The 118,835-nt window shown below is 43.0% G+C and overlaps 1 protein-coding gene across 1 annotated transcript; it reads left to right on the top strand.

Moving 5' to 3' along the window:
* Positions 1-44,241: 44,241 nt before the first annotated feature.
* LOC122943876 lies at positions 44,242-106,379 on the top strand. The gene is made up of 16 exons (XM_044301963.1): positions 44,242-44,435; positions 61,050-61,254; positions 61,340-61,473; positions 62,705-62,764; positions 63,885-63,941; positions 68,079-68,129; positions 70,932-70,997; positions 72,703-72,750; positions 73,350-73,394; positions 74,156-74,203; positions 83,395-83,439; positions 93,805-93,855; positions 98,132-98,200; positions 101,131-101,178; positions 104,523-104,588; positions 106,201-106,379. The coding sequence occupies exons 2-15, from the start codon at positions 61,206-61,208 to the stop codon at positions 104,562-104,564; spliced, it is 813 nt and encodes a 270-aa protein (XP_044157898.1). The 5' UTR covers positions 44,242-44,435; positions 61,050-61,205; the 3' UTR covers positions 104,565-104,588; positions 106,201-106,379.
* Positions 106,380-118,835: the final 12,456 nt, after the last annotated feature.

Below are 118,835 nucleotides of genomic sequence, written 5' to 3' on the forward strand. Positions count from 1 at the left end.
AGACATTGCTGCCACCTGCTGGTGTACATGGAAATTACAGCAAATATATATAACAGGCTTAGAAAATGCACATTTGTGAGGGATATTACATAAAATCACATTAGATGACAAGGCACATGTTACCAACAAATAATAGCGGGGAAAAAGAGTTTTGTAACATAACTCTGGGATGCTACACATGCAAGCGCTGCTTCCTCTTTATTACACTGCCCATCATTTCCCCTGTAGCTGTGGCAGCGTAATTACAAGTACTCGCTCCATTCAAGTGAATTACACTGCACTTTTGCGATAACAGGGAGAGTAATGAAGAGGAAGCAGCGCTCACATGGAGCGTCCCCTCCTCTTCAAACAGCTGATCAGTGTCTGGTGTTGGACCCCCGCCAATCCAGCGCTGAACCTATCAGTTCATGAGCATAATATTTTATTCAGTTTTGCTTGAATATATATTGGCCTGTTTTGCAGTACATTTAGCAAATGTCAAAATTTTCTTAAAATTGGAGCATCGTTAAACCTACCACTTTTGTCTAGAAAGGTTACTTTCTCTGTGCTACTCATGCCGGGCCAGATTAACGGTTCCTGGATTATGGAGCAGTCCATTCATTAAGGGCTTCCGAACTAACGTGGAGCCCTCCTCCACCAAATAATGGAGGACATTTAGTAAGACTTATACACTGCTTTGGAGGAAACCAGGAGGAATTTTCAGTGCAGTGTGCACCGTCCATTAGTATACTTGCCAATATTAACAAGTTGGTTTGCAGGAGGGGAAAAGTGTGTCGCCAAATGTATCAGGTCTGAACACGACGCCCCTTTTCATGAGACACCAGCCCTTCTGAGTATACCCCCACCATTTCCATGACATGTCCTCAATGCCCTGTGCGGGGGGTTTACCAACTCCTCTGGCAGTTCAGGAGGTCTCCCCTTTTTCTGGAGTCTCCCGGATGTTCCAGGAGAGCTGGCAAGTTTGTAGGATACATATAATAACTTCTACATATATACCTACTCACAAACACTCCCTACATGTATAACTTAATTATAGGTCAATATATGCATCATACGGTGCACACAGCACTATTCTTACATCCCCTAAATACAGGTTTTACTCTTAGGCCGGGTTCACCAGAGCGTTAGATTCCATAATTCTGCTCATTTACAGAAGCAGAACAATGAAAATAACAGAAGCCGGATTCAGCACAAAACAAAACCAAAGGGAGCTGAACAGACTCCATTGACTATAATGTATCCTGCTCAAGAAGCTGCTTCTTTACTGGGCAAAAAAGTCTTACATGCAGAACTTTTTTGTCCAGTCTTTTTGACATAATCTGTGACAGTGACCTCAACAACCTCACATGTCAGTACACTAATGTATATACCATATATCTGTACACTGTGCAGCTATTATACCTCATACCTCACATGTCAGTACACTGCTGTATATACTATATATCTTTACACACTGCATCTATTATACCATATAATTAGAGATCAGTGAAGCACTGGAAAATTCTATTCGGCTGCTTCACCAACTTAAAAAAAATTTTTTGCGTTGTTATGAATTACTTTGTCAAGAAACACAATTCTTTGTAAGCAGTAAGTGCAATGAAAGGAGGCGGCGATTGCGCAGCTCCCCATCATTGTAGCCCTCAGATGCCATGTTCATAGCTGATTGCAGCAGGGATCTTCAATCAAGATGGCAGCGGATGGCTCTTTGCACTCAAATGCATGAGGTACTTATGGTTTTGTTTATTTTTACCACCATTTAGGGAAAATCAATGCATTACCATAAAGCATGAGGAAATTTGGCTAAGCAGCTAAACTAATTTTCCCTGAAAATCGGATTGAATTCCACTTTGTTAGATTCGATTCACTCAACACTACATATAATACATGAAGTGTGTACAGATATATAGTATATAAAGCACTGTACTGATTTGATATTATATATATGTACACACTGCATCTATTATACATCGTATCTCACATATCAGTACGCTGCTGTATATACTACATACCTGTACATAGTGCATCTATTATACATCGTATCTCACATATCAGTACGCTGCTGTATATACTACATACCTGTACATAGTGCATCTATTATACATCGTATCTCACATATCAGTACACTGCTATATATACTGGAGAAAGTGGTGAAAAATACAAAATGTCAAAAAAAATGGCATAACTAACCGCAAAAATTATCAAAAGCCCTATTTTGTGACTCTTTCAAAAGACAGAATTCTGGTATGCAGGGTGTGATAAATTTCCCTTATAGTTTTTTGGAAGTGGAGTTACAGTAAATCTCCTTCCTGTTCAGACTGACTATCAGCAGTAACCTCATGAACGCACAAATCGGAGCGTGCTCGTTGTGTTCAGTTAGCATTACAGGATTTTAGAGGCACGGATAGAGGCTGAGGTATCAGCAGATGATTGTGAAACAACCAGGGAAGGATTTAGGCGAGGGTTACACAGCGACATATGTCATGCAAAAAAAGGGTAAAATTGCATTGAGACATTTATGTCGCAGCAATGTAGTGCAACATGTTTTGTAAGGACAGTCAATGGTGTCGCACTGTGACATGTGACATGCTGCGACTGCGATGTGAGAGTTGCACAAAAATCCAAATTGAATGGATGTTGCATTGCAGTCGTGGCATGTCACATGTCGCAGTGCGACACCATTGACTGTCCTTACAAAACATGTTGCATGATATTGGTGCGACATGAATGTCACGCAACACATGTGTGGCATTAGCCTTATGTTTTTGCAAAATCAGCTGTTAATGCTACAGCTTATTTCCATTTATTTTTTTGTTGGGGGGGCAGTTAACTTTGTACCTGAGCCAGCAGAAAGGCTAGATGCAAACCTGCTCATGGGGACGTTAATTGTTGGACAACTTCAATGCTGAGTGTGAACTGAGCAATGGAGTGCTTATAGATCCTAACAAAGCTGCAGCTTAACCCCAAATGACCGGGATTGGAGTTATCTCCGATTGTGGTCATTGCAGACAGGTGCCAGCTATATTACACAGCCGGCAACCGCCACATATGGAGCTGGTTCAGCTTGTGAGCCAGCTCCATACATAACCTGCTCATCTATGATATATCCATCATGAATCTTTAATGGATTAAATAATGACAGGCATTTCCTTTCAATATACAGGGTGGGCCATTTATATGGATACACCTTAATAAAATGGGAATGGTTGTTGATATTAACTTCCTGTTTGTGGCACATTAGTATATGTGAGGGGGGAAACTTTTCAAGATGGGTGGTGACCATGGTGGCCATTTTGAATCCAACTTTTGTTTTTTCAATAGGAAGAGGGTCATGTGACACATCAAACTTATTGGGAATTTCACAAGAAAAACTTTATTCTTTCATGAGTTATTTACAAGTTTCTCTTTGTTTACAGCCATTGACATGTCGCCGAGGTTAACACGTGCGGAGCGGATAGAAATTGTGTTGATGTCTAGTGAACGCAGTAATCGGTTCATTGCAGCAGATTTCAATGCAAGACAGCCTACGAGACCACCCATCTCCCATGCTACAGTTAGCAAACTGCTTGCTAAGTTTCGTGAAACTGGTTCAGTGTTGGATTTGCCAAAATGTGGACGCATTAAAAATCTGTCACTAATGAGGAAACATCAGTGGCTGTCCTAGCTTCATTCAGCAAGAGCCCACAGCGTAGCACTCGCCGCATGTCACTGGAGAGTGGCATTAGTCGAACATCTCTTCGGCGGATATTAGCTACTAACAAATGGCACCCTTACAAACTCCAGCTACTGCAGCATCTCAACGAGGATGACCCAGATCGGTGCATTGAATTTAGAGAATGGGCAAAACAAAAATTGGAACAGGACCCTCAGTTTACGCAGAAGATTTTGTTCAGTGATGAGGCACTTTTATGTGAATGGTGAAGTTAACAAACAAAACCACCGCTATTGGTCTGACACTAACCCACATTGGATAGATCCCCCCAAGACTGTTGGAACCAAAAAATTTATGGTATTGTGTGGTATATGGGGTACAAAGATAGTGGGGCCATTCTTCATCAATGGAAACCTCAAGGGCACTGGATATGCGAAATTGCTACATGGTTATGTGTTTCCCTCTTTATGCACTGAAGCTGGCACGTTCCCTGAGTTTTTCCAGCAAGATGGTACACCACCACATTATGGGTGTCAGGTCCGAGCATTCCTAGATGAACAGTTTCCTGGAAAGTGGATTGGTCTACGTGGGCTAGTTGAATGGCCCCCAAGGTCTCCCGATCTGACACCCTTAGACTTTTATCTTTGGGGTCATCTGAAGGCAATTGTCTATGCTGTGAAGATACGAGATGTGCAGCACCTGAAACTACGGATACTGAAAGCCTGTGCTAGCATTTCTCCTGCAGTGTTGCTATCAGTGTGTGAAGAGTGCGAGAAGACAATTGGGAGAATGGGAGAATTGACAATCCAACACAATGGGCAGCACATTTTATTAGTGGTCAGAAACTTGTAAATAACTCATGAAGGAATAAAGTTACGTTAAAACCAAACACACCATTGTTTTTCTTGTGAAATTTCCAATAAGTTTGATGTGTCACATGACCCTCTTCCTATTGAAAAAACAAAAGTTGGATTCAAAATGGCCAACTGCAAAATGGCCGCCATGGTCACCACCCATCTTGAAAAGTTTCCCCCCTCACATATACTAATGTGCCACAAACAGGAAGTTAATATCACCAACCATTCCCATTTTATTAAGGTGTATCCATATAAATGGCCCACCCTGTATATTGAAAGGAAATGCCTGTCATTATTTAATCCATTAAAGATTCATGATGGATATATCATAGATGAGCAGGTTATGTATGAAGCTGGCTCACAAGCTGAACCTACTCCATATTTGGTGGTTGCCGGCTGTGTAATATAGCTGGCACCTGTCTGAAATGACCACAATCGGAGATAACTCCAATCCTGGTCATTTGGGGTTAAGCTGCAGCTTTGTCAGGATCTATAAGCACTCCATTGCTCAGTTCACACTCAGCATTGAAGTTGTCCAACAATTAACGTCCCCCCTGAGCAGGTTTGCACCTAGCCTTTCTGCTGGCTCAGGTACAAAGTTAACTGCCCCCCCCCCCCCCCCCCCCCCCAACAAAAAAATAAATGGAAATAAGCTGTAGCATTAACAGCTGATTTTGCAAGAACATAAGGCTAGGGTCACACATGTGTTGCGTGACATTCATGTCGCACCAATATCATGCAACATATTTTGTAATGACAGTCAATGGTGTCGCACTGCGACATGTGACATGCTGCGACTGCAATGCAACAGTTACAAAAAATCCATTCAATTTGGATTTTTGTGCAACTCTCACATAGCAGTCGCAGCATGTCACATGTCGCAGTGCGACACCATTGACTGTCCTTACAAAACATGTTGCACTACATTGCTGCGACATAAATGTCTCAATGTAGTTTCTAGAATGTACATAATCTGCAAATTTGGAACGATATGTTTTAAAAAAAAAAAAAGTCATACATTCCATTTGATGTGATAAATATAAGAATCCTAATATGATTAGCACTAAGATTTTGTTATGATACACTTTTACATGAAATTACTATATTTAGCTCAAATATTTGAGCGAGCTAAAGATGTGAGGAAGTATACATTTTCAGGATCTAAATGATCATGTAGCCAATGTGCAGAACAGCTCATCTATATAAAGTGTATACAGAGGGTAACAATCTGACAATATCCTATTATATAAAATATATATAAAATGGACCTAAGCCAGTGAAAAGGTGAGAGCTTCCATCCTATGTAATAATCCCAAAATATTCACTCAAACACAATAGCATCTACATCTCCTTTCTACTTCTTGCTGAAGAAGACAAACATCTCACTGTTTGATGGAGCCATCTAACCCACTTCGCATGAGGAAGAAGAAGATGAGTAAATATAATTGAGGACATTAAAAAAAGTTCATCTGCCAATGTGTCTGCTGGTGTTATTTAACAAATATTACAAGGGTGGAATTTATTTGTAATACTGGCATCATGAATTAACCCCACCAGAGCGTTTAGCTTGGGGGGAAGCATGGGGGCAATGACACCATAGGTATTATATAATTAGGGTTTATGTAGGATCCATGTTTCTTTCCCCTGTTTGTCTTTTCCCGCCCTTTTTTCTATTACAGGTAAATTTACCTCAGAGTGTGTTACCTGCAGTCTAGAAGATTCGAGCTGTACAAATGAAGAGTGCACCTGATTGGTTGCTGCCCGTTGCTGGGGGAGATTTCCAGTCCTCTGATTTGTTGTTGGTTTAGTGGCGGGAATCTGTTCCCCTTTATATTTACAGGTTCGGCGGAGCTGGCTCAGATGTGCCTGAAGAACTGACCAGCGTCCCACCCACCCTTCCCTTATTTTCGCACTGTGTCACCTGTCGCTGGGCTTTATTAGAGGGGTAGTGTCGCTCAGATCATGCTGAGTGGATCTTGGTCTTTATATGGTTAATTTATTATTGGTCTTTTGGTATCGGTTATGATGGTATTTAAAAATTAATTAAATTATTTAATTTATGGGGGTTAAATATTTTAAGTGACCCTTAATAAAGCTCAGTGGCCATTTCCTCCACTATGTTGTTGGTGTCAATCATTTATTAGCGATAAGTTAGTATTAGAGTGTGTCATTTGCCCCCATGTATAGGATGATGAACCTTACTGGTTGCCAGGCCTCATGTGCAAGTAATTCTTAATAAAGTATTACTTACGGTACTTTGTTGCTAGAGATGAGAGAATCGTTTCTAAGGCTACTTTCACACTTGCGTTCAGAGCGGATCCGCTCATCTAATGCAGACGATGGGATCCGTTCTGAACGGATCCGTCTGCATTATATTGTAGAAAAAATTCTAAGTGTGAAAGTAGCCTCAGACGGATCCGTCCAGACTTTACATTGAAAGTCAATGGGGGACGGATCCGTTTGAAAATTGAGCCATACAGTGTCAAATTCAAACGGATCTGTCCCCATTGACTTACATTGTAAGTCTGGACGGATCCGCATGCCTCCGCACGGCCAGGCGGACACCCGATAGCTGCAAGCAGCGTTCTGGTGTCCGCCTGCTGAACGGAGCGGAGGTCAAACGGTGCCAGACTGATGCATTCTGAGCGGATCAGCATCCACTCAGAATGCATTAGGGCTGGACGGATCCGTTCGGGGCTGCTTGTGAGAGCCTTCAAACGGAACTCACAAACGGAGCCCCGAACGCAAGTGTGAAAATAGCCTAAATGGATCACATTCAACCCGAGTTTTGTAAATGCGGATCCACACTTCCGTATCTGTGCTCCCATTTCCGCAAAAAAATAGAACATGTCCTATTCTTGTCCGCAAATGCAGACAAGATTAGGCATTTTCTATTATAGTGCCGGCGATGTGCGGTCCAACAATTGCGGAATGCACATTGCCGGTGTCCGTGTTTTGCGGATCCTCAAAACACTTATGGACGTCTGAATGGACCCTCATAGTAAAATTATTAAAGGTTACGTTTTATCTATATTCTAATGGATTGCCTTCCTTGTACAATGTTATAGTATACTTTCTATGTTAGACAGTGCATTTGTATCGTGCGGCAGTTGTGTGCGGTTTTGCTGCGATACTGCAGGTATATAGAGGGACAAGCGTTACTGGAACAAATAATTTCTACCGGTGTGATATACCAGTCGTCCCCCCAAAAAACTGATTGAAGTAGGGTGTTATATACCTATATAATTTCTTTATAGTGCATTTGGGTACTGTATAGTGCATTTGCGCATGCGCGTTCGCGAAAATTATATTGCCGATATTTCGCATTAGAAAAAAAAATTCATCGAGATCGCATATTCGAATAATACATCTGGTATGTCACTGTCCATGTTGTGGGACTATTTGTGCACTTCTAGTAATTATTTCTTGGCTGCAAATATGAGCTGAAGGTTTTTCAGGTTCGCCTGCCATTAAAATGAATAGGACCCACTGCAAACTTGCGGTTCGCGAACATTTGATCGCGTTCGCGTGATCGCGTTCGCGATCCGTCTCAGCTGATGTCCGTCCATCACTATATTTTAGCTCAAATATTTGATAAGAGCTAAGCTAAGATGTGAGGAAGTATACATTTTCAGTGTCAAAATGATCATGTAGCCAATGTGCAGAACAGCTCATCTATATAAAGAGTATACAGAGGGTAACAATCTGACAATATCCTATTATATAACATTTATATAAAATGGACCTAAGCCAGTGAAAAGGTGAGAGCTTCCATCCTATGTTATAATCCCAAAATCTTTACTCAAACACAATAGCATCTACAACATCTCCTTTCTACTTCTTCCTGAAGAAGACAAACATCTCACTGTTTGATGGAGCCATCTAACCCACTTCGCATGAGGAAGAAGATGAGCAAATATAATTGAGGACATTAAAAAAAGTTCATCTGCCAATGTGTCTGCTGGTGTTATTTAACAAATATTACAAGGGTGGAATTTATTTGTAATACTGGCATCATGTATGGGATGATGAACCTTGCTGGTTGCTAGGCCTCATGTGCAAGTAATTCTGAATAGAGCATTACTTACAGTATTTTGCTGTTAGAGATGAGAGAATCATTTCTAAATGTATCACATTCAACCCAAGCTTTGTAAAAATTCAAATTGCATCCAAATCTAAAAATTGATAATTTGGGCAAAATGTTGAATTACATCTGACTGCAAACTTTGATGAGTCAGAGGGAGAAAGATAGAAAAATAGGTGGGATACATTAAACACAGGGTTCCAGCTAAGGCTATTTTCACTTCTGTTCTTCGTGTTTCCATTCTTCTGCTCCGTTATAGAACAAAAATAATGGAAGTGCCAGATTCGGCACATAACTGAGGCAAACACAGCCTAAGAGACCTCCCTGACTATAATGGGATCTGTTAGGTTTCCCTTCAAAAGAACGGTTTTATAGCAGAGAACAAAGTCCTGCATCCAGGACTTTTCTCTCCACCATTTTTTTTTTATTCTGTGACAGAGGTCCCCGATGTGATAGAAGCCTTAGCACATTATTCACATTATTCCATGATGGTATGTCTAATATATGTAATATACTGTACACTCCTTTATTCTCTACAAGAACTCAAGCTTCCCACATGGAGGAATCTGAAAAATGAAAACTGACAAAATTGATCATTTTCAGTCTTCTAATTTTCTGAAATGTTTTTGCATCATCTTTTTATAGAGATTTACATATTGATTGTTTCTATTTTTTTCTCTTTTCCTCAAACCATACAATAAATTTCCTGCAGACTAAACCTGTGTTCTCTTTTTTCAATAAAACATTTTTTGTGTATAAAACTAAATTGTGTAACCTGTGAAGCTACCGCTATATGTCATATAATATCTCATCATTATACGCTACCGACAGTGATAAAACTGTATGTGAATAAATGATCACAGTACCGATCATTCATCCTCCTACAATATTATGATTGTTGCTTGTAAAATGGAGGTAAATGAGCTGTATTGTTGACCAGAGCTCATTAACGACAGACCAGTGACCCATGTAAATTGTAAAAGGGACAACCCAAGCAAGGTTGATGAGCAGTGTCGTTCTTTTCACGGTGGTCACTCGTCAATTGGGAGAAAGGACTAGGCAGTCAATAATATCCCCGTAGGTCCTTCTCATAAAGCAGTGATGTCAAACTCGTGGTCCCCTAGCTGTTGCAAAACTACAACTCTCAGCATGCTCTGATAGCTGTAGGCTGCTTGAGGATGATGATAAAGTTGTAGTTTTGAAACAGCTGGAAGGCCAAGAATTTGATATACGTGTCCTCTGGCCTCGTTCACATCTCCATTTGGAGATACGACAGGCCGTTTCGGCACAAAGCAGCCTGCCAGATCCTGTACTTCAGCCAGATTTTGGCATACAGCGGTTTATGTCCTGCCAAAATCCGGCATTTATGTCAGAAATTGTCTGGATCACCAGTGCACCCCATTGCAGTGTAGGAATCCGAGAGTGAAGGAGAAGATCCAACAAATGAAGATGTAAATGAGGACTAAGATGATTTGGTTATGTTTTGATTTTTATAATGAGCTAGTGGGTTCTTCTACAGTGATCTCTGGAAATAAAACACATGCAAACAGTGGTTTAAGGCTGTTATTGGTAAAAAAAAAAAAAAAAAAGAAAAGAAATATGTTTTCCTTACAGTGGGCAGTTTTTTGCTGCATTTAAATGATTACTTAAGTCACCCAAAGGGTAACGTGGGACACCAGCGCTGGAATAACCGAGCCCACCCGCTACCACCTTCTATGTCTGCGGTTAGTTGGTGAGTATTGATATGAGGAGGAAAGGGAAGGGGCAGATGATGGGATCGGAACGAAAAAAAATATATATATGCTAGAGAAGAAAGCTCCCTGATGCGCTGGTCTGTTATACTGAATTCAGGGAAAAAGGCAAGTTCAAGCAAGAAGAAATCTCACAGTGTGCAGTGTACAATGCAATATATAATTTGTACCTGATAGGGTCCTGCCTGATGACGGTCTGTATTATATCCTCTCCGGTTAGTTTCTTTCTTTTGAAATCCAATAGGTGTGCTGTGATGAGTCCGTCCTGTGTGCTCACCTTCTAGCACAAACGCTGCCCCGGCCGGAAGCAAGCGTGGTGCGAGGGAGCTGGTTGTTGCCGTCGTCCTGGAGACCGCTGCGGTGACGTCACCTGTATAGGTACTGTAGCCGTCGTAGGACAAAAACCTCCAACGCGTTTCGGAGCCTATCGGGCTCCTTCGTCAGGGAGCTTTCTTCTCTAGCATATATATTTTTTTTTTCGTTCCGATCCCATCATCTGCCCCTTCCCTTTCCTCCTCATATCAATACTCACCAACTAACCGCAGACATAGAAGGTGGTAGCGGGTGGGCTCGGTTATTCCAGCGCTGGTGTCCCACGTTACCCTTTGGGTGACTTAAGTATTCCTTTCATCTTGAAATTGAAGGAGGACAACAGCTCCTTTCGACACTTAGCAGCGGAGTCAGTTTTGCTGACTGTTCACAGACCCACCAGTAGGGAGCGCAAGGTGGACTCATCTTCTGCATTTAAATGATGTTTTTATTCATGAAGTGTTTTACAAAACCATGAAAAACATTGCAAAAATATTGAATATTATTTTTTTTTTAGTGTATTTCATAATGCACTATAGTCTTTGAAGTAACATCTGGCTACAGATTTTTTATTTTTTTTGAAAAGACACAGTTATAGCTACCACTTAAGAATGCCACAAAGGTAAAAACAAAGACAGCAAAAAAATAAATAAAAGGGGGGGGGGGACTCTGGTCCATATTTGCTGTGTGAGTGCACCTAGATTTGTACCCTAAAGTGTTACAATTTGGCGCATCTAAGTTTAAGGAAAGATTCTGCCCATTGTTGGAAAAGGGGTGTGGGTTAATGGAAAGAGGTGTGATGTTGCAGGAAAGGGGTGTGGCTTAACATGCAATATGTTGTGGTAAAATTGTGCCACATTTCTGGTATAAAATTCTACCTTAACGTAAGCCAGCCAATAGTTGAGCCACTGTCATAAATTAGGTACAGGTCTAGACAGCCTGTGTAAGGTTACACCATCTACAGTATTAGTAAATCTGCCCCATGTGTAAAAATGTTTCACAAATATAAAAGAAATCTGCTTGTCATGCCAGTAACGTTGGAAACCATCAGGACCATCAAGGTAAAAAAAATTCTCATCAGAGAATAAAGCTTTCTTCCACCTTTGAATGTTTGAATGTTTGGTGCTCTCTTGCAAAGTCCAAACAAGCATTTCTGTGGCTTTCAAAAGAAGAGGTCTTTGAAGACGTTTTTTGTTTTTGAAGCCCTTCAGTCTCAGATGCCGTCTGATGGTTATGGGGCTGCAGTCAGCACCAGTAAGGGCCTTAATTTGGGTCGAGGATCGTCCAGTGTCTTGACGGACAGCCAATTGGATCCTCCGGCTCAGTGCTGGTGAAATTCTTTTGGGTCTTCCACTTGACTTTTTTGTTCCATAACCCTCAGGATCATTTGAGAATTTAAGAAATTCCAAATGACTGTCTAAGGCCTCATGCACACGACAGTTTTTTTTCACGGCCCGCAAAAACGGGGTCCGTGGGTCCGTGATCCGTGACCGTTTTTTCGTCCGTGGGTCTTCCTTGATTTTTGGAGGTTCCACGGACATGAAAAAAATGTCGTTTTGGCATCCGCCTGGCAGTGCGGAGCCAAACGGATCCGTCCTGAATTACAATGCAAGTCAATGGGGACGGATCCGTTTGATGTTGACACAATATGGTGCCATTTCAAACGGATCCGTCCCCATTGACTTTCAATGTAAAGTCTGGAGTTCTTTTATACCATCGGATTGGAGTTTTCTCCAATCCGATGGTATATTTTAACTTGAAGCGTCCCCATCACCATGGGAACGCCTCTATGTTAGAATATACTGTCGGATATGAGCTACTTCGTGAACCTCAGATCCGACAGTATATTCTAACACAGAGGCGTTCCCATGGTGATGGGGACGCTTCAGGTTAGAATACACTACAAACTTTGTACAAGACTGCCCCCTGCTGCCTGGCAGCACCCGATCTCTTACTGGGGGATATGATAGCACAATTAACCCCTTTAGGTGCGGCACCTAAAGGGGTTAATTGTACTATCATATTCCCCTGTAAGAGATCAGGGCTGCCAGGCAGCAGGGGGCAGCCCCCCCCCTTCCTCCCCAGTTTGAATATCGTTGGTGGCACAGTGTGCCCCCACCATCGCCCCCCCTCCCTCCCTCTATTGTATTAAATCGTTGGTGGCACAGTGTGCCAACCACCATCGGCCCCCCTCCCTCCCTCTATTGTATTAAATCGTTGGTGGCACAGTGTGCCAACCACTATCGGCCCCCCTACCTCCCTCCCTCTATTGTATTAAATCGTTGGTGGCACAGTGTGCCAACCACCATCGCCCCCCCCCTCCCTCCCCCCCTCTATAGCAGTAACATTGGTGGCAGTGTGCGGTCTCAACAGTAGAAGATTCATACTCACCTGCTTGCTGCTGCGATGTCTGTGTCCGGCCGGGAGCTCCTCCTACTGGTAAGTGAAAGGTCTGTGCGGCGCATTGCTAAAGAACTGTCACTTACCAGTAGGAGGAGCTCCCGGCCGTTCACAGACATCGCAGCAGCAAGCAGGTAATTATGAATCTTCTACTGTTGAGACCGCACACTGCCACCAATGTTACTGCTATAGAGGGAGGGGGGGGGCGATGGTGGTTGGCACACTGTGCCACCAACGATTTAATACAATAGAGGGAGGGAGGGGGGCCGATGGTGGTTGGCACACTGTGCCACCAACGATTTAATACAATAGAGGGAGGGAGGGGGGCCGATGGTGGTTGGCACACTGTGCCACCAACGATTTAATACAATAGAGGGAGGGAGGGGGGGCGATGGTGGGGGCACACTGTGCCACCAACGATATTCAAACTGGGGAGGGGGGGGGGTCTGCCCCCTGCTGCCTGGCAGCCCTGATCTCTTACAGGGGAATATGATAGTACAATTAACCCCTTTAGGTGCCGCACCTGAAGGGGTTAATTGTGCTATCATATCCCCCTGTAAGAGATCGGGTGCTGCCAGGCAGCAGGGGGCAGTCTTGTACAAAGTTTGCAGTGTATTCTAACTAGAAGCGTCCCCATCACCATGGGAACGCTTCTGTGTTAGAATATACTGTCGGAAATGAGTTTTCACGAAGTGAAAACTTAGATCAGAAAAAGCTTTTATGCAGACGGATCTTCGGATCCGTCTGTATGAAAGCAACCTACGGCCACGGATCACGGACATGGATGCCAATCTTGTGTGCATCCGTGTTCTTTCACGGACCCATTGACTTGAATGGGTCCGTGAACCGTTGTCCGTCAAAAAAATAGGACAGGTCATATTTTTTTGACGGACAGGATACACGGATCACGGCCTCGGCTGCAAAACGGTGCATTTTCCGATTTTTCCACGGACCCATTGAAAGTCAATGGGTCCGCGAACAAAAACGGAAAACGGCACAACGGCCACGGATGCACACAACGGTCGTGTGCATGAGGCCTTACTGCGTCCCACCTCAGCAGCGATGGCGCGCTGTGAGAGACCCTGCTTATGCCTTTGCCATCACAACGTGTGACTACCTGACAGAAAATGACAATGAATCCACATCTTTGCACAGATTTGGCCTTTTAAAGGCGTGTGGTCCTAAACTTTTGATCAGCTGAAAAACAGCCTGTTTCAGTTAATTTGTTGTTTTCATTAAATTGAATGCTCAAACAATATTTTGTCTCACTCCCATTTCTTCTTGTTGCATGTTGAAGCTCTACTTGGAACTCTTTTTGCCATTTTTAAAGTGGTCTTAAACTTTTAATCAGGAAAGTAGTATCAAACGCACAGTACTGATTTGATATTATATATATATGTACATAGTGCATCTATTATACATCATATCTCACATATCATTACACTGCTATATACACTGGACTCAGAACTGGAGAAAATGGTGAAAAACAGAAAATGTCAAAAAATGTTTGCATAACTAACCCCAAAAATTGTCAAAAGCACTATTTTGTGACTCTTTCAAGACAGAATTCTGGTATGCAGGGTGTGATAAATTTCCCTCACAGTTTTTTGGAAGTGGAGTTACAGTAAATCTCCTTCCTGTTCAGACTGACTATCAGCGGTAACCTCATGAACGCACAAATCTGAGCGTGCTTGTTGTGTTCAGTTAGCATTACGGGATTTTAGAGGCACGGATAGAGGCTGAGGTATCAGCAGATGATTGTGAAACAACCAGGGAAAGATTTAGGCGACGGTTCCACAGCGACATATGTCATGCAACAAATAGGGTAAAACTACATTGCAAAATTTATGTCGCAGCAATGTAGTGCAACATGTTTTGTAAGGACAGTCAATGGTGTCGCACTGTGACATGTGACATGCTGCGACTGCTATGTGAGAGTTGCACAAAAATCCAACTTGGATGGATTTTTTGTAACTGTTGTATTGCAGTCACACCATGTCACATGTTGAGGTGCGACACATTTGACTATCATTACAAAATATGTTGCATGATATTGGTGTGAACACATGTGTGGCTCTAGCCTTATGTACTTGCAAAATCAGCTGTTAATGCTACAACCTCTTTCCATTTATTTTTTTGTTGGGGGGGAGAGGGCAGTTAATTTTCTACCTGAGCCAGCAGAAAGGCAAATTTTTGGACAACTTCAATGCTGTGTGTGAACTGAGCATTGGAGTGCTTATAGATCCTAACAAAGCTGCAACTTAACACCAATTGACCGGGATTGGAGTTATCTGCAATTGTGGTCATTGCAGACAGGTGCCAGCTATATTACACAGCCGGCAACCGCCACATATGGAGCAGGTTCAGCTTGTGAGCCAGCTCCATACATAACCTGCTCATCTATGATATATCCATCATGAATCTTTAATGGGTTAAATTATGACAGGCATTTCCTTTCAATATATAGTACAGACCAAAAGTTTGGACACACCTTCTCATTCAAAGAGTTTTCTTTATTTTCATGACTATGAAAATTGTAGATTCACACTGAAGGCATCAAAACTATGAATTAACACATGAGGAATTATATACATAACAAAAAAGTGTGAAACAACTGAAAATATGTCATATTCTAGGTTCTTCAAAGTAGCCACCTTTTGCTTTGATTACTGCTTTGCACACTCTTGGCATTCTCTTGATGAGCTTCAAGAGGTAGTCACCTGAAATGGTCTTCCAACAGTCTTGAAAAGAGTTCCCAGAGATGCTTAGCACTTGTTGGCCCTTTTGCCTTCACTCTGCGGTCCAGCTCACCCCAAACCATCTCGATTGGGTTCAGGTCCGGTGACTATGGAGACCAGGTCATCTGGCGCAGCACCCCATCACTCTCCTTCATGGTCAAATAGCCCTGTAGGTGTGTTTGGGGTCATTGTCCTGTTGAAAAATGAATGATGGTCCAACTAAACGCAAACCGGATGGAATAGCATGCCGCTGCAAGATGCTGTGGTAGCCATGCTGGTTCAGTATCCCTTTAATTTTGAATAAATCCCCAACAGTGTCACCAGCAAAGCACCCCCACACCATCACACCTCCTCCTCCATGCTTCACGGTGGTAACCAGGCATGTAGAGTCCATCCGTTTACCTTTTCTGCGTCGCACAAAGACATTGTGGTTGGAACCAAAGATCTCAAATTTGGACTCATCAGACTAAAGCACAGATTTCCACTGGTCTAATGTCCATTCCTTGTGTTCTTTAGCCCAAACAAGTCTCTTCTGAATGTCGCCTGTCCTTAGCAGTGGTTTCCTAGCAGATAGACTGCACTTGGGGACGCTTTCAAAGTTTTCCCAATTTTTCAGACTGACTGACCTTCATTTCTTAAAGTAATGATGGCCACTAGTTTTTCTTTACTTAGCTGCTTTTTTCTAGCCATAATACAAATTCTAACAGTCTATTCAGTAGGACTATTAGCTGTGTATCCACCTGACTTCTCCACAACGCAACTGATGGTCCCAACCCCATTTATAAGGCAAGAAATCCAACTTATTAAACCTGACAGGGCACACCTGTGAAGTGAAAACCATTTCAGGTGACTACCTCTTGAAGCTCAACAAGAGAATGCCAAGAGTGTGCAAAGCAGTAATCAAAGCAAAAGGTGGCTACTTTGAAGAACCTAGAATATGACATTTTCAGTTGTTTCACACTTTTTTGTTATGTATATAATTCCACATGTGTTAATTTATAGTTTTGATGCCTTCAGTGTGAATCTACAATTTTCATAGTCATAAAAATAAAGAAAACTCTTTGAATGAGAAGGTGTGTCCAAACTTTTGGTCTGTACTGTACAATTGGAATAGTTCCTAGAATGTACATAATCAGAAAATTTGGAACAATATTTTGTAAAAAAAAATAAAAAATAAAAAGTAATACATCCATTTGATGTGATAAATATAAAAATCCTCATATGATTAGCACTAAGATTTTGTTATGATACACTTTTACATAAAATGACAATATTTTAGTAGAGGTGAGTTTGCTGTTCGCCCCGGCGGTCGTTTTGCGGTGAACTTTGCGTGTTCGCGATTCGCCGAACATGCGAACATATGGAGAAATTTGCGTCCGCCAATATTCTTTTACATTGTGAAGAACTTTGACCCATGACACATCCATCAGGTGGTACAGGACAGCCAATTGAGACGTTTCAGCACATGGACATACCCCCTACCCTATAAATAAACCTGATCTGGCCGCCATTTTACATTCAGTGTTTTGCCAGTGTAGGGAGAGGTTGCTGTGTGGAGCAGGGACAGGCTGTTAGGGACACCAAACGCTAGCTAATAGGGCCACAAAAGTCCTTTTAAGGACTAGTATAGGTGTGCTATTGATAGGTGTGATACACAGAGGGGTGCGATATACTTATAATATACTTTTATAATGAGTCAAAAACACATAGATCTTTATAGTGATCACTTGGAAGTCAGGGGGCTAGGGGCTTACTAGGGCCATTTTTATATAGGGTAAGGTTCCGGACGGGGTCGCTCTTATCAGGGCGGGTGGTCTGTGGTTAGGCTATCAGGGCCAGAATAGCACCCCCCTGTAGGGCAATATCAGGGACAGTTCTTTGCCCACCTTGTCCTTCAATACCACATCATCATCTAGCCCAGCGATAGATGTTTTTTGCTTTTCCTTCTGGGATTCATGGATGTGCACTGGAACCCCCCGGATTGTGGTGTAGGACATATGGTTTCTGATTTAGTGCCGCCGAGCACCTGATTTAGTGCCGCCGAGCACTTGTTATTGCCTACCACAGCTATGCTTTTTGGTTAACTTTTATAATTTAATTTATTTTCATTTTGAGGGATATCTTTTCCATTAACACGTCCGCAAAATGGGTCCGCATCCGTTCCGCAATTTAATGGAACGGGTGCAGAGCCATTAATTTTCAATGGGGCTGGAATGTGCTGTCTGCATTCGCATTTGCGGATCCACATCCGCATTTGCGGATCCACACTTCCGTATCTGTGCTTCCGTTTCCGTAAAAAAATAGAACATGTCCTATTCTTGTCCGCAAATGCAGACAAGATTAGGCATTTTCTATTATAGTGCCGGCGCTATGCGGTCCACAAATTGCGGAATACACATTGCCGCTGTCCGTGTTTTGCGGATCCGGAAAACACTTACGGACGTCTGAATGGACCCTCATAGGAAAATTATTAAAGGTTACGTTTTATCTTTATGTATATTCTAATGGATTGCCTACCTTGTACAATGTTATAGTATACTTTCTATGTTAGACAGTATATTATAGTGCATTTGTATTGTGCGGCAGTTGTGTGCGGTTCTGCTGCGATACTGCAGGTATATAGAGGGACAAGCGTTACTGGAACATATAATTTCTTTTTTTTTTTTTATTATATTTATTTATAATTTTTCTTCTTCTCAATAAAACATGACATATATAAAAGCTGATCATTACAGAAATACATATATATGCAATAATAAATTACAAAAAAGTATCATAACAATACAAATATACAGCATTATAGAAAGTCATGTCATAACAGTTTATCTCCTTTATTTTTAACAAGGATAAATTCCCCCCCCTCTCATCCCCAACCCCCCTTCCCCTCCCCCCTCCCCCCCAACCTACTTGGTTGTCTTGGGAGTATCCCAATGGCCTTTTCTTTCAGTGACCTCATTTCGAAATCTAGTAGTTCCCCCCCTTTTTTTTTTTTTTTTTTTATAATCCGAATTTATTTATTTCTTAGCTTCACCTGCCTGGCTTTCTCATATCTTATCACCCTTTCACATAGATTTTTCCAGTCCACTACATTTGGTGGGCTGGCCGCTCCCCATCCTCTAGCTAGGACAACCCGTGCCAACATCAGTCCTTTTTCCCATTTTCCTTCGCTCTTTCTATCTATTCCAATTCTTCCAGTATCTCCCAGAACTGCTATACTGATCTCAAAGGGAGCCGATTTCTTTGTCTCTACCTCAAGATGCTGGAAAACATGAGACCAGTACCCTTGTACAATCGGGCATGACCAGATCAGATGGACAAAATCGGCCCTCTCCTCTCCGCATTTCCAACATTTTGCTTCTCTTGTTTTATACATCTTACTCATGACCCTTGGGGTAACATAGGTCCGGTGAAGGATAAAGAACTGCGTCAATCGGAAGCTGCTGGAAATTGTACTCCTTTTAACATTTTTATATATATTTCTCCAATCCAAAATTAAAGGTGCCACCTCCTGAGCCCATTTCTTTTCACTATTAAACCTAATCACCCCTCCCAAACCCTTCTTTATCCTTTTATAGATCTGTGAAATTGTAACTTTACTCCCTATTTCATGAACACAAAAATTAACAAATTCTGAGTGCTTTATAGTAAAGTATTCTTTATTCTTCGTTTTATCAAAAGCGTGTTTCAATCTACTATATCTAAACCATGTGAGGTAATCTTTATCTGTACTTAATCCCATTTCCTCTAATGTCTTCAACCTTCCTTCCTCTACTATCTGGGAGACAAATCTAATACCCTTTTTATCCCAAAACAAATAATCCTCAAGCTTCAAAAATTCTTTTAGATTTATATTTCCCCAAATAGGTGAGACCTTTAGTGTATACTTTATTCCTAATAATTTTTTAATATTAACCCATACTAAATGTACCATCTTACTAATTGGACAGTGCCTCCCTCTAATTTTTATCATTCCTGCTTCCAATGTGCTAATTATATTATATTGGAGAACTACCAACTCCCCTTCCAAAAAACGACGCAGTCTATCATCCTCCATCAATAACCACTGTAGCTGAGATGCAAAATAATACCCCCTAAAACATGGGACGGACAAACCTCCATCTTCCTCACCTAGCCATAGATATTTTTGTTTCAGCCTGACCCTTTTCCTCCCCCAGATAAGATCATTTATTGCTCCTTCTAGCGCGTTAAAGAAGTGGTCCCCTATCCAAATTGGGCAGGAGGAAACAACATACAGAATCTGTGGCAGTAAAACCATCTTTATTATTGCTATTCGGTCCGTTTGTCGAATCAACAGCTTTTGCCAAATCCTAGTTTTTTCCCTAACCCTTTTTAATAGGGGGTCAATATTAAGTTCTAAATATTCCTGTATCCTCGAGCTGACTTTTATTCCCAGATATTCAAACGATTCCGTAGGTTTTAAAACCTTAATGTTAATTTCCTCCGGTCCAATTTCATGGCCAATTGGGAGCAGCACCGACTTCGCCCAGTTCACCTTAAAACCAGAAAAACGGCCAAATTGGTTAACTACCTCCATCAAGTGCTGTACCATTGGTATTCCTCCATCCACAAAAAACAGAACATCATCAGCATATAGACATATCTTATCCAGTGCACCATCTCCCCCAAATCCCCTTATCTTTCCGTCTGCTCGGATCTTACAAGCCAGTGGCTCAGCAAATATAGCAAACAATAGTGGTGAGAGGGGACACCCCTGACGGGTTCCCCTCTGCAGGGGTATTGCCTCTGTTATTACTCCATTAACCCTGACCCTCACTTTCGAGTTATTGTATAGAAGCTGTACCCATTTAATAAATTTCTCCCCCAGATTGAACTCATACATAATCTTCCAGAGGTATGCCCACTCCACCCTGTCAAACGCCTTTTCGGCGTCCAACGACAGGATGGAGTGGGCACCCTCCCCAGCCATCTGCATATTCAACAAAGTCCGTCTAATATTCGTCTGCGCCTGACGTTTCGGCACAAACCCAGTCTGATCCGGATGTATTAATTTCCCAATAATTTTTCTTAAACGATTTGCCAACAACTTAGCGCATATTTTAAAATCGGTGTTGAGGAGAGAGATGGGGCGATACGACTCCACCTTTCTCCCGTCCTTCCCTTTTTTAAGTATCAAACTTATTACCGCCTCAGAGGGCGGGAGTTCACCACCATCCAGTGATTCATTCAAAACCTGTACCAACACTGGAAGGATGGCCTCTCCATACCTTCTATATATCTCGAACGGTAGGCCATCCAACCCAGGGCTAGTATTCCCCCGAATAGTTTTTAGTGTCTCTCGTAATTCCTCAACTTCAATAGGGCCATTCAACCAATCCCTTTCCTCCTCCAAGAGTCTGGGGATAGGGACTCCCTCCATAAATATTCTAATTTCTTCAGGTCCCCCCCCCCCTCCGAGGAGTAGAGGCTCCCATAATATTCCATAAATTCACGCTCTATCTCTCCTTGGCTGGACACCATCCCCCCATCTCTCCCCTCAACACCGTCAATCCTATTACCACCCCTCTGATTCCGCACAAGTGTAGAGAGCAATTTTCCCGATTTCCCGGATTCTCTGAAGTATCGTTCCCCCTCAAAAAAAACCTTTTGTTGTGCCTTATCATTCAGGTAATTCCTCAGTGTACTTTTAGCCTGATCCAATTGACTTATAAATTCAGGGTTTTTCTTAATCATGAGTTCCCCCTCTATTTCTTTTATCCTATCTGTCAGGTTTCTCTCCTGTTCCACAAAACCCCTTTTCAAGCTCTTAATTTTACTTATCAAAATACCTCGTAGATATGCCTTAAAGGCATCCCAGACGTACCCTGAGCCTGTGGACCCTAAATTATATTTCCAAAATTCATCTATATTCACTCCGATATCATCTTCCTCCTTAATTAAGTTCAACCAGTGAGGATTCAGCCGAAACCCACGAGTTATTGGTTTTAAATTTGTTTTAAACCGCAGACAAACAGGGGAGTGATCCGAGATACTATTCACTTCATACTTCATACTGGAAATTTTGTGTACTAATTCTAAACTTACCAGTGCCAGATCTATCCTGGACATTATTTTATTTCCCCGGCTAAAACAGGAGAACCCTGGCTTATCATCATAAAGATGTCTCCACACGTCTATTAAGCCTAGTTCCTGCGATATTTTCCACAACGCTGATTGTCGCCCTGTCATCTGTTTAACCTTTGGGGTCACAGAATATCTATCTAACTCATCATTCATAACATTATTTAGGTCTCCCATAATTACTATGGGGCATTTACCTCTTGAATCTACATATTCCAATAATCTATGAATGACCGTTAGAGAGAATGGGGGGGGGTATATACACAAAAGCCAAAATACATACAATGCCATTCCATTGACAGTGAAGAAATACATATCTGCCCCTGTCATCTATTTCGTCATCAATTGGGCGGTAATCTACTTTATCATGAACATATACACTAACTCCAGACGAGTGCGTAGAGAAGCATGAGTGGTATTGATACCGGGCCCACTTCTTCTGTAGCTGGTTTATTTTATCCTTTATACTATGTGTATATAACATATAATTTCTACTGGTGTGATATACCAGTCGTCCCCCCAAAAAACTGATTTAAGCGGGGTGTTACAAACCAATATACTTTCTTTATAGTGCATTTGGGTACTGTATAGTGCATATGCGCTTGCGCATGCGCGTACACGAAAATTATATTCCCGATATTTCGCATTGGAATTTTTTTTTTATCGAGATCGCAAATTCGAATAATACATCTGGTATGTCACTGTCCATGTTGTGGGACTATTTGTGCACTTCTAGTAATTATTTCTTGGCTGCAAATATGAGCTGAAAGTTTTTCAGGTTCGCCTGCCATTAAAATGAATGGGACCCGCTGCGAACTTGCGGTTCGCGAACATTTGATCGCATTCATGCGATCGCGTTCGCGAACTGTCTCCGCAGATGTCCGTCCATCACTATATTTTAGCTCAAATATTTGAGAAAGCTAAAGATGTGAGGAAGTATAAATTTTCAGTCTCGAAATGATCATGTAGCCAATGTGCAGAACAGCTCATCTATATAAAGAGTATACAGAGTACAACAATCTGACAATATCCTATTATATAAAATATATATATAAAATGGACCTAAGCCAGTGAAAAGGTGAGAGCTTCCATCCTATGTAATAATCCCAAAATATTCACTCAAACACAATAGCATCTACAACATCTCATTGTTTGATGGAGCCATCTAACCCACTTCACATGAGGAAGAAGAAGATGGGTAAATATACTTGAGGAAATTAAACAAAGTTCATCTGCCAATGTGTCTGCTGGTGTTATTTAACAAATATTACAAGGGTGGAATTAATTTGTAATACTGGCATCATGTACACTCACCTAAAGAATTATTAGGAACACCATACTAATAGGGTGTTGGACCCCCTTTTGCCTTAATTCTACGTGGCATTGATTCAACAAGGTGCTGATAGCATTCTTTAGAAATGTTGGCCCATATTGATAGGATAGCATCTTGCAGTTGATGGAGATTTGAGGGATGCACATCCAGGGCACGAAGCTCCCGTTCCACTACATCCCAAAGATGCTCTATTGGGTTGAGATCTGGTGACTGTGGGGGCCATTTTAGTACAGTGAACTTATTGTCATGTTCAAGAAACCATTTTTCCAGTCTTCAACAGTCCAATTTTGGTGAGCACGTGCAAATTGTAGCCTCTTTTTCCTATTTGTAGTGGAGATGAGTGGTACCCGGTGGGGTCTTGTGCTGTTGTAGCCTATCTGGCTCAAGGTTGTGCGTGTTGTGGCTTCACAAATGCTTTGCTGCATACCTCGGTTGTAACGAGTGGCTATTTCAGTCAACGTTGCTCTTCTATCAGCTTGAATCAGTCGGCCCATTCTCCTCTGACCTCTAGCATCAACAAGGCATTTTTGCCCACAGGACTGCCGCATACTGGATGTTTTTCCCTTTTCACACCATTCTTTGTAAACCCTAGAAATGGTTGTGCGTGAAAATCCCAGTAACTGAGCAGATTGTGAAATACTCAGACCGGCCCGTCTGGCACCAACAACCATGCAACGCTCAAAATTGCTTAAATCACCTTTCTTTCCCATTCTGACATTCAGTTTGGAGTTCAGGAGATTGTCTTGACCAGGACCACAACCCTACATGCATTGAAGCAACTGCCATGTGATTGGTTGACTAGATAATTGCATTAATGAGAAATAGAACAGGTGTTCCTAATAATTCTTTAGGTGAGTGTATATCTGTACACACTGCATCTATTATAACTCATACTTCACATATCAGTACACCGGCTGCATATACTACATACCTGTATATCGTATCTCACATATCAGTATACTGCTAGATACACTGGACTCAGAACTGGAGAAAGCCCTATTTTGTGACTCTTTCAAGACAGAATTATGGAATGCAGGGTGTGATAAATTTCCCTCATAGTTTTTTGGAAGTGGAGTTACAGTAAATCTCCTTCCTGTTCCGACTGACTATCAGCGGTAACCTCATGAACGCAGAAATCTGAGCGTGCTCGTTGTGTTCAGTTAGCATTACAGGATTTTAGAGGTACGGATAGAGGCTGAGGTATCAGCAGATGATTGTGAAACAACCAGGGAAAGATTTAGGCGACGGTTACACAGCGACATATGTCATGCAACAAAAATGGTAAAACTACATTGCGAGATGTGGCAGCAATGTAGTGCAACATTTTTTGTAACGACAATCAATGGTGGACAATCATGTGACATATGACATGCTGCGACTGCGATGTTAGAGTTGCAGAAAAATCCAAATTGAATGGATTTTTTGTAACTGCTGCATTGCAGTCGCAGCATGTCACATGTCGCAGTGCGACACCATTGACTGTCATTACAAAATATGTTACATGATATTGGTGCAACATGAATGTCACGCAACACATGTGTGGCCCTAGCCTTATGTTCTAGCAAAATCAGCTGTTAATGCTACAGCCTCTTTCCATATATTTTTTGTTGGGGAAGGGCAGGCAAACCTGCTCATGGGGGATGTTAAATCCAATTGACCAGAATTGGAGTTATCTCCGATCGTGGTCATTGCAGACAGGTGCCAGCTATATTACACAGCCGGCAACCACCACATATGGCGCAGGTTCAGCTTGTGAGCCAGCTTCATACATAACCTGCTCATCTATGATATATCTATCATGAATCTTTAATGGATTAAATAATGACAAGCATTTCCTTTCAATAAACATTGGTAATAGTTCCTGGTATGTACATAATCTGCAAATTTGGAACGATATTTTGTAAAAAAATAAAAATAAAAAAATCATACATTCCATTTGATGTGATAAATACAAAAATCCTATTATGATTAGCACTAAGATTTTGTTATAATACACTTTTACATAAAATTACTATATTTAGCTCAAATATTTGAGAGACCAAAAGATGTGAGGAAGTATAAATTTTCAGTGTCAAAATGATCATGTAGCCAATATGCAGAACAGCTCATCTATATAAAGAGTATACAGAGGGTAACAATCTGACAATATCCTATTATATAATATATATATAAAATGGACCTAAGCCAGTGAAAAGGTGAGAGCTTCCATCCTATGTAATAATCCCCAAATCTTTACTCAAACACAATAGCATCTACAACATCTCCTTTCTACTTCTTGCTGAAGAAGACAAACATCTCACTGTTTGATGGAGCCATCTAACCCACTTCACATGAGGAAGAAGATGAGCAAATATAATTGAGGACATTAAAAAAAGTTCATCTGCCAATGTGTCTGCTGGTGTTATTTAACAAATATTACAAGGGTGGAATTTATTTGTAATACTGGCATCATGTATAGGATGATGAACCTTGCTGGTTGCCAGACCTCATGTTCAAGTAATTCTGAATAAAGCATTACTTACGGTACTTTGTTGCTAGAGATGAGAGAATCGTTTCTAAATTGATAACATTCAATCCGAGTTTTGTAAAAATTCAAATTGCATCCAAGTCTGAAAATTAATAATTTGGGCAAAATTTTGAATTACATCTGACTGCAAACTTTGATGAGTCAGAGGGAGAAAGATAGAAGCCTAAGAGACCCCTGTGACTATAATGGGATCTGTTAGATTTCCATTCAGAAGAACGGTTTTGTAGCACAGAACAAAGTCCTGCATCCAGGACTTTTATCTTCCCTTTTTTTTTACAACTTCTGTGACAGACGTCCCCGATGTGAAAGGAGCCTTAGCACATTATTCACATTATTCCATGATGGCATGTCTAATATATGTAATATACTGTACACTCCTTTATTCTCCACAGGAACTCAAGCTTCTAACATGGAGGAATCTGAAAAAAAAACGAACAAAATGGATAATTTTCAGTCTTCAGATTTTTGGAAATGTTATTGGATCATCTTTTTATAGAGATTTACATATTGTTTGTTTCTATTTTTTCTCTTTTCTTCAAACCATACAATAAATTCCCTGCAGACTAAACCTGTGTTCTCTTTTTTTAATAAAAATTTTTTTGTTTATAAAACTAAATTGTGTAACCTGTGAAGCTACCGATATATGTCATATAATATCTCATCATTATATGCTACCGACAGTGATAAAACTGTATGTGAATCATTGATCATGGTACTGTCATGGTCCCTCATGTGAGAGAGGTGAGAAAATCGGATAGACTTGCTGCACGTGAGACTATCCGACAGGTCTCTCTGTTTTTCTCTATGTATGTTGTTGTATTGCAGGATCTCACCTCTCCTCAGGTGCCGCACGTTATTAGTGATGAGGCTCTATTTAGGTCCGCCTCACACTGCTAACCGTGTGGTTGATATTTCCTTTTTGAGTTGCTAGAGCTTGGTTGTATTGGATCTCCTGCCTCTCCATACTCCTCTAAACTAAGTACTTGTTGCCTTCACTGTTTGTTATTCTCTGGTGTGTGTTATTTGTAGGCCTCAGGGATACGTGGGTTTCTTCATCTGGGGAGGAACCAGTAGTCTCGTCTCCTGCTCCCTATTCTAGGGCTCGTCAGTATTAGAAGGGCTTTAGGTATCCGGCGTATGAGTATTTCCAATTTTAGGATCTGCTCATACTGGCAGGAGTTAGAGAGAGGCCTGGGGATTGCTAGGAGGTCACCATCCCTCTTCCTTAGTATTAGAGACCTAGGTTGTTGTCTATTCATTGTTGTGTGTATTTGGTGTTTTCCCTTCCCCATTACCCGTGACAAGTACCGATCATTCATCCCCCTACAGTATAATGATTGCTGCGTGTAAATGGAGGTAAATGAGCTGTATTGTTGATCAGAGCTCATTAATGACAGATCAGTGACCCATGTAAATTGAACTTAAAAGGGACAACCCAAGCAAGGTTGATGAGCAGTGTCGTTCTTTTCAATGAAGAGAAAGGTCTAGGCAGTCCTTCTTCTAAGGCAGGGGTGTCAAACTCGTGGCCCCCTGGCTGTTGCAAAACTATAACTCTCAGAATGCTCTAATAACTGTAGGCTGTTTGAGGATGATGATAAAGTTGTAGTTTTGAAAAAGTTGGAATGCCAAGAATTTGATATACGTGTCCTATGGCCTCGTTCACATCTCCATTTGGAGATACGACAGGCTGTTCTGGCACAAAGCAGCCTGCCAGATCCTGTACTTCAGCCAGGTTTTGGCATACAACGGTTTATGTCCGGCCAAAACCCGGCATTTATGTCAGAAATTGTCTGGATCACCACTGGACCCCATTGCAGTGTAGGAATCCAGCAGTGAAGTAGAAGATCTGACAAATGAAGATGTGAATGAGGACTAAGATGATTTGATTATGTATTGATTTTTATAATGAGCTAGTGGGTTCTTCTACAGTGATCTCTGGAAATAAAACAAAACATTTCCCCCCTTAAAACTGGTTTAAGGCTGTTATTGGTAAAAAAAAAAAAAAATGTTTTTCTTACAGTGTGCAGTTTTTTGCTGCATTCAAATAATGTTTTCATTCATGCAGTGTATTGCAAAAATAATGATTATTAAAAAAATGTAGTGTATTTCATAATGCACTATAGACTTTGAAGTAACATCTGGCTACAAAAAACTGCTACTTAAAAATGCCACAAAAAACAAGCAAAAAAGACAGCAAGAAAAAGTGGGGGGGGTCTCTTGTCCATATTTACTGTGTGAGCGCACCTAGATTTCAGCCCTAAAGTGTCACAATTTGGCACATCTAAGTTTAAGGAAAGATTTTGCACATTGTTGGAAAAGGCGTGTGGGTTATTGGAAAGAGGTGTGATGTTGCATAACATGCAACATGTTGCGGTAAAATTGTGCCACATTTCTGGTGTAAAATTCTACCTCAACGTGAGCCAGCCAATAGTTGAGCCACTGTCATAAATTTGGTACAGGTCTAGACAGCCTGTGTAAGGTTACGCCATCTACAGTCTTAGTAAATCTGCCCCTATAAAAATATGAAAAAAAGATACTACAATTTTAAAGGGGTTTTGCAGGATAGGTCATCAATATCTAATCGGCAGGCGTCCAACATCCGGCACTCTGAAGAGGCGTCGGTTCTCCATGCAAGCGCTGCTTCCTCTTTATTACACTGCCCATCATTTCCCGTGTAGCGGTGGCGTAGTGTACTCGCTCCATTCAAGTGAATTACACTGCACTTTTGCGATAACAGGGAGAGTAATGAAGAGGAAGCAGCGCTTACATGGAGCGTCCCCCCCTCTTCAAACAGCTGATCACTGGGAGTGCCGGGTGTTGGACCCCCGCCAATCCAGCGCTGAACCTATCAGTTCATGAGCATAATATTTTAATTCATTTTTTCTTGAATATATATTGGCCTGTTTTGCAGTACATTTAGCAAATGTCAAATTTTTCTTAAAATTGGAGCATCGTTAAACCTACCACTTTTGTCTAGAAAGGTTACTTTCTCTGTGCTACTCATGCCGGGCCAGATTAAGGGTTCCTGGAGTATGGAGCAGTCCATTTATTAAGGGCTTCCGAACTAACGTGGAGCTCTCCTCCACCAAATAATGGAGGACATTTAGTAAGACTTATACACTGCTTTGGAGGAAACCAGGAGGAATTTTCAGTGCAGTGTGCACCGTACATTAGTATACTTGCCAATGTTAACAAGTTGGTTTGCAGGAGGGGAAAAGTGTGTGGCTAAATGTATCAGGTGTGAACACGACGCCCCTTTTCATGAGACACCAACCCTTCTGAGTATACCCCCACCATTTCCATGGCATGTCCTCAATGTCCTGTGCGGGGGATTTACCAACTGCTCTGGGACTTCAGAAGGTCTCCCTTTTTTCTGGAGTCTCACGGATTTTCCAGGCAGGGGCGGACATACTACATGTGCAGACGGTTCGGTTTCATAGGGGCCCAGAGCATGAGGGGGCCCCTTCTTACATTGTGGAAGCGCTCATCTCTATATTCATCTGTAAAGCTGTCCTCAGGACATGGATACAGATGGATGCTGCGGTAGGGCAGGGGAGGGATGTCTCCCTTTCCCAGTCCTACCATAGGTTGCAGGCCTAGTGCCTATAGCCTATCAGAGGCCGGCGCAGGCTGCGCAATGACATCATCAAGCTGTCTGAGCCATACAGCGTGGGACACAGGCCAGAAGAGGCCTGCATCTCATCGCTGAAAGCAGCAAGGAGGTAAGTAATAAGTATATGTGTTCATTTATTTTATTTTATTTACACTTTGTTAGGGGCCCTATCTGGCTCTTGTGGGGCATCTACTGGGGCCCTATCTTATGTACTGGCACACATGGGGGCACTATGGAGGAGGAGGAGCACTATGGGGCCCTATTTTGAATACTGACACACATGGGGGGCACCATGGAGGGGGGAGTACTATTGGGGCCCTATTTTATATACTGGCACACATGGGGCACTATGGAGGGGAAGGAGCACTATGGGGGGCCCTATCTTATTTACTGGCACACATGGGGGCACTATGGAGATGATGAAGTACTATGGGGGGCCTATCTTAGTTACTGGCACACATGGGGGGTACTATGGAGGGGAAGGAGCACTATGGGGGCCCTATCTTAGTTACTAGCACACATGGGGGAAACTATGGAGGGGGGATCACTATGGGAAGCCCTCTCTTATATACTGGCACACATGGGGGGCATTATGTAGGGGGAGGAGCAATATGGGGGCTCTATCTTATATACTGGCAGACATGGGGGAACTATATAGGGGAAAGAACACTATGGGGGGCCCTATCTTATATACTGGCAGACATGTGGGCACTATGGAGGGGGAGGAGCACTATGGGGACCCTATCTCATATACTGGCACACATGGGGGCCACTATGGAGAATGGGTTGAAAAGGAGCACTATTGGGGTCATTATATAGGGGCATTATACTGGCACACATTATGATGGCATTTTATACTGGCACATTGTCAGTCACCATAGGGACAAGGAAGAGGTGCACTTTTGGTGCACGATATAGGAGTATTTTATACTGGCGCAAATTATAGGGCACTATGGGGACTTTGGTTCAATTGAGGGCACTAAGAAAGTTTTTGGGCACACAGTAAGAGGCATTGGCACACATTATGAGGGTACTATGGGGACATTGGCTCTACAGGGGGCACTAAGAGGAGGCATTATAAAGGGGCATTTTTCTACTGTTACACAAAGAGTTATAAAGATAATTATTACTACCGGGGGCTGTATGGTGGGCTTTATTGCAGTTGAGGGACTATGAGGAACTTAAATACTAGTATGAGCACTATGGGAGCATTATTACTTCTGGGAAACAGTGGGGACATTATTACTTTAAGGGCACTATTACTACTAACTGTTGTCTGGTAGATAATTATTTCTATTGGTTGGATTTTCGGGAGCACTGTTACTGTGGGGGAAGGGGCACCCTGGCAAGGTATCAGCTTAGCTCAATTATTTTTGGGGTACATTATGTTAACACTATTAGTGTCAGGGACACTGTTTCCTAGGCGCAGAATTTTTTGGGACACTGTGTGCCAATAATTATTGAAGCGGGCACAGTATTAGAGGGGTGTTGATCAGGTGGGAAGATGATGGAAAACTAGGAAACTAAGCACTGCTGAATGCAGACGGAATGCCCGCTGGCCCCATTAACTATAATGAGTCTGGCAGAGATCTGGCCACAATCTGTCAAAAATGCAGAGAATCAGCGAGACACAAACCGTTGCATGCCTGAGTTTGTGTCCGGCCAATTCCATGCATTCTCTGCCGGATCAGGTGGCCGGAGCATAGTGCTGCAGGTGTGAAAGTAGCCTTACACTGTATGTGTTGTAGATTCTTTGCACAGGGGCCCTCTGCTGTCTGTGTCCGCCCCTGGTTCCAGGAGAGCTGACAAGTTTGTAGGATACATATATACCTACTCACAAGCAGTATTCTTACATCCCCTAAATACAGGTTTTACTCTTAGGCTGGGTTCACCAGAGCGTTAGATTCCATGATTCTGCTCTTTTAGGCCTCATGCACACGACAGTATTTTTTCACTGTCCGCAAAACGGGGTCTGTAGGTCCGTGATCCGTGACCGTTTTTTCATCCGTGGGTCTTCCTTGATTTTTGGAGGATCCACGGACATGAAAAAAAAGTCGTTTTGGTGTCCGCCTGGCCGTGCAGAGCCAAATGGATCCGTCCTGAATTACAATGCAAGTCAATGGGGACGGATCCGTTTGACGTTGACACAATATGGTGCAATTGCAAACGGATCCATCCCCATTGACTTTCAATGTAAAGTCTGGAGTCCCTTTTATACCATCGGATCGGAGTTTTCTCCAATCCGATGGTATATTTTAACTTGAAGCGTCCCCATCACCATGGGAACGCCTCTATGTTAGAATATACTGTCGGATATGAGTTACATCGTGAAAACTCATATCCGACAGTATATTCTAACACAGAGGCGTTCCCATGGTGATGGCGTTCCCAGGGGGTCGCACTGGCCACCAATGAAATTTAAACTGGGGAGGGAGGGGGGTCTTCCCCCTGCTGCCTGGCAGCCCCTGATCTCTTACAGGGGGCTATGATATGCACAATTAACCCCTCAGGTGCAGCACCTGAGGGGTTAATTGTGCTGATCACGGCCCTCTGTAAGAGATCGGGTGCTGCCAGGCAGCAGGGGGCAGTCATGTACACAGTTCATTGTATATTCTAACTAGAAGCCTCCCCATCACTATGGGAACGCCTCTGTGTTAGAATATACTGTCGGATCTGAGTTTTCACAAAGTGAAAACTCAGCTCTGAAAAAGCTTTTATGCAGACGGATCTTCAGATCCGTCTGTATGAAAGTAACCTACGGCCACGGATCACGGACACGGATGCCAATCTTGTGTGCATACGTGTTTTTTCACTGACCCATTGACTTGAATGGGTCCGTCTACCGTTGTCCGTCAAAAAAATTGGAAAGGTCAATAGGACAAACGGCACAACGGCCACGGATGCACACAACGGTCGTGTGCATGAGGCCTTACAGAAGCAGAACAATTAAAATAACTGAAGCCGGATTCAGCACAAAACTAAACCAAAGGGAGCTAAACAGACTCCATTGACTATAAAGTATCCTGCTCAAGGAGCTGCTTCTTTACTGGGCAAAAAAGTCTTAGGCCTCTTTCACACGGGCGTCATGTTTTTTGCCCGGATAAGAGGCGGGTGCGTTGCGGGAAAATGCGCAATTTTTCCGTGCGAGTGTAAAACATTGTCATGCGTTTTGCACTCGCGTGAGAAAAATCGCGCATGTTTGGTACCCAAACCCGAACTTCTTCACAGAAGTTCGGGCTTGGGATTGATGTTCTGAAGATTGTATTATTTTCCCTTATAACATGGTTATAAGGGAAAATAATAGCATTCTGAATACAGAATGCATAGTATAATAGTGCTGGAAGGGTTAAAAAAAAAAGAAGTTAACTCACCTTCTCCTCTTGTTCGCGTAGATCCCGGTCTGTTCTTTAGCTGTGGGCTGAATGACCTGTGGTGATGTCAGATCACATGCTCCAATCACATGGTCCATCACCATGGTGATGGAGCATGTGATCTGACACCACCACAGGTCCTTTAGCCCACAGCTAAAGAAGAGACCGACCGGGAACTATGCGATCAAGAGAAGGTGAGTTAACTTTTTTTAACCCTTCCAGCCCTATTATACTAAGCATTCTGTATTAAAGAATGCTATTATTTTCCCTTATAACCATGTTATAAGGGAAAATAATACAGTGAATAGACTGTCACCTAAAACCCATGCGTGAAAATCGCACCGCATCCGCACTTGCTTGCGGATGCATGCGATTTTCACGAAACCCCATTCATTTCTATGGGGCCTGCGTTACGTGAAAAACGCACAAAGAGGAGCATGCTGCGATTTTCACGCAACGCACAAGTGATGCGTGAAAATCACCGCTCGTGTGCACAGCCCCATAGAAATGAATGGGTCAGGATTCAGTGCGGGTGCAATGCGTTCACCGCACGCATCGCACCCGCACGGAAAACTCGCCCGTCTGAAAGGGGCCTTACATACAGAACTTTTTGTCCAGTCTTTTTGACAGAATCTATGACAGTGACCTCGACAACGTCACATGTATATATCTGTACACACTATTATATCTTGTACCTCACATGTCAGTACACTAATGTTTATAACTATACATCTGTACACACTGCATCTATTATATCTTGTACCTCACATGTCAGTACACCAGCTGTGTATAATATATATCTGTACACACTGCGTCTATTATACCTCGTACCTCACATGTCAGTAAACTAATGTATATATACTATATATCTGTACACCCTGCATGTTTTATGGTGTCCAATGTTGTAAGACTGGCACACTCAGCATATGGGACTCTATGGGTCAATGCAAATCGCAAAGTTTATTGTACATATAAACAAAATGATAAAAGAGTAAAAGGTAAAAAATGGGTTTGATAATTCAAACCTAGTACAATGTAGATAATACCACTTAGTTTCTATTTGGAGAAAATCACATGATATTTCACTTATTGGTTACATAATACAGTGAGATAAAACATACATTTTGACATCCTATACACTGTGATAAGCTTTATGTTGGTTGAATGGTCATTAATAAGAACCTATGACCGTTTGTAAATAAGTTCCTATTGAGAAGATCTGTACTGGTTATGTTCTTTGTGGAACGAAATGCAAGAGGATGGTAATTTCCGCTGAAGTAAAGACAATGTTGCAGTTGCAATGAAAACTGTTCAGTGTTGTTTTAAAGTTTCAATGTAAATAATAGTCACCCACTGTTGTGGGCTTACCTTCCCTATATCCCGGCCGGTCAGTCAGATTTTTCGGGGCCGCTGGATACCGGTGTCCCGGCTGTTTTTTCAGTCAGCGTCCCACGTGTGTACGGAGGTAAGCTTGTCGCTCCGGAAATGACGTATTCAGCATACAGGACTGGGATTGTTGACCTTTTTTCGATCTCAATTTTCGTTTCAACAGTCAGTATTTCGAAGAAAAGAATCTTATATCGATTTCACAGTGCACTGTTATTTCGCATAGTGGAATTAATTCTTCTTACATAAGGGTCATATCACGATCTCATGTTAGATCTTCAAACCAAATGTGTTTCGGGGACGGCTCTCCCCTCCCTCAGTGGTAATGACCCTCCTTTGTGTCTCATGGGTTTTTATATCCTTAATTGGTGAATTCCAAAGTCTGACATGGAATTTGTATATTGTCATTTTTTATTATTTTTAAATACATATTTTATTTGTCTTGAGTGTGATATTTATATATCGAATATCATCATTGTGGTTTTCATCCATAAGTTTTTTCGTATATATTCAATTTTTTACTCAAATTTTTCACTTGCGATTATGTTGCGTTTTTGATGCGTTTTATATCCTACTGATGCGTTTTTTTGTGATAAGCTTCAATTTTTCCTATCATACATGCTCCATGAAGGATTTTGTTGCACAGACCTTGGTTAGACTTATATGACACTTTTACAGTCCATTTAATGTGTGCGCCATCAATCTTCATTTGTATCGATCACTGTGCGATTTTGTATGATTTTGGTAACTCTATTATTCACATAAATGTTAACGGATGTACCGTTCCTGAGATATTCCCAAAAAATGACTTGCAGTAGCCAATACAAGCCTAAAATTCTTACTCTTCATATCCCAACTGCCATACTCACGGTCACATGTCCCTTATCAGCCAATAGAAGCTCCAGGCTCTTAGTCTCCACATACACACAGTTTTACTCCAGGTTTCCATTAGTGATGAGCGGTAGGTCCCATATTTGAATTCGTGACATTTCACAAATATTTCGTCACATATTCGTGATATATTCTCTAATTCGTGACTTCATTATATTCGTGCAATGTTATCTCTATCGCGAGAACTCGTCACTGAAATATTCGTGTTTGCATGCGCATATATGGGCGTGGCTTATTCTCGTGAGCGTTTTCAAAGATTCAGTTGTGACGTTGTCTGGAAAAAATGGTTGGGAGTAATTTTACTGACGCCGAGTTAGATGTCATCATCACTGTAAGTAATTCAACTTTATAGCACTGTAATGTTGCATCACATGCTTGTTATTTAAATGTATTTATTTGCTGCTAAAGTGTTCCTAAATATTCGTGATCTCGAAAATGATTACTAATATTTTTCAGAATACATACAAATTGACATTTTATACTGTTTGAGTAGATATAAATGATTTGGGGCAATAAGTATTGTTGTCACTCACAACAATACTTATTGCCCCAAATCATTTATATCTACTCAAACAGGATAAAATGTCAGTTTGTATGAATTCCGAAAAATATTAGTAATATTAATAATTTTTTAGATCACAAATATTTAGGAACACTATATGTGACATCACACCACTATGTCTGTAGCATGTATGTATGGATAGCAGACAAAGATCTGTCATATGCACATTACACATTCATTTTCCTGCCTCACACATATACCCCACACAATATCCCACACACTATATACCCCCAGACCCCCACACACACACACACACACACATACATAGTTTATAGATTCTTATTTGTGTCCTGTTGGTCAGGACAAGTAATGTTTGACCGCCAGTATTTTCTGGTTCATTTAGTGTTACCCAGGGTGCACCACGGGGAGACAAATGGAAGACGGCCTTCAATACCCCTGAGGGCCATTTTGAGAATTTGGTTATGCCTTTTGGTTTGATGAATGCTCCAGCCGTCTTTCAGCATTTTGTGAACAGCATTTTTTATCATTTAATGGGGAAATTTGTATTGGTGTATCTAGATGACATTTTGATTTTTTCTCCTGATTTCAAAACTCATAAGGAACATTTACGTCAGGTCTTGCTCATCCTGCGGGAGAATAAATTGTACGCTAAACTGTAAAAATGTGTGTTTGCGGTTCCAGAAATTCAATTTCTGGGGTTTCTTCTCTGCTCTGTGCTTGAGTGGGAGCTTCCTGAGAATCAGAAGGCGCTGATGCGTTTTTTGGGTTTTGCCAATTATTACAGGAAGTTTATTTTGAATTATTCCTCTGTTGTTAAACCACTCACTGATATGACTAGAAAGGGGGTAGATTTTTCCTCCTGGTCGGTAGAGGCGCGTAAGACCTTTTCTAATATCAAGGAGAGTTTTGCTTCCGCTCCCATCTTGGTACAACCTGATATTTCTCTACCCTTCATAGTTGAGGTTGATGCTTCTGAGGTGGGTGTGGGTGCGGTCTTGTCTCAGGGTCCCTCTCCTGCCAAATGGCGACCGTGTGCCTTTTTCTCGAAGAAACTCTCCTCCGCAGAGAGAAATTACGATGTGGGAGATAGGGAGTTGTTGGCCATCAAGTTGGCTTTTGAGGAGTGGCGCCATTGGCTAGAGGGAGCCAGACACCCTATTACCGTGTTTACCGACCATAAGAATCTGGCCTACTTGGAGTCAGCCAAGCGTCTGAACCCGAGACAGGCCAGATGGTCTTTGTTCTTTTCAAGGTTTAATTTTGTTGTCACGTTCCGCCCTGGGGTTAAGAATGTGAAGGCGGATGCCCTGTCACGTTGTTTTCCGGGAGGTTGGAATTTTGAAGACCCGGGTCCCATTTTGGCTGAAGGTGTGGTGGTCTCTGCTCTTTATCCTGAATTGGAGGCAGAGGTTCAGGTAGCCCAGTCAGAGGCTCCTGATCTTTGTCCTCCTGGGAGGTTGTTTGTGCCTCTCGCTTTAAGACACAAGATTTTTAAGGAGCACCACGATACTGTCCTTGCTGGGCACCCGGGGGCAAGAGCCACAGTGGATCTCATCGCTCGGAGATTCTGGTGGCCGGCGCTTCGTAAGTCGGTTGAGGGTTTTGTGGCAGCCTGCGACACCTGCGCTCGTGCCAAAGTCCCTCATTCACGGCCATCGGGTCCTCTCCTTCCGTTACCCATTCCTTCCCGTCCTTGGACACATCTGTCCATGGACTTCATTACAGACCTGCCTCGTTCCTCGGGGAAGACTGTGATTCTGGTGGTGGTGGACCGTTTTAGCAAAATGGTGCCTTTCATTCCTTTTCCTGGCTTGCCCAATGCTAAGACGCTGGCGCAGGCATTTATGGATCACATTGTCAAATTGCACGGTATTCCTTCAGACATAGTCTCTGATAGGGACACGCAGTTTGTTTCCAGATTCTGGAAGGCTTTCTGTTCTCGCTTGGGGGTTCGGTTGTCATTCTCTTCTGCTTTCCACCCGCAGTCGAATGGCCAGACAGAGCGCGTCAATCAGAAACTGGAGACATATCTGCGCTGTTTTGTGGCGGAGAATCAGGAGGATTGGTGTTCTTTTTTGTCCCTTGCTGAGTTTGCATTAAATAACCATCATCAGGAGTCCTCTGATAAGTCCCCATTTTTTGGTGCATATGGGTTTCATCCGCAGTTTGGGACATTCTCTGGAGAGGGGTCTTCTGGTTTACCTGATGAGGAGATATTTTCGTCGTCTTTGTCATTTATTTGGCAAAAGATTCAGGGGAATCTGAAGAGGATGAGTGAGAGATATAAGCGTGTGGCGGATAAGAGACGTGTGCCTGGTCCGGACCTGAATGTGGGTGATCTGGTGTGGTTGTCTACAAAGAATATCAAACTGAAGGTTCCCTCCAGGAAGTTGGGTCCTAAGTTTATTGGGCCTTACAAGATCTTGTCCGTCATCAATCCCGTTGCCTTCCGTCTTGATCTTCCTCAGACTTGGAAGATCCATAATATTTTTCACAGGTCCCTATTAAAACCTTATGTCCAACCCACTGTACCCTCCTCTTTGCCTCCTCTTCCGATTGTTGTTGATGGTAATCTTGAATTTCAGGTCTCTAGGATTCTGGATTCTCGCATTATCTGTGGTTCTCTCCAGTACCTCGTTCATTGGGAGGGTTATGGTCCTGAGGAGAGGATCTGTGTCCCAGTGGCGGACATTAAGGCCACTCGTCTTATAAGGGCTTTCCATAGGTCTCATCCTGAGAATGTGGGCTCTGAGTGTCCGGAGTCCACCCGTAGATGGAGGGGTACTGTCACCGCAACTTCTGTGAGAAGGTCTGTTAGATGTTCTTCTCTACCTGCATGAAGTTCTTTGTTTTGGTTTCACTTTCTCCTTTCCTTCTCCCAGCTGTCACCTATTTACACTAATTGTCTCTCTTTATATTCCCTCCCATACTGCCTCACTTTGCGGTTTATACTTCTTCCTGGACTGTGTTCACTGCTGAAGGCTGCTTGTGCTGATTCCTCAGATAAGTCTGTTTCCTTTATTTGTGTTTCCTTGCTGGCTTGATTCTAGGTGACCCTGACTCCGTCCGTATTAAGTGCAGGGAGCCGGTGGTCGTGTCCCCTCACTATTATAGGGTTTTCAGGTGTCACATAGTATGAGGTACGTGGACATGCAATCATCTACCATAAAGACCTTTGCATGGGCATAGCAGTCGGGGAGAGCTCTAGGGGTTTTATAGGGCTCACCCATATGCTCCTTAGTTTGGGTTCAAGCCAGTCGGATGTTTATTTATAAGTTCCAGCTTTCTGCAACACCATCCGTGACAATGGGAAGGACAAACAGCTCCCTTTGGCTGAGGTGGTGGAGCCTTGACTGCCTTAAATCGGTTGCGTGCCACTGCGGTTCTCCAAAGCCACTTTAGGGTGAAGCTGCATATGTTGACGCAGGGCCGTGGTGCCAACATTGTCACCGAGGCCACACTTCACCTTCTGCCCACAGATTCGGCAAATGGCCATGTTCACCTCCTCCGGCGGCTTAACAAAAAACTGCCACACCGCCGAGTAGGTGATTTTACCCCCAACACTCTGCACTGACTGACTGCTACCGCTGCTGCCTCTGTGAACCCCTGCACAACTACTTTCCGGGCAGATAGGCTCCTGCGTAGCGGTGGTCTACCCCTGGCAAGTTTGGCTCCCGACCTCCCACTGCTGCCACCCTGCTAACTCCAGACCACGCTACTGACTTGCTGGCTCCGCCACTGCCTCACACGCAAGCTGCCACCCCCTTCTCCCGATAATGAAGCCTCTTTGTCACCCGACTACCAATTGCGATCGGCAACATCATCATCGAGTACTGTCTGCACGTCACTGATGTCCTTCTCAACACTCTCATCCCTACTTGCCCGCCTACCGGAGGAAGCGGTGGATGTCTCCTCCAGATCTTGGCTGGGCAGTAGCTGCTGACTATCCTCTAGTAGCTCGCCCTCGCTGTATAGTGGAGCTGAGCCCACAGCATATAATACTTCTCTGGTTGAGGGAACAGAAAAGGACAGAGGCAGGTTGAGGACAGGTGAGGGCACAGGGCCTGCTCCCGGGCCATGCCAACTAAGGGTTGTGTCTGACGAACCCACCGACTCTTGGCTGGGGGTGTCTAATGTCACTTGGGACGAAGTGGATGACCAAGTCAACCATTCAAGAACTGCTGGGTTGCTGGTCAAGACACGACCGCTAGGTGACACTGGGAGCTCAGGCATCTCGAAGTGACCCCTGCTACCACGCTCCCTTACTCTGCTGTGAACTGTGCCTGCGCCAGAAACATTTGAGCCTCTGCCACTCCCCTGTGCAGGGCCTTGCACTTCTCTGTCTGACATACTGTTAGCTCAAATAAGTAAATAATACACCCCAAAAAAGGATGTAATTTTGTCACTTCACCACACAATGGTGATCGAGGAAGGAGAATTAGGTAATTTGAATAGATTGAGGAAATGTTTTGCGGAGGGTTGGAACTCCTACCTGTACATAGAATTTTTATTTTGTGATTTTATAATATGATTTAGATATGTATTTGCAATTGTGTATGAGAAGGCATGAAATTAATTATTATGAAAGTAATAAAGGAATATTATGCAAATAGAGGGAGGAGTTACTCCCGGCAATGTATAAGAGACAAACCCCCAAAAGGAGGCGCATATGCCCCTGATGAAGCGGAGGCAAAGCCCGGGTTGGGCTAGTGACGGGAGACCGGTTTTAAATTTTATATGCTCATGTTTTATGGAATCTTGTAAGTTCAATAAATGGTAGTTTGGTATCAAGTGCTAGCAGTACTTCACTATTCTTGGTTATTCTGTCCTTTCTAATATAGGAGGTGCAGACGAGATCCATTGTGGAGTCCACGCTTGACATAAGAGTGATTGACTATATCAAGACAGTTGTCCATCTACCACAATTTGGTCGAATCTGTATCTATCTGAAGTGGCACGGTCTCTATGTTTATTAATCAGACCCCAATGTGAATGACCCCCCAATCAGACCTCAAATAAGAGCCCTATGCCTCTCATCAACCCCCATATGCCTCTCATCAGCCCCCATATATCTCTCATCAGCCCCCATATGCCTATCATCAGCCCCCATTGCCTAATATCAGCCCCAATGCCTATCATCAGCCCTCATTGTCTCATATCAGCCCCGATATGCCTCTTATCAGCCCCCATATGCCTCTCATCAGCCCCCATTGCCTAATAGCAGCCCCCATGCCTCTGATCAGCCTCATAGCATCCCCTATGCCACAGATTATGAGCCCCCAGCCTTAGAATTAGCCCTCATGCCTCAGATTATCACGCCCCAGCTTTTGAATCACCCCTTATGCCTCAGATTATAAGCCCCCAGCCCTTGAGTCAGCCCCCATGCCTGTCATCAGCCCCCATATCCACCCCCATGCCTCAGATTATCAGCCCCTAGCCTTTGAATCAGCCACACTGCCACAGAGCGAATAAAATAAAAAAAACACTTACCTCTCCTGCTCTGGACCCCACCGCTCCTCACTTCCAGCTCTCCTCCTGCTGCCAACTGTGCTGTGAACTGATGCGCACAGTGTGAGGTCACAGAGTGCCCTCACACTATACGCAGCCACAGCACAGCCAACAGTCGAGGACCAGGAAGCGGTAAGTACAGAGCCTTCACCACCTCCCGGTCCTCCGGTACTAATGAACGCTTCCATTATGGTAGCACAAGTGACGACCACAGATATAGATGATGATGTAGCCAATTGCACATGGGAGTTGGGTGAAGAGGGGGCATCGTCATAATCAGGGGGCGAGGGTGGCAGTGTTCCCGTGAGACAGCAGGGTGGAAGCGCACCTATGAGACAGCAGGGTGGAAGCGTACCCTTGAAACAGCAGGGTGAAAGCATGCCCATGAGACAGCCAGGTGGAAGCAGTGGGAGATTGGCAGCCTAACACAGGAGGTGTACAGCATCTGCTACTCGGGAGACTACCTGTGAGGAACAAACTAGCAGTGCACGGGTTCATAAAAGCAATGGCAGGCAGGCATCGCCACTGTGGGAATTTTTGACTAAGTTGCTGGGGGCCGTTAGCGTGGTGGTATGCAGGATGTGTAGGCAGAAGGTGAGGCACAGCCAGGAAAGCTAATGTTGGCACTCCAGCCCTGTGTCAACACATGGAGCGTCACAATAAAGGGGCGTGGGAAAACCGTGCCATTTGTTTAGTGTTACAGCCTGATGCAGCTGCTACACCAGAGATGACGGAGCCACACCGACGGAGCCACACTGCTCAGCATCATCAATAAAGAAATCGAACACAGGCTGTCTCCTCATCAGGCCTCATGCACACGACCTAATGTATTTTGTGGTCCGCGAAAAACGGATCCGCAAAAAATACGGATGATGTCCGTGTGCATTCCGTATTTTGCGGAATGGAACAGCTGGCCCTAATAGAACAGTCCTATTCTTGTCCGTAATGCAATACAGACATACGGAAATGGAATGCACACGGAGTAACTTCCTATATTTTTTTGTGGACCCATTGAAACGAATGGGTCTGTATACGGTCCGCAAAAAAAAAACGGAACGGACACGGAAAGAAAATAGGTTCATGTGCATGAGCCCTCAACTGGAGATAGGAACCATGGTTACTGATAACAGGTATAAAATTTTCTCTGCGCAGCTTCAGGGAGGGCTGACCCATGCGCCCTGCAAGGCACACATATTTGTCTCACAATCTCGTTGTCATCTGGTACCTCAAGTCTTTCACTGAGCAACTGCCAGAGCTGTCCAGGAAACAGTTCCGGACCTGAACTTGACCCTGAACCCACACCCCATTGAAGTCAATGGGGACCCGAACTTTGGAGCACTAAAATGGCTGTAAAGATGTGATGGAAAGGGCTAGAGGGCAGCAAAATGTGGTTAAGAGCATGGCAAGTGCTTTGAAAACAAACGATAGGGAAATGACTTTAAATAACATAAAAAACTTAAAAATAAAAAATTATAATCTTGATCTTGGAGGACGAGGTCCATATGGAGTAGGGGGGTGAGGAGGCGGTGGATGTGGCAGTGTAGGTGGAAGCGGCGGTGGAGGATGACGAGGTAGTCTACACTGCTTTTTGGTTTTATTTTTTATTTTTTAAATTAGGGTTCACCCCAAAACATTGGGAAATATAACCTGTTATAACCCCCTCCAGCCGTGCTAAACAAAAGTTCAGACAATATGCTGGCTGCGGGGCAGGCCAGCACCTTCAAGGTGTAAAGGGCAAGCTCAGGCCATATGCCCAATTTGTAGACCCAGAAGTTGAAGGGGGCACACATACTGCTCCACCATGTCGCAAATCCCTGTGATGTCCACGATCCAATAGGATATCTTCTCTATCAACTTTCGATGTTCTTTTCCGCGCCTACCATGGTGATCACGGTTAGCAGAGAATCAGGGTTCCACGCCAGAGAGGGAGCGTGAGAAAGGGAGACCACATGGAAGGGAGGTCAATGGCTGCAATGTGATCGAGCGGAAATGTGGGACATTATTAAAGCAGAAGGATCGAATGAAAGGGCCAATTAAAGATGAATTTTAGAAATTTAAGTTCCAGTCACCTATGCAGAGCAGGGGGTTTTCATCACCAGAAATGGGTTATTGTCACCTACCATTACCAATAGAACAGATGATTTTTAAAAATGGTCCCTGTCACCTATGCAGAGCAGGTGTTTAGTCACAGCAAAAATGGTAAAATGTGTTAGAAATACTTTCTGACGCTAAACGAAGGACAGGCAGACAGTCTTTCAGGTCTAACTGACCTCTGCTCGGTAACTGCACGAGCACTTAACTGAACTTTATTGAACAACTGACAAACAGGAAGTTACACAAACTGCCATCTAGTGACCATACAATATACTAGGCATATGACATACAGTGGTTGTTGCTTATACAATACAAACCTTGTATGCTAACACCCCCACTCAACAACTACTATCTATGTCAGTCCCATTTCTGATCTAAGATCCTCAAATCTGTTTCTAGCGAGTGGCTTTATTCCACATTTGTTTCTCATGCATTGACAGTTTCTGCATCTCTTTCCATGAACCAGGTTCAGTTTGAACGGCTCTGCGAGCTATGTAAGATAAACGTTCAGCTGGAACACCTTTATTGGTTCTGGTTGATCTTCTGACTGAAGGTATCTCTGGTTCAGTTTCAGCTTTTGATTTTTCTCCAGTAATTTCTATTTCTGTGTCACTTTCCTTATCCTCTTGAGTGACTGATGTTGATTCTTTTTCAGTTTGAATAGTTTGTGTCAGTTGTTCAAACTTTAAACACATAGAACTTTCATCAATAATCACACTTCTGCTGACTGTTACCTTGTTTGTGTCTTGATGTAAAATCCTGTATCCTTTTTGAGATTCACTGTAACCCACAAGTACCCCTTCTTTTGCACATGCATCCCATTTTGTACGTTTTTCTTTTGGAATGTGTTCATAGGCTTTACTTCCAAAAATTCTGATGTGTCTTAAATCTGGTTTCTTTTTGTTCCACAGTTCATATGGAGTTTTTGTTGTGGTTTTTCCTGGCAAACGATTTTGAAGATAACATGCAGTCATGATGGCTTCTCCCCAGTATGTAGATGGCATATCAGCATCACACAGCATGCTCCTCCCGCTTTCACACAGTGTGCGGTTCATTCTCTCTGCAACTCCATTTTACTCTGGGTTATATGGAACAGTTGTCTGGAACATAATTCCATGTTTCCTGAGAATGACTTGTGTTTTACCACTTGTATATTCTGAGCCATTATCTGTTCGTAGTACTCTGGGCATCCTGCCAAATGTATTACTTACTTGGGCGAGATACTCTTCTAATTTCTCTGGCACTTCATCCTTATTGTGAAGCAGAAACCCTGTGGCATATCTGGAGTAGTCATCAATAAAGGTCAGAAAGTACTTTTTCTTTCCTGGAGTTATAGTTTTCATTGGACCACAAAGATCTGAATGTATTAAGTCCAGAGGTTTTTGAGTTTTGCTGCTGGTCTGCTTGGGAAAAGATGTCCTAGTCATTTTTCCTTTAATACAGCTGGTGCAGATCATTATTTTGTCACATGGATTCATCTTAATACCACTTGCATAGTTATTCTCAACTATTTTCTTTATTGTATTAGAATTTCTGTGCCCGAATCGTCTGTGCCAAGTGTGGATGCAGTTTGAATGTTTATCCTCTTTGGCTGTTTTAACCATTTCATTGCAGTTCAGCTGATATAGTTCATCTCTGATTTTAGCCTTTGCAAGCAAGCAATCCCCTTTTGTGATGATACAACTGTCACCCTGAAATGTCACTACATTGCCTTGGTTAGTGAGTTTCTTTACTGACAAAAGGTTGCTGTCAAGATCTGGCACATACAAAACATTCCTCATGTGGATCTTTCTAGTGATATCTGGAGAGATAGGACAGTATAGAAAACCATCTCCTATTCCCACTGATTTCATGAGTTGTCCATTAGCTGTAGTTATCCTTTCTGTTCTGCTTTCATCAAGCGGAGTGAAGAAATGTCGGTCATTTGTCCACACACCACGCTTGCACAGAGGTGACACCATTCTTGGATCCGAATGCATACTCCTTTGTTTCTATGACATTCTTAGCTTGTTGCAATCCACTTTGTTTTTGCATTCTAGCTTTGCAGATTCTACAATCTGCCTTTAGGTGTTCTGGTTTTTTGCACACAAAGCATTCCCGCTTTTCTAGCTGCACATTACTGCTTTTATTTTTGTATTTCATCTTTAAAGCAGTCTCTGAGCACACACTTGCATTACTCATGCTTTCTGTTTTGTACTTGTATTCATCCACAAGCTTGCCTTTAACATATTCCAGTGTCAGTTCATCATCTGGACGTGCATCCAGTGCTGTGACAAGTGTCTCATAACTTTCAGGAAGTCCACTTAAAGGGAACCTGTCACTGGCATTTTGTGTATAGAGCTGAGGGCATGGGCTGATAGATGGCCGCTAGCACATCCTCAATACCCAGTCCCCATAGCTCTGTGTGCTTTTATTGTGTAAGAAAACAGATTTGATACATATGCAAATTAACATGAGATGAGTCCTGTCCCTGACTCATCTCACGTACAGGACTCATCTCAGGTTAATTTGCATATGTATCAAATTGATTTTTTTAAGCAATAAAAGCACACAGAGCTATGGGGACTGGGTATTGCGGATGTGCTAGCCGCCATCTAGCAACCCATGTCCTCAACTCTATACCCAAAATCCCGGTGACAGGTTCCCTTTAACAATAACGCTGCAACATGGAAGTCTTTTATAGCTTCTCTAATCCCTCTCAGTCTCTCCATCATTTCTAAGGTCTGTCTTATATAGTCCTGCATGTCCTGGTATTTCTGCAGCTTAGTTTGATACAGCTTTCTGATTAAATACAGTTTATTGCTGAGATTAACTCTTTCATGCACTTTTTGTAATCCTTCCCACATGTCTTTAGCAGTTTGACAGTTACATATATGTATGATTTGATCATCGTCTATGCACAGAGAGATTGTGCTCTGGGCTTTCTGATCTCTGTCTAACCACTCCTCTGTGGGCTGTGCAGGTCTGGGTTCATCCATACATTTCCACGTACCTTCTCTTATAAGCAGCATTTTCATCTTAAATTTCCAGGATTGGTAGTTTTGATTTGTCAGATTTGCGATGGAGAACTTTGCTGAGGGGATGGTGGCAGCCATTTCTGCTGTTTGCCTTTCTGTTGATGTCTCCTGCACTTAATTGCTTTAGCTCACTGTATCTGGTTCTATCCAGAGGTAATCTGTGTTATATACAGGGCTTCTGTAGCATGTCCTGGGCCCATAACCTGTTAGAAATACTTTCTGAGGCTAAACAAAGGACAGGCAGACAGTCTTTCAGGTCTAACTGACCTCTGCTCGGTAACTGCACGAGCACTTAACTGAACTTTATTGAACAACTGACAAACAGGAAGTTACACAAACTGCCATCTAGTGACCATACAATATACTAGGCATATAGCAATGACATACAGTGGTTGTTGCTTATACAATACAAACCTTGTATGCTAACAAAATGTCACCCAAGAATGTAACAGAAAAATTAGTGAAATTTATTAACCTGTCAACTAAGTAGAGCAGTGGTATATCACAGCCAAAAATTGGTGAATGTCACCCGACAATGTAACAGAAAAAATTGTGAAATTTGTTTACCTGTCTACTAGGTAGAGCAGGGGTATATCACATCCAAAAATTGGTGAATTTCACCTGAAAATGTAACAGACAAATGAGCGAAATGACATAAAATTAAATACAAACAAATTAAAAATAATAATCTTGTTGTATGAGGTGGAGGTCCATATGGAGTAGGAGGTTGATGAGGCGGTGAACGTGGACGAGGTAGCCAACAGTGTTTTTTTTTTTTTATTAGTGTACACCCTAAAAGAGTGGGAAATATCAAAAATACAACAATGAGCAATTGTGATATAGTATAACAATAGCTAGGTAAGGCCGGTATACATGTCTACATTGGCTGTGGACAGGCGGCTGCGCTTGTCTGTGATAACGCCCCCTGCTGTGCTAAACACACATTCAGACAATACACTGACTGTAGGGCAGGCCAGCACCTCAGACCCAGAAGTTGAAGGGGGCAGACCCATCATTCACTACGTGTAGGGGTGTGCACACACACTGCTCCACCATGTTGCTGAAATGCTGCCTCCTGCTAAGACATTCTATATCAGCTGCTGGTGCTGGTTGTTGTGGTGTGCTGACAAAGCTTTTCCACATTTCGGCCATGCTACCCCTGCCTTCTGATGTGCTGGTGGTGCCCCAGCTGCGTTGGCGACCTCTTCCTCCTCCTCTGCCTTCGTCTTCTGCTTCCACTGTCGCCCTGCTGTCAGGTGGGAATGCCATCAGCAGCGCGTCTACCAGCATGCGCTTGTACTCGCGCATTTTACGATCACGCTCCAGTGACGGAATTAAGGACGGTATGTTGTCCTTGTAACGAGGATCCAGCAGTGTGGCCACCCAGTAATCAGCACAAGTAAAAATGTGGGCAACTCGGCGGTCATTCTGGAGACACTGCAGCATGTAATCGCTCATGTGTGCCTGGCTGCCCACAGGCAACGACAAGCTGTCCTCTGTGGGAGGTGTATCGTCTGTGACCTCTGTACACCCCCAGCCACGCATCAGTGATGGCCATGAGCTCGTTTGGGTGCCACCCTGCTGTGAACACAGTTCCTCCTCCTCCTCATCCTTCACCTCATCATCCTCCAGAACTGTGCCCTGGCTGGACAATTGTGTACCTGGCATTTGTGGGTGCAGGAACCCACCCTCGGAGCCACTTGTGAATGACTGGCCGGAAACCCTATTGATCCCTCTTCCTCCTCATCCTCCTGTGCCACATCCTCTTCTATCATCGCCAGCAGCGTTTTTTCAAGGAGGCATAGAAGTGGGATAGTAACGCTGAGAACGGTGATATCGGCACTGGCCATGTTGTTGGAGTACTCGAAACAGCGCAGCAAGGCACACAGGTCTCGCATGGAGGCCCAGTCATTGGTGGTGAAGTGGTGCAGCTGAAACTCCACTATCGCCTGCTGCTGATCGCACAGTTTGGCTAGCATGTGCAAGGTGGAGTTCAACCTAGTGGGCACATTGCATATGAGGCAGTGAGCGGGAAGGCCGAAGTTATGCTGACAGGCGAGCAGCAGCAGGGTGAGAACGCCAAAAGCACGCAGAGACGGCCCGCACTTTCTGCAGCAGCTCTGAAATATCGGGGTCATTTTTAAGGAACCTCTGCACCACTAAATTCAGCTCATGCGCCAGGCAAGGGATGTGCGTCAAAACAGTTAGTCCCAGAGCTGCTACAAGATTTCGCCCGGTATCGCACACCACCAGGCCGGGCTTGAGGCTCACTGGCACCTACCACTCATCGGTCTGTTGCTCAAGGCCCGTCCATAGCTCCTGCACGGTGTGGGGTTTGTCCCCCAAACAGATAAGTTTTAAAACTGCCTGCTGTCGTTTACCCCTGGCTGTGCTGAAGTTGGTGGTGAAGGTGTTTCGTTGACCAGATGAGGAGGCGGTAGAGGATGAGGAAGCGGAGTAGGAGGAGGAAGCAACAGGAGGCAAAGAGAAGTGCCCTGCAATCCTCAGTGGTTGAAGGACACACGCCAAACTGCTATCCGCCTCAGGCCCAGCCGCAACTGCATTTACCCAGTGTGCTGATAGGGAGATATAACGTCCCTGACCGTGCTTACTGGTCCACGTATCCGTAGTTAGGTGGACCTTGCCACAGATGGCGTTGCGCAGTGCACACCTGATTTTGACCCCTACTTGGTTGTGCAGGGAAGGGATGGCTCGCCTGGAAAAGTAGTGGCGGCTAGGCACGATGTACTGCGGGACAGCCACCGCCATAAGGCTTTTAAAACTCTCCGTCTCCACCAGACGGAATGACAGCATTTCAAAGGCCAGTAATTTTGAAATGCTGGCATTCAGGGCCAGGGATCACGGGTGGGTAGGGGGGTACTTCCTCTTCCGCTCCAGTGTTTGGGAGATTGAGAGTTGAACGCTTCCGTAGGACATTGTGGAGATGTTTGGTGACCCAGGTGGTGGTGTTGCTGGCAGATCCACTATTTGCGGGGTGGCAGGTGCCACTGTCATTCCAGAGGTGGATGAAGAGGCTGATACTGCAGCAGAAGAGGAAGCAGGAGGAGCCAGAGACCTTTCTTTGTTTTTAAGGTGTCTACTCCACTGCAGCTCGTGCTTTGCACTTAGATGCCTGGTCATGTAGATTGTGCTCAGGTTGAGAACGTTTATGCCTCGCTTCAGGCTCTGATTGCACAGCGTGCAAACCACTTGTGTCTTGTCATCAGCACATTGTCTGAAGAACTGCCACGCCAGGTAACTCTTTGGAGCTGGCTTTGGTGTGCTCGGTTCCTTGCTGCGTTGGGCAGTAGCAGGCATACTGTCTAGGGGATGGACGCTCCTCTTTTGCACTCTGATCCCTTTTCTGCTGTGCTGGTGGCTCTGTGCGACCACCACCTCTTCCTCCGAACTACACAGGTCACTCGCATGACCTTGATTCCATGTGGGGTCGAGGATGTAGTGTACGGGAGTGTAATACCCCGTCACTACAGAAGGGTCACTTGTGTGCTGTCGTTCCCCCTGTATTTATGGGGAGGTTGGTATAAAACATCTTGCTAATGTAATGCTATGTACTTCCCTGTTACTGTGAAATGTGCATGTGCAGGCCGGCTAGGGGTGTTATTCCAGCTCTAAGTCACTAGAGGGAGCTAGGGAACCCTAGTGTATATAAGGCCCAGTCAGGGAGTAGAAAGGAGCAGACAGTGGGAGAAGGAGTAAGAGATGAGACTGTGTCTGAGTCAACGCCAGGCCATGGGCCTGTGAGAGTGAAGCAGGCCTGGAGCCTGCAGACTAGGAGAGGGTAGTTTAGGCCCTGTAACCGGGTTGCGGATCCAAGGAAAAGGTTCCCCTCCTGAGTCTTTAGCTGTTTTAGCAGAACGTCATATTTAACCAGCCGGGACACAGAAGAAGACAGAGGCAAACTTAATAAGGCAAGAGGTACTCAAAGTAACAGAGGAGGTACGTGATAAGGACATACCCAAGGATACGCCAGAGATAGGGCATCAGACCTTGGAGAATAAGTTCCATATTTTCAGGATCAGTCAGGAATAGAGTGCAAGCCGCCTGTACTGCAACTCCTGTGTTTAACCCTCTGAAATCCACCTTGCTACAACCGGCCTGTCTGTAACTTTTGTAAAACCACTGTCTTCATATGCAAACCAACTGTCTTCAATGGAACTGCGCTTCCAATGATGTCCATGCTTGATTACTATTGACAATTCCAGTAAAGTTCCAGTTTTGGTTGGCTATCACGTGGTTACTCCATTATTCTACATAACATTATACGGCGTGTCACCGTTCAATTGGCACTGGCGTCACGAACATTTATGAACTGCCTGTTCCAGTATCTACCCAGATTGAAGACGACAGTGAATCCCAGGTTAGTGGGTTGCCCTGCACTACAAAGCCCAGCATACCTATAGCTACACTACTGACCCCCCTGGGACACTGCAAGTATCTCATCTTCCTCCACATCATCTTCCACCCAGTCTTCACCCCTGCCCTCCTCGTCGGTCTGCACACTTTCGAAAGCCACAGCAGTTGGCACCTGTGTTTCGTCATCATCCGAGACGTGCTGTGGTGGTCCTCCCATGTACTCATTCTGAAACATAAGTGGTTGGGCATCGGTGCACTCAATCTCTTCAACTTCTGGGGCAGGGCTCTGTGGATGGCACTGGGAAACCCTGCTAGCAGAGTCATCAAAAAGCAGAGGAGACTGCTCCATGACTTGGGGCTCAGACTGCTTGGCTGATTTGCAAGGGGGTGAGGTGAAGGATTGATGGACATCGGCTGCAGGTGCCAACTCTGATCTTTCAGCAGGAGACTGGGTGGGAGACAATGTGAAGGAACTGGAGGCACTGTCAGCCACCCAATCTACTATCGCTTGTACTTGTTCTGGCCTCACCATTCGTAGAGCCGCATTAGGCCCGACCAAATAATGCTGAAGGTTCTGTCACCAACTCGCACCTGAGGAAGGTGTTTCACCTTCCTCAGGTGGCACAGATTGACCACGTCCTCTCCCTGCAACAGGAGCTCCACCAGCAGCACCACGACCGGGGCCACGTCCCTTATTCGACGCTCTCCACAAATTTTGGATCTTGCCCAAAATGGGTGTTTTTTTAATAACAGAATAGAACAGCAGTATCTAATGCATGTATCTCACACTGACAGATGCCGCAAATTCTGCAAAATTAAGTATTTTGCCCCAAATTGGTGTTTTTTTAAACCCAGAATATTATTGCGGATTTCAAGCTTGTATCTTACACTGACAGATCCAGCCAAGGCCGCAAATTTACTATTTTGCCCAAAATGGGTGTTTTTTTAAACCAGAATATTAGTGCAGCATTTCTAGCTTGTATGTCACACTAACAAATGCAGCATAGGCCCCAGATGTAGGGTATTGCCAAAAACGTGTGTTTTTTTTTAAACCCAGAAAATTATTGAATTATTGAAGTATTTCAAGCTTCTATTTCACACTTACAGATGCAGCAAAGGCTGCAAATGAAGTTTTTTGCCCAAAATTGGTGTGTTTTTTTTAATAATAGAATAGAACACCAGTATCTAACGCGTGTATCTCAGACTGACAGATGCAGAAAAGGCTGCAAATTTAGTATTTTGCCCAAAATGGGTGTTTTTTTAAACCCAGAATATTAGTGCAGCATTTCTAGCTTGTATGTCACACTAATAAATGCAGCATAGGCCCCAGATGTAGGGTATTGCCAAAAATTTGTGTTTTTTTAAACCCAGAAAATTATTGAAGTATTTCAAGCTTCTATTTCATACTTACAGATGCAACAAAGGCTGCAAATGAAGTTTTTTGCCCAAAATTTGTGTTTTTTTAATAATAGAATAGAACACCAGTATCTAACGCGTGTATCTTACACTGACAGATGCAGAAAAGGCTGCAAATTTAGTATTTTGCCTAAAATGGGTGTTTTTTTAAACCTAGAATATTATTGCAGCATTTCTAGCTTGTATGTCACACTAACAAATGCAGCATAGGCCCCAGATGTAGGGTATTGCCAAAAACGTGTGTTTTTTTAAACCCAGAAAATTATTGAAGTATTTCAAGCTTCTATTTCATACTTACAGATGCAACAAAGGCTGCAAATGAAGTTTTTTGCCCAAAATTGGTGCTTTTTTAATAATAGAATAGAACACCAGTATCTAACGCGTGTATCTCACACTGACAGATGCAGAAAAGGCAGCAAATTTAGTATTTTGCCCAAAATGGGTGTTTTTTTAAACCCAGAATATTATTGCAGTATTTCAAGCTTGTATCTCACACTGACAGATGCAGCAAAGGCTGCAAAATTAAATATTTAGCTCAAAACGGGTGTTTTTTAATAATAGAATAGAACAGCAGTATCTAACGCGTGTATCTCACACTGACAGATGCAGCATAGGCCCCAGATGTAGGGTATTGCCAAAAATGTGTGTTTTTTTAAACCCAGAAAATTATTGAAGTATTTCAAGCTTCTATTTCACACTGACAAATGCTTCAAAGGCACCAGATGTAGTATATTGCCAAAAATTGGTGTTTTTAAACCCAGAAAATTATTGCAGTATTTCAAGCTTGGATTTGAATGTCACAAATGCACATATGCTGTGCTGTTGCACTGAGTTTGCGTAAAATGGCTGCCGCCGTCCACCTATTTAACAGACGGATAAAAGTTCTTTTTCTGGGTCACTGGGCTCAGGGCAGGGTAAAAAGATTGTGCACTGTACCCACAAAACTAAATCTATGTAGATTGCTGAGTTAACAAGCACTTCAGATTAAAGATTCTTTCCTATTCTCTCCCTCACAGCAGCAGCACACTATCCCTACACTAATCAGAGCAGAGTGACGTGCAGCGCTACATGACTCCAGCTTATATAGAGGCTGGGTCACATGAAGCACTGGCCAATCACAGCCATGCCATTAGTAGGCATGGCTGTGATGGATTCTAAGGGCATAAAAGTAAAACGCTTGTTGATTGGCTGCTCTGCAGCCTTTCAAAAAGCGCCAATAAATCGCCGAAGTTCGAGTTCGGGTCGGGGTTCAAAAATCCTAACGTTCGGTGCGAACCCAAACTTTACAGTTCGGGTTCTCTCAACCCTAATCAGGAGTGGATCAACCAGGATTTCCAGACACTGATGCCTGATGCAACAGAATAGATCATTCTGCCACTAATTATCATACTGCAGTGTGCTGGCACACTGGAATATTGTGCAAAATGGGCCGTTACTTCAGGCCACGTCCTTTGTCATAAATTCTTAAAATCATGACCTTTTCATAGGTATATACACCTTCTGCCACCATTCTGATGCTATAAAAAAAGAAAGGGAGAGCAGTGCATCAATAGGACCATATGATGCATAAGGAAGAACGCTAATGGAGGGCTAATGGATGGGTTGCGCTGGGAGCTTAACTCCTAAATTAGTGATGAATGAATTGGTAGTTGGTGCAGCCAAACTTCTCCCTTCAAGACACGCAGTGCCAGGTAGGTAAATGTGGAGATAATAGTATATGCATTTCAGGGCTGGTCCAACCCGTTCTTAAGACCAAGAGACGTGATATAAGAAGAGGTAAGTATACACAATTTAAGGGAGTTTTGGTGGTAATTTTACCAGTACAGGTCAAGTGCATAAATGAATATTAAATAGTCACATGATTGGAATAAATCCATAAATACATGCATCAATAAATATAAATTTGACGTTTGGAGATAAATAAAATGAAAATACAATAAAATAAAATATATTAAAATAGACATGTTTAGGTCAACACTAAAAACACCAGAAAATATATATATATTAGATATATATAGTATTTCTTTAATAAAGACCTGTGAAACACATTATGGATCTTCCAGGTCTGTGGAAGATCCAGACGAAACGTCAACGGGTTGACAATCGCAGAGATTTTGTAAGGGCCAATAAATCTTAGACCCAATTTCCAAGATGGTACCTTCAGCTCAATGTTTTTAGTGGACAACCACACCGAATCACCCACACACAGGTCCGGACCAGTCATACGTCTCCTGTCAGCCATCCGTTTATATCTTTCACCCATCTTTTAAAAATTAACTTGGATCTTCCGCCAGATAGATGACAAGGCGGAAGAAAATCTATCCTCTTCTGGCATCCCAAAAGATCCAGTCCCAGAAAAAGCAACAAACTGTGGGTGAAAACCATATGCGGCAAAAAATGGCGACTTATCAGTGGACTCCTGTCTACGGTTATTCAAGGCAAATTCGGCTAGAGACAAGACCGAGGACCAGTCATCCTGGTTCTCGGCAACAAAACACCTCAAATAGGTCTCCAGGTTTTGGTTAGTGCGCTCTGTCTGGCCATTGGACCGGGGATGAATAGCCGAAGAAAAAAAGACAGTTGAATTCCCAGACGAGAGCAGAATGCCCTCCAAAACATGGAAACAAATTGCGTCCCCCTATCAGACACCACATCAGAGGGAATGCCATGTAGTTTCACAATGTTATCGATAAAAACCTGTTTTGGCATTGGGCAAGCTAGGTAACGGTACAAAGTGGGCCATCTTACTGAAGCGGTCCACTGCCAACAAAATCACAGTTTTCCCAGAGGAACTCGGTAAATCGGTAATAAAGTCCATGGACAAATGCGTCCAAAGACGAGACGGGATGGATAAAGGAAGAAGGGATCCTGAAGTCCGAGTGTGAGCCACCTTTGCTCGTGCAGAGGTCTCACAAGCTGTCACATAACCCTCCACACCCATGCGCAACCCTGGCCACCAGAATCTCTGGGAAATAAGTTCTATGGTGGATTTTCTTCCAGGGTGTCCCGCAAGGACACGCAATGTTCCTTGAACACCTTGTATCGCAGCTCAGCAGGAACAAACAACTTGTCTGGAGGACAAGAATCAGGAGCCTCCTCCTGGACCCCAACACCTCCATCTTCAACTCGGGGTACAGAGAGAAAGCCACCACTCTATCAGCCAAAATGGGAGCAGGATCCTCCGAATCACTCCCCCCCGGGAAAACTACTTGACAACGCAACCGCCTTGACGTTTTTAACCCCAGGGCGAATGGTGACCACAAAATTGTACCTAGTAAAAAACTGTGACCATCTAGCCTGTCTAGGATTCAGGCGCTTAGCAGACTGCAGGTAAGCCAAATTCTTGTGGTCAGTATATACCGTAATCGGAATTTAATAGCCAGCAACTCTTTATCTTCTACATCATAATTTCTTTTAGTGGCTCAGATTTTCTTGGAGAAAAAAGCACACGGACGCCATTTGCTAGGGGATGGACCCTGCGACAGAACTGCTCCGACCCCCACTTCTGATGCATCAACCTCCACGATAACCAGTTGAGACACATCAGGTAGCATCAGAATGGGAGCAGACGCAAAACATTTCTTAATAGCAGAAAAGGCCTGTAATGCCTCATCTGACCAGACAGAAAAGTCGGCGCCTTTTTTAGTCATATCTGTCAAAGGTTTTACAATGGTGGAATAACTCAAGATGAATTTTCTGTAGTAATTGGTAAAACCCCCAAACTGCATCAGAGCTTTCTGATTCTCAGGCAGCTCCCATTCCAGTACGGCCCAGACTTTTTCGGGGTCCATACGAAAACCAGAGTCAGAAAGCAAGTATCCTAAAAACGGTAGCTCCTGGACAGCAAATACACATTTTTCCAATTTTGCATACAATTTATTCTCCCGAAGGATCGACACCTGTCTCACGTGATCCTGATGGGTCTCCAAATCGAGTGAGTAAATTAGTATATCATCAAGGTAAATAACAATGAACCTTCCCACTAAATGATGGAAAATATCATTGACAAATTGCTGAAAGACCGCTGGTGCATTAGTTAAACCAAAGGGCATGACAATATTCTCAAAATGACCTTTGGGTGTATTAAAGGCTGTTTTCCACTCATCTCCTTCCTTAATTCTGATCAGATTATAAGCTCCTCTTAAATCCAACTTGAAGAACACCTTGGCTCCGACAATTTGATCAAATAATAATGCATATTTGTTTGCTCAGACTCCCCATTTACACTACCAAGAGTCAGGGAAGTTTTTTTTCCTCTTTATGTGAATACCTCCGTAGTTTTTCATTACAGCTTTGAGGTTTAATAAAAGGACACGCACAAACAAAATTACCTTCTTTCCCACGGAAGTAACATAGCTTATTCAGCTTCCTAAAATCCCTATCACCTGAGCGAAACGAAACCTGGCCCAACTGCATAGGCTCCTTTCCTGCCCCAGATTCAAAAGTTATATTACCCCGGGGACTAGGTGGGACAGATTCACTTACAGACTAGACCCCACCGCTCGAGAGGAATCTTATACCTCTCTCTAAGACGTCTATCAAGCCGCACTGCCAAAGACATGGCCGTCTCCAATGAATCGGGATACTCATGAAAAGCAAGGGCGTCTTTCAACCTCTCAGACAGCCCCTGACAAAACTGATTCCGGAGTGCAGGATCATTCCACCCCCGAGTCAGTCGCCCATCTTCTAAATTCTGCACAATATGACTCCGCAGTACGTTCTCCCTGTAACAAACTGCGCAGCTTAGATTCAGCCATAGAGACCCGATCTGGGTCACCGACCAGAGGGATGGTGAACCGGTCAGCAGAGAAAAAGCCCAGGACTGTGTGTCCCCTTTGAGCAGAGATATAATGATCCCCACTGTTTGATTCTCGTCACCAGATGACATCGGCCGCAGACGAGAATACAACCTGCAGAACTCCCTGAACCGAATAAAGTCATCACCACCCCCTGAGAACCTATCAGGGAGAGCGACTTTAGGCTCTAAGCAGACGCCAAAGCATTCTGACACCGTGCAACAGAACTAGTAACTTTATCTGGCATTGATCACTGAGCAAGGCCAGATAAAGTTACTATGATCCACATGCAGGTTTATTTACAGTACAGCGTCATTATCTCCAGCGGCTGATCAGGCGCACTAGAGACAACAAACGCACGTTCCTTTCGTTTATATTGTTCTCTTAACAAATGCATCCACGCCAAGCCAATAGATCTGCGTCTTGCGCAGGGGCCCTTGCCGGCGGCAATACATGAGCCAACAAAACACTGCTCTGCTGAACACATCAGTCTCCCCTGGCCCACAGCCCAGTGCTTAGCACATGGACCATTCACCGATGGAGACTCCTGCGCCCAGCAGCTGTGACAGGACATACACGGGAAGATATCCACTCCAATGGTTTACCCTGACACTGAGAGACATGATGACAATACACAATATATCAAATACACATCCTAATAAAATTACCACAACAAAATTCTCTTACTTTTACTATTAAACATAGCCCTGAGTTCTACTGTTGTTTTTCTTCGATTTGATTTCACCAAACGTTTAAGTGATCGGCGATCGGCGATCGCCAATCACGATCATTCAGGATTTTTTTCCGCCCATTCTTTCCTCGAATACAATGGGTGCCCTCTTTCCTTCCAGTTTTTAATAATGCAATGGACAGTTCTTAGATGTATTCTCTGCTTGAAAGATAATCGCCCATGCAGTAATTATCCAATAGGAGGCTGATAACTATTTGCTTAGTTAAATCCAGGTGGCGACTTTTCTTTTGGGACAGGCAGTGTATCTTGTACAGTGCTCCTGTGGACTGCAATACATCCGTAAGGCCTCTTTCACACGGCCCTTATTTGGTCAATATTTGATCAGTATTTGTAAGCCAAAAGCAGGAGTGGGTTCAAAACACAGAAGAGATGCAAATATTTCCATTACATTTTGTCTCTGTTTTGGACCCACTCCTGGTTTTGGCTTAGAATTACTGATCAAATAATCAAGTACTGACCTTCTGAAAGCCACATTTTTTCTTTTTTTTAGTTCTCCGTTCTTCTAACTGATCAGAAGAGCGGAAAAATAAACAATGATGTGAACACAGCCTTACTGCCACTGCTGCTGCCCCCCTCCCCACTCATTCATGGGGCCACTATTGTCATTGTTACTGCCACTGCCGCCATTGCCACCCTTTCCACTCTGTCATGGGGCCTAGCACAGTAAATCTACAGCTAACAGAAGGGATTAAAAAGCATGTGTTTGGACTGCCATAACATGCATTAAAAGAACATTTTCTTTCTCCACTACTTTATTGGCGCTGCCTCCATGTCTTTATTTTGTCTTTATTTTGTTCCACTAAGGAACCGTTTGGACACAGCTCCTGCAGGAGCGCCCATGAGTTTTTGGCTTTATTGAGGGTGCTGTATGCTTTTCTTTTTGTTTAACAGGTGGGATTAGCTATGAATTTTGGTGCAGACTGTTACTGCCACTGCTGCTGACTACCTGAATCTTGGTGTACTGCACATGGATGTAGACAGTGATAACTTACACCTATAATACTGACGGCACAGTACCTACAGAACGGGATTAACTATGAATGTGGGTGCACTAGAACGTAATGCACACAGCAATACGCTCTCCTGTCAGCATACCTCCTAGCTTTCTTTTAAAAAAAAGAAAGAGGGACACTATGTGCAGTACGGCAAATTTTTTCCACACTAATCCATGCCTCTAACTCTGTCCAAAACATAACTAAACACCTAATCCCACCCAGTCCCCTAGGTGCCCTCACATAGTAACTATTTCTCCTTTATGCCAGTACACAGTAGTTATGACAGCATTGTGCCCCCTTCAAAAATTATGCCCAGATATGTGCCCCCTCACAGTAGTTATATCAGATATGTGCCCCCTCACAGTAGTGATGCCCAGATATGTGCCCCCTCACAGTAGTTATACCCAGATATCTGCCCCCTAACAGTAAAGATTCCAAGATATATGCCCCTCACAGTAGCAATGCCCAGATATGTCCCACTTCACAGTAGAAATGCCCATATATGTGCCCCTTCACATTAGAAATGCCCATATATGTGCCCCCTCAAAGTAATTATATCCAGATATGTGCCCCCTTACAGTAGCAATGCCCAGATATGTGCCCCTTCACAGTAGAAATGCCCAGATATGTGCCCCCTCACAGTAATATGCCCGGTTATGTGCCTGCTCACAGTAGTGATTCCCAGATATGTGCCCCCTCACAGTAGCAATGCCCAGATATGTGCCCTCTAAAAGTAGCAATGCCCAGATATGTGCCTCTTCACAGTAGCAATGACCAGATATGTGCCCCCTCACAGTAGCAATGCCCAGATATGTGCCCCTTCACCGTAGAAACGCCTAGATATGTGCCACCCCAAAGTAGTTATGCCCAGATATGTGCCCTTTTACAGTAGAAATGCCCAGATATGTGCCCCTGCACAATAGCAATGCCCATATATGTGCCCCCTCACAGTAGTTATGCCCAGAAACGTGCCCCCTCACAGTAGGTATGCTAACATGTGCCCCAGCACAGTAATATGACCAGGATTGTTCCCCTTTCACAGTAATATGCCTAGCTAGTTGCCCCCTCACAGTAATATGCCTAGATATTTGCCCACTCACAATAATATACTCAGTTATGTGCCCCCTTACAGTAATATACCCAATTATGTGCCCCCTCACATTAATATGCCCAGATATGTGCCCCCTCACAGTAATATGCCCTTCACAGGCAGTAAAAAAAATAAAAAAAAACACTCCACATACTCACCTTGTTCCCCAGCAGCAGGATACACTGAGCTCCCGGACGGCCCTGCCCTCTGCTCTCTTCTTCATCATTACAGGCCACTATCTCTGCTTCTTATGGGAGCCGAGACAGCTGCCTGAGAGGAGGACATACCGCCTTCGTACCGGGACCACGGGACAGCCACTGAAATCCGGGACTGTCCCGCCGGATCCGGGATAGTTGGGAGGTATGCTTCAGTTTAAGTTCCAAGCCCTCAAAATGAGATTGGGCCACCAAGCGGGATGAATATGATTAGGCAGAATGGCCTGGGTAAACCTGATCTATTACGAATTATGACAAATGAATTCACAAAAAATCTAATTTCTTGTCGAAGTTCGGCAAATCGGCCAAATCATATTTTTTTTTTTACTTTGCCAATCTCTATCTGTGGCACCCGCAAAAATATAGAACATGTCCTATTCTTGTCCGCATTATGGACAAGGATAGGGCACTTCTATTATGGGCCAAACATTTAGTTCCGCAAAATATGGAACACACACTGCCGGTATCTGTGTTTTGGGGATCCACAATTTGCAGACCACAAAACGGCTACAGCCGTGTGCATGAGCCATAATGTATAGAGATATATAGAAAACAGCTTTGTACACCGATCCATTGGGTTCATTTATCAGGATTGGCATTTGTATGCTGGTTTTGTTGTCACCTCAGGATGGGTCATCAATATCAGATCGGTGGGGGTCCAACCCACGCCTCTCCGCTGTTTGAAGAGAAGGCAGCGCTCATACAAGATGGCACCATCCCATATAAGCGAATGGGAACGCTATACTTGTAATTACACTGCTCACCACTGCAGTTGCTACAGCGAACAGGTAAACAGAGCAGAGATGAGCGCTGTCTTCTCTTCATACAGCTGATTGGCGGGGGTGCCTGGTGTCAGACCCCCCGCCAATCTGATATTGATAACCTAGGTCATCAATACTAAAAAGCAGACAACCCCTTTAACCTCACGCCGCCACAACCAGTTTTGACCTTCCTTACAATATTACATAGCTTGATCGCTGATATAATACACTGCAATACTTCTATATTGCAGTGTATTATGCCCGTCAGTGCGACACTCTCAAGCAGCTTATTGGGCCCTGCCATTGCAGTGAGAGATTGACTCTATATTCCAAAGAGCTCCTGATATAGATGGCTCCGGAGCTAGCGCGTTATAACTGCATTTAGAAATTCGGTGGATGGCAATCTTGATGTTCAGTTACACCAAATTGTGGGAAGGGGTTAACTAAAAATGTCCCATTTAAAACGTACAAAATAACATTTGCTGTACAAACTAATTGTAGGTGCTGATTGTTTTGCCAAGTTTTAATATATTTCCGCAAGGAAGTTGCCAGAGGCGAAAACAAGTTGCCATCTGTATACTGGGTGGTAAACTAATGATTTTCTCGCTATAAAACGGAGTAGGATCCACATTTGGGCAGATCTCAGCCATCTACACAATGAAGATCATCATACTATTTGCACTGGCTAGTGTCGGTGTCTGCAGGGGTAAGTATAGTCAGCAGCACGTTTTATATATGTACTATAAGATTTGTATGGGGTTACTTAACGGTGTCTTTTGCGTGTGTTTTAGGGCCTGGGAGCTATAATCCCCCGCCACCAAAGAAATGCTCAAGATGTAAACCATATGTCCGCACATTTGATCGCTGTGATGTCTTTGTAAATAAAAACGCGAATGATGATAACTGTATGCGACATGTGTTGGAGGTAAAAAAATAAATACTTTTTAATATCTAAAAAAGAAAACATAACTAGAGGTTTCCATAAAATGTATAAATAAATATGGTGAAGGCTATAACAAGACAGCACCTTAATTGACATCTGTCAGCAGATTTGTCCCTATGACACTGGCTGACCTGTTACATGTGCGCTTGGCAGCTGAAGGCATCTGTGTTGGTCCCATGTTCATATGTGTCCGCATTGCTGAGGAAAGTGACGTTTTAGTATATGAAAATGAGCCTCTAGGAGCAACGGGGGCGTTACTGTTACACCTAGAGGCTCTGCTCTGTCTGCAACTGCCGCACCCTCTGTACGTTGATTGGCAGGGCAGGAAGTATAAATGTGATCACACCTAGCCCTGTCTTCTCCTAAAGTCAATCAAAGTGCAGAGGGTGCAGCAGTTGCAGAGAGAGCAGAGCCTCCAGGTGTAGCGGCAATGACCCCGTTGCTCCTAGAGGCTAATTTGCATATATTAGTATTTGCTTCATAAAACAACAGAAATTTTCTTTTGGGGGGAAAACGTACATCTTATGCAGCAAAAAATATGGTGTCTTACTATATTTGTGCATTTGTATACTTGATCCACATTGTATAAGTATGTACAGTATATATATATATGTAGAAGGAAATCAAGGAAGTTCAGAGCGATAGTTTATTTGCAAGTGAAGCAATCCGAAGTTAAGCGGGTCATACACATTAGATTTTGGCAGGTTTGGCCGGCCGTCTAATATGTATGGTAGCTTCCTGACTGTCCCCCGAGAGCTGATATCCGGGGAGATATCGACTGGACACATTGGATTCAATTGCCCGATCCTTTTGGTAGCAGGGAGATAAACCGCTGCCAGAGGAGTGTGTGTATGGGGTGTGGGGAATTTGGACTTGTACATATAAAATTATCACTTTGAGCTTCTTTGGAGTTCCTTCTACTTGTATGCATTGGTTTGGAGTCCTGCTCCTTCTCTCTTCAGAACTCAGCAAGGGTGCACTTAGTATAAGAGCTTACTGTGAGTGTATACACTGCACATATATAGCGGGTGTAATTGTCTGAATATGTGCACGCTTTAGTCTGTTACAGTATATGTTATTTGCATATTCCACTTCATTGTTATCATACATGAACTGTTTATTACTATTTTATGATTTAGTCATTTTGCATAAGTCAATTAGATGCTCAGTGCTGCTCATCAGTGACTGCCATGTGATTGTGTTTTGTTCGCAGAGTGTCCCGAAAATGCTGGAAATTGGAAAGAAATTGATCTGTAAGGGACGACAGAATAAGGTACAGTAAATGTAATGTAAAACACGTTAAAGGGGTTATCCCATGATCAATGAAAAAATAAAAATCAGACATCATCTAGTACATGTCAGTCTCTTTCTAACAAACTTAGAACCAGCCCGGTACCTCACATGGACCCAGAGATCTCCCCATTCATTGCTCTAATTGATCTGCTAGATTTATTCCAAGCTGGCAGCTTAGGGGGCGTGCACTTTCTAGAGGGGTGTGTCCCTTCTACTGCAGCTGGTAGCAGTTGAGGGCTGGAACTGAGCATGTGCTTCCATCTCAGGGAGCAGGACAGAGAAATTAGAAAAAGAGCAAACAGCAGGTGGCGCTATGCAGATACTTTTTACTCGGTGGTTATGCAAAATGTTTAATTACATGCAGTTACAAAAGTATTCAGATCCAAGTGCTGGTTCCTGAATCCTGGCTGTGGGACAGCATCTGATCAGTTTAGCATTCATGGACTCCTTTAGCGAAATGGAATTGTCTCAAGAAAATCCTGTTAGGGTCCATTCACACGTCCGTTTTTTCTTTCCTGATCTGTTCAGTTTTTTGCGGAACAGATCAGGACCAGATCAGGACCCATTCATTTTCAATGGGTCCTGGAAAAAAATCGGACAGCACAATGTGTGCTGTCCGTTTCCGTTGTTCCGTTCCGCATGTCCGTTTAAATATAAAACATGTCCTATTATGTTCCTGAAAAATCTGATCCTGGTGCAATGCAAAGTCAATGGTTCCGCAAAAAACGGAAGACATTCGGATGTCATTCCGTATGTCTTCGGTTTTTTGCGGAATCCGTTCCTGGAAACACATAGTAAATATTTTTTATTTTTTCAAAGAAATCCAAACAACTTTATTTGATTATTGAAATGTATACATGTTTCAGTTTTTTGCGGATCCGCAAAAAACGGATGACATACGGATGACATACGGAAACATTTTCAGGAACAACGGATCCGCAAAAAACGGACCGAAATTCGGATTATAGAAAAATACTGACGTGTGAATGTAGCCTTACAATGTAAAAAAAATACCCTGTAACTTGACTTGCAGCATAAATGTGCCGTTTTCTTGTTATCTGCCAATTGAACTGACTATTAATGTATTTTTGACCTTGCAGTTGGATAAGAGCTTCGTATACTTTGCAGGATTTCAAAAAGAATTGAGGGATTTTATGGTAAGAAGAGCAAACCGCTATTATTAATTATTAGAATTTGGGCTGAGTTCACACTTCAGTTATTTGGTCAGTTATTTCCATCAGGTATTGTGAGCCAAAACCAGTAGTGAAGCCTCCTGAGAGATCAGGTGTAATGGAAAGATTGGCAAATGTTCCGTGTTTTTGTCCCGCACCTGGTTTTGGCTCACAATAACTGATGGAAATAACTGACCAAATAACTGAAGTGTGAACTCAGCCTAAGCAGCACATTTACATTTCAATCTCTTTATGGTTTATGAAACTGTATTGAATCCTCTATTATCTATAAATCCAAAATCACTTTTTGGGCTCTGCTGTTATTTCTGTTTCTTCAGGCTTTAGGCTACTTTCACACTAGCGTTCGGGTTTCCGTTCGTGAGCTCCGTTTGAAGGAGCTCACGAGCGGACCCGAACGCAGCCGTCCAGCCCTGATGCAGTCTGAATGGAGGCGGATCCGCTCAGACTGCATCAGTCTGGCGGCGTTCAGCCTCCGCTCCGCTCGCCTCCGCACGGACAGGCGGACAGCTGAACGCTGCTTGCAGCGTTCGGGTGTCCGCCTGGCCGTTCGGAGGCGTGCGGATCCGTGCGGATCCGTCCAGACTTTCAATGTAAGTCAATGGGGACGGATCCGTTTGAAGATGCCACAATGTGGCTCAATCTTCAAGCGGATCCGTCCCCCATTGACTTTACATTGAAAGTCTGAACGGATCCGCGCAGGCTACTTTCGCACTTGCGCACTTGCGATTTTTTTTAAAGTTATTAATGCAGACGGATCCGTACTGAACGGAGCCTCCGTCTGCATTAATATGAGCGGATCCGTTCAGAACGGATCCGCCCGAACGCTAGTGTGAAAGTAGCCTTAGTTGTTTTTGACTGTCAGAATAGATAGAAAGGTACAGCACTGCATTCAGCACAAGATATTCTGATACCTGACTAAGTCTTGTCTGACCCATTATAACTCAATGGAGAAAGCAGCAGGTTCTGCCCAATGAGTTATCGCCGATCACAGACTTTACCCCCAGTATCTGTTGTTTAAAACTCCAATATAATCCATTTAAATTGAGAATCCATATCGGTATGTATTAATACATTATTTAGGGATGTTAATTAGTGTTGGGCGTGAATATTCGTATCGTGAATATTAATCGCAACGATAGCAACTTCGAGAATTTGCGAAGATTTAGAATATAGTGCTATATATTCGTATTCGAGAATATTCTACATTTTTTTTCATCTGAACCCATGATCCCTCCCTGCTTCTTGCTTGTGGGCCAATGAGAAGGCTGCAGTGTCTTTGTCTGAGCTTAGCAACATCCCTAGCAACCAATAGAAAGTTGCCTGCCCCTGACTATATAAGAACCTCCCCAGCAGACATTTTCTAAAGTTTATTGCAGTTATGAAAGAGACGGCAGTGACATTGCTGTGCTCTGTGCTCTGTGCTATCACATTAGATAGTTAACGTATATATATAATTCAGATAGTCAGTGTGGGGTAGATATATAGTGTAGCTGATAGGTTCTGCCGTCCATACATACATGCTACAGACATAGTGCTGTGATGTCACGAGTTGTACGTATTGCGCAAAAATATGGGCATCATTAATTGCCGATTTGCGCAATTGCAAATATATTGGAGCACTCTACGTGCATATAAAGCTATTGTAATTGTAATGTTCTGCCGTGTCAGCCATTTTCTCCAGTCTCAGGAAACTTACACCAGCTTGAAAAATGTAGCATAAGTGACCCACGCCTGTATTGTGAGCACAGTACGCGCAAATTACATTGCCGATTTTCGCAATCAAGAATATAATCGCGAATATATGACAAATATTCTACAAAATATTCGCGAAATATATCGCTAATTTGATTATTGCCCCTGCCGCTCAACACTAATGTTCTTACACATTAGCCACTTGTTGACCAAACAAGCCATTTCACCTAGTGCCCCATGTATGCTCGGCTTGGCCAAGAATGCAGGTGTTCTAAACAAAGGGAGGAGACAAAGCGGCTGCCAGACTCCTCTGGTGGATCTCCGTGAGAAAGAAAGGATCAGGCAAGTGGAAATCCAACTGCCCAATCCTTATGGCCTTTGTCGGGAGACCGCTATACACCTTAGATCAGGGGTCAGCAACCTCTGGCACTCCAGCTGTTGTGAAACTACAACTCCCAGCATGCTTCATTCACTTTTGTGGGAGTTCTGCGAACAGCCAAGCTAGTGTGCATGCTGGGAGTCGTAGTTTCACCACACCTGGAATGTGGAAGGTTGCTGATCGCTGCCTTAGATGGTCGTCTGGTCCCGCCAAAATGACTGTGTTTGACTGATGTACATCTATGTATGCCCAGCATAAACTGTAACGTGAATTGTGGACACACCCACAACTGGTGACACCCAGGTATCTACTTATTTATACATTTCGATGAGGAATAACAGAGGAACGGTGGACTGTACTGTAGTTACACACATTAGATTCCCCAGAATTGTTATTTTATAGGAACTACAATTGCAGCGTTTACTAAAACAGACGTGAGAGGCGAGAGGTCCTCTCTAACCTTATGACTAGCGCACTTTTCAATGTAGTAAGTGAAATTTCTAGATTTGATACAGTTAAAACCAGAAGTTTGCATACACTATATAAAAAGACACATATGCAGGTTTTTCTCAATATCTGACATGAAATCAGAATAAACCTTTCCTGTATTTGGTGAATTAGGATTACCATAATTATTATTATTTGCCAAATGCCAGAATAATGAGAGAGAAAATGTTTTAAGGCATTTTTATTACTTTCTGCAAAGTCAAAAGTTTACATACATTTCATTAATATTTCGTACTATTGCCCTTAAACTGTATGTCTTGGGTCAAACGTTTTGGACATCCTTCCACAAGCTTCCCACAATAGTTGGTCGGAATTTGGGCCCATTCCTCCTAACAAAATTGGAGTAACTGAGCCATGTTTGTTGGTCGCCTTGCTCGCTCCTGCCTTTTCAGCTTTGCCCATACATTTTTAATAGGATTGAGATCAGGGCTTTGTGATGGCCACTCCAAAACATTGACTTTGTTATCCTTAAGACACTTTGTAACCAGTTTGGCAGTACGCTTCGGGTATTGTCCATTTGGAAGACCCATTTCCGTCCAAGCTTTAACTTCCTGTCTGATGTCTTGAGATGTTGCTTCAGTATTTCCACATAATCTTCTTTCCTCATGATGTCAGTTATTTTGTGAATATTTTGTTTCTCCCTTTTTCCTCCAAACGTAACGATGGTCATTATGGCCAAAAAGTTCAACTTTAGTTTCGTCAGACCACAGGACATGTCTCCAAAAATGTAGGTCTTTGTTCCTGTCTGCATTAGCATACATTAATCTGGCTTTTATATGTTTCTTTTGGAGTAATGGCTTATTCCTGGCAGAGTGGCCTTTCAGCCCATGTTGATACAGTACTCGTTTCACTGTGGATATTGACACAATCTTACCAGCTTCCGCCAAGTCTTTTGCTTTTGTTCTTGGGTTAATATGCACATGTCAGACCAAAGAACATTCATCTCTGGGGCATCTCCTTCCTGAGCGGTATTATGGCTGGATATTCCCATCTTGTTTGTACTTGCGTAAAATAGTTTGTACAGATGAACGAGGCACCTTCAGGAATCTTGAAATTGCACCCAAGGTTGAGCCAGACTTGTGCAAGTCCACAATTCTCTTCCTGATAGCTTGGCTGATTTCTTTAGACTTTCCCATGATGTTACACAAAGAAGCAGTGTGTTTCAGGTGTGCATTTAAATACATCCACAGGTGTGTCTCTAATTAACTTAACCTAACAGAAGCTTCCAAACACATGACATCATCATATGGGCAGTCCAGAATTGTGTATGTAAACTTTTGACATTGCAGAAAGTAATAAAAATGCCTTAAAATATTCTCTCTCTCATTATTCTGGCATTTGGCAAATAATAATAATTATGGTAATCCTAATTCACCAAAAACAGGAAAGGTTTATTCTTATTTCATGTCAGATATTGAGAAAAACATGAATATGTGTCTTTTTATATAGTGTATGCAAACTTCTGGTTTCAACTGTATATGTTACTTTGTAACGATGAATGACGTATTTCTTTCCCTTGGCAGGGATGTACTGGCTGCTTTGTTGGCAAGACACTTGGTGTCAAAGAGATGCTAGTAAGTGACTAAGGGTGGGTTCACACATGAGTTGTATATTCCGGTATACCGTTCCGTTATAACAGGGTTATAATGGAATATAACAGAATTTAAGGACGGAATGCAAAACAGAAGCCTTTAGAGGCATTCCATTCTGATCCGTCCTAATATGGGCACAAATAACGGTTCCGTCTTGTTCTGTAATGTAAGACGGAAAAAAAAGTCCTGTCAAGGGATACTTGTAAAATATCTATTATTTGTTTGTCCTCGAAGTAGGCCTAATTAGTTTAGGACAGGGATACCCAACCTGTGGCTCGCCAACTGTTGCTAAACTACAACTCCCAGCATGCCTGGACAGCCTATAGCAGGGATGGCCAACCTGAGGGTCTCCAACTGTTGAAAAACTGCAGCTCGCAGCATGCCCAGACTGCCTACAGCACGGCATGGTGGGAGTTGTAGTTTTACAACAGCTGGAGAGCCGCAGGTTGGCCATGCCTGGCCTGTAGCTATTAGGGCATGCTGGGAGTTGTAGTTTTGCAGCAGCTGGAGAGCCACAGGTTGAACATCCCTGGTTTACAACATGAAAATAGGGAATTCTGCTATAGATTTAACTTTTTTTTTTTTTCACTTATATAGCGCTGACATATTCCGCAGAGCTTTACAGACATCATCACTCACTGTCCCCAGTGGAGCTTACAAGCTACATTCCCTATCAGTATGCCTAGGGCAGTGGTGGCGAACCTTTGGCATGGGTACCACAGGCGGCATTCAGAGCCCTATCCGTGGGCACCCGCATCAGGGAAAAAGTCTATGGTGTACCAATATGCCTTAGACGATTCCTGCCATTCATCAGCGCAGGGCGCACTATGAACGGCACAGGCAGAGCACTGAATGTAGACAGGCTGTTATAGCTACAAGATAAAGTACATGGAAGATATACTATGTTGGACTAGTATTCAGGGTAAATTGCTGTGTTGGCACTTTGCGATAAATAAGTGGGTTTTGGGTTGCAGTTTGGGCACTCTGTCTCTAAAAGGTTCGCCATCACTGGCCTAGGGTATGGGAGGAAACCCACGCAATCACAGGGAGAACATACTAACTCCATGCAGATGTTGTCCTTACTCAGATTCAAATCCAGGACCCCAGAGCTGCAATGCACCAGTGCTAACCACTGAGCCGCTATGCTGCCCATTTTCTTAAAGGGAATTTGCCACCACAATTCATAGACAGATGTTTCGGAGCACTTGCCCCTCATCAGTACAGAGTAGGATTCTGGGTGGCTGGGTCTGGTGCTTTGGATGCATTGGCCAGCACCCTGAAACAGCTGTCTATGGCTGTATCTCTGGCTTGGCTATTTTCCCTTGTTATGTCCCAGGGCTTGTTAAAAAAGTTGGATTTTGACTCTGATAGGGAGCAACTTCCCCAATGTGACACTGGCAAGGCTGTCCTCTTTCCTTGGGAAACACCTCTTTGCATATTATTATCCCACAGAGCAATAAGAGCTAATAAGTCAGAGCCAGAGCCAATAAGTCTCCATAAGTCTCTCTGCAGAGGTCAGGATGGAGTAGATAAGCTGTGATATCACCTATTGTGAATGGTGGATCCTGTATTATTTATACACATAGGTGATATCTGTCATTGTACACCTGACAGTAATGATAAGCAGATAACTGAAGTAAAGTGTTCTGTACAGACCAAGAAGTGGTGCCTATTTTAGGCTTAGTGGCCAATATTTTAGGATTATAAAAAAAATATAGATATTAACATGTTATAACGATTAAAAATTATCACCAGATATTCTTTAAAATATGTCTAATATGAAAACATGAGTTAAAAACAACAGTAAAACACCTCTCACAAACACTATTTAAAACAAGTCCCAAGACATGAAATAACAGACACTTGGTATCATCATACCCATAGCAAATTATACCATAAGCTTCCAACTTGCTTACTAGGGCAGCACAGTGGCTCAGTGGTTAGCACTGGTGCCTTGCAGCGCTGGGGTCCTGAGCTCAAATCTGACCAGCGACAACACCTGCATGGAGTTGTATGTTGGTGTATGTTGAAAAAACATTAAATAAGGTTGACTGCATTTTTGCTAAAATAAAAACTAATATAAAGTGAATGGTAATGGTACAATGTATATGTAGCTACATAAAGAGCCACTGCTCTTATAAGAAACAAAGCCTATGGTTAGGGCCACAGGGAAGTCGTACGACATTGCAATGATTGGCAATGGAGTCGCAGTACGACATTCTGTGACAGATGTGACAATTGCAGATAATCCAACACTGCTGGAATTTTGGTCACAAGCTGCATGTGACTTTTCCATCAGGGACCCCGATGTAAGTTGTGTGTGACATAGGACGCCCCGGTGACCTGGCCATGTTCTGTACAGCCAGATTGCAGCTCTAAAGTAGCCACGAGACAGCACGTTGCAGACAAGTTGCCTGAATTCTTTTTGGTGCATGATTTTTCTGAGAAACGTGTCGCTTTGAACAAGCTATATCTGTAAAGAATAAATCAAGGCATTTCAGAATTGAGAAAGCTTGTTGGAAGAACGAGTGAAACGTTTTGAAGAAATCAACAGCACGTCCAGTTGCCTTGATTTATTCTTTACAGATATACCATGACCTGGATAAATGAGAACCTTCACAGACATTTTGAACAGCTATGTTGAAAAAAGTTCAAAAAAATGTTATGAAACTTGAATGTGAATTGGCAAAATAAAAACATATTCATGTGCTCAGGGCTACAATTGGCCCAGTCCTCAAGGTGTTAAAAATAATGTTGTGAATTTCAGTCTTATATTTATTTTAGGGACATCTTGGAGCTGCAGTTGCCGGTGTTGTCGGATTTCCAGTTGCAACAATTGTGGAAACTTTTGTAAGTTTTTGTTATGATTGTTTTATATTTGACTGTTTAGTTTGAAGTCAGAGACAATTTAGAAGATAAACAGGAAACAGGAGCACACACAGGAAACAGGGGCGTACACAGGAAACAGTAGTGTACATAGGAAACAGGAGCACACACAGGAAACAGGGGCGTACACAGGAAACAGGAACATACATAGGAAACAGGAGCACACACAGGAAACAGGGGCATACACAGAAAAAACTGGGACGTACACAGGAAACAGTAGTGTACATAGGAAACCGGGGCATACACAGGAAACAGGAGAACACACAGGAAACAGGGGCGTACACAGGAAACAGGAACATACATAGGAAACAGGGGCACACACAGGAAACAGGGGCATACATAGGAAACAGGGGCATACACAGAAAAAACAGGGACGTACACAGGAAACAGGGACGTACACAGGAAACAGGGACGTATACAGGAAACAGGGGCATATACAGGAAACAGGGGTGTACACAGAAAGCAAGAGCACACACAGGAAACAGGAGCACACAGGAAACAGGAGTGTACACAGGAAACAGGAGCGTACACAGGAAACAGGGGTATACACAGGAAACAGGGGTATACACAGGAAACAGGGGTATACACAGGAAACAGGACGTACACAGGAAACAGGGGCATACACAGGAAACAGGGGCATACACAGAAAACAGGAGCGTACACAGGAAACAGGGGTGTACATAGGAAACAGGGGTGTACACAGAAAGCAAGAGCACACACAGGAAACAGGAGCGTACACAGGAAACAGGGGTGTACACAGAAAGCAAGAGCACACACAGGAAACAGGAGCACACAGGAAACAGGGGCATACACAGGAAACAGGGGTGTACACAGGAAACAGGAGCGTACACAGGAAACGGGCATACACAGGAAACAGGAGTGTACACAGGAAACAGGGGTGTACACAGGAAACAGGGGTGTACACAGGAAACAGGGGTGTACGCAGGAAACAGGGGTATAAACAGGAAACAGGAACATACATAGGAAACAGGGGCCTACACAGAAAACAGGGACGTACACAGGAAACAGGAGCACAAACAGGAAACAGGGGTGTACACAGGAAACAGGGGCACACACAGGAAACAGGAGCACACACAGGAAACAGGAGCGTACACAGGAAACGGGAACGTACGCAGGACACAGAGGCATACACAGGAAACAGAAGTATACAGAGGAAACAGGAAAGTATACATGAAATAATGGCATAGACAGGAAACAAGAGAAAAAACATCAAGCAGGAGGGTACATAGGAAATAGTGTTTTAGGCAGGAAACAGGAGCAAAATGGTAAATAGAAGTATACACAGGAAACAGGAAAGTACACATAAAATAGGAGAGTACACAGGAAATAATGGCGTAAACAGAAACAGGAATGTACACATGAAACAGGAACATACACAGGAATAGGAGTATACACAGGTAACGGCGTACACAGGAAACAGGAGCAAGTGGGGAAGACCTTACGGGTGAAAATCAAATAGCAAGAAACACATTTGTCATGTCACAAATAATCAAAGAGGACTTGTAACCTGTTTTACTGCACAAGCTCCTCTCTTCTTTGCAGTCATACTGTGGCGCAAAGAAACTGGATCTTTTACCCTATTTATTTTTTTAATGCTAACAATACCTGCATTTTTTAATTATTATGTTTTCCTCTGTTTATTTTTCAGTACAGCACAGGCATTATTTATCCAGCTTTAGACTTGACGTGTGATATGGTAAGAACGGTTACCCGCCCCTTCCCCCAAATCTATTTATTTTCAGCACTTTTGAACAAAAGCCCTAAAACTGATCCTTTCACTAAGGCCTCATGTACATGACCGTGTCCGTATTGCGGTCCGCAAACCAGACCTTCTGTGTGCAGTCCACATTTTTCTCATTCTCATCACTAGAAATACGGACAGGAATAGGACATGTTCTATAATTTATGGAACAGACACACAGATGCGGACCTATATAAATGAATGGGTCCGTGTGTAATCTGCAAAAAATGCAGACTGGACAAGGATAAAAAATAAGTTTGTGTGCATGAGGCCTAAGGGAGTCATTTCAGTAGAGCAGAAATAAACATTTGTACAGAACTATTATGGTTGGAGCTATATTCCAGTGCTGAAATGTATCCCTGCAGAGTAATATTTGTAAATAAAATGTATCATCGTCCCTTGTTGTCCACTTGTGTCTGATAAATTAGCATAATTGATAAATCCACATAGGCAGTGCTGGAAAGTGATCTGGAAGAACGGAGAGTCTTTTTTGCGTCATTGTCTGCTTGTTATATAACATTATAATAATAGTGTAATATTTTGTTATCTGACAGTTAACTGGGGACCTCACCTCCGAGTGTGTGAAAAAGCTCTCCAATGTAAGTGTCCTCCATAGACATACTCGTTGTTAGGGTTCATTCACATGGAACGGGTGTGGACCCATTTATTTCAATGGGGCTACAAAAGATGCGGACAACACTCTGTGTGCTGTCCGCATCCGTTGCTCCATTCCATGTTCCCCCAAAAAATATAACCTGTCCTATTCTTGTCCGTTTTGCTGACAAGAATAGGCAGTTATATTAATGGCTGTCCGTGCCGTTCCGCAAATTGCGGAACACACACGGACGTCATCCGTGTTTTGCGGATCCGCAATTTGCGGACCGCAAAACATACAATGGTCGAGTGCATGTAGCTTAAGGGTACGACCAAGCGGCTTATTGGGACACGGCAGTGCTGTGATCAAGAATCACGTGGCCAAACAGGCCTTAATTATACGAAAGAGACCGCACTGGTTAATTCTTAATGGGCCGTGCGACCCCTATAATACCACATGGCCATTAACAATGCAGACCGGCTTAAACAGGCTGCTCTTATTAGAACCAGGTGTGGCCTGTTTGGCCGCCAACCACGTCGTGTGGTATTACCCTAACTGTCCATATCATAGTGACAACAAATATGGCTTCCAGTACAGATATCAGATAAACTTTTAGAACGGCGCAGATTTTCCGTCTAAGAATGTGCAAAGTTTAATGATCACCCCCCCTATGAGCGCTTTAAGGAAAAATGTCTGTGTATTTATATGACTTGTATTTCTAAAAGTAGATCTTAGGCTAACACTGTGTCTGTATGTTTTCTTTAGAGCGATCTTAAGTTAAAGATTGGCCCCTTGCAAAACCTCGCCTGCATGGTAAAAAATCTGCAATGAAACCACTGAATTGTTTAAACACTTTAGCACACAGCCTTATTTCACCTTAAGGACCAGGCAATTTTTTGCAAATCTGACCAGTGTCACTTTAAGTGCTGATAACTTTAAAATGCTTTGACTTATCCAGGCCATTCTGAGACCGATTTTTCATCACATATTGCACTTCATGACACTTGTAAAATGAAGTAAAAAATAATAATTTTTATTTATAAAAAAATACAAAATTTACCAAAAATTTGTAAAAAAGAATTGCTAATTTCCAAGTTTCAATTTCTCTACTTCTATAATACATAGTAGTACCTCCAAAAACAATTATTTTACATTCCCCATATGTCTACTTCATGTTTGGATCATCTTGGGAATTATATTTTATTTTTTGGGGACGTTGACATTTTTCTGAAATTTTCAAAAACCCAATTTTTAGGGACCAGTTTAGGTCTGAAGTCACTTTGCGAGGCTTACATAATAGAAACTACCCAAAAATTACCCCATTCTAGAAACTTCACCTCTCAATTATTCAAAATTGATTTTACAAACTTTGTTAACCCTTTAGGAGTTCCACAAGAATAATGGAAAATAGAGATAAAATTTCAAAATTTCACTTTTTGGGCAGATTTTCCATTTTAATGATTTTTTTCCACTTACAAAGCAAGGGTTAACAGCCAAACCAAACTCAATATTTATGGCCCTGATTCTGTAGTTTACAGAAACACCCCATATGTGGTCGTAAACTGCTGTACGGGCACACGGCAGGGCGCAGAAGGAAAGGAATGCCATACGGTTTTTGGAAGGCAGATTTTGCTGGACAGTTTTTTTGACACCATGTCCCATTTGAAGCCCCCCTGATGCAACCCTAGAGTAGAAACTCCATAAAAGTGACCCCATTTTAGAAACTACGGAATAGGGTGGCAGTTTTGTTGGTACTAGTTTAGGGAACATATGATTTTTGGTTGCTCTATATTACACTTTTTGTGAGGCAAGGTAACAAGAAATAGCTGTTTTGGCACCGTTTTTATTTTTCCATCTGACAGGTTAGACCATGTGGTATTTTTATAGACCAGGTTGTCACAGACGCGGCGATACCTAATATGTATACTTTTTTTATTTATGTAAGTTTTACACAATGATTTCTTTTTTTAAACAAAAAAAATCATGTTTTAGTGTTTCCATAGTCTGAGAGCCATAGTTTTTTCAGTTTTTTGGCAATTATCTTAGGTAGGGTCTCATTTTTTGCGGGATGGGATGACGGTTTGATGGGCACTATTTTGGGGTGCATATGACTTTTTAATCGCTTGCTATTACACTTTTTGTCATGTAAGTTGACAAAAAATGGTTTATTTAGCACAGTTTTTATTTTTTACGGTGTTCATCTGAGGGGTTAGGTCATATGATATTTTTATATAGCAGGTTGATACGGACGCAGCGATACCTAATATGTATACTTTTTTAATGTAAGTCTTACACAATAACAGCTTTTTTTAAACAAAAAACATTATGTTTTAGTGTCTCCATATTCTGAGCCATAGTTTTTTTATTTTTTGGGCGATTGTCTCAGGTAGGGGCTAATTTTTTGCGGGATGAGGTGACAGTGAGATTGGCACTATTTTGGTGGGCAGACGCCTTTTTCATTGCTTGCTGTTGTACTTTTTGTGATGTAAGGTGACAAAAAATTGTTTATTTCACACAGTTTTTATTTTATTTTTGTACGTTTTACACAATAATATCATTTTTGAAAAAAACAAACATGTTTTAGTGTTTCCATAGTCTGAGAGCCATAATTTTTTCAGTTTTTAGGCGATTACCTTGGGTAGGGTAAGATTTTTGCGGGATGAAATGACGGTTTTATTGGCACTATTTTGGGGTGCGTGTGACTTTTTGATCGCTTGCTATTACACTTTTTGTGATATAAGGTGACAAAAAATGGTTTATTTAGCACAGTTTTTATTTTTCATTTTTTACGGTGTTCATCAGAGGGGTTAGGTCATGTGATATTTTTATAGAGCCGGTCGATACGGACACGGCGATATCTAATATGTATACTTTTTTTATTTATGTACGTTTTACACAATAATATCATTTGAGGGGTTAGGTCATGTGATATTTTTATAGAGCAGGTTGATACGGACGCAGCAATACCTAATATCAGTGGCGTAGCGTGGGTAGCCAGCACCCGGGGCAAGCCAAGTATTGCGCCCCCCCCCCCCACCTGTGACCACGCCCCCTTTTTTTTTACAAATAATGTAGTAGATGTCACCTGCAGTCCTATGTAACACCACAGATAACACAGTGATAACTCTCTGTGTACAGATAATGTAGTAGATGGGTGTGAGGCCCCAGAATTCAGAACACACACAGTGTGACCTCAAGTCTGGGGCCAGGCTGAGGCAGTGTGGGACAAATTCTATATACCCCCTCCCCCCTACCCTACCGTGAAACAGATAATTGGATGGACATAACATACATTGCTATGAAATATACAGGAGAATACAGCACCATACCTGTTACATCCAGTGACATCTCCTGTGATGTAGACTTTCCTCAACGTCCTCATTCGGAGATAGGACCATCATGATACCTTCTTTCAGCCTCGTCTCGTCTCTGCAAAGTTTCGCAGAAAATGTTTTAGATGCCTCACTTTACTATCATCCTCAGATAACAGACGTCCCCCTTCCCCTGTAGTGCCCATAAGTATAATGCTCTCTGTATAATTATAATATATAATGGCCCCCTCTGTATTATTATTATAATGACCACCTCTGTAGTATTATAGTAATAATTATGGCCCCCTTCAGCCCCTCAGTCCTGTGTAAGATACAACACTCCCCCTGCCTATAGTCCTTCTTGCAAACAGTCCTATGTAAAATACATCACTCTCCCTTCAGCTCCTCCAGCATACAGTCCCATGTAAGATACAACCCCCAGAGGATGCCATCTGCCCATCTCTCCTGTCCATATACCAGGCCTACCAGTATTACCCCTTCATATACCGCCTGGTCACCCCACTAACAGTCTGAGTCACTTGTCTCCCTGAGTGTTAGGTGGGGTAACCAGGCAGGCAGCTGGTATATCAAGGGCTAATGCTGGTAGACCTGGTATATGGACAGCAGAGATGGGCAGATGGCATCCTCTGGGCAGTACTGTCTCTCTGGTCTTCCTTCACCAGCACCCTGACTGCCACCTGCTTGGCCTGGCTCTCATGGCACTTCACTGCCTGGTGCTCGGCTATCGGCACTGAGTCACTCAGCGCTGATAGCCAAGCACGAGGCAGTGAAGTGCCATGAGAGCCAGGCCAAGCAGAACCGTGGCAGTCAGGGTGCTGGTGAAGGATGACCAGAGAGACAGTACTGCCCAGAGGATGCCATCTGCCCATCTCTGCTGTCTATATACCAGGGTAGGCCTGGTATATGGACAGCAGAGATGGGCAGATGGCATCCCAGAGAGGCAGTACTGTCTCAGTGTCCCTGGTCATCCTTCACCAGCACTCTGACTGCAGTGCCATGGTGCCATCTGCTTGGCAGCCTTGGCCTGGCTCTCATGACACTGACTGGCACAGTGGCACTTAACTCATATTATCATATATTACCCCTAAAGCCTGCCTGCCCTCAGCCCATGCCAACACAGTAAACTACTGACCAAATTACACACTCAGGGTGGGACTTTGGGACTCTGGGACAGTGACACTGACTGTCACTCACTCTGTCTCAGGGTCGCTTGAATCCAGGGCCGGCGCCACCCATAAGCAGAGTAGGCCACCGCGTAGAGCGCACTCTGCCTGGGGGCGCCGGCGCTCTGGAGTCCGAATCCCGACTAGCCGGCGCCCGTGCCACGCTCCCTACTTGTGATCCATCCATCTAAGTTCTAACATCTTCTCCTGATTCCTAGCCACCGCCCGCGCCATGCCCCCTACCTGGCTGTCATCGATCTAACTCCTCCTGTTCGGCTGTTCCTGTACTTTCCGGCCGGCCAGATCATGGTGGATTGTGCGAGGGCATGCGTTTGTTCAGTCACTTAGTATTACTTAGTGGGCCACTGGGGGGCAAATAACATAATGGAGGGCATTGTGCACTGTCTGTGGGGGCAGTTAGTATTACTTAGTGGGGGCACTGGGGGGAAAATTACATAATGGGCAGTGTGCAGTTAGTTGTGCACTGTCTGTGGGGGCAGTTAGTATTACTTAGTGCGGGCATTGGGGGGTAAATTACATAATGGGCACTGCCCATTACGTAATGTGCCCCCCAGTGCACCAACAAAGTAATACTGCCCCCACAGACAGTGCACAACTCACTGCACACTGCCCATTATGTAATTTTCCCCCCAGTGCCCCCACTAAGTAATACTAACTGCCCCCACAGACAGTGCACAATGCCCTCCATTATGTCATTTGCCCCCCAGTGGCCCACTAAGTAACACTGCCACAACTGTGCACGGTCTGTGGGGCAGTATTACTTAGTGGGGGCACTGGGGGCAAATTACGTAATGGGCAGTGTGCAGTGAGTTGTGCACTGTCTGTGGGGGCACTGGGGGGCAAATTACGTAATGGGCAGTGTGCAGTGAGTTGTGCACTGTCTGTGGGGGCACTGGGGGGCAAATTACGTAATGGGCAGTGTGCAGTTGTGCACTGTGTGTGGGGGCACTGGGGGGCAAATTACATAATGGGCAGTGTGCAGTGAGTTGTGCACTGTCTGTGGGGGCAGTTAGTATTACTTAGTGGGGGCACTGGGGGGCAAATTACATAATGGGCAGTGTGCAGTGAGTTGTGCACTGTCTGTGGGGGCAGTTAGTATTACTTAGTGGGGGCACTGGGGGGCAAATTACATAATGGGCAGTGTGCAGTGAGTTGTGCACTGTCTGTGGGGGCAGTTAGTATTACTTAGTGGGGGCACTGGGGGGCAAATTACGTAATGGGCAGTGTGCATTACGTAATTTGCCCCCCAGGGCCCCAACAAAGTAATACTGCCCCCACAGACAGTGCCCCCCACTAAGTAATTCAAGTGTAATCACTGTCTCCAGGCTCATGGCTGGACTACAGTCTCCTACTGATTCAGCTGCAGCCAATCCAGCCATGATCTTCTGCTTCTTCTTGCTGCCTCCGGCTCCTGGCTCTGCAGTCTGCACTGTCTTTCCCGCCTGGGAGGTGGGCGGAGCCTATCGGGAACTGCCGTGCATGCCCCGCCCCCTCTCGCCTCCTCACTCTGCTCTGCAGCCGGACGCTGTGTGAAGAAAAAAAAACACAGTGTCGGCGATTTAACTTGTGCCAGCCCAGCACACGGCGCCCCCCTGCAGAGTGGCGCCCGGGGCAACGGCCCCCCTGGCCCCCCCCACGCTACGCCCCTGCCTAATATGTATACTTTTTTATGTAAGTTTTACACAATAACAGCTTTTTTAAAACAAAAAACATTATGTTTTAGTGTCTCCATATTCTGAGCCATAGTTTTTCTTATTTTTTGGGCGATTGTCTCAGGTAGGGGCTAATTTTTTGCGGGATGAGGTGACGGTGAGATTGGTACTATTTTGGTGGGCAGACGCCTTTTTGATCGCTTGCTGTTGTACTTTTTGTGATGTAAGGTGACAAAAAAATTGTTTATTTCGCACATTTTTATTTTTTTATTCCCAGGCACCTTGGCTAAATGCGCGGGGGGGGGGGGGGGGGGTCCTGCAGTTTGCGGCTTTTACCTGCGGTTTGCGGCGGAGGCCGTGCCATCGGGTCCCCCATGAGGAAGGCATTGCGCTGCCTTCCCGTGACGAGCTGTGAGATCCACCCCCCTGGATCTCACAGGCCAGAAGCTATATGAGTAATACACACTGTATTACTCATACAGCCAATGCATTCCAATACAGAAGTATTGGATTGCATTGTAAAGAGATTAGACCCCCAAAAGTACCAAAGTGGAACAAAAAATGAAGTGAAAAAAACGTTGAAAAAATAAAGTCCCCCCCCTTAAGTTTCCCCCCCAAAAAATGAAAAGTTTAAAGTTAAAATAAACAAAAACGTAATTTTCCCCAAATAAAGTTAAAAAAAATTGGTAAAAAAAATGGGGGGGAGGGGAGGATACATATTAGGTATCGCCATGTCCATATCGACCGGCTCTATAAACATATCACCTGACCTAACCCCTCAGATGAACACCGTAAAAAATTTAAATAAAAACCATGTAAAAAAAGCAATTTTTGTCATCTTACATCACAAAAAGTGTAATAGCAAGCGATCAAAAAGTCATACACACCCCAAAATAGTGCAAATCAAACCGTCATCTCATCCCGCAAAAATCATACCCTACCCAAGATAATCGCCCAAAAAACGAAAAAAAACTATAGCTTTCAGACTATGGAAACACTAAAACATGATTTTTTTTTGTTTCAAAACTGAAATCATTGTGTAAAACTTACATAAATAAAAAAAAAGTATACATATTAGGTATCGCCGTGTCTGTGACAACCTACTCTATAAAAATACCACATGATCTAACCTGTCAGATGAATGTTGTAAATAACAACAACAAAAAAACAATGCCAAAACAGCTATTTCTTGTTACCTTGCCTCACAAAAAGTGTAATAAAGAGCAACCAAAAATCATATGTACCCTAAACTAGTACCAACAAAACTTCCACCCTATCCCATAGTTTCTAAAATTGGGTCACTTTTATGGAGTTTCTACTCTAGGGGTGGATCAGGGGAGCTTTCAATGGGACATGGTGTCAAAAAACCAGTCCAGCAAAATCTGCCTTCCAAAAACCGTATGGCATTCCTTTCCTTCTGCGCCCTGCCGTGTGCCCGTACAGCAGTTTACGACCACATATGGGGTGTTTCTGTAAACTACAGAATCACGGCCATAAATATTGAGTTTTGTTTAGCTGTTAACCCTTGCTTTGTAACTGGAAAAAAAATATTAAAATGGAAAATCTGCCCAAAAAGTGAAATTCTGAAATTTTATCTCTATTTTCCATTAATTCTTGTGGAACACCTAAAGGGTTAACAAAGTTTGTAAAATCAGTTTTAAATACCTTGAGAGGTGTAGTTTCTATAAAGGGGTAATTTTTGTGTGGTTTCTATTATGTAAGCCTCACAAAGTGACTTCAGACCTGAACTAGTCCTTAAAAAGTGGGTTTTTGAACATTTCTAAAAAATGTCAAGATTTGCTTCTAAACTTCTAAGCCTTGTAACATCCCCAAAAAATAAAATATAATTCCCAAAATGATCCAAACATGAAGTAGACATATGGGGAATGTAAAGTAATAACTATTTTTGGAGATATTACTATGTATTATAAAAGTGGAGAAATTGAAACTTAAAAATTTGCTAATTTTTCTAAATTATTGGTAAATTTTGTATTTTTTATAAATAAAAATGAAATTTTTTTACTCCATTTTACCAGTGTCATGAAGTACAATATGTGACGAAAAAACAGTCTCAGAATGGCCTGGATAAGTCAAAGTGTTTTAAAGTTATCACCACATAAAGTGACACTGGTCAGATTTTCAAAAAATGGCCTGGTCCTTAAGGTGAAAATGATCCTGGTCCTTAAGGGGTTAAATAGTTATTGTATTGATTTATTATAAAAGCAATCACCGAGGCTTAGTCATTAAACAGAGACTGAAATGACCTTTTATTGAATAATGTAAACCCCTTCAGTATTTCTAACAAGCTGATGAATGCAAAGCACAGAGGGAAGTTATCGAGCTCTGCACTCCAGAACTCTGCTTTTAAAAAATCCCAAAATAGGGCTTTCACACTTTTCGGACTTAGTTTCTCACAAATATTGAGACATTTTGCATGTTTACTCCACTCACTGCAGTTTTGAAAAGTGGATGGGAAAATGGGATTGTTTAGCCCATTGAGCTGATTTTAGCCAGATTTATCAGCTGAGACAATTTAAAAAGTCCCCAAAATTGTCTGAATCTTGATCCAGTGAAGGGGGGGGGGTGCAAGTTAAAGAATATATAGACTTATATGGTGTTCATAAGCAGATTTGTACCTATGAGATTGGCTGACCTGTTACATGTGCGCTCGGCAGCTGAAGGCATCTGTGTTGGTCCCATGCTCATATGTGCCCGCATTGCTGAGATAAGTGATGTTTTATCATATGCAAATGAGCCTCTAGGAGCAACGGGGGCGTTGTCATTACACCTAGAGGCTCTGCTCTCTCAGCAACTGCTGTGGCACCAGATCCGCACCAAATACTACATGTGTTACTTGCGGTGTTTGGTGCACATTTGATGCAGATTGTCTGCAGATCTCACCCTTCCATTGAAAAGGTTGAAGAGGAGAAAGTCCGGATCGTAAATCGCTCAAACAATTGCCACGCTGTAGATTTCTAAATCTGCACGACAGGTCAATTTCCACACAGGAAAAAGCAAAGTGGTTTTTCTGCACATCAATCTGCTCTAAAAAGTGTGCATATTCCGCAACGTGTCCGTTTTGATAAGTGCGAAAACAATATAACAAATGTAAACAAAAATTTTAAAAACTTCCCGTAGCCTTGCCATAACCCCTGCGCGCCTAAACTCCACCTGTAAAGCTTAGGCTACTTTCACACTAGCGTTCGGGCGGATCCGTTCTGAACGGATCCGCCCATAATAATGCAGACGGAGGCTCCGTTCAGAACGGATCCGTCTGCATTATATTAGCTAAAAAAAGCTAAGTGTGAAAATAGCCTGGGACGGATCCGTCCAGACTTTCAATGTAAAGTCAATGGGGGACGGATCCGCTTGAAGATTGAGCCACATTGTGGCATCTTCAAACGGATCCGTCCCCATTGACTTACATTGTAAGTCTGGACGGATCCGCACGCCTCCGCACGGCCAGGCGGACACCCGAACGCTGCAAGCAGCGTTCAGCTGTCCGCCTGTCCGTGCGGAGGCGAGCGGAGCGGAGGCTGAACGCCGCCAGACTGATGCAGTCTGAGCGGATCCGCCTCCATTCAGACTGCATCAGGGCTGGACGGCTGCGTTCGGGTCCGCTCGTGAGCTCCTTCAAACGGAGCTCACGAACGGAAACCCGAACGCTAGTGTGAAAGCAGCCTAAGACACTGCAAACACATCACAATAAATGCTATTATAGGTCAGAGAGGGACTGATGCCAATGCCTGGAAACGAATGAACAGAGACTGTCGATCGGAGTGAAGTGAATTTATTTAACTACAGCTGATTCCTGTTTTTCAATGTTTTAATTCTAGGCAAAAAAAGACCCTCTGGATTTGCTGATCACTGTCCAAAATATGGTAAGAAAATGTTTTTCAGACGTATTTGCTATTATAAACCATATTACCAACATATTCCGCAGTACCTACTAGAGAGGCGGGAGGAGGGTACTGCACCGTAATACACCCCTCCTATATAAAGTGCAGGTAGTGAGGGTGTAAGAAGAGCATTGGACCTGCTGTGCATATTAACCCTTTCAAGACCCTGGGATTTTCCTTTTTTGTTCCCTGCCTCTTCCCGGAGCCATAACTTTTATACTTTTTCATTCACATAGCCGTATGAGGGCTTGATTTTTGTGGGACAAAGTTGTATTTTCTAATGGCACCATTTAATATTGCACATGGTGTAGTGGGAAGCTGGAAAAAAATTCCAAATAAGGAGTGGAATTGGGAAAAAATTTAATTCAGCCATAGTTTTATGGGTTTTCTTTTTACAGCGTTCACTAGGCGATAAAACTGACCACAGGTGACCACAGCAAGCAATCATTACATTGTAATTGTATTTATTAATAAATTTTTATCAGTTACCAAATACACAAGTCAGTATATTTCAATGCAGTGCTGCCACCTGCAGGCTCTGGCCTATCACTACAGGGTAACAGCTTTACCAATCTTAGCCAGGGGAAGCTGTTACCGATGCTGGAGCAGTAGGATCCTGCATTTTAACCATGCAGATGCTGTGGCCACATTTGACTGTGGCACCTGAGGGGGTAAACGACTGTGATCGGGGGGGCGTGGCAAACTGCCGGCATGAGAGCACGCGTTTGAGAGCAGCTCCGCTTACCCTCTATAATCTTGCTCCATCCTGACAAACTGCCGAGTGGACGGTGTGTAAACGCAGGAGAAGACCCCGCACACCGACGATGGGGCCTAGCAAAGCTCAGACTGCAGCAGAGAGGCTAAAAGAATTTGCCAGGTCTGAGGCCCAGAATGGCGCCGCGACCGCATCGCCATCGCGCGCGGCGGTTACCCGGGGACAGGCCGCTCAGCATGCAGAGGCAGACGAATCCACCGAGCCTGAATTTACTTTTAAGGCTGCATATGATCAGCTGCTAGTGGCGATTTCATCATGTCAGTCCTCGCTGACCGGGAAGTTGGAGGAGGTGAGAGTGGATGTCAGCCTACTCCGCCATCATATGCAACAGTTGCGAGATCGAGTTAAGACCACTGAGGACCGAGTATCGGCCCTAGAGGACTTGACCAGACCGATTGAAGGGAGAGTGCATGACCTGGAAAGATCGGTGGGTCAATGGCAACAGAAATGCGACGATTTGGAGAATAGATCGCGTCGCAATAACGTTAGGATCTTGGGCCTACCTGAGAAAGCTGAGGGCAGAGATCCGGCGGCGTTCCTGGAGGCCTGGTTCAAAGAGCAGTTCCCTGAAGCACCGTTCACTCCAGCCTATGCAGTGGAGAGGGCACACCGTGTCCCTGTTAGACAACCACTATCAGGAGCCCCCCCAAGACCACTTTTGGCGCGTCTCCTGAACTGGAGGGATCGCGATCTTCTTCTTAGTCAAGCCAGGCACAAGCAAGACATAAGGCACGATAACGTGAGGATCTCCCTCTTTCCGGATTTCTCGGCTGATCTTCAGAAGAGAAGGGCCACGTTTGTAGCAGTTAAGTGATGTCTCCGGGAGCTAAATTTGCAGTACTCCATGGCCTACCCAGCTTGCCTTAGAGTAATAGAGGGCGACAAGACTATCTTCTTTAACGACCCCAGAGAGGCTGAGGACTGGGTCTCGAAAGTGGCTGCGCGTCCTCCTCCTCGCTGATTTGCCCCCTGTTCGCACAGCAAGTATTATCTGTTGCTTTATGTCCCCTTTGAGTGGGGCATTCTTAGACTTTCCATGACTTTTCTGCGAGTTATACTGATCTCATGCCATGTTATGAAGTCCATGATATTTTGTTGGCCTTAAGAGTTGGCAAGTCTTATATATAGGGGCTCTACAACTACATAGAGGGACACTATGGTGTCAAGTTCCATTCCATTAAGCAAATGGTGGCAGTTTTCATGATCACGTTGTAACGAGGGAAGGGGCATTACCTGTGTGGTATTACCAACCATCTACGCCATACAGGTCCCCGAGTTTAGGACCACTCAGTTAGCTGGTCCGGTACCTGACACACTCAGGTCTTTCATGTTATTGTTATATGTTATGTTGATGTACGCTCATGTATACTCGTATCAAGTATGGCCAAACTTCTATAACCTTCTTGCAGGAACATTGCTGTATTGGTGTGTTCAGATGCATGTACTGACGAGGCACGAATCGATTAAGGGGTTATATGTCCTAGATTCAGAAACTGCATCCTTATGGCCCCCCTGAGAGTCATGTCATGGAATGTCAGAGGATTGGGAGACCCAAAGAAGAGGATTGCAGTATTCTCTCAGATTCGGTCTTTTAATCCTCACATTCTGGGACTTCAGGAAACCCATCTCACTCCGGAAACGGGAAATAGGCTTAAAAAACCCTGGGCCCAACACCTATTTAGCGCCTACGGCAGCGCACACTCTAGGGGAGTAGCACTCCTGTTTCATAGGAGCCTGAGATGTGAGATTCATCACTCCATGATTGACCCAGGAGGTCAATAAATTTTCATATTTGCTCATATCAATTTTGTCCCCTATGTAATTGTCAATTTGTATAATTCACCCCCTGCTTCTATCTCCTTGCTGCAGTCAGTTGTGGGCTTTGTGACTCATTACCCTAATGCTCGATTTTTATGTATGGGAGACTTTAATCAGGTCATGAGCGAGGATCTGGATAGATTTAGGTGCAGGGCTGATAGACTGGGGGTGAGTGGTGAAGCTACGTTCCTTGCTAGGATTTCGCAGGAAATGGGGTGGATAGACATGTGGAGGGCCAGGAACCCACATACCAGAGAATATTCTTGTTTCACGCCCTCTAGAGGCGCTCTGTCTAGAAGAGATTACCTGGTTGGCAACCCCATAGTCTACACAGACCTGGTAGACATACATCATGGTCCGCAGGGTCCCTCTGATCATGCCCCGGTGCTAGCTGAGCTGGAATCCTCTAAATCTCCTGGAATAGGCAGTAAAATGCATATTCACCCTTTCTGGCTCACTCTATTTGGCCCAACAGACAGAGTCCCTGATCAGCTAAAGGTGTTTTTTGAGGTCCAGGATGCTTCCACTGATCCCTTAATACTATGGGAGACATTTGAAGGCGTATCTTAGAGGTTGTCTCAAGTCTTCAATTTCATATGTCAAGAGAGAAGCGCAGCGTAAAGAGGAGGAACTACTTGCAAGCTTTAAGGTCGCTGAGAGGGTATTCACTGAGTCCCCCACGGAGGAGCATAGAGTTGAGTGGATGACCAAAGGTAGACAATACACACTGCACTTAGAAGAAAAAAGTAAAAGAAAACTCTTCTTCCATAAGCAACAGGCGTTTGAGACAGGCAATCAGGCAGGAAAATTACTGGCTCATATAGCGCGTGCTAACACTATGGCTCCACCAGTTCTTCGCTTACGGGAGACAGATGGACGCATAGTGGAAACGATTCAAGATATATTAAAATGCCTCCATGCTTTCTATGCGGACCTATATAGGTCAGCGGCTAATTATACTGAGCAGGATTTGACGATTTACCTTGCTGAGGTTTCCTATCCCAGACTAAGTGATTTGGATAAGGGTATCATGGAAGAGGATATCACTTTGGAGGAAGTGGAAAGAGCTATTATGGACCTGCCCTCAGGGAAGGCCCCTGGACCTGACGGCATCCCGGTAGAAGTGTACTCTAGGTATAAGGAGGGTCTGGCTCCGCAGTTACTGAGGCTGTATGGGGCTGTGCACTCCGGCAGATCAATGCCAGATTCAATGTACGATGCTTCCATTGTTCTGATATTGAAACCTGGCAAGGACCCGCTGGACTGTGGATCTTATCGTCCAATCTCGCTTCTGAACTTGGACTATAAAATCCTGACTAGGATATTAGCTAACAGACTGAATAAGGTGATAACATCCGTGATTCACTCTGACCAATCAGGTTTTATGCCGGGAAGGTCCACCTCGGATAACATCAGGAGAACGCAGGTGATTGCGCAAGTGGGCGCTGCAGGGAAAGAAAGATGGGTCTTAGCTTCATTAGACACAGCCAAAGCCTTTGATTCCCTAGAATGGCCCTTCTTAATAGCTGTACTGAGGAGCTTTGGCTTTGGTCCCAATTTTATTAGATGGATCACTATACTCTATAATAATCCCTCTGCAAGTATCCAGCTCAATGGCTCACACTCTGAAAAGATCTCTCTACATAGGGGAACCAGGCAGGGTTGCCCGCTCTCACCTCTTTGTTCGCAATAGCGATAGAACACCTGGCAATAAGAATTAGACAGGATCCAGTATACACAGGGGTGTCAAAGGGAGGCAGGGAGGAGAGAATAGGATTGTATGCGGATGACCTGATACTATTTATGTCTAGTCCGGAGGTGTCCCTTCCAAGGGCGATTGAGGTCATTGCGTTGTTTGGGCGTTATTCGGGATTACACATAAACTGGGGTAAGTCTGCCATCATGCTCTATGGGAACACAACTGGTCGGATTACCACCACAACTTACCTGTAGTTGATAGATCCAAATACCTTGGGGTAGTGATCACTAGAGTACCGCAGCTCTCCTATATCCTGAATATCAAGCCCCTGGAAACACTGTTCCAAGATAAAATGAAAACGTGGGAGTCCCTTCCATTGTCAGCTATGGGCAGACTAAATTTGGTGAAAATGGTTCTCTTACCCAAAGGTCTATATTTACTGTCTCACACCTGCACCCCGATTCCCCAAGGTTTCATTAAACGCATCCATGCCTTGGTCACTGCCTTTGTCTGGGGGGAGGCTAGAAGGAAGCTTTCGCTCCCGGTTCTTCAGAGGTCAAAGCTGCAAGGGGGTGCTGCCCTAACTGATTTTTTTCTCCACTTTATTGCTAGCCAGCCGAGATTTTTGAAGAGTTGGGTTACCCAGGCTCCGAGGCCCAATGTGGAATATTACTTGCATAAGTATCTGCAGGTTACTACACTATGGCCCGTACTGGAAGGTGTGGGACGCCTACAAAAGTGCACTCTTCCAATTCATAAATTAGCCCACCAGACATGGCAGGCCTCCAAGTTGAGTACGTAAAAAGATCTTCCTAGTGACATCCCCATTTGGGACAACTGTATGTTTCCCCATCTGTCGGGACTAGACGGGGTATTGGAGTGGAGAAGATACAGGATTCAAGAGCTGGGGGATATATATGAGGGCAATCAGCTGCTCACATTCTCTCTAATCCAAGACAAATTCTTGGTGCCGAGCACCCTTTTTTATAGGTACCTTCAGCTGCGTCATGTACTTCAAGCCCAGTTTAGGGGTGGAAGCAGATGTATATCCAAGTATCCCATCATTGGGATTCTGAGGTCTCAAGGCCCTAGAGGAATAGTGTCAGTCGCTAAATTGAATTATGGAAAGTCTTAAAAGATATGTCTTTAATGATATAGACTACAGCTGCAGAGCTGTTTTATACATATATATATATATAATTATTTACGTTCCTGTCCACACTGTATGTTTTTGGTCATTCATCTCTACACCACCTATATATGGCCATTCAAACCGCAACATTTTTAACTTGCCTTTAAATACCCTGGGTAGCGCCTCCCATGATATTAAGGAGCGACGCACCTTTACCTGACTAGTCAGGTATATGGGTTTATGGTGGGGAGTGGGAGTGGCTCACCTCCGCATCGCCACCAGTCCAACCCGTAGACTCAGCCCCCTCCTACTGCGCGACCAATCACCTTTGAGTGACGCGGCCGCATTAGCATGGACGGCCTGATACCGCCCTCGATCACGTGACGACAACGAGTGACGCGACCCGATACGTCACACGTCACGTGACCGATCACATGGTACGGGGGGGAAGAGCCTAGATGACGCGCGCATCTTTAAAAAGGACGCCAGCGCGAATGACCCGCTCCCACTGCGACACGCAGGATAGGTGCGGACCCTGGACCCGAGTAGAAGACCCAGCAAGCTAAGTACATCCTCACACATTGTTTAGGATTGTGTCCTTTGCTGCCTCAGCCATACATGGAATGCTGAGATAGGCACATACTGCCTGCCACTATCTACCTGTGGTCCTGGTTATATCTGAGTCCCCTGATGATCTGGCGCAAGCCAGTGAAACGCGTAGGGACAGTGTTTCTTTGTTTTTCTTTTTTCTTTTTCTTGCATCTGACCTTCTAGAGGTGACTGGTCCTTTTACTTCCGACGAAGCTGGGCAGTCAAACAATAGGTCTGAGGGCCATCTAGGGTCAGACGGATGGAGTGCCAGGCTATGACAGAACACAGGGATATATGTAGGGGTTGAGACCCAGTATCTGTCTCCCTCTCTTTATTTCTATCACCTTTGTTTTCCTAAACTCACTCCTCCGAGTGGGCCAGTGTTCACACCTCCTGGCTCCACATTTTTTCAAACCCGACCAGTTCACTGTAGTTGGCAGGGAATTTTTTGTCCTCCAGGAGAGGTTTGTGATATTACACAATTAATTGTTGAGCCTATCATTTTAAATTGATATCATTAAAGACATATCTTTTAAGACTTTCCATAATTCAATTTAGTGTTTATATACTTTGGGCGTCATTATATATAAGTGTGACCAGCTTCCCATTTAGGTTGTGTTCATAGAATTGTGTCAGTCCTCTACACTCACTTGCTCGATTGTCGCATGCTGGTAACCCCGTTGGCTGTCGAGGAAAGGTGGAAAAAGCTCATACCCTCCTTGACCTCTGAGGAGTGGGAGGAGGCTTTAATAGCTCCAACTAGAGTGTCCCCCTCTATTAATAACAGGATGATTCAGCTCTTTATTCACACTACAGTTACTTAACTCCCACTAGGCTCCACAAGATGGGCAGGATGGATCACTCTAGGTGTCATAGATGTGGTGCGGAGGGTGCAGACTTTTGGCACATGATTTGGGATTGCCCAACTATTCATCAGTATTGGATATCGGTACTGGAGATTCTCAAGGCCCTGGTGCCTCCGACATTGCAGCTGTGCCCCAAGATGTGCATCCTAGGTATAGTGGATGAAGAGTCTTGGTCACATTATCACAGGATTTTCCTAGAAAGAACACTGTTTATGCCCAGAAAGGCGATTGCCCTGCGTTGGATGGGTGATACTCCCCCCACAAAGGGTCAGTGGCTCTACTTAGTGAATAGTGTGGTCTCTATGGAGAACATAGTCTACAAGCATAGAGGATGCCCACAAAAATTTGACAGGGTCTGGGGTGACTGGTGCTCGTCTTCACTTACCATGCATGAAACGCGCCAGTACTCGGTGGCCAGCGACCCTTACTAGACCTTTCGAAGCAAGAGGTTGGGTTTGATGGATAGTTTTGTATGAACTAATTATGCTTAAGTGTTCACTTGTATATGTTATGTAACTGTAAGACTATGTTCCATAACAGTATCGTCTGTGCAACTATTGTGCATGTTGTGCCTAGGTGACTCTAGCTGATTGTTACCTTAGCCTCTAATGTGCATTGTATCTGCATTTATGAATGACCCCTGTGAGGGTCACTGTGATATTCTGTGTGCCATACTTGTCTTATTTCTCTTTAATAAAACGAGTTAAAAAAAAAAAAACGACTGCGATCGACTTTATTGCCGATCGGAGACATCGGCCCCTGGTGTCTGTTGTGTGAAACAGCAGACACCCTGTGGCTATGGTGCTCGCTCTGTTCCAAAAATGTACGCATCTTTAATAATATAGTGGAGGTCGGGAAGGGGTTAAATGCAGAATGATCAGAGGCAACAATAATGGAGGAAAGAAACGATGAGCATAATAGTAACGTACTTCCTGATCTCACTTGCTATAATGATGTCTTGGTGGAGTTGGGGTTTGTTTCAAGTTTTAAGTGATCTCTTGTGTGATGAGAAGGTCATACAGTACCACTCCCTTATCTGGGAAAGTACAATAACCATTTTTAATTGGACTGTGTAACAATTCAAATATTAAGTTCTCAAATTCATTTAACCCCTTAAAGGGGTTTTCCAGTTTGCATCGACATTCTTTAAAATAATCTTTTTTTTTTAAAGTTAGCTGTAATTTTGTCATGTATTTTTATTATCTTTATTGCTCCTACCTCCTGTTCTGGGCTGACTATGTCCATGCAGCTCTTTCTTATTTCCTATGATCTTATGTCCATGGGCGTCTCAAAGCAGCAAAAGGGGCAGTGATGGGGGAGCTTCCATGTGACTGGGTGGGAGGAGCTAAAGAGTAGCTGGGTGGTGTTAGGGGCGGTGCCGGAGTTGTGGCAGAGAAAGTGCATCATGCATTACAATATCACGGTGATAAATTCTTTGTGAGGTTAAACTGAAAAAACAATTGCACTACATTTTTGGAGTTTGTTTTCATGGTATGTGCTAAAATTACGATATCCTTATTGTGCAGATCAATATGATTACATCAATACCAAACTCATATTGCTTTATTATGGTTTTACCATTAAAAAAATATAATGCTTTGAGAAAAAAAAATGTATTTGCATCGCCATATTCTGACACTCACATGAAGCAGACAGAATAAATTATTTTATAATTTGATATATCAGATATTTTCAGATGCAGTGATGCCAATTAATATCATTCTTTTTGTTTATTTACTTTTATATGCAAAATTGGGAAAGGCGGATTATTTGAAATTTTTGATATATTTGTATGTTTTTTTTAAACTTTCTATTTTTTTTTTACTTTTTAACATTTTAATTCCTCCTTGGGGATTTGGACATTGCTTATAACATAGACTGCAATATTATACTAATACAGTTTATGGGAATTCTTCTCACTGCCTATTAAGCCATGCCTGAGGCAGAGCTTAAAGGCTATGTACATCTTTGAAGGCTTCTTTTATTATTGCACTGTACTCATTTTAAGCATAAAAATTTCAGCAACGTGTGCTGTCCACATCCGTAGGCCCGTTCTGCAGCCCCGCAAAAAATATAGAGCATGTCCTAATCTTGTCCCCAATTGCAGACAGGAATAGGCATTTTCTATGATAGCGGCGGCCATGTGCGGTCTGTAAATTGCGGAACCCACACAGGCTGGTATCCGTGCTTTGCAGATGGACTGCAAAACACTACGGTCGTGTGAATGTAGCCTTATGGTTACAGGAACCAGGAGAATTATTTAATTTAAAATAATCTTTTACATTACCTATAATGTTTAAAGGGATTTACTGGGATCACTATGGTTTTTAACAGATATTCTCATGTACATCTTCCCCATGCTTTTTTTTTTTTTGTTTGGATCCTCCTGACCCGTTTTCACCATGTAAACCAATCCTTCTTTAATTATTTTTCACCCTGTACATAGCACTTCCTGTTCCTGTATCCAACCAAACCCATGATGCACTTTTTCTCTCTCTGCCACAGCTCCAGCACTGCCCCTAACAACACCCAGCTCGTTTATAGCTCCTCCCACCCAGCTGGTCACATAGACACACCCCTATCACTGCTCTGCCCATGGACATGACATCACAGGAATTAATAAGGAGCTGCATGGGCATGGTCATGTGACCACAGCCCAGAACGGAAGATAGGAGCAACAGAGGTAAATGATACATCACAAAATTACAGCTACCTTCATCAATGATTATTTTAAAGGATGTGGATGCAAACTGGAAAACCCCTTTAAGGAAAGCCTGATATGAATATATAAGAAAGTTTTGTCACGGATGGTGTTGCAGAAAGCTGGAACTTATAAATAAACATCCGACTTACTTGATCCCAAACTAAGGAGCATATGGGTAAGCCCTATAAAACCCCTAGAGCTCTCCCTGACTGCTATGCCCATGCAAAGATCTTTATGGTAGACAATTGCATGCCCTCGTACCTTATACTATGTGACACCTGAAAACCCTACAATTGTGAGGGGACACGACCACCGGCTCCCTGCACTTAATACGGACAGAGTCAGGGTCACCTACAATCAAGCCAGCAAGAAAACACAAATAAAGGAAACATACTTATCTGAGGAATCAGGAGAAGCAGCCTCCAGCAGTGAAGACAATCCAGGAAGAAGTATAAACCGCAAAGTGAGGCAGTATGGGAGGGAATATAAAGGGAGACAATCAGTGCAAATAGGTGACAGCTGGGAGAAGGAAAGGAGATGAGAAAGTGAAACCAAAACAAAGAACGTCATGCAAGAGGTAGAGAAGAACGTCTGCCAGATCTTCTCACAAAGCTGGTTGTGACAAGTTTGCAGTATCCTGTTTCTAGTGACCTAGCAGTATGGATAGTGTTTGCGTCATGGTGACCTCGATCTAGTGAAACTGAGACAAAATGTGATGTTACAAATCGCTTATGGTTTACTTTGCCTTTTTATTATTAATAGGAGGCTCTTGGCTGCATAGGGAAGGACGTACTGGGCATTAAAGATGCATTGGTAAGATACTTAAGTCCATATTGGATATAGGTAGAAATAGCATTCTAAAAAATGCCTTTTCCCAATGAGCCGGAAACTAATTGTTATTATATACAAGCAGAATGTTATAATTATTAAAAATTGTTTTGAAAACAAAAAAAATTGAAGACTATGCTACAATACAGATAACATCACTATAGATGACATGTATTCCTCTCCAATTTTTTCCATGCACTAAATATTAGCTCCCTCTTTAAGAACTGGGAAAGCTGTATGACAACTGGGAAAGCTGAGTGACAAGCTGTAAGGTCCCCACTCCAAGGGTTCAGAAAGCGCCTCAAGAACTGGGAAAGCTGAGTGACAACATATAACTGAGTGACAACCTAATCTTTCTGCCCAAAGACAGAGATCGCATGATGGATTACAATTACATTCCACACTACCAAACATACAGGAGAATACAGCACCACATATGTATTACCCCCAGTGATGTTTCCTCTCATGTAGACATTCTCTTTCCTCACCTCCTCCATTCAGATCAGACTGCCATGTTGACTTCCTTCAGCCATATGTTGTCTCTGCAGAGTTTGACATGCAGATATCTTAGTTTTCTACTTTTCCATTATCCTCTCCACCCTCTGAACACCCCATCCTGCCACCCTCAATGCCGTGCCCACTGTCTTCCCCAATACCATACTGCAGAAATACCATACTCAGTCTCCCTGAAAATACTAGTAACACACAGATAGTGCCCCCTTCAATAATTGGCACACAGTGCCCTGAAATATAATTGCACCGAGCAAATCTTACAGTAACAATGCTTCATACATAGTGTCTGCCAAAATAATTGTGCTAAGTTTATACTGTGCCAGGGTGCCCCCACAATAATAGTGCTTTCAAAATCCCACCAATAGTAATAACTCTCTGCCAGAGTACACTTAGTGGTAACAGTACCCCCAATAGTAATAATGACCCCCATATTCCCCCCAGGAGTAATAATACATTCTTATAATGTGTACCAGTACAAAAAGGCCCCTTATAATGTGTGCCAGTATAGAAAATGCCCCAAATGTGTGCCAGTAGAAAAACAGATACAACTGATTATGAACCCCCTAAGAGGAAACCCATAGGGAATGTATATCTCCAAAGCAGCGACCCGTAATAATCCGTCTATTGGGCTCCTATGCATAAACTTAAAACGTAACCTTTATTGTGAAAGTAATAATAGCATTTAAAACGTGCCCCACAAATAATTATAAAGCTCAAAAACAGTTACCAGTGAGTGAGAAACTGGGGATCCGTGAGGCAATAATAAAATTCTGTTAACAGCCAATAGGTCATATAGCCCATTCTGATGCATCTACTTACACCTGCACGGTCACACTGTCACTCGCTCTGCACACTTCAAACAATTATTGCGACGCCCTGAAACTTTTATAATTACGTGAGGCAATCATTTTTTACTATTATTTTCACAATAAAAGGTTAAGTTTTAAATTTATGCATGAGGGCCCAATAGAGGTATTATTACAGGCTTTTTAGCCCTGTTTTCCAGTACAAAGATGCCTCCTTATGTGTGCCAGTACAAAAATGCCCCTTTAGTCATGGCAATGTATAACTCGCCCACTGCGAGGATCCTGGTCAATGGTACGCTGTCTCCTATGTTCAGAATATCCAATGGTACGAGACAAGGTTGCCCTCTCTCTCCATTGTTGTTTGTGCTGGTTATTGAAACTCTTTTGCAATCCTTTCGACAGCATGAGGAGATAGCAGGGCTATCAGTGGGATCATCAGTCCATCAATCAGCAGCCTTTGCTGATGACGTACTGCTGTTGGTATCCAACCCTATAATTGCCTTCCCAGCCATCATGTCGACGCTTAAAACCTTTTCTGACTTGTCAAACTTTTCAGTAAATCTGGCCAAATCAGTTGTGCTTTATATGTCTGTGACGCCCAGAGATTTGGAAGTCCTCAAGTCAACTACACCATTTGTATGGACGACCACTCACATTACCTTTTTAGGGATAAAACTTACGCCGGACTTCTCCCGCTTATATCAAGAAAACTTTGTACCCCTACCGAAACGCCTAGAAGATATTATTAGCTCATGGGACATCCCATATGTTTCCTGGTTCGGGCGCAGAACTCTAATCAAAACTATTCTTCTGCCTACCATCCTATATTACATTCAGACTCTCCCGATACCTATCCCCAAATTATTTTTTAAAAAAGTACAGGACATCATGATAAGATTCCTCTGGGGTGGAAGACGAGCACGCTTACCTTTTAAACAAATAACACGACACCCTAGACATGGTGGTTTGGGTATCCCAGATGTACATCATTATCACAAGGCGGTGTTATGCCTTAGATGTTTAGAGTGGTTGAGGCCTCATTCGGATCGGTTAGATCTGATAGTAGAACAAGCCATGTCAAACGTCCCATTGAGATCATTCTTATTTATGGAGGGTCCCCAAGCCTCTAAAAATCTTAGAACCCAGAGTTCAATTACTAAATACACACTGCATATGTGGGTGAAGTATAACTGGAGGTCTGCCTTGACACCTAACTACCTGATATTAATGCAAATTAGAGATGTCTTTTTTCAAGCATCCACTGATTTTTTGCACACTCTTCCGGACAGTGTAAAAAAAGGCGTATCTCCGTTATTGGCTATTTGCCAGGACAATGATATCCCTTTGGCGCTGGAACTTTATAAACACCCGCTAATGACAGGCTGCTCTCCATTCCATATCAACTATTGCATCAGATTTTTAAAGCAATACCTAACACGTCTACCTACGGTGGTAGTCCATTCCTCGTTTGAAAAGTTAGTTATGCAGATTAAAGATCCAAGAGGGAAAATATCCAAACTGTATGAGATTTTGATGTCCGCGTCTAAAATAGATAGTCCAACCTTTCTACAACAATGGGAATCAGACTTACAAATCAAGTTTTCACCAGTTGAGAGAGGGCGTGCCTTGCTCTCCCCGACGAGGGTGTCCAGGTGTGTCAAGGTACAAGAAAATAGTTATAAAGTCCTAACTAGGTGGTATTTTACACCCCAAAGACTTCACCGTATGTTCCCCGCTACTTCCAATCCTTTGTGTTGGAGGTGTAATAAAGAACTGGGTACTCATGCACACATTTGGTGGTCTTGTGACAGAGTAGTGCCCTTTTGGAAAGCAGTGTGTAGAGTTTTATCAAAAATGAGTGGGACACACGTCCCTGTGACCCCAAAACTTTGCCTATTTGGTTTGTATAATGATGTAAAAGGTCCAAAGAACATGAGAATCTTGAGTGCGGCTTTGCTGGCTTCTGCTAGACTCCTCATTGCAACGTGCTGGAAACAGCAGGAAATACCTCCAATCCAGAAATGGTTTGTCAAATGTGACCAGATATGTAGACTTGAACAGATGGTACATTGGGAATCTGGATCCCCACTTAAATTTGAGGCTATTTGGAACCCCTGGAGAGCTTATAGAAGGTTCACTCTAGGTTGATTATTTGGAATAAGACAATACTCAGTGTACATAGACGATGGCTCTTACATACAGCTGAGCAATTTTGAGTTCATGGAGATGAGACTTACAAAAAGTAAGATTAGAGCATCTGACTGTCCTTCCCTTGGAGAAGTTCCAAGGTTAATGGAAATACTTTACGCTCCAGCTATTTGATGTACCCTCCCCACCCCCTGTTTGTTACTCTTTCCCCTTTTCTTACCACAACCCGTTTACCCATGTATGACTATTGCCATTGGTTTTGTATGTGGTTATGCAATCATTAGCCTAATTGTGCGTGGTTATCAGCTCCACGTCCTTGGTTATGTTACCAGAATATTGAAGATGTCATAGAGATGTCCTGATATGCCTTATGTCATATTGTGTCTGTATCTCAGATTTGTATTTTTTATATCGAAAGAGTCAATATGGATGTTTTATTGGCTGATAAAACAATAAAAAGAGTTTTAAAACAAAAATGCCCCTTTATAACATGTGCCAGTACAAACCATGTCCCTTTTAGTGTATACAGTAGAACTAAGGTTCCCATAGTGCCCGCTTGTGTGTGCCAGTACAAAAAATACCACACTCCCCTGATATAGCACACCGTACGGTCACAGCTCTCGCCTGGTGCTAGAAAAAGCCCTGATGAAGGAGTCTGGACATCTTTTATGATTCACACTGAAAATCTGCTTTCTCCCAGTGGAGTCTAAATATATGATTTGTGATATGCATTTATATGTGTATATAATATGATATATATATATATATACATCTATTAAATTTACATTTTCCAGGGAAATGTTGTTCCATACATTCATGAAACACTTACATTTCTTTTGAAGAGTGTTGTTAAAACAGTGCTGGTAATGTATACTATATTTTCATAATTTTTATCCTAGTTTATTATTTTCTTTAGTAAATGTATAGTTTTGTGAGCTTGATAGGACTTCCCAATCAACTTGTAAAGGGATTGCATGAGCGAAGAATCACACTTCATACATTTTCTGACAATTATTAAAGAATCATAGCAATAATTAACATTATATTACATGTCATTTAACACTATAGGACACTTCTCAAGACCATCATATTGTATGCCGGTTTGGATTCCCCCTGTGTAGCTGGAGGATGAGCCAAATTTATGCAGAGGCAAACTCCTCTCATAGATCCGGCGCATCTTCATGCGTCACACTTTAATCTACGGCAGCCTCCTAGATGCCATAGATATGTCTTTATTCATACCAGAAAAATGGCGTGAATAAAGATAACTGTGGCAGGCCAGCGGCACCACCCACTCCACGCCCACGGCACGCCCGCTTTTCTCAACACTTCTAAAAAGTGGGTGAATAGGAAAGAGTGCAACAAAATTTGCAACCTATTAGAAAACGTCCCACTATATTTTTATAGACAGACTTACACAGGTTGAAAAAAAGACATATGCCCATCAAGCTCAACCTTTCTCAGACAAATTATACAAAATTATGTTACGTTCATATCTGCACTAGTTATGTCCATTTTTCTGCTCTGTTCAGGGGCGGATTGGCCATAGACCCTACAGGGAAATTTCCCAGTGGGCCAATGCCCAGGGGGCCAACAAAAGCTCCCCTGATGGCTGCAGGCCAGGTACATGATGATCTGATGATCAACGGCCACAGTTACCCTCCTGAACTCAACTGTATTACTATCCTCAGGACGATGATACAGTTGAATACAGTGGAGAGGACGGCAGTATATTGTGCTGCACTGTGGTATTTTGTTCTGCAGTGGCGGTACATTGTGCTGCACTATGGTATTGCAGGCCCTGCCTATTTATGTTGCCCTGCCTTCTATCAATTTAGTCCCACCTACAATATGGGGCCGCTTTTAAGTTTTTTTCTAGGGCCACTTTATGTTGCCAATCTGTCCCTGGCTCTGTTAGAGAGAGGCATAAAAGCAAAAATAAAAGTGTCGGATTTAGCACATAACAGATGATAACAGAGCTGAACAGACCCCATTGATAATTACCCCTTAATGGATTCTGCAGTATTTGTATATGCATTAGCGTGCCAGCTGAGCTCACTCCATACAAGGTGTCCCAGCAATGACCGGGATTGGTGATGTCACCGATCCTGGTCATTTAATCCTTCAGATGCGGTTGCCAATAGTGACCATGGCATCTCTGGGGTTAGACTGAGGAAGGAGTCTCCCCCTCTCCAATGATCGGAGCCTCCACAGCGAAATAATTGGGGTCAGATCAATTGCCATGACAGATTTGGCCTTGTGAAAGATCCCAAGCCAGCAAAGGAGGCAATATGGACAATCACAATACATTAGTAAGTGCCTTGTATTAACTTTCTCTACATGATAAATGCCACTTGGTGAAGAGAGAGAACCCCTTAGGGGGATAATGGGGTCCTTTCAGTTTCCGTTCAGGTGTCTGCTTTTTTTTAGCGTAAAAACATCCTGCATCTAGCCCTTTTTTAAATGCTGACATAGAATCTGCCATTACTACCTCTCGGGGTAGGACATTCCACAGTTTGACTCCTGTAACTGGAAATAACCCTTTCCCGTATTGATGTCTATATATACCTTCACATCTGATGAACATCCCCTGGTCCTTTGTAAGGTCTTTGGAAAGAATATTAAATAAGATCACCTCTAAGGTGTCTTTTATCCAAGCTGAACAGGCCTGACTATTCAAGCCTCTCATTATAAGGGCTCATTTAGGATCTGTGAAACAAGGATACCGGCTGTGTGCAACGGAGCGGCCAGCCCAATGATAGAACTGCCTATTCTTGTCTGCAAAACGGAGAAGAATAGGACATGTTCTATCTTTTTTGTGGGGCCGCAGAACGGAAGTACGAATGCGGACAGCACACAATGGGCTGTCCGCATCTTTTACGGCCCCAATGAAGTGAATAGACACAAATATGCATTTGTCTGAATGAGCCCGAAGGCTGGGACTACTCAGTGATCTTGGGGCGTGTTGGGGCAAAAACCCCTTCTCTATAATTGTCGGGGTTCATGAGAACTTAGTAGAGCTGACACAGGTGCATCGCAGAATCAGATACACTCTCATACTTTATTCCATACAAGCATATATCTTTATACAGATAATCATAGACAAATCTGGCACACCGCCAAGGGGGTGGAAATCGACACTAATGATTTGATTGGTTATTCATAAAAGGTAATACTTCTGCACCATACTAAAAGAATTCATCATAATTAAAAAGTTTCTGCAACATCTTATCTCAAAGTTAGTATTCGTTAGCAGCGCATCCCGAATTCAGAGGGAATATAACTCTCTCTTGTATGTCAGACTCTGATAATAAAGCGTGGAGGCTACTACCTTGGCCTTGCAGCTAGGAACATTTGATCCATATACACAGAGACTCCCTAATCCTGCCAGCTGGTTCATTAATTCTACCACACATGTACAAGATGGAGGACATGTTTATGCAAAATGGATTCTCATCCCTCACAGGCGTGACATGTGTGAATGAATGGGGTCCCAGCGGGGACTGGGGACTCGCAGCTGCTACAGCAGAATCACAGAAAATCCAAACCTGCTTTCACGCCCAAGATCGCTGTGTAGCCCCAGCCTAAGCCTCTCATTAAAGCCCATCTCTGAACCCTTCCTAGCCCTCCCATGTCCATCATTGGATATGGAGTCCAAAACTGAATCCCATATTCAAGAAGTGGCCTTACAAGAGATTTATAAAGGAGTTATATTACATTGGGGTTATTGTTTTTTCTCTCTTTTTATAATATCATATAAATCTTAGTTCTAACTTAACACATGCTATTACAGAACATCCCTGTGGTTACTAAACTTCTACGGGGCCATGAATGTGCAGTGGTAAGTATGGTTTATATAGTTTGTTTATACAATATACAACCTTTTCCACAATACCCAAGGACAACTTATCTTTCTGATATATTTGATATGTGACTGTTTCATAAAAATGTTGTGAAGGTGGCCTATACATGTGTCATACTATAGTCATTTTCTGTAGGACCCTCATTCACGATGGTTCTGAGGAGGTTGTTGTTTAGCCAATAAAAGATACAGTAAAAGTTAAAACAACCCTCAATCTCTGCTGTGATCTTAGTCCTAGTCCGGGCATCCATTTATGCAATGCAGATTTGTCATTCCGAATGAGCGACTGTTCAACTACAGCACAACAAGAGGAAAATGTGATACAGGGTAGGAGCTCAGGAAAAAGGACCAGGACGATGTGATACCCACTGTGGTGGTGAGAATCGCATCCATAGGAAGAGATAATATGGTTCAATACCAATATTATAGTTACATACAAATCTTTTTTGATGAGAATAAAGGGTATAAAAAAGCCAAACAAGGGTGACACATAAAAGGAAAGGTCTCACATACAAGGGGAGATGTGTTCAATCTAATGTTCACGTTGTAATAGTCCATCCTGATCTAGAGTCCATGGATAGTAATGGAACAAATGTTTGGCAACTGTATAGATACATCATGACAGCTGTATAGGTCGAGGTCAAGTCAAGAATGCAAAACATAGCATACGCCAAGGTGTAGGCCACATCAAAATCCCCAAAATGCCAATATTATATTTAAAATATCCACAGATATTGTGTATCAGGGTCCGTGTACCTCTTGTAAGAGTGGACACTGATGTGGTGAGTGATTATGATCCACAACTTCTCCAGGGTTTTGGATCTTCAGATGATTTTTAGGTCCAAAGAACAATAATACAAAAAATTACACATAGGCTGAGTTCACATCAGCGTTCAGCCTTTCCGTTCTCCTGCTCCGTTATAGTAACATAGTAACATAGTACATAAGGCCGAAAAAAGACATTTGTCCATCCAGTTTGGCCTGTCATCCTGCAAGTTAATCCAGAGGAAGGCAAAAAAAAAAAAGTGAGGTAGAAGCCAATTTTCCCCACTTTAGGGGACTCCAATTAGGCAATCAGAATAACTCCCTGGATCAACGACCCCTCTCTAGTAGCTATAGCCTGTAAGATTATTACACTCCAGGCCCTTCTTGAATTCCTTTATTGTACTCCCCATCACCACCTCCTCAGGCAGAGAGTTCCATAGTCTCACCCTCATCACAGTCACAGTCCTGGGGATAAATAGATGATGGTAGAGATCTCTGTACTGACCCTTGGAGCAGGAGTAGTGAAAGGACGGCTTCGGCACATAACGGAGCCGAACGGAGCCTACAGACCCCATAGACCATAACGGGGTCCATTAGGTTTCCGCTCAGAGGAAGATTTTTGAAGTGGAGATAAAAGTCCTGCCTGCACAACTTTTGTCTCCGCTTCAAAAATCTTCCTCCAAGAGGAAACCTAACGGACCCCATTATAGCCTAAGGGGTCTGTAGGCTCTGTTTAGTTCAGTTCTGTGTCGAATCTGTCCATTCCGATGTGAACTCAGCCTAAGAAGTTGTCATGATGGAAGCTCTCAGGTAAATACTTGTGCAGTATAAAAAAAGATTTAAAATAACAGGCTCTTCTAGTGGAATAATTATACTATTGTACCCAAAGGAATAAGTTCTTCATTCCTACAGTATTTTAGTATTTTCCCACATTATTGATGAAGAGAAATTTATCTAGAGAAGAGAAGTTAACTATACTATGTAACCAAAAGTATGTGAACACCAGACCTCCATGAGCTTGTTGGCCATCCAATTCCAAAAAGCATAAGCATTGACATGGAGTTGGGCTCCCCTTTTTGAGAAGGCTTTTCTAAAGATGTTGGTGCTTGTGGAAATTTACTCCAATTCAGCCAAGAGAATCTTTGTGAGGCGAGACACCGATGTTAGATGGGAAGTTCTGGCTCGAAATCAGAGTTTCCGTTCATCCCAAAGAATATGCAAAGACGTATCTCCAAGGAAAATAGAACCATCTCGCAAGCGACACCTTTTGGAAGCGTCCCGCTCTGAATCAAAGTCTGACATTTTAACAGGATATGAGACCTGACAAGGGAAAATCGCCAAACTAAATATCCCTCTGTAGACAGCTGTCTACGGTCTGGGCTCATCCACATTTCTTTGTCCATTCATTTGTGAGGATGTCTGTGAAGGACCTGTGTTTGGTCCGTGTGTCCCTTTTTACCCTCCGTGTGTCATCTGTAATCCACAGACATTGCTCAGGTGAAAATTAATTTCCAGAGCATCAGTGAAAAACGGATGCACCATGGATGCCATCCACGTTGTGTATGTGCTTTTCACAGACCCCTAGACTTCAAAGGGAGTGTTTAGTCTGCATCACAGACCAAAGTAGTGCGTGTCTCCGTAATTTTTTTACTAACCCGCAATCAGTTAAAATATACTGATGTGTGAACGGACACGTTCCAATGAATTGGTATGAGTGCTGTCTGCAGAGAATGGGAACGTGTGCTGCACATATCAGTGAAAAACTGAAATGTGGACGAGACCTAAGGGTGCTTGCTCCTCATCAGTATAGAGTAGCCTTGGATGCAGTTTAGGCAAGGTTCTGCCTCTCATTAAAGGGGTTGTCCGCGCTTTTAATATTGATGACCTATCATCCGGATAGGTCATCAATATGAGATTGACACCCGGCACCCCTGCCGATCAGCTTTATGAGGAGACGGGTTTACATACTTTTGACCATATTTTTATTAATCAAATATCAGACAGCCAGTAAAAACCAGTAATGGCAGCATACAAATCACAGGAAAAAAGAAAAATAGAACCACAAATAAAGTGTCATCTGCCAAACTACGAGACCCATTGATGAATAGTATTCATATTAAGTCTCCTTCAATATTATCCAAAAAAAGGGGAGATAAGGAATTTATCCCAAATTTTAAGTCTGTCTGATATTTGATCAATACAAATATGTATTCATTATATTATATGCTGTGTATTCCATTTTGGGGTGGTGGATTTGAGTCTATTATACACAGCAACTACTCTACTGGGAGCTAGTGCAACTTTTGGTGTGATACTTTTGACCATCCAGTGCAGGCCAATGGTCCGATGTCAGAGATGAGCAGAACAGATTTTCAGCCTCTGGTTATATACAAGGATATCTCCTTTCAGTAGAATCAGCAAAGAGCTTGTAAATTGTAAGGAATAGAAACAAATGTCTTTTAGTGGCATTCTTTTCCATGTCACCAAATAATAGTTACTATATATTATGATGAAAATGTTATTTCCCTTCATATAATACAAGTATTTATTTCCTACAGCCGGGTCTTTCAGGAGGTAAACTGAAAATACTTGGCAGATAGACAAAGAAACATAATACAGTTGTGGTAAGTAAACGCCTTTATCTAGCTCCTATGGGTGCCAGTACACAGTGCTGCTCGGCAGCAGAATCCACATACTGTCAGCTGGGGGCCGCATCTGTACTCGCCATTGTTTCAAGTGTATACGTACAGGCGCATCCTTGCATTTAATGGCATCTCGCGGCCAGCCTGCACCCTAACGTATGGATTTCAGAAATGCTTTTAGAGACAATTTGTCCACTTAGGCCTAAAGACACACGGCCATACGGACGAAAGCGGCACATGATTTGCTAGGTCATTGATGTGGCCACGGAAACCATGGTGGTGTGTGTGCGCTTGCAGATTAGCCCAGCATAATAGGGTTAAAGGCACAATAGCATCTTCCAAATTCAAAATGCCAAACTGTGTATTTCTGGTGCCATCTTTCTGATGTGTGGGGTGCTGGAGCCCCACCGATCAGATGGTGTTGGCCTATCCTGAGGCCTAAGACATCCATATTAGGAGTTTTCTGGGAATACAATATTGATTACCTATCCTCAATATAACTCACTATCTGATCGATGGGGGTCCTACTCCAAGTAACCTACCGATCAGGTGTTTGAAAAGGTATATTGCCCACCCATTAGTGTCGGTGATGTCACTGGGATATCTGCTAGGCAGAAGCCTCCACCTAGCAGCGTAAAATGTAAACAAAAAAGCCCTTGCCCTGCGCGATACAGTGCAGGGCAAGGGAGAGCATCGGAGCATGAAATGCTCATATCAGAGGGGCTGGAGATGCGAAAAGGAGGATATGTCCAGGTTCAGCTCTGAACCAGGACAAACCCTTTAAAATGCTTGAAAACTTTGAAAAAATGTGCCCAAGAGCATGACAGTGTGCATTGCCCACTGAGAGCAATTGGAAGCTGTTGGTGGCGTTTTGGACATGTATTACACTACATAAAGTAGGGTTTTTTGTGCAATATAATATGCAGCGTTCCTGGATGTGAACACAGCTTCAGGCCTCATGCACACAACCGCACATTTTTGGTGCATGTCTAATTCGCATTTTTTGTGGATCGCATACAAACCCACTCATCTCTATGGGGCCCAAAAAAATAAATAAAAAAATGTACAGGACACATGGATGCAACCGGGCCACAAATTATAGAACCGGTCCTATTCATACTTTTGTGGACAAGAATAGGCTTTTTTTTACAGTAGGTCCTGTATAAATTGCGGGATGCACATGGACCGCATTCAATTTGCGGAGTGTGCAGGAGGCCTAACAGGGATTCGTCTCATCACCTTTCAGCTAAAGGGTGTCCAGACTTTCAGCTAAGGCTATTTTCAATTCTGTTCTTCGTATTTCAATTCTTCTGCTCCGTTATAGAACAAAAATAATGGAAGTGCCAGATTCGGCACATAACTGAGGCAAAGGGAGCCTAAGAGACCCCACTGACTATAATGGGATCTGTTAGGTTTCCATTTAGAACGGTTTTGTAGCAGAGAACAAAGTCCAGGACTTTTTTCTCCACCATTTTTAACAAATTATGTGACAGAGGTCCCCGATGTGATAGAAGCTTTAGCACATTATTCACATTATTCCATGATGGCATGTCTAATATATGTAATATACTGTACACGCCTTTATTCACCACAGGAACTCAAGCTTCCAACATGGAGGAATCTGAAAAATGAAAACTGACAAAATGAATCATTTTCAATCTTCTGATTTTCTGAAATGTTTTTGGATCATCTTTTTATAGAGATTTACATATTGATTGTTTCTATTTTTTTCTCTTTTCTTCAAACCATACAATAAATTCCCTGCAGATTAAACCTGTGTTCTCTTTTTTTTAATAAAACATTTTTTTGTTTGTAAAATTACACTGAACAAAAATATAAACACAACACTTTCGGTTTTGCTCCCATTTTTCATGAGCTGAACTGAAAGATCTGAAACATGTTCTACATACACAAAAGACCCATTACTCTCAAATATTGTTCACAAATCTGTCTAAATCTGTGCACAGTTTTGCCTTACTGGGGGAGAAGATCAGAAAACCAGTCAGTATCTGGTGTGGCCACCATTTGCCTCACGCAGTGTAACACATCTCCGTCGCATACAGTTGATCAGGTTGTTGATTGTGGCCTGTGGAATGTTGGTCCACTCCTCTTCAATAGCTGTGCGAAGTTGCAGAATATTGGCAGGAACTGGAACACACTGTCGTATACGCCGATCCAGAGCATCCCAGACATGCTCAATGGGTGACATGTCCGGTGAGTATGCTGGCCATGCAAGAACTGGGATGTTTTCAGCTTCCAGGAATTGTGTACAGATCCTTGCAATATGGGGCCTTGCATTATCATACTGCAACATGAGGTGATGGTCGTGGATGAATGGCACAACAATAGGCCTCAGGATCTAGTCACGGTATCTCAAAATGCCATCAATAAAATGCACCTGTGTTCATTGTCCATAACAGGTGCCTGTCAATACCATAACCCCACCGCCACCATGGGCCACTCAATCCACAGCGTTGACGAGAGCAAACCGCTCGCCCACATGACGCCCCACACGCTGTCTTCCATCTGCCCTGAACAGTAAAAACCGGGACTCATCCGTGAACAGAACACCTCTCCAACGTGCATTTGCCTACTCAAGTCAGTTATGACCATGAACTGCAGTCAGGTCCAGACCCTGATGAGAACGACGAGCATGAAGATGAGCTTCCCTGAGATGGTTTCTGACAGTTTGTGCAGAAATTCTTTGGGTATGCAAACCGATTGTTGCTGCAGCTGTCCGGTGGCTGGTCTTAGACAATCATGGAGGTGAACATGCTAGATGTGTAGGTCCTGGGCTGGTGTGGTTACACGTGGTCTGCGGTTGTGAGGCCAGTTGAATGTACTGCCAAATTCTCTTAAAAAAGCCTTTGGAGACGACTTATGGTACAGAAATGAACATTTATTGCATGGGCAACAGCTCTGGTAGACATTCCTGCAGTCAGCATGCCAATTGCACGCTCCCTCAAACGTTGCGACATCTGTGGCATTGTGCTGTGTGATCAAACTGCACATTTCAGAGTGGCTTTTTATTGTGGGCAGTCTAAGGCACACCTGTGCAATATTCATGCTGTCTAATCAGCACCTTGATATGCCACACCTGTGAGGTGGGATGGATTATCTCAGCAAAGGAGAAGTTCTCACTAACACAGATTTAGACAGATTGGTGAACAATATTTGAGAGTAATGGGTCTTTGGTGTATGTAGAAAATGTTTCAGATCTTTGAGTTGAGCTCATGCAAAACGGGAGCAAAACTGAAAGTGTTGCATTTATATTTTTGTTCAGTGTAAATTGTGTAACCTGTGAGGCTACCGATATTTGTCATATATCTTATCATTATACGCTACCGACAGAAATAAAACTGTATGTGAATCAATGATCATAGTACCGATCATTCATCCCCCTAAAGTATGATGATTGCTGCGTGTAAATGGAGGTAAATTAGCTGTATTATTTATCAGAGCTCATTAATGACAGATCAGAGACCCATGTAAATTGATCTTAAGGGGCAACCCAAGTCACTCTTCAATTGGGAGAAAGGACTAGACAGTCAAAAATGTCCCCTTAGGTCCTTCTCATAAAGCAGTGATGTCAAACTCGTGGCGCCCTGGCTTTTGCAAAACTACAAATCTCAGCATGCTCTGATAGCTGTAGGCTGTTTGAGGATGATGGTAAAGTTGTAGTTTTGAAACAGCTGGAAGGCCAAGAATTTGATATATGTGTCCTATGGCCTCGTTCACATCTCCATTTGGAGATACAGCAGGCCGTTTTGGCACAAAGCAACCTGCCAGATCCTGTACTTCAGCTAGATTTTGGCATACAACGGTTTATATCCGGCCAAAACCCGGCATTTATGTCAGAAATTGTCTGGATCACCACTGGACCCCATTGCAGTGTAGGAATCCGGCAGTGAAGTAGAAGATCTGACAAATGAAGATGTGAATGAGGACTAAGATGATTTGGTTATGTATTGATTTTTATAATGAGCTAGTGGATTCTTCTACAGTGATCTCTGGAAATAAAACAAAACATTTTTTCCCCCTTAAAACAGTGTTTTAAGGCTGTTATTGCTCAAAAAAAAAAAGAAATATGTTTTCCTTACAGTGTGCAGTTTTTTGCTGTATTTAAATGATGTTTTTAATCATGCAGTGTTTTACAAAACCATGAAAAACACATTGCAAAAATATTAATTATTAAAAAAAAAATTGTGTATTTCATAATGCACTATAGACTTTCAAGTAACATCTGGCTACATGAAAAAACTTGAAAAGACACAGTTAAACTGCTAAAAAAAAAACTGCTACTTAAAAATGTCACAAAAAAAGGTAAAAACAAAGACAGCAAAAATAAAACCGGGGGGCTCTGGCCCATATTTACTATGTGAGTGCACCTAGATTTGTAACATAAAGTGTCACAATTTGGCGCATCTAAGCTTAAGGAAAGATTCTGCCCATTGTTGGAAAAGGCGTGTGGGTTAATGGAAAGAGGTGTGATGTTGCAGGAAAGGGGTGTGGCTTAACATGCAATATGTTCCTGTAAAATTGTGCCACATTTCTGGTGTAAAATTCTACCTCAACTTAAGCCAACCAATAGTTGAGCCACTGTCATAAATTAGGTACAGGTCTAGACAGCCTGTGTAAGGTTACACCATCTACAGTCTTAGTAAATGTATAAAAATTTTGCAAAAATATGAAAAAATATATACTACAATTTTAAAGGGGTTTTACAGGATAGGTCATCAATATCTAATCGGCAGGGGTCCAACATCCGGCACTCTGTTTGAAGAGGCGTCGGTTCTCCATGCAAGTGCTGCTTCCTCTTTATTACACTGCCCATCATTTCCCCTGTAGCGGTGGCGTAGTGTAATTACAAGTACTCGCTCCATTCACATGAATTACACTGCACTTTTGCAATAACAGGGAGAGTAATGAATAGGAAGCAGCGCTCACATGGAGCGCCCCCCCCCCCCCCCCCTCTTCAAACAGCTGATCAGTGGGAGTGCCGAGTGTTGGACCCCCGCCAATCCAGCGCTGAACCTATCAGTTCATGAGCATAATATTTTATTTAGTTTTGCTTGAATATACATTGGCCTGTTTTGCAGTACATTTAGCAAATGTCATTTTTTTTTTTAAATTGGAGCATCGTTAAACCTACCACTTTTGTCTAGAAAGGTTACTTTCTCTGTGCTACTCATGCCGGGCCAGATTAAGGGTTCCTGGAGTATGGAGCAGTCCATTTATTAAGGGCTTCCGAACTAACGTGGAGCCCTCCTCCACCAAATAATGGAGGACATTTAGTAAGACTTTATACACTGCTTTGGAGTAAACCAGGAGGAATTTTCAGTGCAGTGTGCACCGTACATTAGTATACTTGCCAATGTTAATTGGTTGGTTTGTAGGAGGGGAAAAGTGTGTCGCCAAATTTATCAGGTCTGACCACGGCGACCCTTTTCATGAGACACCAGCCCTTCTGAGTATACCCCCACCATTTCCATGACATGTCCTCAATGTCCTGTGCGGGGGATTTACCATCTCCTCTGGCAGTTCAGGAGGTCTCCCCTTTTTCTGGAGTCTCCCGGATGTTCCAGGAGAGCTGGCAAGTTTGTAGGATACATATAATAACTTCTACATATATACCTACTCACAAACACTCCCTACATGTATAACTTAATTATAGGCCTATATGTGCATCATACGGTGCACACAGCACTATTCTTACATCCCCTAAATACAGGTTTTACTCTTAGGCCGGGTTCACCAGAGCGTTAGATTCCATAATTCTGCTCTTTTACAGAAGCAGAACAATGAAAATAACTGAAGCCGGATTCAGCACAAAACAAAACCAAAGGGAGCTGAACAGACTCCATTGACTATAATGTATCCTGCTCAAGAAGCTGCTTCTTTACTGGGCAAAAAAGTCTTACATACAGAACTTTTTTGTCCAGTCTTTTTGACAGAATCTGTGACAGTGACCTCGACAACCTCACATGTCAGTACACTAATGTATATACCATATATCTGTACACTGTGCAGCTATTATACCTCATACCTCACATGTCAGTACACTAATGTATATACTATATATCTTTACACACTGCATCTATTATACCATATAATTAGAGATCAGTGAAGCACTGAAAAATTCAATTTGGCTGCTTCGCCGACTTTTACAAAAAAAATAGTTTTGTTACGAATCACAGTTCTTTGTAAGCAGTGGGTGCAATGAAAGGAGGGGACCATTGCGTTGCTCCCCATCATTGTAGCCCTCAGATGCCGTGTTCATAGCTGATTGCAGCAGGGATCTTCAATCAAGATGGCAGCAGATGGCTCTTTGCACTCAAATGCATGAGGTACATATGATTTTGTTTATTTTTTACCACCATTCAGGAAAAATCGATTCATTACCATGAAGCATGAAGAAATTTGGCTAAGTGGCGAACCAAATCACTACATATAATACATGACGTGTGTACAGATATATAGTATATAAAGCACTGTACTGATTTGATATTATATATATATGTACATAGTGCATCTATTATACCTCATACTTCACATATCAGTACACTGCTGTATATATACTACATACCTGGACATAGTGCATCTATTATACATTGTATCTCACATATCAGTACACTGCTATATATACTGGACTCAGAACTGGAGAAAGTGGAGAAAAAGACGTAGAAAAATGTTTGCATAACTTTCCCCAAAAATTATCAAAAGCCCTATTTTGTGACTCTTTCATGACAGAATTCTGGTATGCAGGGTGTGATAAATTTCCTTCATAGTTTTTTGGAAGTGGAGTTACAGTAAATCTCCTTCTGTTCAGACTGACTACCTGCAGACTGTCAGCTTTATTTTAAGGGTATTTACATCCAAATCAGGAGAACGGTGCAGGAATTACAGCAGTTTGCACATGTGCCTCCCACTTGTTAAGGGACTAAAAGTAATGGGACAGAATAATAATCATAAATCAAACTTTCACTTTTTAATACTTGGTTGCAAATCCTTTATAGTCAATTAAAGCCTGAAGTCTGGAACGCATAGACATCACCAGACGCTGGGTTTCATTCCTGGTGATGCTTTCCAGGCCTCTACTGCAACTGTCTTCAATTCCTGCTTGTTCTTGGGGCATTTTCCCTTCAGTTTTGTCTTCAGCAAGTGAAATGCATGCTCAATCGGATTCAGGTCAGGTGATTGACTTGGCCATTGCATAACATTCCACTTCTTTCCCTTAAAAAGCTCTTTGGTTGCTTTTCAGTATGCTTTGGGTCATTGTCCATCTGCACTGTGAAGCGCCGTCCAATGAGTTCTGAAGCATTTGGCTGAATATGAGCAGATAATATTGCCCGAAACACTTCAGAATTCATCCTGCTGCTTTTGTCAGCAGTCACACCACCACCATGCTTCACTGATGAGGTGGTACGCTTAGGATCATGAGCAGTTCCTTTCCTTCTCCATACTCTTCTCTTCCCATCACTCTGGTACAAGTTGATCTTGGTCTCATCTGTCCATAGGATGTTGTTCCAGAACTGTGAAGGCTTTTTTAGATGTCGTTTGGCAAACTCTAATCTGGCCTTCCTGTTTTTGAGGCTCACCAATGGTTTACATCTTGTGGTGAACCCTCTGTATTCAATCAGGTGAAGTCTTCTCTTGATTGTTGACTTTGACACACATACACCTACCTCCTGGAGAGTGTTCTTGATCTGGCCAACTGTTGTGAAGGGTGTTTTCTTCACCAGGGACATACAAACCGGATTCCAAAAAAGTTAGGACACTATACAAATTGTGAATAAAAACTGAATGCAATGATGTGGAGGTGCCAACTTCTAATATTTTATTCAGAATAGAACATAAATCACGGAACAAAAGTTTAAACTGAGAAAATGTACCACTTTAAGGGAAAAATATGTTGAATCAGAATTTCATGGTGTCAACAAATCCCCAAAAATTTGGGACAATGCCATTTTCACCCCTGTGTGGCATCTCCCCTTCTTCTTACAACACTCAACAGACGTCTGGGGACCGAGGAGACCAGTTTCTCAAGTTTAGAAATAGGAATGCTCTCCCATTCTTGTCTAATACAGGCCTCTAACTGTTCAATCGTCTTGGGCCTTCTTTGTTGCACCTTCCTCTTTATGATGCGCCAAATGTTCTCTATAGGTGAACGATCTGGACTGCAGACTGGCCATTTCAGTACCCGGATCCTTCTCCTACGCAGCCATGATGTTGTGATTGATGCAGAATGTGGTCTGGCATTATCTTGTTGAAAAATGCAGGGTCTTCCCTGAAAGAGATGACGTCTGGATGGGAGCATATGTTGTTCTGGAACCTGAATATATTTTTCTGCATTGATGGTGCCTTTCCAGACATGCAAGCTGCCCATGCCACACGCACTCATGCAACCCCATACCATCAGAGATGCAGGCTTCTGAACTGAGCGTTGATAACAACTTGGGTTGTCCTTGTCCTCTTTGGTTCGGATGACATGGCGTCTCAGATTTCCAAAAAGAACTTCGAATCGTGACTCGTCTGACCACAGAACAGTCTTTCATTTTGCCACACTACATTTTAAATGATTCCTGTCCCAGTGAAAACGCCTGAGCTTGTGGTTCTTGCTTAGAAATGGCTTCTTCTTTGCACTGTAGAGTTTCAGCTGGCAACGGCGGATGGCACGGTGGATTGTGTTCACTGACAATGGTTTCTGGAAGTATTCCTGAGCCCATTCAGTGATTTCCTTTACAGTAGCATTCCTGTTTGTGGTGCAGTGTCGTTTAAGGGCCCGGAGATCACGGGCATCCAGTATGGTTTTACGGCCTTGACCCTTACGCACAGAGATTGTTCCAGATTCTCTGAATCTTCGGATGATGTTATGCACAGTTGATGATGATAGATGCAAAGTCTTTGCAGTTTTTCGCTGGGTAACACCTTTCTGATATTGCGCCACTATCTTTCTGCGCAACATTGTGGGAATTGGTGATCCTCTACCCATCTTGGGTTCTGAGAGACTGCCACTCTGAGAAGCTCTTTTTATACCCAATCATGTTGCCAATTGACCTAATTAGTGTTAATTGGTCTTCCAGCTCTTCGTTATGCTCAAATTTACTTTTTCCAGCCTCTTATTGCTACTTGTCCCAACTTTTTGGGGATTTGTTGACACCGTAAAAATTTGAATCAACGTATTTTTCCTTTAAAATGATACATTTACTCGGATTAAACATTTGATCTGTCATCTACGTTCTATTACAAATAAAATATTGACATTTGCCATCTCCACATCATTGCATTCAGTTTTTATTCACAATTTGTTTAGTGTCCCAACTTTTTGGGAATCCGGTTTGTAATTATTCGGTCATCCACAACACTTGTTTTCTGTGGTCTTCCGGGTCTTTTGGTGTTGCTGAGCTCACCGGTGCGTTCCTTCTTTTTTAGAATGTTCCGAACTGTTGTTTTGGCCACGCCTAATGTTTTTGCTATCTCTCTGATGGGTTTGTTTTGTTCTTTCAGCCTAATGATGGCTTGCTTCACTGATAGTGACAGCTCTTTGGATCTCATCTTGAGAGTTAACAGCAACAGATTCCAAATGCAAATAGCACACTTGAAATGAACTCTGGACCTTTTATCTGCTCATTGTAATTGGGATAATGAGGGAATAACACACACCTGGCCAAGGAACAGCTGAGAAGCCAATTGTCCCATTACTTTTGGTCCCTTAACAAGTGGGAGGCACATATGCAAACTGTTGTAATTCCTGCACCGTTCACCTGATTTGGATGTAAATCCCCTCAAATTAAAGCTGACAGTCTGCAGTTAAAGCACATCTTGTTCGTTTCCTTTCAAATCTATTGTGGTGGTGTATAGAGCCAAAAAAAATTGAATTGTGTCGATATCCCAATATTTATGGACCTGACTGTATGTCTTGCAACAAAAAGGGTAAAATTACATTGCGACATTTATGTCGCACCAATGTAGTGCAACATTTTTTGTAACGACAGTCAATGGTGTCGCACTGCGACATGTGACATGCTGCGACTGTGATGTGAGAGTTGCACAAAAATACAACTTGGATGGATTTTTTGTAACTGTTGCATTGCAGTTGCAGCATTTGACATGTTGCGGTGCGACACCATTGAATATCATTACAAAATATGTTGCATGATATTGGTGTGAACACATGTGTGGCCCTAGCCTTATGCTCTTGCAAAATAAGATGTAATGCTACAGTCTCTTAGATTTTTTTTTTTTTGGGGGGGGGGGGGCAGTTAACTTCTACATGAGCCAACAGAAAGGCTAGGTGCAAACCTGCTCAGGGGGCAAGTTAATTGTTGGACAACTTCAATGCTGAGTGTGAACTGAGCATTGGAGTGCTTTTGGAGCCTAACAAAGCTGCAGCTTAACCCCAAATGACCGGGATTGGAGTTATCTCCGATCGTGGTCACTGCAGACAGGTGCCAGCTATATTACACAGCCGGCAACTGCCACATATTGAGCAGGTTCAGCTTGTGAGCCAGCTTAATACATACCCTGCGCATCTATGATATATCCATCATGAATCTTTAATGGGTTAAATAATGACAGGCATTTCCTTTCAATATACATTTGGAATTGTTCCTAGTATGTACATAATCTACATAATAGATGTACTAATACATAATAGATATTTTGTAAAAAAAAAAAAAGTCATACATGCCATTTGATGTGATAAATATAAAAATCCTAATATGATTAGCACTAAGATTTTGTTATGATACACTTTTACATGAAATTACTATATTTTAGCTCAAATATTTGAGAGAGCTGAAGATGTGAGGAAGTATACATTTTCAGGATCGAAATGGTCATGTAGCCAATGTGCAGAACAGCTCATCTATATAAAGTGTATACAGAGGGAGTAAGATAGAAAAAGAGGTGGGATACACTTAACACAGGGTTAACATGAACCTGATGCCGATAGATGACAATGGTTGAAGATGTCCAATTTTTTCTAACTGATTGCCTATCATATCTTATCCTAAGGCTAATTTCATACCTTTGGGGCTCATGCACACAAACGTATTTTCTTTCTGTGTCCATTCCATTTCTTTTGCGGACCGTATGTGGAACATTCACTTCAATGGGTCCGCAAAAAAAACGGAAGTTACTCCATGTGCATTCCATCTCCGTATGTCCGTATTTCCATTCCGCAAAAAAAAATAGAACATGTGCTATTATTGTCCGCATTAAGGACAAGGATAGTACTGTTCTATGAAAAACCAGCTGTTCCGTTCTGCAAAATACGGAATGCACACGGATGTCATCTGTATTATTTGCAGATCAGTTTTTTGCGGACCACAAAATACATACGGTCGTGTGCATGAGCCCTTGGTGTAAATTGCGGAAGCCTGTTCCGGCAGAGAACAGCGTGCCGGAATTAACCAGATTCGGCACTACCGGATGCCAAAGGAATGCCCGCCGACCACTTTAAAAAGTCACCTCTCCTGACATATCTGTTTTAGTAACTACTTGCATTTACCATGTAAGAACATACTGTGCAGGGACACAACTGGTAACACCCCTCTGTACCTTTACTGCAAGCTGCTGACAATTCATTCATAATTTCTAGTCAAAATAGCAAAGGAACTGCACAACATGGAGCCATAATAATATCTGCTTCAGAATTGTTATTACATGGGGAATGCAAGTAGTTCGCTCCAGATCTTCAAGCAAGATGGAGGCGGTAAGTTTAATTTCATTTTTTTTTAATGTTAATTTCACACAGTTTTTACACTCGAGTTTTTACCACGATCATGTATGAACAAGGCATCTGAGGGGTTCAATGATGGGGGGCAGCGCTATCGCTGCTCCCTGTCATTGCACCTGCTAATTACAAAAAAATGCGCTTCTTCGTCACTAAGCAAGTTTTTTTGTAAAATTATGCGAATCAGCCGAATCAAACTTTTCATAAATTCGCTTATCTCTAATGTCCGGGGCAGTGACAGATCTTCTTTAAAGGGATTCTGTCACCTCTCATAACACAAATTCAGATTTTAAACCAGTCATGCTCCACAGATTACCTTGAATCGGCTGTGCTGTTCTATACTGTAATCCGTCCAGTAGTTTTGCTGAAAAACAACTTTTATAATTATGCTAATTAATCCTGAAGGTGCCCTGAGGGGCGTTATGTTCCACTTTGTGTGCCCAGTAACGCCCCCCTGCAGTGCCCAAAACGCCTTCCTCCTGAATCCCTAACCGCCCACAGCGTCTCATCCCTCTCCTCCCCCTCCCTGACAGCCGAGCGAAGTCTCGCGCAGACGCAGTACCCACTGAGGGCTGCGCCAGTGCGATTTGCTAGAGACTGAGGGAAGAGCGAGCATCGGACGTCACTGAGCTTGCCGTATGGCATTCCTTTCCTTCTGCGCCCTGCCGTTTGCCCGTACAGCAGTTTACGACCACATATGGGGTGTTTCTATAAACTACAGAATCAGGGCCATAAATAATGAGTTTTGTTTGGCTGTTAACCCTTGCTTTGTAACTGGAAAAAAAAATATTAAAATGGAAAATCTGCCAAAAAAGTGAAATTTTGAAATTGTATCTCTATTTTCCATTAAATCTTGTGCAACACCTAAAGGGTTAATAAAGTTTGTAAAATCAGTTTTGAATACCTTGAGGGGTGTAGTTTCTTAGATGGGGTCACTTTTATGGAGTTTCTACTCTAGGGGTGCATCAGGGGGGCTTCAAATGGGACATGGTGTCAAAAAACCAGTCCAGCAAAACGTGCCTTCCAAAAACCAAACGGCGCACCTTTCCCTCTACGCCCCGCTGTGTGGCCGTACAGTAGTTTATGGCCACATATGGGGTGTTTCTGTAAACGGCAGAGTCAGGGCAATAAAGATACAGTCTTGTTTGGCTGTTAACCCTTGCTTTGTTAGTAGAAAAAATGGGTTAAAATGGAAAGTCAATTCGTGCATATCTAATCAGGTCTCCTGATGGTGAGAAATGCTTCTTTATTTCTGCAAATAAGGTTTTAAGTGCACAGTGGGCAGGGCCACTCTATTTGGTGTACCGAGGCACACCTATAATACCACCCAGGCCTCTTGCTTTTGTTGGATCGACAGTCCATGAGATTTCAGAGGCAGTAGTGATGACACAGGGGAAAGTGGTGCACTGAACAGAGCAGTCACACCTATGATACACAGAAAACCTTATTTGCATAAAAAATATGAAGTTGCATTCCTCAAGATTAGATCACCAGATTGGCACAAGAAAGGCATAGTTATGTTAGGAGGCACCTTGCTCCCATTAAAGCAAAGTCTTGCACAGCATGAATGCAAATTGATAACCATACTGGAGACCACAGCTCATTGAGGGTGAACTTAAAACACTAGCTCTGTACTGTTTTGTTTTGTTTTTTTTTTTGTTTTTTTTGCAGCTTTTAGCTCTGTAGTGTTTATACTTACTCATTACTATTTTCTGTTGATATAATGAGGGTGTATTTTAGAAATTCTGTATTCCTTCCCAGATCTGGTGAGGTTGATTATCATTACAGTTTTTTGACCGATGTGAAATTTGTGAAGTCATTTTTTAAAATATATGCACTATGAACAGTAGCTTCGCAAAAAGGTTAAAAACATATCCACATGGAACAAAAGAGAACACCCAGGGCCGGTGCAAGGATTTTTGCCGCCCTAGGCAAAGATCCATTTTGCCGCCCCCTCATGTCACTCACTCACTGACAGACACACACACACTAACAGACACGCACTCAGACACTCACTGAATGACGTACACAGAAACTCACTGACAGACATACTCACTGAGACACACATACACTCACTGACAGACAGACAGAGACTCACTGACTGACACTCACTGACAGACATACACCTACCCACTGAAACACACACACACATACATACACTCACTGACACACATACACTCACTGAATGACGTACACAGAAACTCACTGACAGACATACACTAACTGACAGACACACACTCACTGACAGACATACACCTACCCACTGAAACACACACACAGAAACTCACTGGCAGACAAACACACACACACATACTCACTGACAAACACACAGACACTTACTGACCGACAGACATCCACACTCACTGACATACACACACATACATTTACTGACAGAAAGACAGACATACATACACTCACTCACTGACATAAATACACAGCAGACCTTGGGGTCCAGTGTGGTGCAGCTCCTCAGTCCTCCAGCGCGCCGTTTA

Source organism: Bufo gargarizans, chromosome 7, assembly GCF_014858855.1.
Source record: "Bufo gargarizans isolate SCDJY-AF-19 chromosome 7, ASM1485885v1, whole genome shotgun sequence".
NCBI classification, from domain to species: domain Eukaryota; kingdom Metazoa; phylum Chordata; class Amphibia; order Anura; family Bufonidae; genus Bufo; species Bufo gargarizans.

Excerpts from the sequence above, each read along its gene's own strand:
- LOC122943876 (XM_044301963.1), top strand. The coding sequence starts at position 61,206 with ATGAAGATCATCATACTATTTGCACTGGCTAGTGTCGGTGTCTGCAGG. Across the intron at positions 72,751-73,349 it reads TAGACTTGACGTGTGATATG|TTAACTGGGGACCTCACCTC; the intron begins GTAAGAACGGTT and ends GTTATCTGACAG. Across the intron at positions 74,204-83,394 it reads TGCAAAACCTCGCCTGCATG|GCAAAAAAAGACCCTCTGGA; the intron begins GTAAAAAATCTG and ends TTTTAATTCTAG.